Source organism: Lonchura striata, chromosome 22 (assembly GCF_046129695.1).
Source record: "Lonchura striata isolate bLonStr1 chromosome 22, bLonStr1.mat, whole genome shotgun sequence".
NCBI lineage: Eukaryota > Metazoa > Chordata > Aves > Passeriformes > Estrildidae > Lonchura > Lonchura striata.
The window spans coordinates 3,048,675-3,192,853 of NC_134624.1; positions in this window are offsets into that span (position 1 = coordinate 3,048,675).

A 144,179-nucleotide genomic window follows, 5' to 3' on the forward strand; every position below is an offset into this window, starting at 1 on the left:
GGCTGAGGATGATGAAAACAGCAGGACAAAGACCAGCACCACATGACTCTAAGTGTATTCCAGAATGATTCTTTGAATCAAACAAAACTGCAATATTTTCAATATTTTCACAGTATTTTCATCTATACAGACACATCCTCAGCATGGGGTTAATGTAGGTGAGCAGCACCAAGGTTAATTTAGCTTTGATAAAAAGAGTCCCCCTGACAAGCAGCCTTTGCATTCCCATGGGTGTGTGTCTGGAATAACTGGAGGCATTTCCTGGAGGTCTCCACCCCACAGCCAGTGGGTGCTGCCATGCAGATACAGCTAAATGCCACAGTGCCCACAGTGTCTTAGGTTACAGGATGTGGCTGGGGTGTGTATTCAATTCCCATTTGTCAGAGCTGGGGCAATTATCCTCTGTTCTTTTTCTTAGAAGAATATCTTATCTTATCTATAGGCAGTTTTCTTTATCTCTTCCACAGCCAATCCTCCCTCCAGGAGATCTCTGCTGTTCATGGGCCATTAATTATTAATTATCTTCTGTCCATGGCCACTGAGTGTCCCTGCATGGCTGAGAAAATTCCAGCATCCCATGGGTAGAGGCTCTGCCAGGGGAGGAGCCAAACATTCCTACCTGGATCCAATCTGACCTGGGAACAGCACAGCAGCCTTTGCCCCCTGCATTCCCAGAGGAGCAGCTTTCTTCCCCCTGCATTCCCAGAGGAGCAGCTTTCTTCCCCCTGCATTCCCAGAGGAGCAGCTTTCTCCCCCCTGCATTCCCAGGGGAGCAGCTTTCTTCCCCCTGCATTCCCAGAGGAGCCCAGGCCCATCTCCCCCAGCCCTGGAGCTCCAGAGGAAAACTCCCCCCTTGTGCAGGATCCTGCTCCAGCAGAAGCACAGCTGGCACTGCAGGAGGGCTGAGCCCCCCTGGGATGGGGCTGAGCCACCTCCCTGACCCACAGGGGACAGGGCTGCTCTGACTCTGGCACTGGTTTGGGTTTTTTTGTTTGTACTATTGCATTTATATCTTAAATTTTCCTATTAAGGAACTGTTATTCCTATTCCCATATCTTTACCTGAGAGCCTCTTAGTTACAAAATTATAATAATTCAGAGGGAGGGGGTTTACATTTTCCATTTCAAGGGAGGCTCCTGCCTTCCTTAGCAGACACCTGGCTTTTCAAACCAAGACACACAGCCTCAAATCTCACCAAGCAACAGCCAATCACTGGATTAGAGTAGGAAAAATTTCTTTACCAAAAGGAGTGTCCAGCTCTGGAAGAGACTGCCTGGGGAAGTGCTTGAGTCACCATCCCTGGAGGTGCTTGAAAGCCATGGAGATGTTGCTGTGGGGACATGGATTAGTGGTGGACTTGGCAGTGCTGGAGGAACGGTTTGATTTGAAGATCTCGAAGGTCTTTTCCAACCTAAACAATTCTATGGCTCTACGACATTTGAAAAATATGTCTTTGAGATCACAAGGCTTTGCCGTGTCCCACTCTCACTTCTCTTTTATGGATTCAACTGCGAGTGTGTTGAATCACCAAGACATCCTAAAACTATTTTCTAACATGCTCAGAACATTCAGCGAACGGAAAGAAAGCATCATAGTAGCGTGAACCACAGTTTAAGTTATTCCTTTTCCCTGGAAATTTTGGGTCAGGTTCTGTCTCCTAGACAGAATTTGTGCTGTTGCTGTCCTGCTCTTCCCAAAACCACAGCGTGGTCCCCATGCAGAGGAGACTTGGATGGGTGTGAGAGCAGGGGGCAGAAGGAAAAAAAAGAACAAAGGTTCTAAGGGTAAACTGCACTGATTACTGAGACGCAAACCATCATCAAAAATGAACAAATCTCTCATTTTATTGCAAGAATAAGCAAAAAATCACTGGACAGGACGTGCTTAAACTCCTCTCTGGCTGTGACTTTCATGCCTTCCATTTCCCCACCATCCCTCCCTGCCCCCCACCCACACAAACCTTTGCTACATTGTGGTGTCTAAAAATATAGAGATGAATTGTCAGATTCTTATTACTTAAGTGGAGATCACGATTTCCTTGTTGTGGTCACAGCCATAAGCATCTCTAAGAAAACATTTAAAGCTCTGGCTGAGGTTTGGGTCTGAAATGAAGGAACTGGAAGTGAAGAGAGTTCCTGGCCAAAGTCAACCAAGACAAGAGGGAGTGAAGGAATGTAAAAGAGTCTGGAAAAGTTGAGTTGCATGGAGCTTAGAGTCCAGAAAATGCTGGGGATGCAGACTGGGATCCTTTATACACTAGACAGTTGAGTTAAAGCTTCAGTTCTATCCTCTAAACCCTTTTTGTCCATTTCATGATGAACATCAGCACTAAAGGAGTCTAAATTAAACCTTTTGGAGAGCTGCCCTAGGGAGCGTGACCTCCACTAGTGCCCAGACTTGGACAGTTTGATTTCTGAGAACTGCCCACCATAATTTGGGCCACAGTGGCACAGAGGAAGGAGAGACACTGCCTTGTCAGCCCTGAAACATTGCCAGCACTTGCACACAGCATTTTTTGGAAGGGGAAAACACCACAGCACAACCGCGTGTACCCAAAATTGTCATTAAAGAAGTCCACCCTGCTGGCAGCCAAGAACACAAACCCAAAATCACAGGCTTTGAGTCAGGGTGTTTTGATAAAACATGAAAACCAACTGATTTCTGCAGAGGGAGAAGCTAAAGATAGATCTGACCAAATTGACAACATCAGCAGCACTCGGGGCTGGACAGCTTGGCTGGAAACCTCCTTCCAGGGAGAGACAGAGGTATAGAGAAGCTCAGTTCCTTCAGATTTACCTCTCCCGCAGACCCCACCTTCCAAATGCCTCCAAGAAAAGCTGTCTGTGAAATGCTTTGCACTTTGATGCTGAAGGATCGCACAGCACCAGAGCTCCCTGACAGGCTGGCTTCAGAGAGTCCCTCTGAAAAGGAGTTCCAGCAGCAAATCCTTCCCAGGGAAGTCATGGAGGAGGGCAGTGGAAAAAGTTGTCTATAGAAGGAGCAAAATTAGATTGACACAGGAACAGTCTTACTGTAAATGAGAAAGGAAAATCTGCAAGTCAGTGAGAGAATTCACAGGGATAAACAGAAAAAGGCAGATGTCAATGAGTCACTGCTCGCTCAGAGAAATCAGCCTTTTGCCTTTTCTTTGAGTCACTGGCACATCCTACAGCAGCAGCAGAGGCAGCAGTGACCTCTTGACATGAACCATTTTTAACAATTCATTACTCATATGGTCCTCCAGCTCTTTAAAAGTTCTGTGAAGGATTGAAGCACATGACATCACCCCTCACCCATGCTATTCCCCACCTGGGGTGTGAGGGAGCCGGTCAGAGGCCAGGTTTGGGAGTCACCAGCAAAAAAACTGCCTGGGCTAAAAACACCTCCAAAAAAAACATGTGAAGTTCTTGTCAGCTCCACCATAAAACACCAACTCCTTGCTTTCAGTCAACTGCAGGAGTTCTTAATATAGCTGTGAAAAATGTGTTCCTCAGTGGGACACAAACAGGCATCCAGAGGTGCTCTGGGGTCCAGATGTGAAGCTATAGGGTCATAACAAGGGAAGAGAAAAACACACAACATGAAACATCACTAAATGCTTTCCAGCTTCCAAGACAAGGTGGTCTGGCCCAGCAGCCTGGTGCTAAGCCCTTAATCTACAGACTGCAGTTTTACATCTGTGAGTGTTTTTTGGGAGCTCTTTTTTCCTTGCAGGATGATTTCAGGCTGCAGGATAAGTTATGTATAGCATGTGGAGCTGTGTATGCAGCACAGAATCAAGAGGCATGTAAAGAATGCAGCCAGGAGAAAAAACTTATTGGAATCACATGGGATTTTTAGATTGCATGTTTCCAGGCCAGCTTCCATCAGCCCCACTCCCTTATTTTTCAGTCTGGTTATCACAAACCATCTCAAGGTTCCTCTGTCTGCCAGATTTGTGCGTGACTGTTCTCCCTCCACATCTTGCTACAAGGGACAGTCAGTCCCAGGGCATCTTTGGACTACAAATGGATTTAACCTCAAACCAATGTAATTTCTTTTTTTTTTTTTTTTTTTTTCAGGGCTTTTTCCTACCCTGCAATCATGCTCAGCTTCTTTCCCAGGACCACGACACGGTGATGTCAGAGAAAGGAGCAATTTGTGATTCACCAGGGCAGGCAGTGGTACCCACCAGCTATCACACTGCCATCACTCCAGACTGCAGGAAAGAGGCATTAAAAATCAAGTCAGGACAAAATCCTGAATGCAGATCCTCAATTTAGAACTGTTTCCATTCCAGGAGTCACTCCAAAGCTTGTGAGAAATGAGCAGAGGGTGTCATAGAGAATTAGGACAGAGGATTGTTCTGATATTGATTTGGTATTGATTTCAAGAATGAAGAGCCATAAGAGAGAAACAAAAGACATTTTGCTGCTCATACATGAGCTGGACCTGCGTTTTGCAAAGGAGAAGGCTTTAGTCTTGAGGCTTGCTGAAATGAGGCATTTCTGGTGTGAATTTATCAGTGTTGCTTTGCACAGCGAAGCAGTAACAGCTCCTTCCTCTTACAAGCTCTGCTTATGGAGGAGAAATATTGACACAGAGAAAAGGTGATTTGAAAAAGTGACATGGGAAGGTGAATAGGTTAAAAGTTAAGAGTTGTTTGCTACACATTCTCAACCTGTCTAACCATGGAAACCCAGCCATGGCTGTCAAACACATCACCCAAATGACGTCTGAAATGAAGGGGTGATAGCAAACTCCTTTGAAACCCAGTTCTAAATTCATGAATGGTGCTGTGTGCCTGGTGAGGAGGTTATTTGTGAGACACCCTGGGCAAAGACATTTATTTGGACACTTCTCAGAGAAGGCAGTGTTATAGTTGCTGTTTCAGAAAAGGGCGTATCTAAGGTTTGGTGAAAACTTCCAGGGTAGAGCTGGATCCTCTGAAAGACTCTGGAAGAGGAAAACATGAGGAGAAAGTTGGGCAAGAGACCTTCTTTCCACCTCAGAACTGCACCCAAACTCCTTCTGGTGCTCACACTGGGTGAACAATTTCACCCAGAGAAAAGGATCTGCTCCCAACTGAGCCCTCCAGGCAAGGGAATTGTTGTTAGGGTTAGCACTTAGTTACTCCCTACTGACAAACATCAGCCCAGACTTGTAATTGCTTTCAAACTTCAGCCAGCTGCCATGGGGAAGAGGTTGGAAGACCATAATTATTGGCTGACAAAACACTGGAACAGATCCAAGCTCCTACGCAAAGGAACATGTTGGGTAAGAACTCCCTGTGACTTGGTTCTGACTAGAAATGAGTTTTATCCTGATTTTTCAAGATCTTCACATCTTTTGGTACTGGAGAAAATAGAATAGATTGGAAATCTTGCAAACAGTCAAACATATCCCAGAGTTCCTGGGGAATCAGCCACATTTGCCCACGTGGATTGCTCAGGATTTATGGACTCTGCCTCTGCAGCTGAATGGGCAGGAGCTTTAGTCAGGTCCTCACACTAAGTCTCCATTCTCGAGTGCAATTCTGCATGGAAAGATGGAAATGAAACTAAAACAAAGCCCTGTCTAAGTCATGGATATTATCAGCCTCACTGAGCTGAAACCAGAAATTTTTCTACCAGACCACACCACCATCTACTCTGAATCAGCACCTAGGAGGTGAAACTTTCCCCACAGGGCAAACCACTTGTGAAGATGGATATTTTGAAGATCAAAATACAAACATAAGCAAACTAGGAAGGTTCTGCATTCAAATGTAGTTGGAATACCTGGTTAGAAAAGCAGCTGTGCAAACACCATGGCTGTGATTTGGAAATCTGTCTGTGCTCATGAAAGCACTCCCTGGAGACAAGGATCTCCATGGCAGGGTTGTCCCCAACAAATCCTTATCATTTGTGGAAGGAATGGATTCCAGGAGGGACAGGTAGTAAGACACAGCTTTCACTTCTAAGTAACTGCACAGACTGTGCATTAGAAGATAATTGATTTGCTGAACAACGAGCCAAAGGCCTCCTTGTGCTGTTTTGGGGGAAGATGCTCACATCAGCTCAAAGGCCTAAGACACAGTCACAGAATATATTTCATTACTCAATGCAGAGGTTACCTCTAGGCCAGCATGGAATGAGCCTCTTGGGATGAGCAATATTTTATTAATACCCAGTGATTTACCCCTTCTACAAACAGGCAGAGTTTGGGTCTCCAGGACTAGCCCAACACCTTTGATCTTACCTGAGTGCAAAGCCAACAAAAACCCTTCCTGGATTTGGAGTTGTTAGCTCTGAACAAGGGAGTGTCTCTAAATACTAAATACTGAAAGGCTACTAAATACTGAACCACAGCTGAGAGCACTCATCTCTCATCTGCCCACAATTTAATTGCTATTTTAGTTAAAGCAGATTAGTAGCAAACTTGAGTTTAATTTAGGGTTACCAGGGAAATAATCAACAGCAATCAGTGGTAATTTATGAAACAGATTAATTGCTCCATTGATAGAGCACTGCAGAACATACTCAATCCAGTCTTGCCTCATCGTGGCTCCTATTTACCAGTAGTTTTAAACCAAAGCAAACACAGGTTCTCTGAAGAGCTCTTCAGGCTCTGCACTCCCACCTTTCCAGTGTTTTCATTTCACTCTGTTTCCATGGCCACAGCTATCTCTTAAAATAGATAATTTTGATGATTTTGACTCATCAGTTCTTTCCCACGCAGGGGCCCAAACTCCAGGAGACAAACACTAAAGAGGTGGGTTAGTCATGGGTTTAAAGGCTTAGGAAATAAAAACCCAAAGAGCAGACAGCAATGTGCTGTCACAGAGGGGAACAGTGGGACTGCCATTGGGATATGGAACCAGACACAGGCATGGAAGCACAGGCAGGATTTTTACCTTTCTGCCCTATTTGTTTTGATGTCCAGACTGAGTACTGGGATGACTGACAGTGCCCCTTGCTGTCACAGCATATGTCACAGTCCAGACAGGCACAATGCACAGAGTATCACCATACAATTTCAGAAAGCTTCAACCCATGCACAGTAATACCTCACCTCATCAGAATGCTCCAGATGTCTGCCCATACAGAGTAACATCATATCACTTCAGAGGACTGCAAGCATCCACCCTTTTGGTTCTTTGGCCCAGCCTTTTATACCCTCACGTTCATTCATTTCCCCTGGGTGCCCTCTGCTCCCTTGGGTGGCTGCTCAGCACCCCTGGGCACTCCCTGGCTCATTGCTGCCAGTGCTGCTCACCTGCTTCTCACAGCTGGAACCTCTGGGGATGGGGCTGGGCCACAGCCCCACTGCCAGGGACACAAACTGTGCCACACACAGCCCAGTGACACAAACTGTGCCACACACAGCCCAGTGACACAAACTGTGTGCCACACACAGCCCAGGGACACAAACTGTGCCACACACAGCCCAGGGACACAAACTGTGCCACACAGAGCCCAGGGACACAAACTTTGTGCCACACAGAGCCCAGGGACACAGACTGTGTGCCACACAGAGCCCAGGGACACAGACTGTGCCACACACTGACCCAGGGACACAAACTGTGCCACAGCCCCACTACCAGTGACACAAACTGTTTGCCCACACCTTGCTAGTTAAATAAAGGACAGAAAATTCAAAGCTGTTAATTCATGTGCCACATGAAAGCAGAGATTTTAGTGAGTATTCATTCAAACTTCTGGGAGTATTCTTGAAGTGAGTGACCAACACAACCCCATCAGTACCTCCAGTCCTTCCTCAGGAAGCATCAGACTCACCTTGTTCTGCTGACATCTTTGCAGAAGGAATATTTGGGGTATTTTAATAATACCTGAAGAAAACTTGCAGAGCTGATATCTTACAACAGCTCTAACTAAGCCTGGTGATTAGGAGGAGTATTTTTAAACCATCTTAAAAAGAAAATGACCTTTCTCAGCTCATCTCCATATCACTGCCATGTCCTACATTTAGTTCAAAAGATTAAACCTGAGAAAACAGACACAGAGAAGGCAGGGATGAGAAATTTTATAGTGACATTTCTTATTCACAATCCTTTACATGGAAAGGGAATTGCCTCTTCTCCTTGTCATCTTCTGGCTTTGTGTCCACATAGAGGATCCCGAGTTGGAAAGGAACCAGAAGAGATGAGTGAAAGACCTTTCCTTTCCTTTCCTTTCCTTTCCTTTCCTTTCCTTTCCTTTCCTTTCCTTTCCTTTCCTTTCCTTTCCTTTCCTTTCCTTTCCTTTCCTTTCCTTTCCTTTCCTTTCCTTTCCTTTCCTTTCCTTTCCTTTCCTTTCCTTTCCTTTCCTTTCCTTTCCCTTTCCTTTCCCTCGTAGCAAATCCTACCAGAAACATGCATCAGTCCAGCTCCTGTCCTTAACCAGGTTTCCTTCTTTAAAGCTGCTGAGTTCCCTCTCGCTCTGCCATGACCACAGCCCCCCTCCCTCCCTACTCCAAAATATTTCATTTGGTTTAAAAAATCCCCAGACATGCCCTGCACTGAATTAGTACTGCACAACAATAGGAACTTTTAGGCTCCTACTTCATTTCTAGGAAGACCCAGATGCTGCATGAGGAAGGATTTCCTGGAAAAGAAGAGATGAGCTCATAGCTCAGGCAATTGGATGCAGACTTGGGCTGGATCAGCTTCTGTCACCACCAAGCTGAGCTCAGTTATTTCAGCCAGGTGGCCACTTTTTGTCTGCTCCTGGTGTGCCCCAGCTGAGCTCAGTGGGAGCTGGGAATTAGTAAATGCTCCAGACTGCTGGGGAAAAACAGCCTTTGGGGTTCTCTCAATAAGCAGCCAAAAGTTGGAGGTTATTCCATCCTGTGTCCCTGTTTCCTCATCCATCCCATTGTATCCAACTATAGGGAAAGGAATATAAGAGGGGTATGGATTTGCTAAAAGGTTGTGATGGGCACAGTAAGGAAATAACAAACAGGAAAAACTCAGAATGGATTTGATGGTTATAAATAAAGTACGTAACATATAAGGTATAAAGAAAAATAAAATATTAGAGAGATAAAAAGACAAAGTTCAGGTTGCTTAGGAACTAATTTCCACTTCTGCCAACTTCTGAAAGTTTGGCCTTGTATCTTTTAATGCACTTGCATAAAAATAACTCAAAAAATACATGTGCTGGTAGAGTACTTTGATGGTAAGAGTAACTGTAGTGTAGCTAAATCTCCTATATAAATCCTAAATCTTCAGGCTTTAACACTTTAGGAAAACAAGGAAAGGTATCTCAACTCTCTTTTGTAGGTTTTATAATAAAGATTTTCTTTAAAAAATATTTTCTCAGGCACAGTGGACAGAAGAGGAGGATGCTGACTGGGGAGTGGGGCAGCTAAGCACATTTTAGGCCAGAGGGAAGCTTGATTCTCTGTTCCATCACAGATTTCACATGCAGCCTTATGAAAGCCGGAGTACCAAAGGCATAAAGGGGATTTAAATGACAGAGTTCAGGTGAAGAGCTCTGTAACCCCAGCAGCCTCCTCCTCTCCCTCTGCACAGCTCAGGCCATGCATCAGTGCTGTCCTCAGCTCCTCTCCTGAGGCTTCAGGCTGGTGCTGCCTTTGGAAATCCATCCTAGGACAGTCCGAGGCAGGGAAGCCTTGAGGGACATTTTGAGGCACAGAGTGTGGGATAGTTCCTGGTCAGTGGTCAGAGGGCTGCAGGCTGTCCAAGGGCTCAGTGCTGTGCCTGGAGGGTGTTGAGCCCCCCTTTCCCATGCTCTGCACAGCCTCAGGGCACAGAGGAGCTCAATAAACATGCCCATTTAAGAAGTTTCTTTCTCTCCTCCCTTTCTGGAACCAACACCAACACCTTACCACACAGTCTATAAAGACCTGAATCAATCTGAGGATCTTTAAAGCTTCTCAGTGTCTCAAATATGAATCTGTAGCAAAACTGAGAACCAGTTCAATCCCCACACCCACACAGTGCTTATGCTCCTGGCCTGCCTTCATAACACATTCATAAACCATTTTCTGTTTAGTAAACTCTGCTTGACAAATCACTTGACTTAAATTCCAGCATCTGAAATAACCAGCAATAAGAGATAAGGTAATGGCCTGAAGACAAGGATATTAATCCTAATTATTTCTGATAACACCCTCCTTTGAAATAGATGTTAATACTTAGCCAGCTGTGGTTAGTTTCCCAAAAGCAGAATTTCAAAACACTTCCTTACCCAAATCAGTCCCTCTGACCTCAGATCTCTGCATTCCCAGACAACTTCCAGGACGTCAGTCCAAGCAAGTCCTCCTAAGCACACCTCTGGGAGCGATTCCTAGATTGGTATTTTCCACTGGAAGTACTCTGGGCTCTCTCTAAGGATCTTGGGGGAACATGTCTTTGCTTTCCCTCTGTCAGACTTAAGGAAGCTCATTAGAATATTCAATGAAACCCAAGAAGCCTATTGGTCACATTACTTGCCAGTTAGTCTGGGGGGTTGTTTGGTTTTTTTTGTTTGTTTTTTTTTTTTTTGTTTGTTTGTTTGTTTTTTGTTTTTGTTTTTGTTTTTGTTTATTTTGGGTTTTTTTTATGTTATTTTTAATGTGTTGCTTTGTGTGCTGCAATCTAACAAAGTTTAAAACCCCAAGTGCAAACATTTTCTATGCTGGCAGAACTGTTTTCTCATGCTTGTGACAGCTGAGTGACCTACTTTTGTTTGCTGGTGTGGTAGGAAGTGGTAGGAAGCCCAAATGGGACATGAGCAGTGCTTAGAGGAAAGCTGGGCTGAGTGACTAAACCTGGGTCACCTGTGACCAGCTGGGATTTAGAAGCCAACACTCCAAGATAAGTGACAAGTGACAGTGCAGAGCCTGGGCTTACATCTGGGAAGGCAACGATGCCACTTGGACCAGGTGTGGATCATCCCTCCTTGATTGTCTGCGATCGTTAATTAAAAAAACTCATATTAAAGAACAGCTACAGCTTCACCACAGCAGGAATCAGACTTTCACAGGTTGCCAGTGCAGTCTTCTACTCACTGCTTCCAGAGGCTGCCCCTTATTAGCTTGAGAGATTGAAGAACAAAGATTTCAGCCACAACCAACGCTGTGTGCTTAAGGAAGCACCTTAAGAAAGTCCAGCTTGACCTCCACATTTCTCCCCTCCCAGAATCCCTGCAGGCCTCATGCACACCTTAAATTACCCCAAATTCTGAACTCTGAATAGAACACTTTGAAGAATTGCCACAGCTCTGAGAAAAACATCTTCCCATCCTTCAGAGAAATATATTGCACAACATAAATATTAACTAAGAAGGAGCCAATGAAAATACAAAAGGACAGCATGATTAATAATATGTTAGAAAGTGCTAACAAAGAAACAGGGAGTAAAAAATTGGGAAAATCTGCCCAGTGGCCTCTCCCCATAGTGGTCACATACTGATCTCTCCTACTTGTAGGCAATTTTCTCTCAGTAATTAACAAATGGTGATCACCATTTTCTTTGTTGACAACATTATTTCATTGAAATCCATGGATTTATGGAGGCATGACTTAGGATCACTTTGTGGCAAACACACTGCTTCCTCTGGGTAAATATTATTAGAATGGTTGGGAGGAAGGAATGCCCTCTGAAAGGAAACGTGCTGCATCCAAGAAGAGGATTTTAAACTTGGCAGAATAACCTACAGGAAGCTGTTAGTTGTGCCAGACTTTATGCTATTGATTCAGTAAGGCAAACAAATGTTAGTTGGGTTTGTTCTCCTCACATCCTGAGTTTCAGCTCAGGAAGCCCAATATATCCAAGAAGAAAGTGCAACAAGCTATGCTCTACTTGCCTTGTCCTGGGAAAAATTCCAGGGCTAGGAAATATTCAGAGGCCAAAGCTGAAGGTTCCTCTAGGAAGGAGACTCTCTCCATCCCCATTAATGTCACTGGGGATGCTGCTGCCAACAGAGATCTGTATTTTGCTCCTGATAATAATTACCAATCTCTCAGCCTTTACTGCAGGCTGGACTATCCCTGGTTTATTCCAATTATCCAGACCCGAAAACATCATCCTTACAAGGCTGGAATCAAGAGATGCACTGATCAGGACCCATATATACCAAAACATTTCCAGAAGAATCCTTCATAATCAAATTTTCTGCTGTTCTTCAAAGTATTCTTCCCTGTGTCTGCCTCTTCTCTGGTGTGTGTGAATTTGTAATGAATCTTCCTACACCCAGGCTCTGGGAATGAACACCTCAGCTTCAGCTGGGCTTTAAGCAATTGTCTTTGGATGAAATCAAAGCCCTTCCCCATGTCAGCCACTAGATAAATAACCTGCAAAAATGCCAAAATCCAAAGTTCTCAGAGTCCTCTTGAAGTAAATCATCAAACCACTACACCTGGTAGTAGTTCTTCATTGCTTGTTGAGTTCACAGCTCTGTGACATCACAGCATTTCCAAAGTATTAAATAGAACAAAGAACCTTAAGGACTCCACGACACAGCCTGTGGGAGCTAAACCCCCCAGAGGGGAGCAGCACAGAGGTTCCTCAAATCCCTGCAGTCCCAGGGCATCTGCAGTGCCCATGGAATGCTGAGGGAGGGGGAACAGACCCTTGATTGCCTCAGTTACAGCAATTGCTACGAGCACCTGGAAAATCCACAAGGCTCAGATTTCCAGATCACCACAAAACTGCACTGATAACATTTCAGTGACCTCCATCACCCCAAAGGCAGAGACACAGAAGCTTATTCAGTAGTTTAGGTACAGCTCACATAGAAGTACTGAAGCTCTGAAATCCTTTTACACATATTTTGGGATAAGAGGTGAAAGCTGCAGCCATTCAGGTGAAAAATTAATTAGCTGCCAAAATTTATCTTGTAACATAATCCACTGCTGATCAAAGAGGAGATGTTTTTCTTCCTATCTGTATATCCTTTCCCCATTTTTCTTGAGACCAGGGAATTCTGCAGGAGCAAGACTTTAAAGAGAAACTTTAATCTCCTTCAGAAAGTTTCAATTGTCATGTCTTAACATACTGAAAAGCCTTTTTATTAAGTTCTTATCATTTGTTCTGGTTATTCCTGTGATGAAGGACTTTAAGATTCTTTCCATTTCACCCTTCAGGTAATCAGCACAGCATTACTGAGCTCTGTAGGGACTTAGATAGGGCCACACATCTGCTCTGGGGAGCCAATAGTTAACTTTGATGTTTTTCTGCTTCTGTTGATCACTCAGTAAGTTTTACCTTCTGCTTGATAAGTCTCAGTTCCTGGTGCAGTAAAAAAAAATGCTATATCACTCTGCAAAGTGGTTTACAATTGTTCAGTAGAGAAATAAGATAATTTTAAAAAGAATTTAATCTGCTTTCATCTTGAGGAGTATTCATTTTAAAATGAGACCTAGTAAGAATTTCTGGCAAAATAGATGAATATTTTGGTAGGTTGTAGCTAAAAAAAAACCCTTTTTAGATCACAGAATCATGGAATTGTTTGGGCTGGGAGGGACTTTAAAATTATCTCATCCCACCCCTGCCATGGGCAGGGACACTTTCCACTAGCCAGGGTGGTGTCCTCTCCAGCCTGGCCTTGGGCACTGTCAGGGATCCAGGGGCAGCCACAGCTGCTCTGGGCACCCTGTGCCAGGGCCTGCCCACTTCAGAGGGAACAATTCCTGATTCCCAGTATCCCATCCATCACTGCCTTCAGGCAGTGGGAGCCATTCCCTTTTCTCCTGCCCCTCCAGGCCCTTGTCAATCTTCGTTCTCCATCTTTCCTGTTGGCTCCTTCAGGCTCTGCCAGGCCACTGAGCTCACCCCAAATCTCCTCTCCAGGTGAACAACCCCAGCTGTGCCAGCCTTCCCTCCCAGCAGAGCTGCTCCATCCCTCTGATCCCCCTGGTCCTGCTGCAGGTCGACATTTCCATCCCTTGCTGACGTGTCTTCCTCAAAGGAAAACTTTTCCTCTCAAAGAGTCCATTTTACCTGAAAATCCACCCCCTTTCCTGCTCATTGGTTGGGCCTCATCCCTCCTTACAAAGGAAGATTTTGGTAAAACAGTGGCTTTGTTACATTGCTTAAAAATGCTGGAGTCACGTTCCTCTCCCATGGCTGGCTCTTGGCAGGCAAGAAATGTCCTTCAATTGCCCCCCACACCATCCTAGGCTTCCCCAGCACTGAAATTTTCAGTTGTGTGTTATTCCTCCCACACATCTTCCCCCTTCCCCATGCTTTTTTCCATTTTGTAACCCAGCTCTGACAAGGCCGTCGTTGTTTGCAGGAAAACCGCCGGCCACTGAACCGCCTTTAGGCAAAGCAATTCCTCGTGCTGTAAACTCATTTCCTCTTTATTAATTTTTCCATATCATGATAATGATTTGCTGACCTGAGTGACAAAGGGGCCTCTCTTATGCACAAACAGACACTCCCAGGCTCCTCCAGCACAGAATTCCCGGGGGAAGAGCCGTGTTTACCCACGTGGGCTGACTTTATTTCTCTTCTGTCTGGAGTCAAGCGAGGCACGTTCCAGTTGAAGTCAAAATAATCCCAAGAAAATCCCTGAAACTTTAGACTTTCTGGAAGAGTTTTGGAACACCCCCAAAGGCAAATGGAGGGATTTTACGAAGCATTCCAATACTCATATGAAAAAGATTGTGGGGAAATGCACACAATGCAGATCACTCTGGGGATTAGGAGTCTTCCAGCAAGGAATTCCTTCAGCTTTGCATTTCTTGGATAAACTGGCAGAGCATTATAATCTCATTTTTGGGTGATTTGTTCTGACTGATGGGAGGTTTGGTGCAGTGGCAGGTGAGGTGACTTCGCTGAGGTCTGATCACAAGTATTCCATGGAGTATTGACTCTCTAAGCCTATTTTCCTGCTTTTTTCTCCCCCTCCACATGTCTCTGCTTAATCAAACATCACCCATCTTGACTTTTCCCTCAGAAAGAGCAGGATAAGCCAGGAATAATCCTTGTGAAATTACTAACTTAAGTCAGCCTAAGTAGAGAATCAGGTCTCAAAGCCCAGCAGTGAGTTGTGAACCTGCCTTTTCTGTCACGAGTACAAAGGGCAAATGAGACACTCCTGGATCATTGGAAAAGTTTCTTGTCATTATAAGTGATTAACAAGCAGAGAAAACAGACCTCGACTTTTTCACTAGGAGAAAAAAAAGAGAAATATCTCAATTTGGCCTTTTTGCCCAACTACAGAGCTCTGTAAACACATTAAAGGAGAAGAATTAACAGAATAAGGCACATTCTCACTGAATTTATTACAGGCAAACAACACATGAACACTGAAACGAGCCAACAGTGCTTTGGTGGCCTATTTGAACTGCTGGTTTCACTCTATTTTCTCAGTAGATAAAATGTGCACATTAATTATGTGCAAAATACTCACACAGAAATGGGTGTAGGCCTGTAATTGCAGGATTTTTCTTTTTATTTTGATTATCATTCTGAAGCCCAGTCCAGTTTGGCAAAAACAATCTATTCTGTATAAAAATCTGCTTAGCAGAAATGGATTTCTTGTACAGCAAATTCTGTGACTCTCCCACAGGCCAGCAGTGTGTCACAAAGTGACCTTCAGCACTGGTCTTTATTCCTAATTTACCAGGAGGTTCATATTTTAAAATAGTATTTGGGAGATATCTGGGGCTAAATAATGACATGCTTCCTTGATTAGGTCATGCATGGCCTTTCTGCCAAGCACCTTATCTAAATAATTATTCTTTTTGGGGGAAGACACCACCATGTTTTTTCATTTCTAATCTCCTGTTTGTCTCCTTCCTTCCTGCACACTAAATAATGAAGATTTGAGGTATTCTGTAGGGAAAGGAAAAAAACTTAGTGACTTGAACCTCACTTTTATTCCCAAATTTTATTTATCTTTATTTTTCATTTCACCTGAGCAGTCTCTCCTTAGGGCAGTGCCTGAAACATGAGGCTTCTCCACAGTGGAGAGGGAAGGAATTTTCACTTTCCTTCTGCTTGAAGGTTTCCACTTTGCAAATGACATTTCCAATGCTTTGATACCCCAAACGAGGGAGTGAGGCTGAGCTGTTGCCTTGTGGCTGGAGAAGGAAATCAGATCTCTATTGCAATGTCCAATCTGAGGATGCTTAAGTTAAGAAGAGAATAGTAAAAAAAAAAAATTAAAAGTAATTGCAGCTCATTTTCCACGGAAAAATACTTTCTTTCAAGATTTTGAAGGGAATGAGACGTGAAGCACAGCCTGTCCCCAGTGTTTCCTGCCTTGTTGGAGGAGAGATCTCCCTGCTCAGAGCTTTATTTCCCCCTTTCTCAGTTGTGAATCATCAAAGCCTTTCCATGCTGTGAAATACAGAGCAGCAGCTCTTAATTCTGCATTCCCAGTCCCTGCTGGAATTTGGAACACAGGACCTATGGACCGAAATGGCTTTGGAGGACAGAGCTGGCAGGAACAAGGAGCAGGAGGCAGAGGTGAGCTGCTTTCAAGTGAAATTTGAGTTGTTATGATGTCACTAAGTCTGCTCTGGCTCCCAAAAGCCATGAAACACTTCATCCCCCGGTGCTGAGACATGACACACGTTATCCAAAGCCTTGTTTAATCAGCTTAGCAACCTGAATAAGGCTAAGAGCAAAACCAGCTCCTGCCAATCCCCTCTCCAGAGTTTTTGCTTTCTAAGCAAGCCAGAGTTATTCCCAAAAATCCCATAATCTCACCAGGAAGAATTTATCAACACACACTTTTAAAGGGGTACTTCTCAATATAGTCAGTGCCCTCATTTCAGTGGGAATTTCTTTAGAATATTCCAGGTAATTCAGAATTTGCCTTCAGTACATCTGCATGTGCCTTTCACCAGCATTCAGCCAGGAAAGATCTAGGCTGGTTCCCTGCTACTGCAAGCAAACTTTTTGTTGTATTCACGAGGTTATGGGCACACTGGCACTGGTATCCAGTGCTTTGTAGCCTTCTCTGGAGTGTCAGCTGCTCCCAAAGGGATGGGCAGCAGGAGGGATCCTGAGGCTGGAACAGCAGGAACATCCCCATCCCTAAGCAAGGGCAGCAGGACAGGCCAGGGGTGGTGGCCTGGTTCTACCAGGAGTCCCCAGCACCACAAATCCATCGTGGTGGATCAGGTTTGAGACCATGGCAGGAGCAGGTCCCAGCCAGCGGGGCAGCATCAGGGCCAGTGGTGGGGAACAGGGTCACCCCCAGCCCATGGTGACAATGCAGGTGACTTTAATGACTTCCCAGGATGAGGAAAATGAAGATATCACCATTAAAGGCACTGTGTTATGACACGTTTCTGAGAAACCCCTTGCTCAAAGTTTCATAAGGATGAGAAGTTTCCAGTGTTGTCAGACAAGGTGGGGATTTTCTAGACAATTTAGGATGGTCTTTGTTCACCCAGCCTGCTCCCTCCCTGCTGCTGCCTCCATCCCATTCCCATTCCCTTTCCCATTCCCATTCCCATTCCCATTCCCATTCCCATTCCCATTCCCATTCCCAATCCCATTCCCACTCCATTCTCATTCCCATTCCCATTCGTGTGGCTGTGCAATACCTTCGAAACCATATTGACATGGCTAAAACCTGAAATTTATTTTAAAATCATTTTTAGGCAAGATAACTTCAGCATTCTCCTTCCAAACCCTGTGCACACTTTTCTCAGCGTTACTAAAAGCAGACAAACTGCACTGTGAATTTGAATTCTCCTCAATGAGCTTTGCTCTTGGAGAAGACCTGTCTGATTATTTTTCCCTTTCCAGAAGTGAATGAGAAATTGGGTCTTTCTGCCCTGATCCCTCCTTGCTGCTCATTCAAAACATTAAATGAATTTCATGCTCTTCTCATTGAAAATTAGAAAGAAAAGCACAAATCCTAATTAATTTTTGGAACTTATAGTCTGAAAAGCCCCACTGTGTTAGGTCAATCAGTTTTGTTCAGACGTCGGCTGCTGTGCTGGATTCATTTAATGTGTTTCAAAACCAAGAAAAGAGGATTATAAAACCTATAGGGAAGTACTGTAGTTAAACTTTAAACATTTGGGGGGAGGGGTGGTTTTTTGCATTTTCAAAGCTGATTTTTACTGTCCACAAACTCCACCAAAACTTATTCTGCAGTACCTGATAACACACAATAGCTTGTAAGCAGTTCTACTACAGGCCAGTTCTGTTATGACTTCCAGATTTCAAGTGCCTTCAAAAGAAAACTTAATTTACCCAGTTAACCCTTTTTTGGGGGGACATGAAGGCACATTCAGCACTTTTCAACATTTGGCTCTGTGTTAATTTGACCTTGTGCACATAAAGACTCTACATCAGAGGACTGATGCTCTACAGGCCTGCTCAAACCTTCTGCATCACTCACAGCCCATTATTTCTGAAGTGCTGTTAGCAAGGAAACCCAAACAATCCTTCCCCCAGGCTGTCCTTTCACCCATGGCCTTGGCAAGCTCTGAGAGCTGAGCAATCCCAAAGCCTCTCCAGCTGACACGTCCCAAATGGATAGCCAATTGTTTATGTCAGGATGATGATTATTCCCTTCTCTTGGATCTTATTTGGATCTCCTGGTAGAATTCGTGGTACCCAGCTGGTTTCTACATTGAAAAGGACTTTCTGCCCCTGCTCTGCCTTTACTTCTCCCCTCCCTTTGAACTTGTAGACGGTGCAAGTGACAGCAAAGAGGAGACAGCATCTCCTGGATGGCAGGAGCTGGAGCCAAGGCACCCAGTTTGCTCCTCCTGAGACTGCTCAGAGCAGACAGACACCACGAGGGTGCCAGCAATGAAGTCAGCAGTTGTGCACATGCCTTGGGTTTGGGGCCGTGCCCAACACATCAAGTCTAACACGAGGTTTTTGGAAGGTTCCTCAGGAGCGGGGCTGGATGGGTCTACAGGCAAACACTGCTCTGTCTCATTGGCCACACTGGCACAGTGCCAGTCACGTAGGGGGCTGCTGCCATTGTTACAGCAGAATTGAGCCTTTCATCAATGAACGTCACTGCTTTTTGTGGTTATCATGAATAAATAATCATTATTTTAGCTCAGAGTTCCAGGAGAAAAAAATGGTTCACCTGCCCCTAAAAAACTACATTTCTCTTCCCAAAGAACTCACTGAAGACAATTAGAGAGCCACAGAATATGCTGAGCTGGAAGGGACCCCAGGGATCACCCAGCCCAGCTCCTGTCCCTGCCCAGACCCCCAAAATCCCACCCTGGGCATCCCTGGCAGCGCTGGCCAAAGGCTCCTGGAGCTCTGGCAGCCTCGGGGCCGTGCCCATTCCCTGGGCAGCCTGGGCAGTGCCAGCACCTCTGGGGGAAGAACCTTTCCTGCTCTCCAGCCTGAGCTGCCCTGGCCCAGCTCCAGCCGTGCCCTGGCTCCTGTCCCTGTCCCAGGGCAGAGCTGGAGCTGCCCCAGGGAGGAGCTGCAGCCCCGGGGAGCTCTGCCCTCAGCCTGCTCATCTCCAGGCTGAGCAAATCAGGTGACAATAATGATAATAATAATAATAATAATAATAATAATAATAATAATAATAATAGCATCAACAACAACAATAGTCACAAAGCCTATTCGTGTTGAGAAGCTGCTCAGCCAGGGTTGCATAAGATGTCACTGTCTGAGCCACGAATCCAGCTGTGCTCCTGGGTGGCAGCACAGATCCCATCCCCTTCAGCTGTTCTTTGTTCGGATGACATGGACTATTTCCTAGTCATTTCTAAGAAGTTCAGTCTTAGGGATTAAAAGAAATGGAGTTTGACCTTTTCATTATTCCCAGTAAGGCAGCCTTACTGACCACTGGAACTTCTGAGAGCTCTGCTGGTGAAGTTGCTTTCTCTAATGATGTGAAGCAAACTTGTCAGAAGGATGAGGCCTCCCTAGCTGCACGAGATCAAGGGACATTTTTAAAGGCAGGACTATTTGCAGCCCCAACCTGAGGATAAACAATCAGAAGCAGACACTTGCAGCTTGGATTTAGAGAGTCAACTCACGCAGGAAAAAATCTGCCTCCTCCAGCTTTATTTTCTGAAGGGTTAAATTTGATTGAGGGTCATGGGAACCACTCTTTCACAAGCTGGATTTTAAAGGAAACTTTGATACTTACAGATCAGAGTTCCAGTTCAGTTCAGTTCCCATTACATCAGTAGATCTCCACTTTGTTACCATATAAGAAAGACTCTCTTTCCAAACACTTATTTGGCACTTCACAGTAACAGCCACTGCTTTTTTACAGAGCTGCTCCTTTCCCTAATGCTGACACAAGCTAAAATGTGAGAAGAAAGTCACACAATTTTGCTAAATGAAGGCCTGATTTACTTTCATGATTTACACTAAGACAGGGAATTGCATCTTAACCTTTCTGGCTGCTGCTGCTTCCCTGTATGAGCCTGGGAGGGAGTGTGACCTGGGAATGCTCCTGGCATCTCACACAGCTTTGGTTCCTTCTTCTAAAACCAGGGATGCTCCATTCCTGGCTGCTTCCATCTGGCCAGAGTAGAGCAGCTGCCAAGTTTAATACCATGTTTTACTATATGTTCTATTAGATAATCTCTTTAAATATTATCTTTACTATTCTAATTTATCAGCTGTAGTCTCAATCGTGTGGCCAGGATTATCAGGGTTAGGACTGGAACACAATTTGCTATGAAGGTACAAACCTGGAATGTCCTGTTAGAGGATAATAAACCACTGAGAACATTCTTCCGTTTCTCTGGCCAATTCAATTTGAATCATTAAATGTTATTGGCAAACACAAAGAGACAGTCAAGGTAAATAACATCATTTATACATGGGTTAATTAACTGCCTGAAGTACCACCCATGAAGCAGATAAATCAGACTATTCTTCTGAGCCCCGACTCAAAGGAGGTTAAAGGAATTATTTCGCCATTACCATAATCTAATATGTGACCAAATGTACAGATGCTGCATTCAAGAGAGCAGAAACAAAATAACTGCGCTGCTGTGGGAAGGCTGGCTGGATAAATGCCAGCATGTTCACTGCCCTGAAAATAGAAGACAAGAAAATACACATATCAAGTTAAACTAATGATTTATGTGTCCCAAAGGCCAGTATCAGGAGAATGAGCCCCTAGAAGGCACAAATAATGAACACATTGCCTGTAAGAGAAGTGTTTATTTCTCCTTCTGGTAGGAGGCTCTTTCCTAACAGAGAACATGAGGATTTGATATTCCTCCCAGCTTTTTGAGAGGATCACTGATGCTCCCCAGGGGACTGTCTGTCTGCAAGGAAGCTGCTCAGTGAGGGCAGCAGGTACTCCCAAAGGCAGCTTCATTTGTCAGTGGGTGGGCTGGGAGCAGACATCAGGGCTGGTAAACTCGAGAAAAAGGTGTCTGGAAGCTGGAAAGCAGAACAGTGCAGGGAAAAACAGGGCTGGAGAGAGATGGGAATAAGGTGACTCAGTGGAGAGAGGTCACAGCAAAGCACACAGGAGGAGTTTTCAGAAACTACAGAAGAGAGAAAGAATTTACGGAGGGGAGAGGAGAGGAGAGGAGAGGAGAGGAGAGGAGAGGAGAGGAGAGGAGAGGAGAGGAGAGGAGAGGAGAGGAGAGGAGAGGAGAGGAGAGGAGAGGAGAGGAGAGGAGAGGAGAGGAGAGGAGAGGAGAGGAGAGGAGAGGAGAGGAGAGGAGAGGAGAGGAGAGGAGAGGAGAGGAGAGGAGAGGAGAGGAGAGGAGAGGAGAGGAGAGGAGAGGAGAGGAGAGGAGAGGAGAGGAGAGGAGAGGAGAGGAGAGGAGAGGAGAGGAGAGGAGAGGAGAGGAGAGGAGAGGAGAGGAGAGGAGAGGAGAGGAGAGGAGAGGAGAGGAGAGGAGAGGAGAGGAGAGGAGAGGAGAGGAGAGGAGAGGAGAGGAGAGGAGAGATGATGACTTAGCTTGGCAACCTCCTCCTGAGCTCAGGGCAAGGTCTCTGCAGTGTCATTGCCCTGGGCCATCAGCCAGGGTCTGTCTTTAGCTCACAAACCTGATGTGCACCCCAAAGCACAGTGTAAAAGCTCCTCTAGGACCACAGAGTCATCAAGGTTGAAAATGACCTCCCAGATCATCACATCCAACCTGGAGCCAAAATCCAGGAGATTGCGCTCATACAGGCTGTATCCTGAATCTACACTCTGGTAGGACAGTGAGGTTGTCAGGACCTCAAATGCATAGGCAGGATTCTGCCCAGGTGTCTGGTGCCTGTGTCACAATCCCATGGTCCCTCCTAGATGAGTTGATTCTAACACTGTTCTAATTCTGGATAAAAACACAGCCTCAAGCAAATTTCAGCTGTGATTGTGTGAGTTTATAGACAGAAGGGTCATGGATTATTCTCACTCTATCCCTAATTCCTTCCTCCATTTAAACAGATGCCCAGAAGGAAAAACCCTGCCCACCAGCAAGTTCCTTGCCTGGAATGGTTTTTCAAGGAATGGTTTCTGATACCTCTGTGTCACATCCACTTGGAATGCAACCTTACATTTGCACTGCTGGATGTGTTCATGCCTAAAGCTGCTCTCAGGAAATCCACCAGCCTGTAGCTGTCAGCAGAGCTCTTAGCAGAGACACACAACAGCCCCGAGCAGGCACATCCCAGACTCACATGATGGCCCTGAAATCCCATTAGGAGCAGCTTCATGTGCTGACATAACCACAGAGAAAGGGATGTCCTTTACACATGTAAGAGATCCCAGAAACCAGCAAGGGTTTGGGATGAAAGGAGAAGAGGGGAATAAAAGAGCTCTTTGAATAGGCATGAACCTATTTATAGTAGAATGAGTTCACAGGAAAGGACACTTATTATATCAGAAACCACCAGGACATCTGTTTATTTTAGTAGCAAAGAAGATCTTCCCTAGGGGACCTCTGAGTGTGCTTCAAGGACTCCCAGGCCAGCAGGAGCCAGAAAGGCAGGAGGCAGCAGGATCCCACTGCTCCCTCCCTGGCTGCCTGCAGACAGTGAATCAGATCCTGCATCCCATGGGGGTCACCCACCCTCCAGCCCTGCAGGTGGGAAACCCCCGGGGTCCCCGGACTGGGAGTGTCCAGACTGTGACCCAGACATGGAGCCAGGCACGAGAATTAACACCAGAATCTTTGTTGGGTTTCTTTAATGAGGGCAAAAGGATGATAATTGTGGGTTGTTCTGCTGCAGGCTGGTCTGGGGTGGTGAGTTGTTACTGGTGCCCATATAGATCCATTCTGGGGGTAGCCTGGAGTACTGAGGGACATTTAGGGTGACCAGAGGGGTGTAAAGTCCCACATGACATCAACTTCCACATTTATCGAGCAAAAGCCAAAATCAGGACAGCTTATTCCTTTACCTTAACAATCCATGGACTTTGGGAAAGAAACTTCTTATTTCCAGGATGGCAGAAACACATCCCAGCAGTGCAAAGAAATCCTGCTCACCTCCAAAAAACAATCCCAGTGGGACATGTTTTATTTTAAACTGGGATGCTTCAGGCAGAATTGAAAAAAGTTTGCACAAGGCTGAGAGTGTTCGGTGTGTTTTTCTCTCATGAAAGATGCAGTAACATATTTGTTTTTTTGAAATAAGCTAAGAGATCAGTGAATCCACAGATCTATGATGGATGAGCTGCCAGGACAGTGCTGAACTCTCTGATACTGAGACTCACAAACAGCACATCATTAAAATTCAGAGGAAGCAGTCATGGAGTGTATCAATCCATGGAATAACAACATCCTGAGAAAGAGCTGCTTGTAGTTTTAGAATCTTGAGTCACCTGGAATAAAGATAGGTGTTCCAAAAAGCAGTCAGACATTGTATCATGCCACAGAACTCATTTGAAGCCCCATCAATATGTTGATGTTTTCATTGTCCTTGTCTCCATTGACTAAAAATGTCAAGTGTTTTATGAAGGCTAAAAAGCCTCGAGCTGCAAGGCCAAAAGTCATGGTAACTGGAATGAAGGCTTGGGAATGAAGGCTGCTTTGAACTTACTGGGAAAAGAGTCAAAAGAGAAAAATAGTCGATAAAGCGTTGGATAAGAAATGGCATGAGAAGGAGGCAGCTGAGGGGGGAAAACCTGTAAGGAAGTATCTCACACCAACTTTACAGAGGGTTTTAACCAGCAGAGAGTGTGACTTGGGTGCTCTCAAGCCTAAATGAGACCAGCTCCTCCAACTTCAGGGAGCTCCTGACATACTACCTATGTTTAAAAAGTTAAAATGAGGTGAAAATGCTTGAAATCCTTGCTCCACACATGCCAATAGAATATTCAACATTGCCTTTTCCTTGGAGATTCACTTGCAAGTTAAATGTATTTGCAGTCACCAATAGAAGGAGGAAACTGGCAGCAGAATGAATGATGTGTCCTATAGCCTGATGCAAATCATCCACTTCCTTTCCAGTTGGGACAGACAAGTGTATTCCCTTGGAGAGTAGAGTTAAATTAACGAGGCCAAGACTTTGGTCACTGTTTAGGAAGATAACAAATCCTTTGGGACATGAAGGTGTTGCCACCTAGAGCACAATAAACACCATCTTCAGAGGCTGCTCAAGGTGCTGCTCTGAAAAGAAGCACAGATTATCCCAGACAGTGTGTCTGCAGTGTGTGAAAAGAGCTCAAACTGTAAATAAAACTCACAGTGAAAAATACTTCACTTATCAAAATACACCTGAGGCTGAGATAGGAAGTTGTGGCTGTTGCTGTCACAGAATCATAGAATCGTAAAATAGTTTGTTTGGAAGGGACTTTAAAGATTATCAAGTTCCAGCCCTGCCATGTGCAGGGACACCTGCCACTATCCCAGGTGGCCCCAAGCCTTGTCCACCTTGGCCTTGGGCACTGCCAGGGATCCAGGGGCAGCCACAGCTGCTCTGGGCACCTGTGCCAGGGCCTCAGCACCCTCACAGGGAAGAATTTTGTCATAATACCCCATCCATCCCTGCCCTCTGGCAGCTTAAAGCCATTACCTCTTGTCCTGCCCCTCCAGGCCCTTGTAAATCTTCTCTCTCCATCTTTCCTGTTGGGTCATTGAGGCTCTGCAAGGCCACTGAGCTCACCCCAAACCTCTCCTCTCCAGGTGAACAACCCCAGCTGTGCCAGCCTTCCCTCCCAGCAGAGCTGCTCCATCCCTCTGATCCCCCTGGCCCTGCTCTGGGTCTCTGCAGCAGCTCCAGCTCCTCCCTGTGCTGGGGCAGCTCTGCAGGTGGGGTCTGACCTGAGCACAGGGCACAGGGGCAGCATCCCCCTGTCCTGCTGTCTACTCTACTTTCGAGGCAGATTTCCCTTTCCATTGAAAATGGGTTTGTTACAACAGGAACTGAAGGAGGAAAAGAGCTGAACAGCAGCAGAATAAACACCCAGAGCTTTGCCACAGCAATCTGAACAATCCAGAATAGGCACTGAGCTTGGCTCCCCCCTGGGGCTCTCGAACACAAAGCCTCAGGAGGACAAAGAGCAGAAAATCAGGGAGATTTCCTGCAAACACCACCTTTCATGTGGCTGCCAGCTTGAGTAACTTCCCAGAGGCTCCTCTGCTAGCCTGGCTTGATCAAATGTTTCCCAGCATAAACCAGGGCCTCTCTAGACAGATGGATCATCCAAGACCTTATGCACAAAATGAGGATAATATCTCCCAGAGCTACCACAAGACTAAAAGCATTAATGATTGTTTGTAATATTAAAGTGAAAGGGAATGCAAAGGAAAAGATCTATGGGCAGCTCTCCCAATTTCCAATCCTGGTGAGTTTCCTGACACGCACCCTCTGTCTCAGTCACCTCCAAGAGCTTTGCTCTGCAGGTTCTTATCAAAAACTTCCCTGCTCTGCTCCTCAGGATGCTGCCCCACACATCAGAGCAGCTGCCTCTGGATGTTGGATCCTGCCTGGCTCAGCACAAGATCAGATTTAATTAAAAACTCCAGGCCAGCACAAAGCAGTGATGTGGAGTGCTCCTAACTGCACACACCAAGCTCTGCAAGTTGAGCTTTGTTGCCAAACCTTTGTTAGCAGCCCAGTAAACAGCTTCATTTCCAACCTATTTCAGGAATCACTGCAAATAATTCAAGGGAGGGAATGGGGAGATGGGGTAAGAAAAGAGGGTGACAAGAAGCTTTCTGTTAAATAAGAGTGTGTTTTGAATTGATATCTTGAGCGTCAAAACAAATGGCCTTCAGATGTGGCTTTACAAATTACAATATCAGTAGGGGGAAAGAAGTCTAAATGTTAAGTTTTCCCTCAAGATTCAAGTGAGTATTCATGCTGGCTTCATTCCTTCCCATAACTTCCAAGCTGAAATGTCAGCTCAAACTCTATTTACAGCCCCTACTTTAGACTTTCCTATGGCACTGTCAAAGTAACATTTGAATTTCCATTTCATCAACTGAAAGAAAAACAACCCCAAACTTTGGATGGAGTGGATGCAGGGATTAGAGCTGTGTACTGCTTACATGTCTCCTGCTGTTTTGTCTAAACCAAGGGGTTTGTGCAGGATTCTGACATGTGTGCAATATCTGAGCCATGAACTAATGCTAATGGGGCTAGGGCATGCTGAGAAAGCTAATTAAGCGTGTTTTTCTGTAGGATATTTAGCTGCAATCATGGCCTCACATGCTCTACTCCTTTCTGATTATGGTGTAAATCATATTAGAGCTAAAGCACCAAGAGAAACTTTTTGTACCTTCTTTGCAGACGTGTTCAAGGTCGTGTGTTCTCTAAAGCAAATAAACAAAATTATCTGGGTTTAAGAGCATTTTAGTAGCTTCTATTTAAAAATCACTTCCCTGATCCACTCCAGAGAGCTTCTCCCACATCTGAGAGGTGGCAAGCTTTGAACTTGTTTTGTGTTCATTCACCCCTGTGTGTCTGAGATTGTTATAAAAACAAGCACAGAGCCTCCTGAGTAACTCTGTTTTCTTCAGAGAGCAAATCACTACAAATAAATCCCAAATCACTCTTGGGATGCCTCTGTTCGAGAGCAGAGCTGCCCAACTCTACCCCCTATTACAGAGGCCGTCTTTGTTCTGCTGGATAAGGAGCATCTGGAACCAACACCCAGCTCCAAAATCCGATTTTCTCCCTGGCTTGTGCTCAGCCTGTCGACAGCCAGGCCTCTGTAGGGCAGACTTATCTCAGAGCTTAATGAGCTGCTCCAAAAGAGATCCCAAACGAGACTTAATGAGGAGTCCTTGCTTGCTTGGCCTCCTCCTTTAATTGAGCTGCACCTCCTTTAATTGAGCTGTAGGTCTGCACCAACAGAGCATTCCGTGCCCTGAGACCTCTCCAGATCTGTAACTGAGGGGTCAGCAGCAGCTCCTCTTGCAGAACAGCTCTGCTGGAAGGTTTTATTGGGATTGATTTGGCTGGGATCATGTCAAACCACGTCCCCAGCACCAACCCGCTTAACCTCAGCTTTGTTAACTGCTGAGTCTAAAACCTGTTTTCTGAAAGCATTTCAGATTGGGGAAAATCAAGTATTACTTGCAAAATAATCTGGATTTAAAGTCTTTTCCTATTTTCTTTGCCTGCTGAGGTCAGACTCGTTTTGCAGCCTTTTCTTCCCTCATAGACTGAGTGAGCAGACATCAGACCTCAATCCTTGTAGATGTTTTGTCCTCTGTTTAACTGCCTTTTTTTTTGAAGTGAAGATGGAGAGAAAGGAAATAGGGAAAACTAGAAAGATGATTTCCTTGCCTCACCTGCTTATCTCTATTAGCACAAGGCTAAATTCTCCCCAGTGAAGAGCTGGGACCTGGGGTCCCTCTGGGGATGCATGAGGAGCTCTGCAGAGCTGGGGTGGAGGTGCCATCACAACCCAACTGTGTCACAGCAAGAAAAACCTTCAGCAGAGGAAGCTGCAGGTGTTGTACCTCGCCTGACACTGTGCCTGCTGGAGTTTGCTCTGCTCTGTCAGGATACAGAACTGCAGACCCTCTGGAAGTCAGGACAAACCCCTCAATGCTATTTCAGGTCAGCTCAAGCAACCATCAAAGAGCAGCTTCCTGCTGCAGACACGCAGGACTGGTGCTTGACCAAAAAAAGAAACCCCAAAAAACCCATGTTTTTTCCACGCCCTGCTGTTTCTTTTCTCTGCCTTGGCAATCTTTGGCCTTATCTGGCACGTGCACCTGCACCATGCTGTGATAAATGTTAATAAAATGAGAAACTGGCAAACACTCCTCCCTGGCAACTTCTACCAGTGAGTCACTCCTGCGATAGGAGCCATTTCCTTTAAAGTGGAAAAAAAAAAAAAGAGAATATAACACAGAAATAAGGAACCAGTCAGTGAATTTTCCATAAATAATGTTTCCTCCTTGTGTTCTTTCACCAATTGACTTCATTTTTGCTCTTTCCTTTTGCTGCCCCAGTTCCCAGCTCCTGGTTCTGGTAATTTGTCAATGAACTGCAAAAGGGGCAGAGTGATTCATAGCAAACCCAGACAACCAGCAGCCTATGGGGAACCTTCCCCCACTCCAGAGGGGAAGATTTGATTCCTTGGCTTTAAAAAACTGTGCAATTAGAAGGGAAAAGGGGAAAAAAGCTGTTCCAAGCATGATGTCACTGTTTCCACTGCTTCATAAGGAAAGCATGTCCCCTTCTTATTTTAAAGATGACATATTAGTGCTTATTTTCCTGTCAGTCCTCTGTGTGTGAGGAAGGGGAGGCAAAAGGAACAAGGATTTTCTGGCTTCTGTTACTTAACTCTGAAATTATCAAGAGCATGCATCAGCTAAGAAGTGGGAAGCAGCTGAAATATATCTGGAGAGAAGAGAGCAGCCAAGCAAGCTCCATGATGGAAAACTCCCTGCATTGAGGAAATCCTGAGCTGGATTGAACTTCACAGTTCTCAGGGAGGCCTTCAAAATGCCCAAGGTGTGACAAGAAATGGGGACGTGCTCAGAGGTTAGTATAGGGTTAGATGTAAATTGCATAGGTGTAGAATAATTATCACTACAGACCATTCCACGTTAAAATTATGGCTCTTTTCCATGCCCCTGAGCCTGGTTAAAAATTTCTGTCAGGAGTGTGCTTAGGGTAGAGGTGATAAACCTTCACTAGCTCAGTCTGGATGCCCTGTTTGTTATAATTTAAGGTGCAATAGTAAATAGACTTCCCTCACATTTGCTCCCCAGTACAGGTGTATAATATAATGGAATATTTGGCACAAATCTGCTCATGAAGTTGCACAACAGTGCTGCCATACACCAAAATTTGTACAGCAGGGTAAAAATCCAGTCCCAGGTATCCCAAATCACTGCAGCATCTTCAGTCCCTCCTGGCTGGCAACACTGGGGTCTCCAGAAGTCAAAGCTGATGGAAAAGAAAATCCAACAGGTCCACAAACATTCAAAAAAACCCAAATGTTTACCTTCTCCTGAGTGTGAGGTTGTGGATTATTTACCCTTTTATTCCCAGGGCCATCACTCTGTCTGTTAAGAGCAACTGGTTGGACAAATCTGAAGTGATTTCTGAGTTCCAGCTTTGTAATTGACCAAAGGAGTGAATCATGGAATGGTTTGGGCTGGAAGGGACTTCAGATCATCCCATTCCACCCCTGCCATGGGCAGGGACAACTTTCACTACCCCAGGGTGCTCCCAGCCCTGTCCAGCCTGGCCTTGGACAGTGCCAGGGATCCAGGGGCAGCCACAGCTGCTCTGGACAGCAAACCCCTCTCCCTGTCAGCACTGCCTTCAGCCACACGCTGCTCTTCCCACCCTGTGCCTCCAGAGCATCTGGCTGTGTCCAAGGGGAAGCAGATCCATGGATAATCCCCTCTGTGGTGCTTCAAACCAAGTACAAAATTGCCAATACCCATCAGTTCCAGTGCCCAGGCAGAGACAGAAGTGCCTGCAAGCAGCATCACCTTTGTCAACATTTTCTTGCCCTTTTTCTCTAGAAACAGTGTAATGCTGAAATTCCCATCCCCACCTCCTCCCTCTCATCGTGCAGAGTTCAGCATGAAATGTGGTTTTGTTTATAGATGTAAGGAATTAAATCCATGTCTTGGTTTGACCCTGTCTGCCCCATTCCATTTAAAACCACTCCCCAGACTTCAGAGACAAGGAATGAAGGGATAAAACCTCTCTTAAGCATATGCACCAAATGACAATTCCTGTTTAGGGTTTTTGCACTCAGAGATTGCTGTTGTCATTTTGATAGTGACTCTTCTTATTTCCACAGAAACAATGCTTAATAATGCTCTTGGTTTTTTTCCAAATGTTTTTTACAATCAGAGGTGCTGCCCCACCTCCCAGAGCAGGGCTGGGCTGTCGTGCCCACCTCAAGGAGTGACTGCAACATATGATTTTCACTTTATTTTACAAGTGATGAAATCATGGAAGACTCAGAGATTGAGACACGTGTCCAGGTGATGGAATCCTGCCCCCACAGCCATCCCTGTGGACACTGCTACAGGAAAAGGCTTGAGAAGAGGGGGGGAAATGCCTTTCCCACCAGCAGCTGTGTTCAGACACTACCTGTGGCTCAATCCACAGCTGACTCAGCTTTCTCTTGTGGTTACAGTGAGGTAACCCTGGCTAAGATAGTGCACAGGGGACATTTGGAATTCTGCTCAGAAAATGTAATCAGGCACAATACAACCCATTGTTCTCTGTGTGCTTTATGTTAAGGAAAATCCAAACCAGCTTACAACAGAGGTTAAAGAATTGACATTTTGCTCATTCACACAGCCATCACCATCACTCAGTGAAATGAAACAGCCATGTGGAGAATGGCACAGAAACTTGGGAAAATGCTTGCAGTTTTAGTCTTGTAGTGAAGGGATGGATGAGCTTGTGGGAGGTGGCACTTCCACCCTGCTGAGATGTCACAACCTCTCCAAGGACAGAGCTAAGCTCAGCAATTTCCAGCTCTTCAGATGGGGATTTACATCTGCCAGGAGACAAAACCTGTGCTGTGAGATCACCTCTACTCTCAATTTCTTCCAGCAGACATCCCTGGAAGCCCCTGCAGTGCCCAGCCAGGCTAGGACAGTTTTCCATACATGTTTAGCTGTCCTCATACAGTTCTGAAGAGAAAACCAATCTGAAATATGTTCTAACAAAGATCAGCCAGAAAGGGCACTGAAGCACAAGACTGAGCAGAAAAACCCAAGTGAAGTTTCTCGAATATAACTTGGGGTGTGGGCAAGGGAGCTGTCAGGCCATGAGGAATGCAGTGGAAGAACTAAAAAAAAGAGAATTATGAAGAAACCATAAAGAAAGAAGAGGATCTCAGAGCCAAGAGAGAAAGAAAAATGAGGCACAGGATAAATAAAGGAAATAGTTATGAATTCCAAACACTGAAACCCCTCATGCTTTCCCTGCTCCAGCAAGTGAGCCAGAAATCATGTATTTCATTAACCTTTTTGTGTTTACTGCCACTCTCAATTTGTCTCTCAAACAATGGTTTTTACTACAACTACAAAGAGTCATCAGATGGAACATTACAGGAAATAAACCAAATCTTATCCAGGACAAATTAGATGTTCTTCTCCTGTTTTTTTATTTCCAAGAGCTGCAGTTGGAAGAACAGCTTGTAGGAACTATCGTGGCACCAAACATGGGCATTAAATGCTGCAGAGTCTGAATGCTTAACCATGCACTCAGTTAAAATCCTTTGATGCTGGTGTGGGAGCTGTTGAATTGCCAATTCCTCAGGAGCATCATTCAGATTTGATTTCTCCAGGAAATCCATTTTCTTTTTCAAGCAAACATACGTGTGTTTGCTTGTGAATGCTGCCTCTGCTGATCCTTCTTTCCCATCTCCTGAGCTGCATCCACGTTGCTCCTGAGAGCTCTCCAAGGCTCTGGGGCTCATTAGGAGCTGGATTGTGCAAACTGATCTGTGGGAAGCTGTCCACGCACCAGGGCAAGCAGCTCCTTAAAGAAACTCCTGCTGACCCATCAACGCAGAGCAGCACCATGCAGAAGTGTGTAACTCATCCAGAAACTCGTCCTGGAAGCTCTTTTCCCAGCAGTCTGGGAGGTTTGGGAAGCCATAACAAAGTTGTAAAGCATGAAAAAGCCCGAGATGAAACTTTGCTTCAAATTATCCAACTCCCTCTCCTCGAGAGTGGCGACCCAGCAAGAAACCAGGACAGGCTGAGCAGAAACCAACCTCAAACCATGTGACTTTTCATTTCATACTGGTGATTACACAACTGCTGGGCTCTTATATAAGTAGGAGATGAAGTTGCCTGCAAATAATCAAGTTAAAATAATGAAGGTCCAGAACTATAAACATCCTCCCCACTGGGAGCCCAAGGAGCCTTTTGTAAGAAGCATGGATCTCATTATTCTAAAAATATCCAAAATTATTAGATTTTGTCATGGGTAACTTCTTTGCTGAATCTCCTTTATAAACCTTGTTTTGCTTTTAATAACAAACAAAATACCCCAAATGCCAGTCTGGCACATATATTACTGTGAGAAACATGGGCACTATGTGAAAGTATTTTTTTCCTGAATTAGAACAATTTAATTTTCTATTTAAAATTTCTGGAGGCTTTATTTTATCTTTTTTTCCCCTACAAATTGAACAAAAGGACCTATCCAACTTCATCTGAATCTTGTAAAAAGCAGCATGAAAGACAGCAGATAGAATTCAGTAGTCATAAGAAAATACCATTTTCCTCTCCTTTGTTGCAGCCCAGAAAGTTGCTCTGAGAACCAAATTCTCTGCCTAGGGCAGGTAAATGCAGCTTTTGCATAGCATGACCTCGGTGCATTCACATTCAAATAAACCTGGAGAGAACTCAGAAGAAAAAAAAAAAAAAAAAAAAAAACCAACAAAAAGAAACCCCCAAAAAACCTCCACAGACATCAAAAGAGGCAGTATTTTTATTTCCTAGATGAAACATCAGGATTTTCCATATCACTGATATTCAAATAAAATAAAACATCTCCCTTGTAACAGCTGGTTTTAATTCAGCTGCTTTTTCTTGCGAACAAGCTAAAAATCCTGAAATGGTCCTACTGATAAAGAAGCACTCCCCAGCCTTTCACACCCCTCTGGTAGGACCCACCATCCCACTGGGAGCTGAACTGAAGCTGAGAGGTGAGAGCTCATTAGGGCTGGAGCTCCCTCAGCCTCATTCCTACATCTCATCCCACCTCAGAGCCTTCTTGAGCACCTGGAATTTGGTCTCTGTGCAGGCAAAAACAATGCAGCACCTCTGCAGGATGATCCCAGCAGGATCCCAGCCACATAACAATGGAATTTTTATCCTGAAATCATCATGACATCAGCTCACGAAGCACAGAGCACCATCCCCAGATTTTCCTTACTTGTGAATAAAATCCAGAGCCTCTGGACACCTAAGGACCCTGTGGAAGTTAAAAGACAGCTGGAAATCAAAAACAGCAAGGGATCTTTACAGAGCATTCCCATTCCTCAATATTCTCTCTTCCCTAAACTGAGGAAAGTCAAAATTAAAATCCAACCTGGGCCACCTTTCCACAGATCTGTGTGCAGAGTTTGTCAGGCTCTCACTGACCTGGTCAGTGACCCCAGGTGAGCTGCTGGAGGTTGACTTCAGGTTTTTGAGATTCAGGCTGATCCATTTGCAGTTCCCCTAAATACACCCATAAACAGAGCTTTCTAAAATCTGTACTAGAAATCATGAAAGGAGTAAAGCTCAAATTGACATAAATCTCAGCAAATGTGTCTCGTTCAGATGAGCCTGGACTTGAACATTGAGCCAGACTGTTTAATCTGGAAGTGATGCTGGAAACCACACAAAGTCAGGCTTTCTTGAAAGATTTGTAGTGCTTCCTTATTTTCATGTGGTCAAAAGTTGCTATAAGAAAAAATGTTTTCTCATGCTATTTCAGTAATTCAGTTTTATGTTCAGGCAAAAATTGAAGCAGTTTAATTTCATTTTCAGTAAGCTCTAAACAGTCTATAAAAAGATGGCTGCAATTAGATTTAGGATAGGATGTAAAGGTTTGTTCTACACTCCTGAATAAAATATTGATATGTTTTTTTGAGGTTATTTTATTATTAATGAAACAATCATTCCATTTTACCAGCAAGATTTTTAACTGGTATGGCCTTTTGTCAGGATAAAATACATACACAAATTTTAGCACCCCAATTTATCAGGGGACACTTCCCACCTGTCCCAAACACATCTCTGAGGAGACACCCTGGTGTGGCAAGCACATTTCTCTCCCTCGCAAGATTCTTCATAGAGATGCACAGAGAGAAATTAAAGAAAAAACAATTTCTATTTCTGCTCTTTGTTTTAACTATGTGGAATGTGTTTGGAGAATTGTTTACCTGGAGTGAGTGCTTGGTTGGATTCTGGTGAGGATTGTTTGAGGCTGATGGCCAATCCAACCCACCTGGGGCTGGACTCTCTGAGAGGGTCAAGAGATGTGTTAGAGACAGAGAAAGTAGTATGTAGTTTTAGTATCCTCCTTTTATATAGTATATTAACGTATTCTAGCATAGTTATAATAAAGAAATAATTCAAGCTTCTAAATTGAGTCAGACATTGTCATTTCTTCCCATTGAGTTTTCCTGCATTTACAATACCCTGGGACTGCCTGAATCCCAGAGAGGTTGAGAGCAGCTCCGAGAAAGAGAACCTCATTCAGCAGCCTTTTCCCTGTGAAAATCCACCAACCCAGGTTCTTGATGTCACTTTGCAGGATGCATGTGGGACTGTCAAGGCACCACGAGGTTGACGTAGTGGCAGGTTGGGTCTGGGACAGATCCTGTGCCGTTCGGAATTTCAGGAGGTGGCTGGGTACTCAGGGCCACATACCCATCAACGCGAACATCAGCCCTTTTCCCTGTGAAAGAAAACTCAGCACCCCAGGTTCCTGATGTCAGTTTGAAGGGTGCTCTTGGGACTGTCAAGGCACCATGACTTCAAGGTGGTGGCAGGTTGGGCAGGTTGCGTCTGGGACACATCCTGTTCCATTCAGAATTTCAAGAGGCAAATGCCCTCTCAGGGCCACAGGCCCCTGAACACAAACAGCGGCCCTTTTCCCTTGTGAAAGAAAACTCTCCATCCCAGGTTCCTGTGTCAGTTTGCAGAGTGTGCTTGGGACTGTCAGGGCAGCACAAGTTTGAGGTGGTGGCAGCTTGGGTCTGGGACACATCCTGCACCATTCGGTTTTTTTGTGGATGGCTTCCCATTTAGGGCCACAGATCCCTGAACACAAACGCCGGCCCTTTTACCTGGGAAGCAATGCTCACCATGCCAGGTTCCTGATGTCAGTTTGCAGGATGCACTTTAAAAAACATTAGTGCCTTGTGTGTTTAATGGAAATAATTTCAAATGCAGGTCTCTTGTGCCCATGGACCTCCTTCCCTCTGCCCCAAAGAAGAAGAGTTTTCTGCCAAGTCTAAAACCCATGTGTTTGTTTTCAATTCCAAACCTACCTCTGGGAAAGCTGCATTTCCCCACCCCACCATTAGAAATTCTTCTCACATTATTCACACCAGTGCTGTCTCCCCCTGTGAGGACCTAGGCTGTGCACAGGAAAAGCCAAGGTTAACATTTGCACAAGCCAAGGCTGGCCAGAGTTGGAACAAGGGGGACAGACAGTGTGTCCTTGGATCTCAGAGCAGAGTGAGCAATGGGAGATCTCCACCTGGCAATGCAGGGGCTCCCCAGGACCACAACTGGTAAGAATCCATGGCTATTCTGAACCCCAAATCCTGGGATCCTGGCCCATAGGTTGTTTGCCAGCAGTGGCACAAGGTTCTGCTGGGATGCAGGCTAGATCCACACCAGGATGGAGCCTGGCTGGATGCCACATCCAACAACTGGGTGCCGGGAATCCTCCAGCACCATAAATACACCTGGAACTCCACCACCAGGTCCTGCTGTCCCTCTGAGGCCTGATCCTGGTGGATATTCTCTCTGCCATGGCACTGGGGTGAGGGGATGGGAAGAAACTGTTCTCCCACATTTCCATCCCCAAGGAACTCTGTAGCTTCTTCAGGAGGTGGCAGATGTGAGATAAAGAAGCTTCTTCTACAATGTGGTGCAATAAAATGGAGAATGCAACCAGCTCCATCTGCCATTCCATCAGGACAAGCTGCATTTGGATTCTTCCTCTGAAAATGCAAAGTGCAGGCAAAAATCCAAAGGGATCTTCTGTTGAGAAGTGTTCTGGTGTAATTGTAATTTCTCCTTGTTAATGAGAAATCTTTGGGAATAAAGTTTCACATTAGAAGCACATTGCCTACCTTAATTAAATTATCAAATATTGGAGGGAATACTTTGGAGAAAAACTGAGAAAGTGCATGAAAACCACTTTTTTTTTTAAAGAAAAAGATCAACAAAATGAAACACTTTATCCAGAAGATACAGGATATCCACAGGATATTCTGGGAATAACAAATAATATTTGAAATGATGGCCTAAAGGATAGTAAACTACTCCAGCTTGACTTAACAGCGGCAAAGAACTCTAGAAGTAAATCCAAGAGACTGAAAAATCCAGAATTTCCCAAGATGCTGGCAGCAAACATCACAAAATCCTACCTTTGTGCCAAAGGAGTATTCCAATTAATGAAACACACAGCTTGGAAGGATCTGCTAGAATTTGTAAAAGATGCCTTGAAGAAATTCATCCATTCTAGTAAAATTTCCAATTAAAAAAAAAAAAAATTAGTGACCAGGAGCTCATTTTACATTGGAAAGGAATTTCTCCATCCCAGAGGACTCCTGGAGATGAGCAGAGGAAAGGGGGCAAACAAGTGACTCAGAACCAGGGGGAGTTGGGTCTGGCAAAACCAGAGCTAGAGGAATGTGATAGGGATACTTCATATCCCAGAAAGGATGGCCTGGAACAGACCACAAACAGATGAGGAAAACATGGATAGAATAAATGATGAAAAGGGAAAAAGAGATTTTTGGAGAGGGTTAAAAAGCTGTTTTTGATGGGAAGGTAGAGGGAAGAGGATTGTTGTCCTATTAATCCAGTTCTCTGGCATGGAATGCCATTTGGCAATGGAAACTTGGTGGCAATACTTGGAGTGGCATTTATGAGTATAAATATCAGGAAGGAGAGAGCCAGGTAAAAAATAAAAGCTGTTGGCACAATAACTTAATCTTGATTAAATGAAGTTTGGGAGCCTTGCTCAAAGCCATCATTAATACACGGCCATAAGCTGGACAACACCAATAAATTGGAGATGAAGGAGAGTTTTAACCATTACAGATAAGATTTTAAAGTAACAATCTCACAGCAGCAGCCGAACTCAGCCTGGATTTGAAAAAGTTGATGTATTTATGGATGCCATTATGAAATGGATGCCTGATAGAGACTGGACATGACCTTGAAAAACCTTTCCACAGCTTTTCACTTGTTCCTCCAGCAGCATCCCATCAGTCACTGCCTGTGTTCACCCCAGCACTGTGTTCTTCCCAGCTCTCCACACTGAAGCCTTGATGTAATGCCTTAGGGATTTTAGTTTTTATATTTTCCATATATTTGTAACCCTGCAGCTCTTTAGTGTGTAACTCCAAACTCCACACACAGTGTGAGCTGCTGCTTTCCCAGTTTGGGCAGGCACAACATTCCTCTCCAGGCCTGGCAATCAGGGACCCCTCACTGCCTCAGGCCCCAGAGGTGGAAACAAAAGTGAGTTTGGGGAGCAAACTTGGGGTCAATGACTTCATTACCTGGAGCTGTAATTGGAGATGACCCCCTAATATGCAAATGGCCCAAACGTATGAAAGTGTGAAAACCTGTGGTCCATTGTCCATTTTGGGTATAGCCCCTGGGGGACTTTGCCCTAAATGTACCTGAAGGGCCTTCAATAAATATTCCTGCTTTTTATTCCCTTAATTTTGTCTGGCCTCTGTTTTTAGGCAGCCCCAAAAGGGCACCAACTGAATTAAAAGCAGAATCATCTTTACAGGAAATGCACAAGCCCTTCTTTCATGTTTGGATGCAAGACCCAAAGGCCTTGTCCAGCAGCCAGGGCGGCTTTGCTTGAATCTCCCCTGAACCAAACTGTAGCAACGCTTTGGAAAGGTTTCCCCACCAGGAAGGGCCAAGTTTCAGATGTCGCACTCTTTCCACAGCTTCATTTCAATCTCTCTTTCAGCAAAGGTCACAACTGTTTGGTTTCATAGCCTTGCTGCTGCCCATCCCAAGAGGAGAATGATTTGTAAATTTTGTAAATTTGCAGCCTTGTGGGCTGCAGCATTCCCCAGAAGGACTGCAGAGGAAGTTAAGTGCCTCATCAAACCATGCACAAACAAACCTTGGTGCTCTGGAGTGTCCTTACCACAATCAGGCAGAGAATTCTTCTCTTCCGTGGGTAAATTCAAGATATATTTGATTTCATTTCAAGATATATTTTCACCTCTGCTAAAACATCAAAGAGTTAATGAAGAGCACCACATTTCAGCTCTGAGCAAAGCCTTGCAGTTTATCCTTCGTGCCACAAACACTGGTCAGACATATAGCATTTATTTACCTTGGGACTGAGTCAGAAGCCAGACTTTCTAAAACAATGGCATGCAAAAAATAGAATAGAGTAGAATAAAATAAAATAGAATAAAAATAGAATAGAATAAAATAAATAAAATAAAATAAAATAAAATAAAATAAAATAAAATAAAATAAAATAAGTAAAATACATCTTCACTTTTACAGATCTATGGGATCAGACAGGAGCTATGACAGATTCTGCCAACTGCTCACCAACCTTATCCTTGATGGAAGAAAATTCCTTCTTTGCTGAGCTGTTGCCCAGAGCAAATACAAACAACACACTGGCCCCAAAAGCAAAACTGGGGTTTGGGGTGTACCCAAAACTGGTTTGAAGGCAAGAATTCAGCAACAGCACCTTCATCAGCGAGAGCATTAAACACAGAGGGAAGATGGAGCTTTGGTCTGGAGGGTTTGGCTAGTAGCTGGTTATGTTTGGAGGAAATGAAAACCAGGGTTTTTTTCCTTTTCTCATGCTCCTTGACAGCTTCAGATCATCCCAAGCCAAGGGATATCTGGTGGAACTGTGGCAGCAGCTCATCCTGCAAGGGTCAAGACCTCGACCTTTGGAGAAGCATCCATAACCCAGGTCCCCTCAGGCCCAGTGCTGGGTTTGCTGTGGGAAGATGAGCAGCACATCAGAAAAATCTCTGCTTTGTGCTTCATCAGTCAAACACTGATTTTTATGCACCAGCATGAAAGAACACACGGGAATTTTTTAGATTCTGGTGGTGTTCTTAGGCATGAAGAGAGCTGGAATGAAAGTACTCTTGCTTCCCATTGGCATATAAACCCAACATCTATTTTAGGGAGAAAAGGGAAAAAAAAAACCATTATTCAGTTGTCACCAAGCTGAAGAACACAAAAAACACCATCTTTGTGAAGCTTGAAGGGATAATATATGACAATATTTTAAAGGGCTTTTTGCCATTCAAATGTTTTTATTATAGTAAATTCTTCTGCTTAGCATGGGGAGACTGAAAAGGAAAACCACACGAGGATGTTCTTCATAATATCCCACTGATTTGAAAGGGTCACATTTTCTCCCCTTGAGATTTGCTACTGGAGTTAATTAACCTCATCTCCAAAGAGTGTTGGAGTTTTCTATTCTTAAAACTGTGCAATGACAGCAATGCCACCCACCCCATGGCAATTCAGTGTTTCAGTCTCCTCAGAACATTCTGTTACAACATTTCCTTTGCTGTGATTTAAAACTTTCACTACTGTTCTTATTTACGCTGCACATGGGGAACATTTTCACATTTTGCCTCTAACTTTTAAGTATTTTAAGAACATTATGTGTCTCTCGTTGCTCCTCTCCACATTTCATAAACCCCATTCATACACCAAAGGTCACAGTTGTTTTTAAACCTTTGATCATTCTTGTTTTCCTCTTCCAGGGTGCCTCTAACTGCTCTTCATCTTCTCTCAAGTGCATCTCTGAAGTCCTGCCCAGAAGGAAGGAAGGAGCCCACGAGATGGGAGATCTGAAGACAGGGGAGCAATGGGACAAATAAAAGCTCAGAAGAAAACGGTGCCACCAGGAGGATGTTTGCTCACAACACTTCTCCTGCTACAACCTCATTCCTCAGGACTAGGAAGGGAAAACTCAGGGTTCTTATCTTATCTGAATATTTGCACATTTTTAACAGTGAGCCAAACCTTCTTTAACCAGAGTCCACCTCTGTGAGTTTAAATTCTTTAAAGTCAACAGCAGATAGGTCTGGGTAAGTCAGCCTTTTACATTTGGAACAAAATCTGTCTCATTATCGCTTCCCTTCTCCCCTTTTGCTGCTTTAACCATGCAATTCATCTTTCCTGAATTCTCTTTCCTTAAGAAAGTAAAACATAATGCCAGGTTTCACTGATTTTCTTTGCTATAATGGGGGGAGTGGGTGTGGAGAGGGGAAAAAAACAAACCACAAAGTAGCATCAGGATTTATAAACAAGGTGGATGGGTGAATAACAAAGACAGGCGATACAAATAGAAATAAATAAACATAGAACAAGAATAAGGCAAATGAGGTGATCATCTGGTTTTTATTGATTTTTATGAGATTTAAGACATGTAGAAACCTGCAAGGTCAAACCCCACTATATACACACAAAGCAAATACCAGCAGATTTCAGAGAAGGAACACAATGTGGAGGCCACTGAGCACAGAATGAGTTTTTCCTCATGATTTCCTATTTGTTCCTCTTCTGAAAATAAAATATTCTTCCTCTAAGGAGATAAAGATGAGACGATGGGAAAGGAAACCTTGTTTAGAGGTAAGGAAATTGTGGGCATCATTTCCCAGCAGAGATATATCTATTTACATGAGAGGAATTGCTCAGATTGGTGACAGGACCCTGTGGCTCCCCTGCTCCACAGAGACAGAGTGGAGAGCAAGCCCTGGTACATTTAACATCAAACCAATCACACTGAGCTTGCACCAGGAAAGAGAAGGAAGAGGGGCAGAAAAATACATTTTTCACATCAAATTCAGCTCTTCTTGTGCTAAAGACATTCACAGAGGCATCACAGCTTAAAACCACTTTTGTTTGGGTTTTTCACAGAACAATTTTTACCACGACTGTGCCAGTTCAGTGGGGTTTCGTGCACCCCTGCAGGAATGTTTACTGAAGGGAGGACTACTGCAAACACTTGTGCAGGCTCTGGTGGTGCAGCCATTCACCTTAACTCCCCAGAAGCCTCAACACCTCCCTCCTCACCAGCTAGAGCTCCCTCTGCACTGCTCCTCATTCCCAAGTTTCCACTCGCTGCTCCCAAAACATTGATATATTGACTAAACTGCAAGAACTGTGCTTAGTTCTTTTTCTGAGCCAGAGCAAAGCTTGCCTTCCAACTGATTCATTGAGTCACCTTTTATTTTTGTTTCCCTTCTCTGTGCCTTCACCCTGACTGCTGCAGTTCTGTCCAAGATTTTCTCCTACACATCTCCCTGCCAGTTCTCCCGAGCTCCTGTTCACAGCATCCAGCCAGGGCAAGGTCACTCACAGTTCTTTGCTTCTTCTCCTTGGGCCTGTTTTCCTAAGCTGCTGAAAAAGCCAGCTTAGTTTAGCACCAGGCTTGGGGTTTTTTATCCATCCAGCTTCTCAAAGGTGTTGCATTTCGGGTTTTTCATATATGAGGGATATATATTTTATAGTCATGGAATGGTTTGCATTTAGAGGGGATTTAAATCTCATCTTGTTCCACCCCCTGCCATGGGCAGGGATTCCTTCCACTATCCCAGATTGCTCCAAGCCCCATCCAACTTGGCCTTGGACAGTTCCAGGGGCATTCACAGCTTCTCTGGGTACCCTGTTAAGGACAGTGAACATACAATTGTATTATGCAAGGAGCAATTAGATCCGTTTGCATTTCAACTCTCAGATTAGATCTTGGACACTCACACAGAGATGTGGTAAATTCTCACTTCCCTTTGCACTTTGTGTTGCATAGGAACAAGTAAATGGCACCAGGCAGCAGAAAATGAAAACACTTTTGTGTTATTTCTATGCATATTTATTACAAATACATTAGAAATATTTAATTGTCATTGATAGGATGCTGAACAATCATAGTAATAAAGAGATCTTTTCTAACTTTGATGATTTCTGTGATTTTATGGTTTTATGTGAGTGCTGAGGTGGAAGCTCTAAGGACAGCAAGCCTTGTGAAGGCACCTTGCTGCACTCTCTCCCACTCTACTCCTGGTTTTTGCCTTTCAACTTCCAAAATACAACAGCCTGAGGACTCTGTTTCCATCTTACAGGCAAGAAATCCACCTCCAGTAATCACAGACTTCATAATATTTTACATTTCCTTTGGGAACTCTGAAGTATTTGGTTCTGGGCCTTTTGTGCAGCCAGCAGGACCTGGAATGAGTTTTGATTGTACATCGGGGTCAGATATTGCTCAGATTTTGTTTTCCTCACTCTGCCCTGCCTGGTGGATGCTCATTCTCTACAAACTCCAACATTAGAAAAATTCTCAATTTTAAAAATAGCTTTACTTATGATTTACACATAATGTAATTTAAAAAAAAAAGTGGGACCTTTCAGAGAAATTCGAGCCAAAAAGCTGTTGCTGTGAACATGCTGTGGGATTTCTGACTGCAAGTCTGAAGCCAAGCTGCTTTATTTGCACACTAGGGTTCTTAAACCCAGATGTACCCTTAAAATGCACATCCAACAATAGGGTAGACTCTGGTCCCTGTGGGATCAAAGTGATCCTTGAAAAGGGGTTTATATTTATCTGTACATTTGGAAATTAAACCAGTGTGACATAATTTCTCAGTGCTGGATAATCTGCAGCAGAAAACTGCTTTTTATTGACTCCTATTTAATGTGGAAGTGTGAGTTCAGTGTAGCTGTTCATTCTTTTAATGGACTTGTTTCTTCACTGGCAGGAACACAAACCAGACATTACACATGGGCTCAGTACCTGACCTCTAGACACAAACTGAGGTTAATCCCATCTTGTGCCCCAAAAATCTGCAGTTTAGGGTTTCAGCATTTGTGAAGAATCTATTTTGGACTGAGGAAGCATGCACAGCTTGTGCAAGTGTAAACCAAATGAACATGCAAAGGCACAAATGAGCAAAGCTAGAAAAAATTCTGAGTTTTGTAAAAATATCCATGAATATGATTTGGATAACTAAAATATTGTGGAAATGAAACAATTTCTTAATGATTAAAGTGACTGTGCTTATCTTGGTTTATCTTTGTGTATGGGGAAGGACTGAGCTAAAACCTTATTCTGGCCTGGAAGGGAACAAACAGAAGCATTTGGACCATGGAAATCCATTGGAACAATCCATTTTTCAGTTTCTCTTCCTGATTTTCCCCAGAGTACCAAGACACTGTTGTAGACTGCTTAACGGACTTAAGAACAGGGACAGATGAGGTGGAATTGATGCTTTAGGAGGGCTGACCTAGAACAGACTGGACAGAGCTAAGGAATAAAGCAGGGATTTATTAAAGGATCTCCTCCATGGATCCACCTTGGGCAGCACCAGAGCCCAGCCAGGGCTGCACCCAAATGACCCAAAATGGTCCCAAAATGCACGAGCGCTCCCGGGGCTCTCCCTGGGATCAGTTCTGCTCCATTGGCACCTTGGAGTTCATTGTCCCATTCCAGCTCCAGCCCAGGCAGTCCCATCCTGCTTGTTTTTCTCTCTCCAGCCCACGGTGTTTGTGTTTTTGGGCTGAGATTTGGATCATTTGTCCTTGGTGCCCAGCTGGAGCAGGAATTGTTTTGTCTCCCTGCTCTGTGCAGAGCTCAGCATCCCCTCATGTGAAGCCCAGGCCCACAGACTAAAGCAGCAAAGAATCTGAAAATAGAAAATCTAAAACCTAAGACATCAGAATCAGATGAGACAGGAACCATTTTAGGCTTCATCTTTTAAAGATCAATCACTGATGTTTTACCCTTGGTCTTGGCATTGAAAATTCTGCCAAATATTACCAGTCCACAATGCAAGAACAGTGAATTTCACACTCAGGCAGCTTTGTGATGAAAACCTGACACCCCCTATTTCCATGGGCTACCCCAGAACACCCCAAGGAGCTCCAGCCACAGCTGAAGTGCTGAAAGATTCCTCTTATAAACTTTATTTTTGTTGTGAATTGTTCTTGTTTTCTTTTTTTTTTTTCCCTGCCCGCAGTTGGTTTCACTCACTTCTTTTGGGGAAATTATAGGAAAATCTTTTCACCCATTTTTCAATTAGAAGCAATGCAATTATTGCCACATCCTTCCCCCACACAAATACCTTGTAAACAGCTGGAACTTTTAAGCACAAATCTTGGCTGGGCTTTTCAGGGGTGTTTGGGGATATTTGACATGGCTACAGTGAGTCAGTGTTCCTTTGCCCAAGCTTAAAACAACTTAATCACAAGACTGCTTTAATCATTCAATTTTTTTTCTTTTACCTTCTGAAATTTTAGGATTACCATGTTCAAGACTTTTCCCTACAGCTTTAATTCCTAAAATCAGGGAAGAAATATTCAAACACGCCAACAGTTGGGGCTGGAAGGAAAAATTCAAACAGCCAATGTGGGATAGATTATGGGAGCTTGGAACTTAGATAAATTCAGGAAAAAGTAACTTAAATTCTGAACTTTAGAATGCTGTTCTTGCCACACATCCAGAAGTTTGCCTGCTTATGTAGTGGTGTAGTAATAACCTGTCACAGCCATTCTGCCACACAGCCAATCCTTCAAACCTGTGAAGGACGGAGGGAAGAGTTACAGGAAATCTTTCTGCAAGGAAAACAGCTCAGGGTTTATAGCTGGCTGGGACAAGGACACTTGGCAACACATTCAAGGGTCCCCCAACCAAGGGAAAAATGCTGTAATAATTAGGCTGACCCAGCTTCAGCGTGGAGAGGCTTCCAGTACAAATGACATTTTCATAATCTCTCCGATAAACACTTTTGCAGATAAAAAGAAAACTTTTGCTGGTCATAAATTCAGTTTTTGTTTTTCACTGTCTTCCCTTCTAATCAGTGATTTAGGAAGAAAAGGCTTTGAGAGTGTTTAAATTTTCCATTTGCAGTAGTTGAGTTTGAATAAAGACCTGCCTTTGACACTGGTTAAGTGAAGGGACCAAAATTGAAGAAGAAAAAGATTTTCAGGGGATGTTGAAGCTCTTTGCCAATGCACTTTGGATTTTATAGGTAGTTTGGGCCAGGAAAAACCTTTGAAAAAGATAAAAATGTTTTCAAGTCATGTGTTCACCCTGATTTGCTTTCATTTGTTTTCTAAACAGTGTATTTTCTGTATTTTCTACTTTGAAAATAAATACATATTGACTCAAAAGAAATCCTTTAAGTCACAGTTAAGGTTTGGGTTTTTTTGCATTCAAAAGAGGAAATAATTAAAAGAAATAGATTCAAGTCTGAGATAAGTGGTGTAGATTGACGCAAAGTGAATTTTCTTGAGTTGGTTGGAAAATACAAATAGCATTTTTAAATCTTTGTCACCTTTTCCCCTGTCAGCTGGTCACCTCCTGGGAGGGCCCTTATCTGTGTGTCCATGGCTTATCTCCTCTCCTGGCTTTGGCTCCGGGCTCTGGAAGCCTTTGGTGCCTGTGCTCCATCCTCATTTCCAGACCCATCTCTGACCCTTTTCCTTTTGCTGCTGGCTGTGCTGGGTGGGGTGACTGACCCTGGCTGCTCCCTGACACACAGAGGGAAATGTTGGCTTTGGAGGTGGATTCAGGGCCTCTCTTAGGGTGCTATTTTGAAGATTTACAGTGTCCATCAGGGTGATGTGATGGTCCATTTACCATGGCGGCTGCTCATGCAAAACAACTCTTGAGGCATTTCGTTTTTCCTCTCTGGGGACTCCAGGGAGCTGTTTTTATGTGCTGCTCCTTTCTGCCTGGATTCTTTTTCATTCCTTCCACATTACATGAGACAGTAGGTGGGAATGTGCAGCCAGATAATGGTAATTTATTACTGATCTGTCGGAGTTGTTCAAAAGTCTTTCCAGCTAGGACTATAAATTTAGCATTTCTGTCCTTGCCTTGCCTTTAGTGATCTGAGAAGCCTTTTGGGGGAAGGCAATGCCACGTCTAAATTTCTTCCAAATATTTAAGCAGTGTATACTGGAAGATGGCATATGGAGAAATGTTTTTCTCTCATAAGATTGGATGAATTAGCTATGTTTAGGTGTTAATTATTGGTGTACATTTCTGCATGGTGCTTTCCCCAAAGCAGGTTTCTTCTCTCCTTTATGTCAGGACTCTTTGTGATCCTTCTTCCTCCTACCTTGGGAATATACAGTAGAAATTTTTCTTCTCCTTATTTTTGCCTGCTGCTTCCTCTGTTTGTCTTGAATAAAATGAGTTGTGAGCATTAATTAGATTTTAAACCTCCCAGAACTGTAATTCTGATAAATTCTCATTCTGGTACTTTCCCAGGTATATCAGGATATTATTTATAACCAAGCTGGGATGACAGCTATTCTGCTTATTCTTAATTACTTTTGCCAGAATTGGTTGTGCTAAATCATATTTCATTGGGTCTGTGGTTCAAGTTCTGTTGTTGCTGTGTGTGTAAATTATGTAAAATAATGCATCAGTGCATCTGAATTTGGCTCAGGGATGGGTATATTATCCAAAGCCATGGCACTGTTATTAATAAAGAAAACAAGAAACTATCAGTGAGCTTTTTCTTTCCCCAGTCTGTCTGACTCTTTCTGCTGACATTAAACACCAAGGATTAATCCAGCAGGCAAAGTGACCATGACTTTGCAGCTGGTTTCAGAGTAATTCATTAGCTTTCAGCTGCAGCACTTTGGGGTCTGTGCAGTCCCTTGGGGTGGTGTCTAAACTCTCTTTCAAAGGATTTGATTACATTTCACCTTTTGGAGCATCGTGAGGGAGTGGCAGAAGGCACAGCAGACTGTCAGCTTTCCCTGGGTAGTCTATCATCCAATATGTTCAGGTTGTGCTTGTTCTCAGGAATTATCACCTAAGGTCACCTCTTCAATCAGACTTTCCAAGAAATCACTGTGCTGTTGGAAACGTTCCCAGCTTTGGACTCCATATTTCTACAGTTCCCTGTTGGATAAAATTAATTCCGTGTCTGTCATCACTTAAAGGTATAAACACATTAAATAAGGTAAAAAGCTCATTCTCATGGAGCTGAATTGAATTTGAGGCATCCCAACACCAGAGCTGGGCAGCAACTTGCAGAAGTCACTCTGCTGCATCGAGAGCTTTCATTTCCACCAGATATCAGTAGGATAAACCCTTAAGTGTTGCAGGAAAACTCTTCAATATTCCTCAGAGCATCGAGCATCTGCAAGCCACGTGTTCCCTCCCACCCCTGCCTGGTGCTATTTTACCAGGCAGCTCCATGTAAAGCAGCTTTGTGTTTTGGTTTCAAAATCTGTGTCCTGAGCCCTGGCCTGAGTGAGTCCCGTGGTGATTTATTCTCACCATGTGCAGCCAGCACTGAATTCAGACAGAACAGAGGAGCTGTGTGCTGCCTGCCTGCCTGGGCTCATTTTTCTCCTTCATTTATCTGACAGGACCAAGGGGGTTTGTCTGCTCTGCTCCAGCCTCCAGTGGGGCACAGCCTGACAATGTGCTTCTCCCTAAAGCATAAACATCTCCTTCCTGGAGTTTTTATTAGACTTAAACCTTCAGAGCCCCAGCAGTTGCCAATCAGTCTTTCACATTCATGTGGTGAAGACTCTTTAGCTCTGAATGATGTTTGTTTTCGGTTCAGAGAGTGATGCTCGCTGCTGTGAGCATTGTTCAGAGCTGAAAATTGTAATGGGAGTGTTCAGGGGAGAGCAGGATCCTCATCAACTTTATAACACTATAAAGGAAGGATAAAATAGGTGCAATATATTCTGCCTGGTAGTGTTGGTGTGAGAGTTAAATGATAGCAGGGATTCAAGGTGACGGACTGCAGCATCTGTGCTGGAAATGGACCAGGTTCAATGGTCTCCTGCATTATCACAGTTACTCTGACCACGAGGGTAATTATTATTCCTGTTCTGTAAATGGACTTGCCCAAAAAGCAAATTGTCCCATCACCCTGGATATTGAACAGTAATAGAGCCCAGGCAATGGTCAGTCTGTCTTCAAAAGAGACCTCTGGCTTTGCATCTTCCTTTCAGCTCATGCTGGGCCTTGTGCCCTAGCAAGAGCAATGAAAACTGAGAGTATTGAAAAGAAAATATAAGAAAACAGCAAAAAAATCCTGAAAAGGAGAGGACATTGATATTAAAGCAAGAACAATGAAAACTGAAAGTATTGAAATGAAAAAATACAAGCAAAGAACAAATATCCATGAAAAATAGAGAAAATTCATGTTAGTGATCAGATTTTGTTTAGACAGGATAAATCAGAGAATACATCTTAGAGAAGCCTCTGGTTGTGGCCTCTGTGTGTGACTTGAGCAGCAGAAAATGAGGTTTCAGACTTGCACCCTCAGAGTTTTTGCTGCACATTGCATTTCTAAAGCTCTGGTAGCATTTGCTCCACTAAATTAAATGAGGCTGAGACAACCAGCTGCATATAAGGAGGCTTTACTTATATTTACTTACTTACCTTACCTATATTTACTTACTTACCTTACTTAAATTTAGCTTCTCATAAATTTAAACATATCTTTATCTAATTATCTATGGCACGTGTTATTTTAAAGCCTCTTTTTCTATTTTCTAACTTCCAATCTATCTTAAAATGTCTCCTGTTTTGTTTATTTTCCTGGAAATAAGTGTCTTCCTTCAAAAACTTCAGGGAACAGCTGTGGTAAAATGAGGCATCCGACCGGTGGGAAGAATGAGGTGTGAACTCCAGTGATTTCGGAAGGCTAATTAATTACTTTACTAAACTATATTATACTATAACTACATTACACTAACAACAAATATCACTAAGTAGAAAATCTGTGACTCTCTCCTGAGAGTCCCAACACACACGTGGAACCAATTGGTCCATGAATCCAACACCATCACCAGAATCCCATCCAGCAATCACCTTGGGTAAATGATCTCCAGAGCACATTCCACATGGGCACAAACAGTGAATGAGATAAGGATTATTTTGATTCTCTTTCCTCTGCTTCTATCGCAGCTTCTCTCAGGAGAAATCCTGAGAAAACTAAGTGCAGAGGGCACGTGAATATCACAACCAACCACCTGTCTACTTTATTATCAGGAGACTGCTTCTCTGTTGTCCCAAAATAGCATGAACTGAGAAAAGCCCAGTCTCTGTTCGGTTGTCTGGGGTTTTTGTTTGGTTTGGTTTGTTTTTAAAGCAGCTCTGGATGAGCTTTCGTTGCCTTGTCAGAGGAGAGAGGAGATAACCCCGATGTTTGGGAAGCTGTTCTTCACTCACACACTCCTGACTGTAAAAAGCAGTGCCTGATTCCCACAAAGCTGGGAAAAACTCCTGAATTCTGGCATTTCTTATCCCTACACTTCCTGACTGTGTAGTTTCTACTACTGTGATACTTCCACAATGCCCAATATTTTAAAACTTCTTTTTCCATTATCATTGCACTTCAGATTACTTTTTTTTAAGTTGGATAATGCCAGGCTGGCTTTGTGTGCCTGCTTTTGCTTATTTTGATAGATTTGAACTGTCAGAGCTGATAAACCTGCTGGAGATGTTCTTTGTTTTGTTGCAGTGAGTAGATAGATAGGTTTTCTTGCTCTGTTCTGTGATGGGAGAGTCACAGCAAGAGCAAAGGTGTCAGAAACCACAACTTGGATATACTAATTTAATATTACCTTATCAAGCAGAATATTATATAGACTAGAACCACAGATGTGAGAAGCTGGACTGGCTGTAGGACCTTACATAAAATATTGAGCTCATCTCACTTGTGTGCCCTAGAAACTCCTGATTTGTATTTCAAAAGATGCATGAGTGGTATTTTTTAACTTTCCAGGAGGAGCACAGAGTGTTCTTTTGGGACCCGCCTGTGTTGGAGGCTCCTTAGTTTTAATGATATTTACTTGGTTTCTTTCATTGTGTTGATGGCAGTTTTGGCACAACAAAACCCACATGCAGCTGATTTTTTAAAATCTATCCATATATATATATAAACACGACAAGGTGGGAATGATTGTTTTTCAGGTTGTGGTTTCTCATGCTCATCCAAGGACAGTGCTTGCCCTTGGAAGAACACTCTGGGAAGCTCAGCGCTGCTGGCTGCAGTGCAGGAGGGTTCAGCCACATGTGAAAAATGCTGGGGGTGGCTTTGCTACCTCCTCTGCCTTTTGAGAGGTTCCTGCTGCTGCAGAGTTGGGGATTTGTGGATGGCACAAACATTCCAGGCAAAGGGGGTTTGCACATGTACATGAGACAGGAAAAGCCTAAACTGCACCTGCAGGTGAAGATCTGGTTTGAGGCTTTTAAAATCTATTTATTTATTTGTATTTATATTTCTTTTCAATTTAATGGCAGCTGAAAGACTGGTGCTGACAGCAAATCCTCTCAGCTCTTTCTGGGCATACTCACAACAAGCTGCTTCCACCAAAACCAAAAGCCAAACTTCCAGGGGGCACCAGGGTGATGCTCAGTCACTGGACTTACAAGAAGTCCTGCAAATGTGCTTGTGCATGTGAGAGGAACTTTCATCAGCTGCTTGCCCAGAGGAGCTGCAGAAATTTCTCAAGTTCAGAGAATCTTTTAAGGCTTATTAAAAAAAAAAAAAATTAAAAATATTATTCACTGGGTCCCAGCTCACCTGACACCTTCAATTTTTTTCTTCTTCCTCTTTTTCTCCTGTCCCCATGGCACATCCAGATCCTCCCATGGGCACAAGTGCCTGTGAGCTTCCCTTCTGCCTGGGACTCACAGCTCACTCAGGAGGAGCTCCTGGGCTGAGGGGGAATTTGCCAGCTCTGTCAGTGTCTTAGTTTGAAAAGACAGGAGTCTGTGAGGAAGGCAACAGCCTCCTGTGAAATGGGAAAGGTAAACTCCCTCCCTCCAAATTACCACAATTTCAAAATTAAAAGGCTCTCAGGCAAAGATATGGGAATGGCAATAACAATTCTTTACTAGGAAAAAACTAAATAAAAATAAAAAAATGTAATTAGTGCAAACAAAACTAGTGATGGAGTCAGAAACCTGACACCCTGAGGAGTCAGGGTGTTGGTAATAGCCCAGTTAAATGGTGGCTGCTCCTCCTGCAGTGGCAGATGGAATGCTGCTGGAGCAGGGATCTGCAGCAGGGTGGAGTTTTCTCTGAAGGTCTGGGGATGGAGTAGATGGGCCTGGTCTTCCTCTGGGGATCCAGCAGAGAAGAAGCTGCTCCTGGGGGAATCCAGTGAAAGGCTGCCCTAATGTCCCAAAAATTGCTGATTTTATGCAGGTAGGAGTGCTTGGCTCCTCCCTCTGGGTGGAGCATCTCCCAATGGGATGATGGAACTTTACCAGCCATGCAGTGAGACATTCCATGGCCATTAACAGAAGATTCTCCCTGGAGGGAGTCATTGTTCTTGGGAGAGATAAAGAAACTGCCCCACCTCCAACAGATGGCAATAGAATCCATGCTGATTTTACAAGCCAGGACAGTCAGGAACTCACCCTCATCTCTCCAAGGGCAAATCACTTCACCCAGGGTGAACTGGGGGAGATATGAAGGATAACTGCAGTACTTTAGACAATTATTTGCAGATTATTTATGTTTTCCAGTGTATTATTTGTCAAGGGGCTTGTGGAGGATTGTGGCATTATAAAGTTAATGAGATTTTTCAAATACTGTTGGCCTAGAATCAATACATTCCCCTAACTTGATTATACAACTCTTTTGTAACTAATTGTTTTTCAGGTAGTTAAGATCTACATCTTTTGTATAAATAACTGTGAATGTGGACTGGAGATGCCTTGATCTCAATCGCTTATCACTTGCAAGTTAGAAGATAATTATGTTTAATCAGTTCTATCATCATGTCTCAATAATTCCATTTTTTCAGCCAGAAGGTCTGATGCAAGTGAACGGTCACATTTTCCAACGATCTGTGCTTGGGAGCTTTGTGCTGATGTTCTTCGGGTTGTTTTTTTTGGAGGGTTTCTTTTTTTGGGTGGGTGGGGGGGTGGTAGGACAGGGTCGGGTTTTTTGGGTTTTTGTTTATTTTCTGGGTTTTTTTTGTTTAGTTTGGATGTGGTTTTTTTCTGCCATGGCTGCAGTCAGTAAATTCCATGTATTTACAAGTTATCTACTCAAAGTACTTTCCATGCTTCATGTGGTCTGTGAGGATTCCTGTGTTACTGTGTCCCTCTTGAGTACTGATCAGATCTTGCTTTTGGAATTGGGTCTGGCCTACAAGGCCCTGCTCTAGACTTCAAATCCTAAACTCTGCCTTAAGATGTTGAATTTCTGTTTGTTTCCAGGCTATAATTATTTATAGTGCAGAAACCAATGAGATCTTATGTGAATACTTAGAAAACTCAAGTGTTTTGCTCTCATGTGAGGTTAAAGCTGTGTAAGTGACCTCAGTGGCCTCACAGGGATTTTTCCTGAAGTGAAGCTCATGTTTTGTTCCCCCACCACAAGGCCAGCTCCTGAAAGGGCATTCACCAGGAAAGGTTGCCTGGATTCCTGGGGAAGCTGGATCTCTGGATATCTGTGGATATCTGATGAGGTGTGCAGAGGGTAAGTATGGCCTGAGAAAAAGGAATGTGAGAAAAAGCCCATGGCATCTGCTGCTCTCCTCCCTTGCCACGTGCTCTTGGCCAGCACAGGACTGAGGATGTGAACTCACATTTCCCTGTGGAAAGGTTGGTGCTGTTCTCTTTGATAAGTTTGGGTTCTTGGAGTAATTTAAACTCATTTTATTTTGGGATTCACATCACTTTTACCTCCCAGTGGGATGAAGCCCTACAGCACTTGTGGGATGTCACAGTCACCTTTGGGCTCCCCTTGACTCGGTTTTTCAGCCCACAAAACTCATGTGTGCTCTCCTTGCTTTTCCAAAAGGTGATCCTAGTGCAGCAATGAAACACCCAGTGCTGAAGCATGTCCAGTGTTCAGTATTCCTCATTTTTCACTGGTGTGGAGGAGGTGATTCCATCTGGTTTGATATTTGCTGTGCCCACGGCTGCTGCTCCCACAGCTCCGGGTTCAGCCACAGCAGTGAAGGAAAGGACAAGGGCAAACGCTGCCCAGCAGGAAGGACTCACTGGGCTCCACCCATGGCAAGCAATCAGAGGTGGTTAGTGGAAAAAAATAAAAGGTTTGAACTATAAACTCTGGATTAGTGAGTGTTGGGAGAGTTGTTTTTTCCATGTATCTAAGCTGGCAGGGTTTGCACATGGATAGTAGTCACAAGACATGAGAGTTCCTGAATATGACAAGAAAGGTCACATTTTAGAAAGGCATAATCTCTGTTTTCTCTATTCAGATGATGCTTTTTTCCCTCCTTAAGATGGAGAAACTCCTTCAGTGAAGGCGTTGTCTGTCCTTGTGACCTTCTAGGATCTTAAGGGAGCTATAAAATGGAGGGAGAGGGACTTTTTTAGATGGACAGACAGTGACAGGAAAAGGGAAATAGTTTTAAACTGAAAGAGGACAGGGTTAGATAGGATATTGGGAAGAAATCATTTATTGAGAGGGTGGGCAGCCCTGGCACAGGGTGCCCAGAGCAGCTGTGGCTGCCCCTGGATCCCTGGAAGTGTCCAAGGCCATGCTGGACAGGGCTGGGAGCAAAGCTGGACAGTGAGTGGCAGGGAATCAGTGACCCAGAGCTTGTTGGAATCATCACAGAGGCTTTAAGATCTGCTTGTTGGGCTTCTGCTGTGGGCAACAGTTCTTAGTCCAGCTGTAATGTTTCAACCCAGTGGTAAAGAAGGGGAAGCTCAGGCTGTCCTTGAGGATTTCAAGTCTTAATCTGAAGCAACACATTTTAAATTAAAAGCTGTGACCTTGAGAATATCTGATAATTTAAAGTCTGGGTTCAAGTTTTCATGGTTGTTATATCTATGTTGAGAACTTGAGTTTGGCTGGAAGTGCACCTGCTTGAAACTTGAGGTTTTTGAGGTCTTCTTTAACGGCAAGTCTTAAATAAAAGTGCAATAAATTGGCTTCTGTGTGTGTGATGCAGGTCAGCTGCTGGAGCAGGTTGTGCCAGCATGGGCTTCTTGCTGCATTCAGGAGCATTTTCATTTGTTTTGATTCTTTTGCACACTTAAATACAAAGTTATAAAAGTAGGATTGAAAAACCTTTCAGACCAAAGATTTGCTGTGAGGAATTTGGAAGGGCAGGTCTCTTCAGGCAGCCTGGTTTTCCATCCTGATGCATCAGCTGTGCTTCAGGTGAGCTCCAGAGAGAAATGGGCTTTTGGTGTTTCCTGCAATCCCTGGAGGCAATGCAGCAGGAGATCTGTCTGGATGTTTCCAGGTGAGGGCTCACATTGATGCCTCAGGTTTCACCTTTTCTATTTTTCACATTCTCTGCTGCTTTACTGTGTAAGTCTAGGATTCACATGAGGGGATGGTGAGCTCTGCACAGAGCAGGGAGACAAAACAATTCCTGCTCCAGCTGGGCACCAAGGACAAATGATCCAAATCTCAGCCCAGGAGCACAAACACCGTGGGCTGGAGAGAGAAAAACAAGCAGGATGGGACTGCCTGGGCTGAAGCTGGAATGGGACAATGAACTCCAAGGTGCCAATGGAGCAGAACTGATCCCAGGGAGAGCCCCGGGAGCGCTCGTGCATTTTGGGACCATTTTGGGTCATTTGGGTGCAGCCCTGGCTGGGCTCTGGTGCTGCCCAAGGTGGATCCATGGAGGAGATGCTTTGAATAAATCCCTGCTTTATTCTTTAGCTCTGTCTAGTCTCTGTTCTAGGGCAGCCTTCACAAGGTGTCAACATCACTCATTCATACAAATCAGTGTATGTAGCCTTAAGAACAACAAGTTTATCCCCCAGGCAGTAGAATAATGCACAAAGAATTATTTTACAGATATTATTGGAGGCCAGGGGAAGGCCTAACTCTGCTTGAGACACCAAACTCTATATTTTTCTCACTTATGTTTCCTCAGTAAGCAACAAAAACACAACATGATCAATGCTTAATTTATTGCTTCAGCAGTAGCACTGGAGATATGGCACTGAATCAGAAGTGAGGCAAGGCACAGTGGTTTAAGCTTAACACAAGTGAAATTAAACTTAAAATATATGTATGAAACAAGAGGGAGAGGAAAGCTGGAGTCTCCATCAGCCAGCCTGATGATATTTTCAAGAATCAGTGTCTGGCAAACCCATTAGCTGCTGTCAGAGCTTTCAGGAACTCTTAGGAGGACTGCTGAGACATCCCAGAGTTCTGACCCTGGAGCACACAGCGTCAGCAATTGGAGTTCCTTTGCTGGAGAGAACAATTCACCCCCATCCTCTTGCTGAGGGGAAAGTGGGAATTGCTCTAACAGCATGAAAGGATGTGTGGAGCTCTGTGTTTCTCTCCCTGCTGAATTTTAGGCAGGGTATGGTATAAATGGGATTGGCTCGGAAGTGGTCACATCCTCAGCATTTGTCCCAAATTTCAGTTTCCAAGGACACGGCCACTGGTGTCTCAGACAAATGGGAGTAGGACACTTGTAATTACATTATAATAACTTACAAGCTGATTAAAGTGTTTCTGTGTGTCTCAAGCTTCTGGAAAATCATCCCCGGATTCTTCACAGCTAATTCCTTTTTTTTTTTTTAGGAGTGAGACCATCTGTCAGCACAGAAATACTTCTGCAGCAGCATCTGAGGCTGAGGGCAGCTGGCATAGCTCAGGTGGGCATTGGCAGAACCAGAATGTGGGAATCCAGGGCTTCCCTCTGGCTGCCCTAGCAGGGGTCAGGACCCCCCTGGACAGAGCCCCCACAGACACTGGCTGTGATCTCTGCCCATGGAAAAGAGTTTTCAATCTTACAGCATGAATTACCAGCTCTGAGTGTTTGATATCAGTAATAATTAAGTGTGGCACGGGTGCAAGTGTAAAATTTTAGGATTCTAGATGAGGGGTCCAAAGGGGACAAGATGGAGGAAATTGGGTGTGCCTTGTCCTTTTTCTCCTTCTTCATGCCCTCCATGTCTCACTGTGGTGTTGGCATTTTTCTGTTGGTTCAGGCTGGGGACACACTGTCCAACGTAGGTGACAGATATTGGCACGTTCTTGTCAATCCAGCCCAGGGAGTTTCTGGTATTTAATGTTTGTCACATCCCACTGAGGGCAGAGCCCCACACGCTGCCCTGCAGGACAGAGCTGGGCAGGGCAGCAGAACATGTGAGAGATAAACAGAATAAACAACCTGGAAAGCAGCACAGACCAAATATGGCTTCTGCTTTGGCAGTGGGGCTGACAGACAGAGACTTTCTACAATCTCAGGATCATCAATACCTCAGATTCCGACACCAGAGAAGAGGTTTGAATGCCTCTTGTTCCCATCTGCAGGCACACATTAGGAAGTTCTGCAATGCAATTTGGGTCTCAGGGAACCAAGACAATACATCAGTTTGGGATGTGGCTCTGGGATACTCCTAGTTAGCAGTTGTGTCAAAGGAATACATCTCCATGGAAGCTGGTTTTAGGGTTTTAGGAAAACTTAAAATAATGTAAACTATTGCACTAAACACCAGGTGTGGGTCCAAAACCAAGCCATAAATCTGGATTATTTGGCAGTTCTAAGCATTAAAGTGCTTGATTCTGATATAAAATGTACATGTTCATCCTCTCGGCCTCCCACCTGGATCAAGATTTACTCATTGCTTCATGGTTATGAAATACTTTATGGAGAAACCTCAACACAACCAGTTCTTACCCAATTAGTGAAGAATTAAGGGCTTGATTTGTAGGAATCCTCTATGGATGCTGTGAACATAGAAGGCTTGAAATGTGAATTGGAGATGCAAGCAGGGAAAAGGAAAAGTTGTTTCAATCTGAAGCTGGAAAGATACTTACTGGTTTTGAGCCTCTGATTTGAAAACTGAGGAGTTCTAGAATAATTTGTCTTTGAAGTCTGTAACAAAAATAAGAAAATAGCATTTAGTGAATAACTCCAAGGCCAAGGAAAACAAGGATCACTTCTCCCAAACTGGAGATGAGCACACTGGGTCAGTGGGTTCTGCTGTCTGAAGAGGCAGAATTGGTGCTTCAGAACTATTTTATCACTTATTTGCCAGACTACATCCCTGCTGCTGTGACCCAAATGCCTCAGGCTTGTTCACACTTTCTAGATGAATCCGTAATAAAAATTCAGCCTGTGTGTGTGTTTTTGGGCAAAAATGAACTTAGTCATAAAATGTCTGGTTAAAATTACCAGCTAGAGCTCCAAGGTCTCAGCTATCAGAGTCCCAGAGTAAATGATATAGCTGTGGCAGGGATTAGATAGCTGAAGTTATTTCCAACAGACCTGAAAAAACTTGGCTGCCTTTGCCCCCCATCAGTAGCAAAGGATGAAGCAGAAGAGATGCATGAAAATGAGTGAGGCTTCTTTTAAGTCTTCAGAATATTTTCTTGGTGGTAAATCAATTTTGAGAGAGGAAAGAGTGTAATTTATTCCTGCTCATGGCATTTGCATGGGCTTATGAGAAGAGTGATAGTTCTTAGAGGTGTAATCCTGCTTTTCCTTGAACTGTATCACTTTTTTTTTTTTTTTAATAGTGGGGGCTGTGCAAAGAATTGGTACATTATCTTGTGGGTTTCCTTATTGCCCTTAAATCTTGTGCCAGTTGTTAACTTTCATGTTACTCACATATTTCATTAAATCTGGTTTATTTGGCATAGGAAAGAGTAATTTGTCCATGTAGTGAAGTCATTCAGAAAGCTGGTCCTTAGAGCTCAAAGAAGCTGGCATGTCTCAGTGCGGGTACACCTAAAAATTGCATTTCTGTGCCTGCAGGGAAGGAGTAGGGAACCATCCCCTGTGCAAATAGAACATTTCTAGGTATGAAGATCCACATCTCTTGCTCACAGTGAAGGCTGTGGAAAGCAGTGACAGCTGCTTCTTGTCTCACAGTCAAACATTTTGAAACCCTGGAGGCGAAATATTTAGGCTACTGGACACTTTGTTTATTCAATGGGCCTTTTTTTGATTTCTCTTTTTTTTTTTTACCAGAGAACTGCAACTGAGTGACATGTGTGTGCCTCAGTGTAAACAAGAGACTCGTGACTCCTCATGTCAGAATTATTAATTCTTCATGCTGCTCTGAGGGCCTGAAGGAAATACTGATGTGTGTGAACCAACAGAAAAGTAAACATCAATTAGAGGGAGAAACAAGCTGCTTAATCTTCAGTTTTGAATAGAAAACTTCAAGGAAGAAAGACTCTAAAAGTGTGCAACTTCTGGGAATAACCTCCAATGCAAACACACATCTTCACTGGATTCTGATGAGCTGCAGAGTGAGAAGAAAAATAGTTCTGTGGAAATCAAAAGGTTTGCAAACATCATTTCCTTGTAAACAGCCTGTTTGCAGAGCAGAAGCCACAATAATTCAGCAGCAGTGCAAGGCAGCTCAGGGAGGTTTGGGCTGCAGAGAGCAGCCTGTGCAGCTGGCTCACGAAACAGCAAACAGCATCAAACCTGGGGAATTCCTGAGGGGAAAACAGTTTAGATTTTGGATAATATTGGGGAAAAATGCTATAAGGGTGTGCCTTTTTCCCTAAGTGCCTGTGGCCACAGTTGTGAGCATGGTGGAGATGCTTTTATCTCACCTCTCAATTTCACTAGTCAGAGCTCCCTTCTGTGGGACCCTTCTGCTTCTTTACCTGACTTAGACAATATTTCATCAGCCCCAGCAGTACCTCATCACTCACATCTGGCAAGCTCCCTCTTCTTGAAAAATGCTTCTCTTCTGAACACACCCAGGTGTTAAATTCAAGAAGCACTCACCAAATCCAATATTTCTGAGTATTGAAATCCAGTGGCTGACTCATCACTTTGTACAAAGAAGATGTTGCTTTCCAGTTACTTTGTTTGGGCTGACTGCAGGTTTTTCAAACAAAGCAAGTCCTTTCTGGAAAACCCTGTGAAACTTGGTGCCAGAACAGTGGAGAAGTTATCCAAAAGGCCAACACCCAGCTTAGTCTGAGAGAGTGAACTACTGGAAAGCCCTGGGGTTTTGCTGCTATCTCTTGTGTGAGTCCTTTTGGGGCCTGGGGCATTCTGGAAATGCTGGATTTATCCCAACCAGCTCCTGGGTACTTCTAACCTTCCTGCTCTGCTTGTACCTGGCTTGGGGTGTGTTATAAACTTGATAGGCTTTTCCTTCTCCTGCCCAGCCCCTTCAATTAATTTCCTTTTTAAGTCTGGAATCTTCAGATGGGATTCTGGCAAAAGAATCCCTGAATACCTTCAGAGGATGCTGCATTGCAGGGAAGAGCTTCCAGGGTGGTATTGTTTTCCCTCAGCCTGGATGAGCCTCTGGTCTGAAGCAGAGTGAAAGGTTTGTGGGTTTTGAAGAGCAAGGAACAGTGTGAAGGTCAGACTTTTACCTTCTGTAGAGTTATCTTGGAACAAATTACACACTCCAATAGTTGTTCCCAGTATTTTTGGGCAGCACTGGCTTGTAAAACTCAGGTGTCAGGATTCCCAAAAGTGGGGGGCTCTGTTGGGCAGCTGCTGCTGTCACAACTGTACCAGAGGATTGATACTTGGGAGGAAGGAAATCGAGATGAAATGGCAAATTAATGTCTGTCCTGCCAGCAAATCCTGTTTTTCTTGGAACCAGGGATCAGAAGGTGGCGTTGCAGGCAGGTTTGTGAGCAAAGTGTGCTCAGGAAGGGCAGTGGTGCTTTAGCACTGGGCACATGGATTTGCAGTGGCACAGCTGAGGAATATCAGATCTCTCACCTTTTATAAACTTCCCTTTATTTGTGCTCTGCCTATTGAGCTGGAACAGAGCCCATTGCTTCCAAGGGCTGCTGGGTGCATGAGGGGATGCCTGACTTGATTTCAGATCTGATAGAGCTGAGAATGTTGGAGGGACCATTGCTTCACTTCAGAAATGCCCCAAAACTCTGGCTGAGTTCTTCAAGTTGAAATCATGCATCTGGCCCCTTTTCCTATTACTAAAACCAATAAATATTAAGACCATCTTTATAAGTTTTTCTTAAAAATAAAATCTTCCTTGTTAAAAGCCTTTTGAGAGTGGCTGACACTCTGCTCCAGGTCCTAAATTTAATTCCATTTTTGTGCATTTAGGTTGCTTCTATGCTGTAAAATGAAACTGATCAGTGAAGAGAAAGCAGGGAGATAAAAATCTAGGAATGTCTGTGTTTCATTAAATGGCTAATCCCTGATGTTTTCAGAAAAAAAAAAGCAGGAGTATTTAACATTCATCACTTTGTGCTGAGTGTTGGTAACTCCTAGCAGGGCGTGGACAGTTAAATCACTGCTGTCACCTGAGCATCTCTTGCCACTGTAGGGGCGGGCTGTGCTCGTGGTTTGAGGTTTGGGGTTCCCAGCTCAGTAACTTGGCCAGGGATGGCCCTGCCCAGACCCCCCAAAATCCCACCCTGGGCATCCCTGGCAGCGCTGGCCAAAGGCTCCTGGAGCTCTGGCAGCCTCGGGGCCGTGCCCATTCCCTGGGCAGCCTGGGCAGTGCCAGCACCTCTGGGGGAAGAACCTTTCCTGCTCTCCAGCCTGAGCTGTCCTGGCCCAGCCCCAGCCATTCCCTGAGGTGAACTCTTCCTCCCTCACACATCCAGTTCTCTGCTTTAGATTTTTAGCCTTTTCTTAGATTGATTGGGAGCTTTTATCATCTTTTGAGATTCTACTTCATGGGTCACCAGTGTGAGTGCAAAGAGTTGTTGCCCAGAGCAGCTGTGGCTGCCCCTGGATCCCTGGCAGTGCCCAAGGCCAGGCTGGATGAGGCTTGGAGCACCCGGGTGTGGCAAGCACATTTCTCTCCCTCGCAAGATTCTTCATAGAGATGCACAGAGAGAAAGAAAGAGAAAACAATTTCTATTTCTGCTCCTTGTTTTTCCCATGTGGAATGTGTTTGGAGAATTGTTTACCTGGAGTGAGCACTTGATTGGATTCTGGTGAGGATTGTTTGAGCCTGGTGGCCAATCCAACCCACCTGGGGCTGGGCTCTCAAGAGAAGGGCCATGAGTTGTGAGTTAGTGTAGTTAGAACAAGTAGGTTTGTAGTTTTAGTGTCTCCTTTAAATAGTGTATTAATGTATTATAATATAGTTATAAAAAAGAAATCATTCAGCCTTCTGAACTGAGTCAGACATCATCATTTCTTCCCACTGGGTTCACCTGCATTTACAATACCCTGGGACAGTGGAAGGTGGAAGGTGCCCCTGCCCATGGCAAGGAGTTGAAACTGGATGATCTGTAAGGCTTCTTCCAGCTCAAACCATTCCATGATTCCAATGTTCTTTCTCCCCCTATACAAAGCTGCCATTCTTTCATATCCAACATTAACATCAGACCTTGAAAGCAGTGCAAGTCTTCTCCTGTGCTTTACCCACTCTGATATAGTCTAGAAGAGAAATTAGGCTCAGAATAAGGTTTTCCCAGTTCTTTTTCAAGGAAATGATTTCCCTAATCTTTGGTCATAATGTGGATTTTAAACCTTGTCATAGAAGATGAGATCTGAGCTTTGGGAGCAAAGAGCATCCAACACGTAGCACTCCCCTCATTCTCCTGGAGGTGAGTTTTGCTTACCTGTTCCAAGTCCTTTAGACTTTCACACCACCTCTTTTCTGTGCTCTCAGGGACATGTGAGCCCCTTGCATGCTCTTGCAGAAATAAGCAGAGTTTTGGGAATAAAAGACAGCATCTAACAACACTAGAGACAAAGCAAAGAGAAACTCTTGATCAAAGGGGGCTTGCACAGTTTCAAGGGCAAATACAAAGACAAACGCTGGTTTTGTTCCAAAATAAGAAAAGAAAAAATCCCCCAGCTTTACAGGAAGAGCTCTGTTCATTTCCCCACCTTGCCAAGTTGGATCTGTGAGTGCTGAAGACACCAAACACTTTCTTTTTCCATCAAGATCCCGGGAGCCTTCCCTGACCATGCTGCCCCTGCTTCTGAATGGTTTGTCTTTCTCTCCCTCTGCTTGCAGAGCATCTTTCAAACAACTCTGCCTTGTTCAGAATGTTGAGGTTGGCTGTCTAAACTGCAGCTAAATCAAAAACATAGCTGATGATTTGGACAGATACAGGCTGGGTGGGATTCCTGCCAAGGTTATATTGGCTTTTGTCTTCATAAAGAGCAGTCCTGGGAGATGTGCACTGCAACCAGGAAGAGTCTGACAAAGGCATGTGCTTTTACAAAGGGCTTTTTTAGAAACTTTATTTTCCGAGTCAGCCAGATTTGTGAACTATCTCAGGCCAAGGTGTGTTGATCATCTGCAGAGTGTAATAATGCCTTGAAAGACAATGCCTTGTTTCTGCAGATATTTTGTTATTGGGTGTAATTAAAACTGTGCAGTGCCCACCTGGGCAATCCTGTCTGCCATGGATGTGCTGGATGTGCTCCCACACTGGGAGAGGGCTGTGGACTGCTCCTGATCCTGAAATGGGATCCTTTGCAGCAGGAAAAGTTGCCTGGTGCCTGACTGACAGGAGTTTGTACATTTTTCACTGTCGTTTAGGAAAATGAAAAGTGTGAAATATATTGAGGTGTCTCTTACCAGCAATTTTGAGCACGTGGCTGATTTTAGGCCCCTGAGCAGTCTGAAAGGATTCCATATCTGTGGATATCCATACCTGTGAGCTTGGAGAAAGTGTGGCTGTTGCATGGGACTTAAATGACTTAAAGTCATTATTTTGTGTGTATTTGCAATGGGATTGAGGGTTTCCACCTTATTCTCCAACTTATTCTCCACGTCTTGAATTTAATTTAAGAATAAATTAAATTTATTCTGATTTTTTTTAAGAAAAAATAATCTTATTTTCTGCTGGTAAAATTGGTATGAGCATTTAATATTGCAACACATCCAATACTGTGGTTTACAAGGCCTGCAATAATAGAGATGGTGTAAAAAATTAACAGAAGTTAAACTGGGGGTAATCCCTGTGGTTTGGGGCCAAATTTAGTTCAAGTCTAAGAGTAAAAAAGTGAAGCTGATATGGGAGATGCAATTGGCTGAGGCAGAGGAATGGCTGGACTCTTAATGACTTTGCAGAGAGATCACTGAACATGTTGTGGACACAACTCTGCATTTTTCAGAGCTCTCCTATGAAAAGGAAGCCAAGCCAAGCAACAAGAGACCAGGAATTTAAGAAAGTTTTTCTTTAAAACAATATAGGGATAAAGCATGATGTAAATAGGAAAGAAAAAGAGGTGCAATCACCAGCAGCCTATCTCAGCACTGCCCTGAGAGGAGTAGGTAGTGAAGTTCCTTCCATACATGGGTAGATTTGGGGATTTTTGAATGTCAAACCCCTGTAAAAGCAGCCTCACCAGCAGCTCTCTCCTCAGTACCTTGCTACCCGTGCTGTGCTTAGACTGCCCATGCAGGCAATTCAGAACCTTCTGAGTGCAATTAATCTGGTGCATTTAACAGCTGTTTTCTCCTGCTTGCCTTTACCTTAGAAGGCAAATATTCCTGAGCAGCATTGAGAAGAAACATTTTTATGGACAGATGGGCTCTAAACCTGCCATCCACTGAAGGCCAGCTCCAACATCCCAGAAGAGAGATGTTAAAATTTCCTACTCAGTAAGACTTAGGAGTTGTTTGACAATGTCTGCTGGTATTTAATCCTTCACTCTGCCTGCAGTGATCTTGCTGTTCCCAGGATTTTGGTTTTACTTTCATCATCTCCATGAGGTTTCTGGCCTGTTCTGCCTGCCTGGTACCTCAGCCTGGAGAAAAGGGGGATCAGGGGGGACCTTGTGGCTCTGCACAGCTCCTGACAGGAGGGGACAGCCGGGGGGTCGGGCTCTGCTCCAGGAACAGGGACAGGAGGAGAGGGAACAGCTCAGGCTGGGCCAGGCAGGCTCAGGGTGGACAGCAGGAGGAATTCCTTCATGTAAAGATTAGTCAGGTATTGGAAGGGGTTGTCCAGGGAGCTGGTGGAGTTCCTATCCCTGGAGGTCTTTAAGGACACTCAGTGCTCTGGGTTGGTGACAAGGTGAGGATCAGTGACGTGTTGGACTCAATTGTCATGGAGATCTTTCCCAACCTCAGCGATTCTGTGATTTTAAGGTAAGAATTTGCCTTTATGTCATAGTTCAGGCAGTGGCAGAGTAGGCAGAGAGGAGACATTGGTTCTCTTCATTGTTCCTACTCTTTTCTATCACTGCTAAACATCTCTGCTGGTCTGTCCCTGGCAGAAACAGGTCTGGGAGCTGCAGGATGGAGCCCCAGCCAACAACCCTGCTCAGCTGTGCTGCCTTGGGCTCCTCTCTGAGATCACCTGTAGAGGTGTATTCCCTTCACTCAGGGATCAAAAGGCCCAGGGGAGCCATTTCCTCAGCTGAGTCATTTTTTGTCTTAAACCCTTCATAAAGCCCCACTCATGTTTTTGACAGCTCCAATCTGCCTGCAGTGCTGCAATATTGCACTTTTGGTGAAGCTGCAGTGAGGATTTACACCAGTCCTGTGTTACTCCCCCAGCTGCTTCACTGTCCCAACCACCAGATCAAGTGTAAGTCTGGTTCCAGTGCTCCTGGCTATGATTTACCCTGCTGCTACCTCCTCCCTCCTTCACTTCCTCCTTTTTTTTAAGACCAGCAGTATTTGGATGGTAATTGTAGCCCCAAGGCTTGTATAAATTCATTAAAGGCCCTGCCTTTTGAAGTGGAATTAGTACTTTGTTGAAGCTGTTTGTGTTCTGGGTCATGAACCATCTGATGGGAGGCCTGGGTCCATCTGGGCTGTGCTAATTAGAGCTGCCTGCCCTGGAGCATTGGGGCTGAGGCTGCAGCTCAGTGCAGGGAGCAGCTCGAGGATCCGAGCTGCAGAACCACCTCTGGCTTTCATGCTGGAAGCTGATTTTCACTGGACAAACCTCCAGAGTGGGAGCTTGTGTCTGCTTGTGCAGTAATTCCCTATACCCACATCCTCACTAGGAAACCTCTGGAGACTTTTTACCTCAAGGTTTTTTTCTCCTAAGAGGTAAATTCCTTGCCAGAAGCCTGTTGTAATAAATCCCCCATCTAGAGATGGAAATTCAGCATCTTCCAGTCCTATAGATCTTTACCAGTTCCTTCAAATGCTCTGTCCCTGGCCCCTGACTGTATCCAGGAGGTATGACATGAGATATTGTAGGGGATAGCTTAGGATTTTGGCTTCTTAAGCACATGCTTCTGCTGTCCAAGCTTAACTTTCTTATTAATTAAAAACACAGCTCAAATTTAAATTGTTTGTCTAGAACTCTGGTTCAGGGTTTTTGTGCTGAACCATGATCAGAAGTGAAGTGGTAACAATACACCTGGAAATCCTGGAGTGGCTAAAGATGCTTTAATTTGTGGTTTCCAATGTTAACATTTGCTCTCAAGCTCTTTGAAATCTTCTAAAGAGCTTCAGTGTTAAGTTGGACACCCAAAAAAGGCTTGGGACCTTAGCCAGGTGTGTATGGACCACTCTGGTGTGCAGACAGAATATATCTCAATTATTAGGTAACACTTTGTTTGCTGCCAGCCCATGATTTGGTCACTTTGGGTAAAACTGGTTCTATTGCAGCACAATAAAGTGGAAATAGGAGTAACTCTGCTTAGATCACACTTCAATCACTTAGCTATCCGAGCTAACCAGATATGTCCAAGGAAAATTTATTTTAAGTCTAGATTTGAAAAAATATAATTATAGTACTTCAGGGCAAGGTCTTCCAGACGAGCTGGATCTGAGATGCTCCAGGGCTCTGAACGTGACTCCTAGCTCTGCATTGGGATTTTCTGTAGGAAAAGTATTTGGTATTTTGGCACTGTCCATATATCCCCTTGAAATAGCCTGATGAATCCGTTCTTTTAGGCAAAGGAAATTTATAAATCATTCTCGTGGTGCTGAGCTTACGCAAGGCAGCAGATGTCTCTCAGTCCCCAAAGGCCATGACAGGTCCCTCTGGGCTTTGTACAGCACAGTTGTTCACATCTCACCAACAGCTGAACTTTCAGCTCTTGAAGGTTCAAAAGAGCCTACTTTGGTGAGAAATGCAGAAATTCTGGAGAGAACAGAGGCTGCTCAAGGAACATGATGTCTTTCAGGGGTGTTGCTCAGATGTGCAAGAGGTGAAGGAGCTGTGTGCTTGGGCAATCTGCTTCCCTGGCTCTGGTGAAGTATTTGAGCTGTACAAATAACTTAATTTCTTTATGGCTTATTTCTCAACTGAAATGAAAATCCTTTGGGATGAAACTGTTCTTGATAAACATCTTAGGCTTTTAAGAACTGCTTCTGGGTTTATTGCCCTTTAAATTTCAGGCACCCTGACATTAGTGTGCTGTCTTGTTTGGCTTCAGCTCTCAAACCAGAGAACAGATTGACATTCTGAATTAAAAATAAAATTATCCACAGCTAGTCTCACAATTTGGCATTAATCTGGTTCTGGTTGGCCTTGGGCTCCTTTTCTTTTTGCATGGAAAAAAAGCCAATCCAGGTCTGGTTATCAACAGCAAAGTCCCTTGTTCAAGACACAGAAGCATCTGAAGTCCCTGCATGGTGTGAGGCTTGGCAGAAGCTGACTTTGATTAAATACAAATCGACCAGGAGGTATTTTTTCCCCTTTCTCAGCATCTCTTTTGGCAGAGCCTCCATCTGTGGTTGGGTTGGAGAGCGCAGCTGCTGTTCCAGAGTGCCCACGGTGGGATCTGGTGAATAGCTCTATTCATAAGTCATCCTGCCCTCCCTCTTTCTCCTTCCAGCTTGAAACCTCCAGGATACTTGTGCAACCTTGGGCATGCCATCCTGAGTGGGGAGGGGTGGGAACAGCCCCTCCTCAGGGTGGGAGCAGCACGTAGAGCCTGCTTATGAGGAGCTCAGACAACTCCTGCATTTCCCTCTTGAGCACAGCCCTGCCAGTCGCCTTCTCCAAGGGCTGATTCTTCCCCCTTGAGCAGCTTGGCTCCGTTTCCTGCCCTGCCAGGCTGCTGGGTGTGTAAGGAAAAGCCTCATTCCCCTCTGGAGCTGATGATATGGGAAGCTGAAGGAAGTGCCTGCTGTGTGCCTCTTGTTTCCTTGCTTGGCACAATAATGCCTCCTGATCCCAGGCTTGGAAAGCTTCTCCAAGGGTTTTTTAGGTTAAAAAAGATTCTCTTTCATTTTGGACTGTAATGGACCTCGAGTGTTGGAAAGCTGGACAAAGTCACAAGCTGATCTGTCTTTTCTTGTTTATTTTATTAGCAGAGAAGAAAATATGAGACTTATGAGGGAAAACAAACCAAAGCTGGGAGGGGAGAGGATGTACAGGAGCAGAAACAAATTTCAAGGGGTAAAACGGAGAGTTCCTGAAAATAACTTTCATATAATTATGTAAATAAATATTGACTCTGAAAACAGTGACCACAGTGACTTCCATGGCTTGGCCAGAAAATGAAACATTTTTTCACTGGTGGAACACCATTGTTTGTCCATGATGGAGGCCGTGTCTGGTCAGCTTTGTCTCTCCATCCAAAGTGTTCTCCTACTTCTTGTCCTGATTTACCAAGACAAAAGGCTTCTCTAGATAATTATCCACAGCTGATGACCAGCTAGGTAAGGTGACAGAACCCTTCAATGAGTTTAATGAGTCAAACCTCTCAAAGTGGGATATATTTTGCTGTGTGACCACTGCATGCACTTGCAGGGAATCTTTCATTAGGAAGTTAACCTTCATTAATCATCTTTTCATTCAGGAATTAATCTGATTTATCTACACCTAAGTTGTCTCTCCAGGTGAAATGTCTGGATTGCACCAGCTAACAGCAAAGCCCAACAACAGTAGGTGCAGACACAAGGATCTGCTTCTCAATTTTGGGGAGAGCTGCAGGCTGTTCTTAGTCAGCTCAGATGCTCTGAATTCTTCACTTGCAGCTCACTGGTTTATTTGTGTGTTTTTCTGGCCACACAAACCCCTGTCACAATATTATTAGAAGATTTAAGTGGTACTTAAGTGGAAGTAGCAGGCTTCTGTGCTGCACAAGTTGTGTTTTAACAGAAAATTGATCCAAACAAGTCCCCAGATAGAAGTAGTAATTTACTACTAATGCTACTTCTTTCTAGGACAATGGAATTAGTGGCTAAAGTTAAGTTAGATTAGTTTTGTTTTCTAAAAGCAGCTCTAAGAAGGCTCTTAGAGAACACCACTAACACTTTCTCTGTGAGAAAAGCACAGAGCTCCTGTTGTTAACAGAAATGCTGGTTTTTACTGATATCTTAAGTAGAATCTGAATGGGAAGAAACTCTTTGGTATCCTGTCATGCATATAAGTGCTAGATGCATAATCCACTGAGTGATATTGACCCCCAGAGAATAACAGTAGGCTTTTAAATTGTACCCTCTGAACTGTTTCATAGTTTAAATCTGAGTTGCTTCATAGCTTAAATCCATCAGTTAATTATGTGTTTGCAAACCTAGAGTTATTCTTCTCCCCTTTGTCTTCAGCTTTTCCCAACTACAAGAGGAGCTATAAGTGCTGACCATCTCTGAAAGCCCAGTTTTGTCATGCAGACCACAGTGCAGAGGGTGCTGGCACTGCCCAGGCTGCCCAGGGAATGGGCACGGCCCCGAGGCTGCCAGAGCTCCAGGAGCCTTTGGCCAGCGCTGCCAGGGATGCCCAGGGTGGGATTTTGGGGGTCTGGGCAGGGACAGGAGTTGAACTGGGTGATCCTTGTGTGTCTCTCTCAGCTCAGGACTTTTTGGGATTTTTGAGAGACCATGGCTGTGTGTTTTTGCTGATTGGGGGGTTTGCTGGCCAGTGGACAGGTAGATGTAAAACACAGAAATCCTGAAATAAGAGCAAAACCTGGGACTTGCATAACATTAAAGCTGGAGAAAAACAAAAGCAGACATGAGGAAAATCAGTGTGAACCAGAGAGGGTGGGCAGTGGGCGAGCTGTAAGGCAAGACTGGTGGCCAGAGCTGCTGGAAGTAGCTGGGTACTGTTGAAAGAAATCTTGTTTTGTTCTGGGAGCTTCATAAGTTGGAAATCACTAAGGAAATAGGAAACCTTGGCTCCTTCCCACGGGGGAAGGCAGTTTGTGAGGGTGCCTTTGTTCAGGGCCAATTTGTTTTCACTTGAGTTAATGCTTCATTAGTGCTGTCCTTGAGACCTTGGCTGTTATCCAAGGAAAAAAAAGCTAAAAGAGATGAGGGGAAGAGAGCCCCTCCAAAAAGCTTTGAAATAAAGCTTTGGGTATTTTGATGTTATCACAGAGGCAGCAGGTTAGAATAAGCAATTTCAAGTGTCTGAGCTTTTGCATGTTTGGGCCTCTTTTGTGTGGATTTCTGAGCTTGCTCTGGGCAGTCTCAGATCCTGAGTGCATGGTGTGGTCCTTCTGGGCTGCATTAGGAATGGAATGGTCTAAGTGTATTTATGGCCACTTATAAATCCTAGGGATTTTTGTTCCTCCTGGAGCTCTGGAGAGACAATAGAGATAAGTGACTGCCCTTCCACAAAAGATTTCTGTGGAAGTTCTTGCTGGCTGCCCAGTCGCCCTCTCATTTTGGAAAATTATTTATCTGCATTGCAGGAGCTTTCCAAATATAGAGCTGTTCTTTAGCCCTACTCTCCTAAAAATCTATTCAATAGCTCTGATTGAGGTTAATACATGTGGAAGTTAAAGATCCTTAAAAGAGAGAGAGGTTTTCAAGGTGGAGGTCAGGCTCTTCTCCCAGGTCAGCATCTCTGGAACAGAAGGAAACAGCCTCAAGCTGTGCCAGGGGAACATCAGGAGGAATTTCCCCATGGAAAGGGTGCTCAGACCTTGGCAGGTGCTGCCCAGGGAGGTTTGGAGTGCCCATCCCTGGAGGTGTCCACAGAAGGCCAAGGTGGCACTCAGTGCTCTGGGCTGGGGACAAGGTGGGGACTGGGCACAGCTCAGACTCGATGGTCCTGGAGGTCTTTTCCAACCTCAGTGATTCTGGGATTCTGCAAGTGTAGGTTTGGGCCACTTGGCTATCCAGGTTAGGGCCCAATCCAATGTAAACTGGATTGTCACGCTTCTATTTATTTTAATGGGAGTTGAATCACTACTCTGTTGCTTAGAGACATTTTTTCTAAGTAGATCTTGAAAATAGCAGGCTCAATAGGAGCTTCAGATGTGAGCTGAAATTTGTATTTCGTTTCATGATTTGATTTCCCAAACAGCTGCATTTGTGCTGAACAGGGGGAATGTTCAAATCCATCTTAATCTTCAGGTAGTTGAACATCCTTTTCCTGAAGTGGAGTCAGTTAATGTTTCCATCCTGCCTCCAGGTTTGTGGTCTGAAGGTGAAACACCATCTCCCCTGAGGGTTGAGTCAGCTCCAGTTGGTTTCACTGGCAGCGGGACTTGAGGTTCAGTCAATCATACCTGAAACCCCTGCCCAAAGTTTTTGTTAAACTCCGGGAGTATATGTTCTTGAAATCACAACTTCTGTGCTACAGTTGCCTGCCTGCTGTGCTTTGGGTCTAAAATGCTTCACTACAATTCTTGAGCAAAAAATCTCACTTGTCAAATGCAGTTAAAAAAAAAAAAAAAAAAAAAAAAAAGGATTGTTCTTAAAATCTACCCCCAAATCTAAGACTTCTTTCATGTGTCAGTAGGACTAATCCTGTCAGAGCTCGATGCTCTTGATGATATGGTTTAGATTAGATATTCTCATGAGGAGCAGGAATTTAGACTGGGATCCTTATGGGTCTTTTCCAGCTTTAAATACCTTGTGATTCTATTCTATAATGTCTTCCCTGAGCTGAAGGAGGTGTCTGCATTGATGCCTTGTGAGGGCTGCCCTCGAACAGAGGCTGGACAGAGCTAAAGAATAAAGCAGGGATTTATTAAAGCATCTCCTCCATGGATCCACCTTGGGCAGCACCAGAGCCCAGCCAGGGCTGCACCCAAATGACCCAAAATGGTCCCAAAATGCACGAGCGCTCCCGGGGGCTCTCCCTGGGATCAGTTCTGCTCCTTTGGCACCTTGGAGTTCATTGTCCCATTCCAGCTTCAGCCCAGGCAGTCCCATCCTGCTTGTTTTTCTCTCTCCAGCCCACGCTGTTTGTGCTCCTGGGCTGAGATTTGGATCATTTGTCCTTGGTGCCCAGCTGGAGCAGGAATTGTTTTGTCTCCCTGCTCTGTGCAGAGCCCAGCATCCCCTCATGTGAAGCCCAGACCCACAGACTAAAGCAGCAGAGAATGTGAAAAATAGAAAAGGTGAAACCTGAGGCATCATCATCTATCAGTAAGGAAAGGTCTAAGGTAGAAGTTTGTAGCAATTCCATGAATTCTTTGGAGCTCTCAGTGCCCAAGGTGACTCTGTCCCACAGGAACACATGAACTGCCCTTACCTCATGCAGGCAGGAGTGATGTGAGAATTTGGGATGGTTTCAAGCAAATTTGTAGTATCTCAGCAGCCTTTCTTTGTTGTGCAATATATGTTCAGGCCACAGATGTTAGCCCTTGTGTCTAAGCAGGAAACTGGAATGCTGTGTCTTCTTGGAGCAGGTAGAAAGCAAAATCCATTACCCTCCTGGAGTGAATGAAAAGTAGTATCATGTGTATGACCTGAAAGTGCTAATGGACAAAAAGAAGGAAAAAAGTAATCAAGTAGGTGAATGCTAATTGAAAACTAATTAATAAATGCACACGGAACAATTGTAAGCACACTGGTGTGGCTGCACTGGCTTCAGGTTTTCAGAACCTCCTGTTCTGAAGCAGATGGAACATGGAACAACCTGACTTGTGTTGACAAGTTCTGCCTCTTGTAAATGGTGACAAAAGCTGGATTAACTCAGCTGCAAGAGGCAAGGCCAGGAATCCCTTTTTACTCCTGTTCGCTCAGAGTGAGCAGCACCTGCAGGACCCGTGCAGGTGGTCACAGGTGTGTGTCATGAGGTGTAGGACACTGATTGTGTCTGAGGTGCCTTTTGTGGGGTCTGGGGCTGGTGGCAATCATGTTCCACCAGCACTGTGATGTAGCAGAGCTGTGCTGTGTCCCTGGGTGCTTGGAGACTGCAGCCAGTGTTCCTTTGTTGGCCTGGGAGCACTGGGCACTCAGAACAGCCTGAGATCATTGCATTATCTGAAGTCACATTTAGGCAGCCATATCTATACAGCTTCTCAATATAGCTCACAAAAATTTTCCTTTAATTTTTTTTTTTCATTATGAGCTTTTAGGAGGCCAGACTAAAGAATTCTGCAGAAGTGAACAAACTGTGCTATTGCAATTCAGTTTTGCTGCTGCTCTCCAGCTTGGAAGCTGAGGTGAAGTGCTTTCCTGCCCTCCTGGTTTCTCTGGGAATGTTCTTTCCAGCTGTGGGCACGATGGAAATGTGTGGGCACGGAGCTCTGAGCCCAGCTGACGTGCAGGATGTGCACAGGACTGGCCAGCTGGGAGCCTGGCCAGCGAGGCAGACACGGGAATTGCTGATGGGGCTGAAATGGAAATGCCAGCAAGAAGGTTGTCATTTAGTTATGGCTGGCAGGAGACATGGCACCAGACAACTGGGCGGCTTTGGGGGCTGCCCATGGACAGGACAGCGATGATTAAGAAGCATAATTTGGCTGGCAAAGCCTGAGGAGGTGGAGTTATACATAGTGTGGCCTTCCAAAGCTGACCAAATCCTCAGGAAAACCGTAATTGCTGCTGCAAACCAGGGGCCAGGCCTTGGTTTGGCCAGACTCATGTTTGTTCAGTTCATGACTCTACACCCTTCTTGTCCCAGCTTTTCTTTCCAGAGGCCAATGCCTGAGCTGGGAGGGAAGTCAGCAGAAAGAAGGAAGAGAGCAGGAAGGCTCCAGCTGCAAGAGCTCAGAGATGGTGCACGTTGCAGGCTGGGCATTTCCCTGTTCCTCCTGGATGGAATCTTCTCACCTCTTTTCCTAAAGCACTTTTTTCTGAAGGAACTTCATCTCTAAAATTTTGGATGCCCCATCCCTGGAAGCATTCAAAGAGTGGGACTTGGAGCAACCTGCTCTAGTGGAAGGTGTCCCTGCCCATGGTGGGGGTTGGAATGAGGTGATCTTTAAGGTCCCTTCCAACCTAATCCAATTTGGGATTCTTTATCAAGGAATATGCTGACCTCACCCCTGGAGCACTGAGGCAGTAATCCTGCCTCTTGTTTGGATGTGATGTTCTGAAATCCATTCATCACCTCTATTAAGAAATTGTGTTGTCTTTTATTAAACATTCTTTTTTTCTCCCTAATTTTTAACTCAGTCCTTGCAGCAGATTAAAGCCATTTAACACCTGGCAGCTTTTGCATTAAGGTAGTGGAATTCACTCAGGAATTATAAGGACCCTGGTGCAGAGTCAGTGCTTTGGAGGTTTAGTCCAGAGGGAAGATCTGAGGAAGAATCCAGCTGGATTCAGTTCACAGGTTTTAATTTGGAGCATGTCCAGGCTCAGGAGGGACAGGGGATGACAAGAAGGTATCTGTGCTGAGTTTCTTTGCAAAACTGAGTGGAATAGGTGAAGAATTTGTTCCAGGGAGATTGGATATTTCCTACTCCTCTGAATTGTTGTGGAAAAATACCTAGGGCTGCTAAACAGCTGCTGCCCTGACAACAGGAACAGAGCTTGGGCTGTGTTCAAGCTGTATCATGTCGTGGCTTCAAGGGACGTGGCTCAGTGCTTGTCCTGATGTACCCCTGCTACTTTCCACTTGTTACTGCTTTTACATAACAGCTTATTGTTCCTTTGACTCTTTTTTTCCACGTGTTTTACTGTCATAGCTCTGTTTTAGCAATATTGCTTGAAATTGTGAACGCTTTATGGAAGCATTATGCCAGGATTTGCCTTTCAGTGCTGTATTTTGCTTCCCAGTTGTGAGTGCACAAAGGCAGAAGTGCTTTGGCCTCAGTGGTTTTGCTGAGGACGTGAATATTCAGGTTATTCCAATTAAGCAATGTGCTTGCCCCAGGAAAACACTGTTCTCCAAAGACAATTGGTGTTTATTACCACCAGTGCATGCTGCTAAAGCTGAAGGGAGGGCTAGCTGGTAAAAATATTGTGAGAAAGTGCTGAAACAGCACTGCAAAGGCACAGGAGAGACTAAGTGGCCTTGTGGATTTGACCCACTTTGCACTTTTCTTGCCTCAGGCTGCTCAGTGCCTCTCACAGAACCTTAACGTGTCATCTGGGCAGGTCTTTGTGCCTTTTTTTACTGAGCTCCTACAAGTTGTAATAATCATTGGGACATTCTTCTGCTGCTGTGAGCTGATCACACTTGCACTCATTAACTTGCATTATTTTGTAACACATTGCTTGTTTTTTTAGGGAAATTTTCTACACAGAAAGGGCTGTAAAGCACTGCCTCAGGTTGTCCAGGGAAATGGTGGAGCCACCACCACTGGGAGCATTGAGAAAACGTGGATGTGGCACCTGGGGACACAGTTTAGTGGTGAACATGGTGGTTGGACTTGATGATCTTTAAGATGCTTTTCAGTCTCAGTGATTCTTTGATTCTTGCTCTCCATCCCTCTCACTTTCTTTTCTTGCTGCAACTCTATTTTTAAATGAGGCTCTCTGGGCCCTGCACTGCCTGGGAGGTGAGATGGACTCAAGTTAGGTCTACTTTAGGAAATATTTCCAAATAGAATGAATTTAGTAAATAAAAGACTGGATTTTATGTGCATGTATAGAATTGATGGGCCCAAATTTGCCACAAAGCAGTTTTAATACCTCAGGTTAAAATTGTGGATGGGAGAACAGCACCAGTCTGGTTTTGCTGCTATCTGTTGGAAATTCTTGTGTGGGTCAATTCCAGAAATTTTCCACCACCATATCCCTCCTGTAACTTGCTGTGACTCAGGTGGCATTAAAGAAGTAGCACTGAGACCCCTTTTTGCTGCTTTGCCATCCTTTAGCCCCAGACACTCTGTCCTAAGAAGAGCTCTGGGAGACAGAGCTTCCCTTCCACCTGCTTGGAACAAGCCAATGTTCAGCATCAACTCCCAATAAAGGAATTTTCAAGAGCCAGAACACTTAAAGAAGAGTAAGAAGCTTCTCTTTGGGAATTCCCTCTCTCTGAATTCCATGTCTGTGCTACACACAGATGAAGAATAGATCCAAACTGTCCCTGCCCACCCATGAGCTCCCAGTGGAACAAGAACCAACGTTCTGACAATTCACCACACCCTCGTGCTCACAGCCACTTCTCTGCTCAGCCTGCACACCCTGCACCCCAGCCTGCCTCTATTTTGGTCCTTTTTTTCCTTTTGGGATGGAAAATGAAGAAGAGGGACCTTGTTTAGGGACAGCATGTCCTCAAAAGCACGTCCAACAGCTTCTTTTTGGTGCACTTCCACTCCTGCAGTGTTTGAGCAGTCACTGCATTACATGACAAATGGCTCTGGGATGGTTTGTTCTTTCATCCTCTCCCCAGTGGCAGCACTCTGTACACACTGGAGTGTGGATTTTGGGAGTGTTTCCTGCTCTGTTTGCATTATTTGAATACAAATATGGTGCTTCAAAGAGAAGGCTGCACAAAAAGGGTTTTTTTTCTGGTTTTCTAAGGGTGTACCAAAGGCTCAGGCTGCTCCTGGGGCTGCAGTGTTGACTGCACAGGGTAGTTTTACTCTTCTAGCTAAAACTTTAGGTTAAACCTTTGTCATGTGCACTCACTTCATAACAGCATCTTTATTATTACATCTAAAGCTTCACCTTTTTGTTCTTTCCTCATTCTGTCTTGACCCACACTGACTGTAAATCAAAAACTTCAGAAGTCAGTGGAGTGAGGCCACAGCCCTCCAGTTTTCTTTGCTCTTCCTACAAAGGGGTATGAAATTGGAATTTGCTTTGTAATATTCTGTGTATGCACTCTTCCCAAGCAGGTTTCCTCTAGTCATTACTCACATGAGAAATCTGGCATCATTCTGTCACTTCAACCTAATTTATGTCTAAAAGCCCAAGATTTGAAACAGAAACACAGAATCCATCAACTTGGAAGAGACCTTTGAGATTGAGTTCAGCCTTCTGTGGATATGTGCAGCTCCTCCTGAGCCCTGGCTGTTTCAACATAGAGACATCTGTGGACTGAGATGTCTCAGAAATATTCTGAGTGCAGGTGTCCCCTGACTGGGTCTGGTGCAGGAATATTTATGAGTTGGAGTTCAGGAATTGCTGCATAAAAGCCCCAAGTGGGTAAAAATAATCCCCTTTTTGCAGTGGCCCTTTTGCACTGTAAGGTTCTTGTATTTTGGAGGGAAAATGAGTTTGCTTGTCTTTCTTTTTTTTTTTTTTTTTTTTCCTTTAGGCGAACAGGGTCTGATCTCAAACATCTCATCAAAGGACAACACCTGCAAATGGCAGTGACACCAGGGCAGGAGGCAGAATCAGGGGGAGCAGTGTGCAAACAATGTTAACTTCATGTCACAGAAGGAAACAACCCACAGAACATGCAAAAGCAATGAGCTTTAATAGCTTTTGATATGGTTTTAAACATTTCCATCACCCCTCTATGTTCTCAGACACAGCCTGGCAATAAATCAAAGAAAAAGCAAGCACTCATCTGAGCTGGTCATTAGGGTGAAAAAGGAATTAAACACTGAAAGGGGGGAAATAGAGAGTTTACATCAGTGAGGTGAAGGAGCAGACACACAAAACTCTTGGGAGCAGCAGGGGATGCATCCTGCTTTCATTTGGGCCTGAGCAGAAGCCAGGATGAGAACTGGGGATGTGCTGGTGCTGCAGGCATGGGAGGGTCTTGGCTTGGCTGCTTTGCTCCATGCTGGGAGACCTGTGGAGCAAGTGGTGGTGCTTGGACTCAGCTTTTGAAGGCAGGCCTCTCAGAGCTCCTGCAGAAGGCTTTTGCTGCCAGAGATTTGCTTTCACCCCTGTTTGAAGGAGCAGAGTTCAGGGCATCTCTTCTTTGCCCTTCCTGCACTTGCTCTGCTGGCCCTCCACTGGTGCTACTCAGACCTTAGTGCTTGCAGGGCTATTGTCTCTCTCATTTTGCTTCAGAGGAGGATTTTTTAGGTCTTCACAAATCCCCTGTTTTAGTTCAGTATAGAAAATCAATTCTATATGACCCTTTGGATTTAACAAGATGGAGAAACCATGAAAATTTAAGTTACAGTGTGTTTTCAGGAGGCTGAAGCATCACTCACCATTAACTTTCTGGGCACTGTCCTTGTCCTGAGAGCCTAATTTTTCTTTGACAGCCCATCCTTATGATTTCATTTAACAGCTTCTGGATCTTCAGCAGTCTAATGGTCCTTTCTGTTCCTTAGCAGCTCTTCCCCAGCACAGATCCATGAATCAGTTGGATGCACTTATAAACATTGATAAGAGGTGGTGAAGAGGAGCAGCCCAATCATTTACACTTATTTTTCTTGTTAACAATTCCATGTGATAATCTCCATCTTTGGAAGGACTTTTGAGGATGGTGAAAATGTGTTCAGGGCCCAGACAGGATGGGCAGAATGTATCAGAGACTTGAGACTACTAAAGGCAGCTAAAGAGATTTAAATTAGGCTAAGCCAGGTCAGCAGGGCTTCTGCTCATTATGATTCTCAAGAATTAATGCTGTTAATTAGTCTGCCTTTATATGTTCTTGCAACACTGGCAGGCTGGGCTCTGGTGGGTTTACCAACATTATTTTGCTCATCCTTTATCAGGGCAATCCCTTATCCGAGGAAGTGTCTTCCCTTCCAAGGGCAGGTGATTGGGATGTCTCTGCTGTCACAGTGGAACAGCATCTTCATGTCACACTGTCCTCAGCTGATGTCTCAGGTTTCAGCTTTTCTATTTTTCACATTCTCTGCTGCTTTAGTGTGTACGTCTGGGGATCTTAGGGGATGCTGAGCTCTGCTCAGAGCAGGGAGACAAAACAATTCCTGCTCCAGCTGGGCACCAAGGACAAATGATCCAAATCTCAGCCCAGGAGCACAAACACCGTGGGCTGGAGAGAGAAGAACAAGCAGGATGGGACTGCCTGGGCTGAAGCTGGAATGGGACAATGAACTCCAAGGTGCCAATGGAGCAGAACTGATCCCAGGGAGAGCCCCCGGGAGCGCTCGTGCATTTTGGGACCATTTTGGGTCATTTGGGTGCAGCCCTGGCTGGGCTCTGGTGCTGCCCACGGTGGATCCATGGAGGAGATGCTTTAATAAATCCCTGCTTTATTCTTTAACTATCCAGTCTCTGTTCCAGGGCTGCCTTCTCAAGGCAACACAGCAAGCTCAGAAACTCTCCAGGTTCCCACCAAAGCTGTGGATCTCCCAAGGTTCCACCCAGAGGTTCCTGTGCTGACCTTTCCCTGCTCAGCATCACCTGGGCCACTATGGGAATGTCAAGTGAAAGGCACTCCCTGGTTTTATGAGAGCTGCCTTTCAGACTGATGAAAGCTTTGTTTCCCAGATTGGAAAATATAAAACCCCTGGGGTTTCCAGCCACAACCGGTGCTATATTTAGAAAGTCTTAAATCACTGCAAGCTCTAAGTTTGAAGGGGTTGTTATAAGAGTGTGTGTGTATTTATATATGTGTGTGTTTGGGTTTTATTGTGGAAGATCAGTCAACAGGGATTTTGTGGGTCTGCTTGGCAATGATGGAGTAATTAAAGTGCATTTTGAGGAATGGTGGGGGGAAAGAAATGCTGAGAGCCAAGAGGAGAAGAAATGGAGGTGGTTAGGGAGTTACTGAGAATAGCTTTACTAATCCCTCTTGCCTTGCTGCTCTTGCAGACCTCAGTCCTTACCTCACAAAGGTGGAAGGCTGCCAAGGGAAAGAATCTCATTAAGATTACACCAAGCCCTCCAGTCTTTGCTGGAATACATTAAAAGCCAGAAGAGCACCCAGACCGCCCTGGAAGGTTCTAAGCAGTGCCTGCAGTGACTCATCCAGGAAGATTCCCCCATTGTCCCATATTTTCCAGACTGCCAGACAAGTGAGGATCTAAGTGTGTGTACCTACACGTGTGTGTGTGCCCTAGCAACAGGATCCATCCTGGTTTCAGGGTTTCCATGTCAGCCAATTCCAGTAAGTGCAGAAATCAGTAGTGACAAGAAATACCAGAGATACTCCCAGCACTGCCAGCTGAAATCCTCAGTTTAAAGTCCCCCAATTTTGGAAATTTGTCTTCCTTCTCCAAAGTTTTGAATCTGGCTTCCTATAATTAGGTGAGATGGTGAGAATCTATTTTTCTTTCCAGCCTTATGATTTTTCAGCCAGGTTCACTCCTTTGGGGAGGGAGCTTCCCGAAGTGACTTCCCCTTCTGCCAAGCACAGATATTTGAGAGTGTACAATCCCAAATTAGCATGTGCTTGTATTTATGTGTGTATTTATTCTGTCTGGCCATGTCCCCTGGAGGCAAACACAGAACTCCCACACATGTGTAGCAGTGTCCCTTGCAGGCCCTGCCAAGGGCGCAGTGGAACATCAGGACACTCAGGAGAACATGTGCTGCTGTGGAAATCTGCAGTTACTGGACATGCTGGAACAGCACGTAGGTGTGTGGGGAAATACGATTTTCCAGCAGGAGGGAGGCTTGTGGGAAAAAGAGTGGAGTTCAGACTACAGTTTGGATCTGGCTCTGCTGGGATGTGATTCATTTACTACAAAATCACTGCTGGAGGTAGAACAGATGAATTCTGTGCCAAGCTGTTCCATTTTCATTTCCATCAGGGAGCTGGTTTGATTTTCAGGTTCATCTCTTTGTTTTTAGATACCAGCCCAGGTCCAGCTCAGGACAGCCAGGTTTGGAGGTCACTTTTCAGTAGAACCTGAGCAATGAGGCTGCTCAGGTGCTTCTGTGGGTACAGAAGCTCTGAAGAGAATTTGCAGAGCCCTCCCTGAACTGCTTCAGCTGTGAGCACACTGCAGGGAATAAATCATGGAATGTCTTGGGCTGGAAAGGACCTTAAAGATCATCTCACTGCCATGGGCAGGGACACCTCCCACTATCCCAGGGTGCTTCAAGCCCTGTCCAACCTGGCCTTTGACACCTCCAGGGATCCAGGGACAGCCACAGTTTCTCTGGGCACCCTGTGCCACGGCCTCACCACCCTTACATCCAGGAATTCCTTCCCAGTATTCAATCTAAACCTACTCTATGTCAGTGTGAAGTCATTCCCCCTTGTCCTGGCATTTCAGGTGCCAGGTAAACCTTCTCTCACCATCTTTCCTGTACCTTCAGTTTCTGCCAGGCCACTGAGGTCACCCCAAACTTCTCCTCTCCAGGTGAACAACCCCAGCTGTGCCAGCCTTCCCTCCCAGCAGAGCTGCTCCATCCCTCTGCTCCCCCTGGCCCTGCTCTGGGTCTCTGCAGCAGCTCCAGCTCCTCCCTGTGCTGGGCAGGGCTGGGGCAGCTCTGCAGGTGGGGTCTCACCTGAGCACAGGGCACAGGGGCAGCATCCCCCTGTCCTGCTGCCCACGCTGGGCTCAGCCCAGGGCAGGGGGCTCAGGGCTGGGGCAGCTCCAGCTCCCACCCACAGCACCCCCAGCTCCCTCTCCAGGGCTGCTCCAGCTGCTCCTCCCAGCCTGGATTGGTCCTGGGGCTTCTCCTGACCCAGGGGCAGCTCCAGCACTGCTGAAACCCCTGAGGTTCCTGTGGGCCACTGCTCAAGCTTGTCCAGCACCCTCTGGACATTATGACTGATGAAAAGAACAAACACATCATTAGTAGAAAGCTCTTCTGAAGTTGGGTCAGTGAGTTCTGTATCCAAATATTTCTTTTAGTTTGGAATTTTTGCGTCCTTGCCTGCGAGTTTTGCTGCAATATCCCGAATATTTCGTATGTGCTGCTGCTGAGCTTGGCTCCTGGCATGGGAAACTGTGACAAGCTCTTGCCTCAGCCACACATAGTCAGACAATGAGCAGGAAGGGAGAGGGAGGGATAGGAATAGGTGTGCTGAGCCCTGGAGCTTTCCGTGCTGCGTTCACGACGTGTCCTTCCCTTAGCAACGAGGAATTTACACACAGACACCCCCTGGAATCGCCCTGTGTTTGTAAAGGTATCACCTCTAGCAAAGGCTTGTCCCCTGAATGAACAATCTGCTGCTTTTTTATTTATTCTGTGCGTGCCAAGGGCGTGAGGCAGCGCTGGGCAGTCAGGGTCCCCTCGGCTGGGTCTGATTAGAGCCTGAGTGATGGAGCAGAGCCTGGAGCGGCTCCAACTGGATTCCACCACGTCTGGACTTCAATGCACTTAAAAATCCCAGACCCACTGGTTTAGTTTATTGCAGTGGACTTTCACCTTGGTTTTGGAGCTTCTATATCTCCCTAGCCAGGATGAAAATTGGAGGCCAGATTTCCCCATGCCATTTGCTAATACATACTTAAAGTCAGATTAACTACCCTGATTCATTTTATAATTAACTGCATTACATATCATATTATATCCATAATATATGTATATCATATATATAATATTATATATTACTAGTTGCAGTAATACCACAGACTGCTTCTATCCAGAAAATCATGATTTGTATGAATTAATTAATCCACACCGTCTACCCTTAAGATTAAAATTCCTCTAAAATAGTTGGAGTCACATCAGATGTTCCCAGTATCAGCCACATCAGATGTTATTACAGTAAAATTATCTGAGACACTCAGTAGATATTAAACAAACTCTTTCCACCTATTTCCTCTCCTAGAATTTTGACTCTGCTTTTTATGCAGCTCATCAACTGACTCACTGTGGCTGCAGATCCAAGTTTTTAAAACACAACACCAGCAAAAATTGAAAATCCTTCTTATTTGTTCTACCTAGAAATTTATACCCCCTTATTTGTATGTTTAAACTACCTTTAGGAACCTCTTAGATGCTGAAAAGCCTTTTAGCAAGCACAGAGTTAATTTGAATAAAGAAACTCTTAAGATTCAAATAGAGTTGATGTTTTAGGAGTTTAAAACTATTTGATCCTTAGACATAAATCAGAAGCTGCTTTTAAAAACAGAATTCCAAAGCAGATCATGGCAAAAAACAATCAAGAAATCAAGGCCAAGCCTAGTTTTAGTTACATATTTTGGTTTTGATAGACCAGTGCTGGTCTGCTACTGCTTTGGATGAGCCCAGTCTTTCAGGAGAACCTGCCTGCCTTGGTTGTCATTCCCTCCTCTTATTTCTTGCTGCATAAATGACAAGGTCACTTGGAATTTGTTTTGTTGGAGGCTGTTCCTGACACATAAAACTCTCTCCAGCCAGTTCAGTGCTCCCTGTTCCATCTAATACACTCCAGAGTATTCCCTTCTGACCACCCTGAAAACCTGATACCCAGGGGTTGATGTCTGCTGGCTCTGAGTTTAAAAGTTTTAAAAGCTTGTGGTGAGGACTTTTAAACATTTTATACCATCATGAATGCAGGAGTAAAGTAGATTCACTTTGTAAATCCTACTAATGCTCCAAGGGCTTCTCTCCTCTGCAGAGAGGATGACATTGAATCGTGGTATTGCTAGAAAGAAATCCTATACATATCTGTAAGGTGTGGAGATTAAAAGGAGAAAATTCCATTGAACTCTAGTCATAATTTTTTGTTTCTGACTTTGAGCTACAATTTTACCTTGAAAACAAATTTCTTTTATTTTATTTACTTTGTCTCCAGAGTCAGTGTTAAATTTTAATAGGGCAAGTGATGGCCCAGTTTGTTACATAGTGAGACACCAGAAATACATTACCCAGTCACTCTGAGGATTTTAGGTATTTAGAACTCCAAAGTATCTTTTCCTTCCTTCTTTATAGAAGCAGAGATGGTTTTTCCTTAGAAATTATGTGGAAAGCAGATTCTCCTGTGGAAAAGGAAAAGTACAGCTGTGAACTCTTTGGTCACAGGAGTACACAGTGGTGTGGAATGCAGAGTTAACAAATTTAGCAATTTAAACCCAAAGTGGGGGAGCTCAGCAGTGCTCCAGTGCACAGCCCTGAAAGATCAGGGTTTCTGAGCTCTCTATTCCATTTGTCAGAGTCAACTGGTGCAAAACCACATAGGACTTCTTTTATAGCTGGAAAAATAATTTTCTTTTAATAACTTGAGTTATTACTCAAAATAGCAGGAGTTTAAAAGCATTTTCATAATTCTAATTCCTAATATGTGTCCTGTTGATTTTTATTTGTTTTTTTTTTTGTTTTTTTTTTTTAAGAAAAAGGCAGTTTTCCTTAGCACTAAATGTAATTATTGTATCTGAGATGAAGCTTTTTGCTATTTAGAGCCATGAAAATATGCCCAGAGCCATTCCACTGGAGCAGAAGGAAAGGGAGCAATCAGGGTCACTCAGCTGTTGTGGATTGAAAAAGAAACAGCTAAAGAATGACATCCACAGAGCTGCCATTCTCAAGATAAAAGAAATGCTAGAACCTCTGAAAGACAGAAGTAGTTTGGAGAAATTTGAAACAACTTGAGTGAAGTCGATGAATTTTCAGGATCTTTGGTGTCTGTAAATGTGTGCAGCTCTAAGGACATCCCTGAGTTTGTCACTCCCAGCTGCACTGATGTCTCATCACTGCAATGCCACCAAGTACCTTCAAAACTTGACTTCTGTAACCTCAGCCTGTGGGGTTTTACTGCCCTGACAAACTGGAAAATGTGTTCTCCAGCCCCTCAGAGCATTGTCACAATGACCAATGGCTAAATACTTTGTAACACCTCAGTATTAGTCCCAGGCAGGAAAGATCTGGTTATTATTTATTTATTTTGGTGTTGTTCTAGTGAGATTTTTTTTTCCTTTTATAGGTTAATCAAGAATGATTTTTTTTTTTTTTTTTAAATCAGGATAAAATACCATTGTGCCAAATGACAAGTTCTCTTATTCCACAGAGTGGCTGAAAGCCTGACATGGAAGTTTCTAGGATTTATTTACACCCACAACTGTTTGCAATTCCTTTTTTCCCTCCTGTCTAGCTTAGTGGCTTAATTGAACATATTAAGGGCATCAAGCTTGGTCACCATAATGGATCTTTAATTAGTATTCTAAAAAACTGGGATCAAAGTCATCATTAACTGGCTTCTGGGAGCTGTGGCCCTTCAGAAAATCCTGGGATTGTTAAGGTTTGAAGAGATCTCCAAGATCATTGAATTGCCTGATTTCGAGGCAGGCATTGAGTTTAGCAGAAAAATCCAATTTTTGGACATACAGAAAAGTCTTAGTGCAGCTGGAGGCAGTTTTTTTGGTTTTGTTTTTTTTTTTTTTTAGAGGGGGCAGGGATCAGCTATTTTGAGTCCTGCATAGTTTGGTCAGGAGCTGTTGTTGTATAATAAATATGAATGTGCAGTTTCTGAGGGCAATCTTCACTGGAAGTTCTTTGGCTGGAGTTTGATGCTGTGGAGTTTTGCCCTGGATGCCGCAGGATTTCTTCTCTAGGGAAAACAACAACAAAAAAAGCAAATGCAGCTCCACCCCCATAAAACAGAGAAGGCAAATTTTAAAAAGCCCCACAGGAATAACTATTTATAGGGTTTTTTTCTACCACAAAGTTATTTATGCCACTTCTAGAGATGTCCTCAAGCTCTGAAGGCCAGTAAAGAGCAGTAAAAGTTGATCCTTGTTTCTGACAATGTTTTTTGGCCATTTTTAGGCACTTTTGGCAAATGCAGCTTTGCTGCCTGGGCAGCACAAGCAGTGCCCAAGTCAGAAGGACACTAAAAGAAACCAAAGAAACTTCAGATGTGTGAGGTCCTGGAGATTGTGTGGTTATAGCCACAAATGTTATCTTGCAAGGGTTCATTTTCCCAGTCAAAACTAATTTGGGATGAAGTAAATGCAGTGATTTCAGTGGTGTAGATAAAGTCCCATAAAACTCCTCACTTCTGGGTGAGAAGCTGCTGTTTATCAGAAGATAACTGGCTTGGCTTCCAGTTGATATCTTGCCTGTGGAAAAACAATTATTATTGTTGGCCTCCCAGCTCCTCTCTTGCTGTGGGCCAGCACACCCAGGAGTGAATCTGGGATTTGTCTGCCAGATTATCTGGTGAGTAATTATTGTGGCAAATGAACCAACAGGAGGAGGAAGGGGCTGATGAGAGTAATTAAACAGTATCTGTGTTCAGGGACACAGCTGAGAAGTATTGAAAGCCTTACCCATGAAAGAGGGTTTGGAAAATATTTAGGTGGTGTAGAGAAAGGAATCTACTTTGACTCTTATGAAGGAAAGTAAAGATATAAAGGACAAAAAAAAATTTGAAAATATAGAATTTCAGTGGGGCTTTGTTTCTTCACAGCACCCACAGTTCTGACCTTTGAATCTGGACAGAAATTCTTGTCTAACACTCTATAACTCCTTTCCTTTTACTGTAAGAATTCTCAACCATTCTAAGTGTGTGTGACTGTCTGGAGTATAGCAAGATCTTAAGAATTGAGACTCTCATTCTCATTATAAAGTTCAAGTAAGAGAAAAAAAAATCTACATATTTACAAAGGTAGCACACATTTATGTACGGACTTATAAATATACAGATTTACAGATGTACATCTATGACATGTCAAACGTGTGACATAATCAATTCCATTCCTTCCTGATCTGCACATAGGTGTATATATATGACTAGAAAGAGTTTTACACCTGAGAAATCTGTTTTTCAAAAAAGATGTATTTATTCATGGAGAGGGAGAAGAATCCGTTTCAATGGAATTTCATACAGAATTTTTGTTTCCTTGAAACACTCCTGGCAAGTTCTGTATGATGCTGGGATATTTTGCTATTGCCTTTTTTTTTCCATGGCATTGCAAGGTTCATTTCTGCAGAGACAGATGCTCGGGTGGTGCAGTAATGAGAGGGTAAAATGGCTGGAGAAAGAGAACATAATGAAATTATGTGCAAATGTAACCTGTCAGATAACAGATGTCTTCATCCCTGCCCTGAGCATGTGGTTACCACAGCAGGAGCTCTGTTTTCTTTGGTGACAAAAAACTCAGTAGAATCCCTGTTTCATTTCATCAGAGATTCTAATTTCAGTGGTTCAAGTCTCTGAAAGAGCTTCTGTCGTTCCAGATCTACTTCTTGTGTTTAAAGCCCCTTTAAGTGGTGCCAAGGAACATCGAGGAACAGGAGAAAGACGAGATCCTGTTCTGTTCAGCTGCTGGAGCTGTGTGATGATGTTATGGCTAAAGCTCTGCTCAGCAGAGCTTACAAGCAAGAGAAACCCCTCAGCAGCGTGTGGAGCCTGTGGATCCACTCATCTGTTGATTTAAATCATATTGAAAACAGCCTCTCAGCAGTTGTGATATAAGAATATATAAAATCCAGCTTAAAGGCAGAGTTCAGAGAAATTATTTGAACTACAGAGGGTTTGGCTGGCAAACAGGGAAAGAATTAGGAACAAGCTGTTTCTTGCCTTTCTATTTTTATCGCTCTGAGCAGATGTGAATTTTCCGTGAATGGTTTCAATGAATCTTATTCTCAAACAACTGTTGCTGCAGTGTCAAAGTGTTTGTGCTTGGTCAGCCTCCTGGTGCTTTCACTGGAGTGAACAGAAGTACATTTTAAAGCTGAGCCGATTTTCCATCCTGGATTTTTGGGTTTTGCTCATCTTTAGTCCAACAGATGTTTCAGCTGTAGAGCAAAACTTTAAATATTTATCACAACATGGAATGAAAACAATTTAAGTTTTAAGCCAATTAATAAAGTTCTTTGTTTTCAATTAAATCTTGATGCTTGTAATTAGATTCATTAAGACTTTTGGTAAATTGGGAGTGTTTCTATAACTATTTCTACTGTTACAATGTGAACAGTAGTTTAAAAGCTGGATTTGTTTTAGTTTCTGCTTTCCTCACGTTGAAGTTGCATCAGACATTTTCATTTGTTACTGATGAGGCATCATCTCAAGTGCCACACATTAAAGCTGATAAATTGCACTGAAAGAACATTCTGATGTTGTGAGCGATTCCCTGCTCTCAAAACCTCTGCAGGACTGGAGGGAAATGGGAAATGTGAGTTTTAGGTGCACACGCTCAGTTTGCGGTATGGATGAAGCTCCAAGGTTCGGTTTTACTTTCGGTGATAAATCCCAGGAATCCCTTTCTAGGTATGACAGGGGGAAAGACGGAGGAAAGATCTCAGCAGATTCTTTGTGGGCAAATGTTGGGATATAGCTCTTTTAAAACTGGAGTGGACAGGACACACGACTCTGGGTCACGGTGGGGGCAGGTGAATGTTCATTAGTGAGGATTAATGAATATTAATGAAGATTAATGAAGACTGATGAATACTGATGGGGGCACAGCTCCCGGGTGTGCTGTCGGTGCCGCGCTCGGTGTTTCAGCACCGCGGACAGCGCCCTTCGCCCGAGCGCGGCCGAACGCACGGATGTCGGACAATGCCCTTTCCTGACCCAGATTATGCCCTTTCCTGACCCAGATTATGCCCTTTTCTGACCCAGATTATGCCCTTTCCTGACCCAGATTATGCCCTTTCCTGACCCAGATTATGCCCTTTTCTGGCCCAGATTATGCCCTTTTCTGGCCCAGATTATGCCCTTTGCTGGCCCAGAGATGGGGCAAATGAGAGGTGTTCTAAAAACTTTCATTCCGTTTTCAGTCTCATGTGAAGGGATACACAATGCAGATGTTATAATTCATGCCATCACAAGGAGAAGCCAACTATTTCCTACTTACAATCTATTTTAAACATTTCTTGGCCTATCAGATTTAGTCACACCATGCTGAAAATGCCTTAAAGCCAATCATCTAAAATTACTCCTCATGGCTCCCAATACAATGCATCTTTCATAGTTCTATTTCCCCAAAGTATCCAGTCTTATTTGCAAGGCCATCCTTCAAAACTCGTTTCTAGCTCCATTTCTCTCTCAGCAATGTCTGTCCTATTCCACGGCATTTCTAAGGCAGCATTTCTTATCTCAAAGTTTGCATACAGATGCACACTATGTGAGCTTTCCGTTATGCTTTGAGAGTTTTGTACAAATTCATTTCCTACATATGGGGACATCGCCACCTCTGCCCGTCACTTCCGCAGCTTCTGCTCAGCCCTTCCCACAAAGCTAGCTCTGTTTTCTACTCTCTTTAAGAGATTTATGGATTATTTACCTCATCTGGTGAACCCAAGGTCTCATTTTTTTCTCCTGCCCTTGGCAGCAATTTGATGCTGAACGTAAGAACTGTGGGTTGATAATTCCCTTCAGAGTGCAGCTGGAAGGTGCAGTGAGGTTCGTGTCAAGGTCTTCTCTTGGTTCAAGTGACAGGATTAGGGGAAATGTCCTCAAGTTGCACCAGAAGAGATTGAGATTGGATATAAGCAAAAACTTCTTCACTGAAAGAGTGGTCAGGTATTGTAACAGGCTGCCCAGGGACATGGTGGAATCACCACACCTGGAAATGTTAAAAAAACAGTTGGATGTGGCACTTGGACCTGTGGCTTAATGGTGAACGTGGCAGTGCTGGGTTAACAGCTGAACTTCATTTTAAATATCTTTTCTAACCCAAAGGATACTATGATTTAGGGGAAAGGGATACAGGTATAAGAATGGACATTCCTCAGGGTGTAAAATCTTATTTGGAAAGAGTTCACCTGCAGGGGTAGTTCATGAAGTAAAAAGGTTCATGTACAGATGGAGGACTGACCTGCAGAGCTTTTCTTCGATCTAATTAACCTCATCTCCATTCAGCTGTGTGCTGATAGCTGTGGGGTAATTTGGGGTTGTTCATGACTGATTCCTGAATTGACCCATGAGAAATTTAAACTCCTTGTTTAAAAATGACTAGCCCTATGGCAAAGCTCCTCATTATAGTTCTGAATATTCTCCGTATCCATCAGTCCAGCACTTTGTTTGAAGCTCTTCCTCTGAATGGGAAAAATTAAGGACTTATCTATGGAAAAAAAGACTGGGATATGTAAAATGTTTTGGTTGGGAGTCTTCAGCTTGGTCTGAAGATAAATCCTTGCAGTATTTAGTGGTAACATCCTACTGCTCAGTGGCTTTGGGTAAATTGTGACCACCTGGGCTGAAATGCAGCCTGAGGAACTGGTCAGGACCTCCCATTAAACAAGGAGTGTCCAGATAAGCAGAGTTTGTCCTAATTCTGTTGTTCAACATGCTAATTCTGCATTCATGTGTTTCCCAATTTATCAGTGGCCTGGTACTACACAGAAGTTCATGTATTACCACATTTTGGGATTCACCAGGCCCAGCTGCAGAGTATTTTTGTCTCAGTAAAAAGTTCCAGCCCTTCTTCATGTCTCAGTCTTCCAAAGCATCCATTTCCCTCAGCACTGCAGTCCCAGCTTTTGTGTGGCTGCTTCATGTGTGGCCTCTTTTGGAAAACAACACAGCCAAAAGGTTAAAATTCACTTTCAGGTATCATCCATGTCCCTGTTTTGTACTGAAGTTGTGGGCTTTGGCTTTATTTTCATTGACTCTCCTATTTCCTCTTTGTCTTCTTTGGCAGCAAATGGGAAATACTGTGAAAATGAATCTTGATTTTTAGGTCCAAATTTTCTCTCGTGTTCCAGGACACGATGTTCCAAAATGATGAGGTTTTGGTTCTCTTTCATTCATTTTAATCCCCAACACATGTCACTTTCTCCATAAAATTCTGCTAAAAAATTGTAATGGGCTTATTTTGCCATTTGGTGGCAAAATAAATTACATGTGGTTGTTGGATGCAGCTAGCAACCAGCTCAAGAGGAGACTCTATTTCCATCAACTCTTCCCTGTTATTGTAGCTTCTTTAAAGCTCTTCCAGAACCATCTGGACACAGTCCCATGCCAAGGGCTCTGCTGGAGCAGGAATGTGGGACCAAATGCCCTTCTGTGGTCCCTTCCAGCCTGTCCCATCCCAGGATTCTGTGACTCTGTCATGCAGAGCTGGGATCTCAGTCACACACAGCCAGGGCACAGGCAGGGAACAGATCAACAGCGTGCCTGGGGGTTCTGGTCCAGCACAGAAGTGCACAAATAGCTAAAGGCAAGTTTAATTCTGAAGAGGTAAACTGAGGCACTGATGGGGAATTTCAACAAAAGGCAATGGTGATAATTCAATCCTACAGTTTTTACAAAGAAAATTACATTTTTGGTATCGTTTTGTGGCTTAAAAATCCCTGTGTGATTTTGGTTTCTTAAACTGAATGCTAACTTCTGGATTCTTGTTCCTTCCTGCACATGGACAAGGGAGGATGCAGCCCAGCCTCTGTGTGTGTGCTTTGATCCCAGCCTCACCAGCAGCCACCCTGCTCACCCTGTCCAGCCTGACACATTCCTGGATTCCAGGAATCTCCAGCTCTTGGCTCTCCAGGTGCTGTGCAAGCCAAAGAACGGCTCCAGGGTGAGCCCAGTGCAGTTGTAGAAGGGAAACTTTAATTAAAAAGCCTGAAGCAAAAATCCTTCACTCCTACAGGCTGGAAAGTGGGAAGGGAAATTAAATTTTAGCTGGAGTTGCTTGTGGTTCCTTGTTTTTCATGTAAGGAGATGCACTCAGGCCGCTGAGCTGGCACTGGGGGTTTGCTGCCAGGTAAGAAGCCCTGGGTCTGGCCAAGTGCCATGGGAGCTGGCTGTGTTGTATTTGGCCAGAGCAGCAGAAAATAGTATGTCCCAGGCAGAAAAAAAAGCTGACCAAACATCTTCTGGTGTGAGGTGATTGAAATCTCTGGCATTAGGTACAGGATGAACTCGAAGCAAATTTAGAATATGTGAGTTATTTGAGCTGGAAGTTTGTGAATGCTGAGCAAATGTTAATGTGGCAGCCCAAATCCCTCCTAAGGTAGGCAAGTATTACTTGCTGTCTTCATTTCACTGGCTGGAAAATTGAAATTTCAAGGGCTTCAACCTCTGTAATCTTGATATAAGCTGGAACTAATTCTGTTTTTGTGGTGTTGCTCCTTACTGGTGCTGATGTAGGTGAAATTTGAAAGCAGCTTTCCCTTTCCTGCCAGGGAGAACTGGGGCAGCTTACACAAGCAGATGAATCTCCAGGAAACAATGGTGTGGTACCTGTTGATATTGGCAAAAGTGCTCAAGTTTCATTCAAAATACAGGGTTTTATTCACTGGTGCTTATTCTGCCCGTGCAGCCTCGGCCTGGGTGATTACTCTCTGCCAGCTTCAGAACTTAGCAGGTCTATGAAAGCATCTGTCAGCAAATAAAAAACAGGCTCCAAGGAAAGTGTTTTAAAAGCGCATCTGAAGCCTGCTGGAATCAGCCTGTTGGAATTTGCATTAGATTCTTTTTTAGTTGCATCAGTTGGGAATATATTGTGACTGCCTGACACTTCCCATTTACTGAAGCTGAATGGAATCCTGATGGAGAGGGGTTTTAATAGAGATGTCACTTATTCAAAGGACAGCATTTGACAAATGCTGTCAAGCATTTTTTACAACAATTATTTTGTACCAAGCTTTTTATGCAGACAAATCCCAAGGTGCTTTACATTAATCTTTTCTAGGGGAGGGGAAGGAGGAAGAATTGTGATTTGTTCTTGCCTTTAATAATTTGAAACCCTTTGACATTCTGTCTCCTGATAAAAGGCCTCCTTTGAGGTGTGCCAGGAGGAGGAAAAGCTCATCTTATGTATGGGTGTTGAGGAGCAATCATTTACTCCATTATGCAGCCATGTAGATTCTGTTGCGTTATTTTGCCTCTATTCTTGATTAATAAGTAATATTTGTGCTTAGAATGAACAGTGGAGGGGGATGTGTGACTTTCTTTCAGAAGATGAAATGATATATACATTTGCATTCATAAATCTTATTATACATCATATCCTGATTTAACACATCAAACACTAAAATCACTTTAAAAAACAACTCAGTGGAGATGGCTATAAAATAGAGCAGAAAACAAAGCAGCATCATCCACCACCCCCTAAAATTCAAGTGTCACTTCTAAGGAGGAACACTCTTGGAGTCTGTGAGATCACAATGCTCAAGATTAATAAATGAGCAAGTTTTTCTACCCAGAGCTGTGTCTTGACCCATAAAAACTCACAGGCAAGAGTGTTCTCAGCTGAATAAGGTTCTCTGGGCAGTGTCTGAATGCCAGCCCAGGGCCCTGGAGATATTTAGGGGCTGAATTTGCTGCTTTGAATGGTGAGAAGGTGATTAAGAACTGTTTCAGCTCAGGTTGTTGCTTTGGGGGAAATCTTAGCAGTGCTGCTGAGGAACTCAGTGGAGAAAGCAAGAAAGGATCAGTTGTGATCAGAGAGGGGAATCTCTCCAGCAGTTTTTACTTGCTTATTTTAATCCATTCAGTGCTTCTTGCAAATATTTGATGCCTTTTTTTTTTTTTTTTTTTTTTTGCCATATAAAACATAACTCTATAAGAGAAGGACTTGTAGCAGTAGATTCCTACAGAGACAACCAGAGAAAAGTAAAAATCACCATGTGAAATTACCATTTTCTGGAGAAACTTGAATTATCATTATGTTTCATTGATATCAACAGGGAGCTGACTGTTTCTATGCCTCTCCCGTGGGGAAGGAAAGGGTTCATGCATTCATACACGGGGGGTTGTGTCACCTTAACTGTGGCATGTTGGCAAAGCTTCATTTTCCAAGGAGCTGTTTGTCCACCATGCCCTGAGACATCAAACCCTGCCAGTTCACAGGACACAATCACCTTAAACACCCAGCAACAACTCCCCTGCATGGTGAACTCACTTTCCCTGGATAATAATCCCAAGTCTTTGGCACAGAAGAATTGCTGGCTCAACATCTGCTGTGGCTTGCCTGTTGAATAGGTGTAACTTTGCAGTCTCAATTTTAGGATGAGATTGTGCTTTCCTCAGAGGGACCAAGGAAGTTGGCTCCATCCCTGGCAGTGCCCAAGGCCAGGCTGAGGTTTGGAGCACCCTGGGACAGTGGGAAGTGTCTCTGCCCATGGCAGGAGGTGGCACTGGATGACATTTAAGGTCCCTTCCAACCCAAACCATTCCAGGATTCTATGAAGATGCATTCCTAAAACTTTTTTTTTTCTTTAAATTAATATTCCAGTGCTTGATAGGTAAAGAATTTATTTAGTAGTTCATTTACCAACAGCAGCCTTGAGCTCCCATTTGAAATTTTAGCAATCCCAGGTTGTCCAGATTTGTGTTAAATCAGTGTAAAATCAACTTAAGAGTCAGGATGCTCCAATATTAGAGATGTGAATTTGATGTTTGTGAGAACGTGATCCAAATGAGCTGTTATAATGAGCTATTAGAAAGCTGTTGATTCATTGATATATTTTATTTAAAACCTCTCATCCAGTCCTGGACTGAACCCACACTGAGGGTGTGGACAAGGCCTGATGGAGTTGAGCCTGCTGACCTCCACTAAAGGCAAAAAGGAGAAATCCCTGATTATTGCCACTTAAAAGGAAGCACAATTAAAATACTGGGAGAGACATTCTAGAACTGTGTCATTTTTTGTCAAGGAAAGAAGGCTGAGTAAATCTTCTGTCTTTAGCATTTGATCCTATAAATATTTAAATGTCAGCCCTCCTGGGAGGAGAGCAGTGCTGCTTTCTGAAATGGGGTTATGCTAGAAAGATGATATTTAAATTTTTGCTAATGCTGTACTCTAATGTGATTTTTTTCTGCCTCGTTGATTAAACTGACTTTCTGTAAGAAAAATAGAAATTCAGCCCACATCTCCTGAAGGTTTTTCTAACATCATTTAAAGATAATACAAAAATAATCCAAACTAAATACCATCAATTGAAGGCTGTGGAGTTTTTCAGTGGTGTCACACTGTTTTGCAGCTACAGATTTTTCTCTGAGTTTGTGGAAAATGTAGGTTTTTTTATAATCTCAACTCCTCACTGTGATGCTGAGTTGTTTTAATGAGCACAGAACCTTTCCCTGATTATCTGCTCAGATGGGGAGAAACAACACTGTTCAGGGAATGTCTGTTTTAGAAAGGAGTTGTTATTTTCCAAACAATGCTTTAAGAATTCATTTTGTGATAGAGGTTCCAATATAATGCCACATATTCTGAAAGAAAAATCTTATGAGGCACTGATGAAACCAAGTCTTTGTGTTAAATTAATTATTGTAGCTAAATATATTCTGTACTTTTGGACTACTGGACTCAAAAGTCCAGAATGTGCTAATTGAAGACTTTTTTTCTACTTTTTCTTGTTCTAAAAGTTCAGCGGATCAAATAAAAAGTTTACTGAAATTCATTTCTGGGAATGTGGATCAGTATTTTGTTTGTTTAACTTCAATTCTCTGGCAATTATTTGGCTTTTCAATTTTTTCCCCTCTAGAAATGCCAGGATAGAGTTGTGCTGAAATAGCATCACAATGAAATAAAAGTTGCCTTTGACAAGTCTCTCTTCACATGGTCCAAAGGCCTTTTCCTCCTTTCCTTTTGACCATATTTGTCCTGGAAGAACAAAATCCTTTTTTGTTTTGCTGACTTAGGGGTTTTCTTGGATGTCGTGTCTGACCTTGTTTACTCAGAGAGAGGAAGAAATCCTCAGTAATTCTCTTCTGCTCATTTCTGATGGACAATGACTCCTGTGTGTCAGGAATTCCAGCTGAGGAGGACTGGCTGCATTACTGACCTTCATACCCTGCTGTAATTTTGTGAATTGCTGCCTTGACAGTGCTGAGGCAACAGGGCTTTCCTTATTCCATTGTTTGAATTGGGGAATGGAGGACTTAAGGGCTTTTATGCCTTCTGCAAAAAAAGTTTCTGAGCAATTCCATTTTCTCAGGCACTTGGGATATAAAATAAGAAGCAAAAGTGAGTCTGAACTGGTTTTAAAAGAATAAATAGATATTTGAAGGGAAGTGAGGAATGAACTTGTGCTTGTGGAGGTCAGACTCAAGTATGGGAGAGGACAGGAATTTATTTACAGTCAATGTTAAAGATATCAGGAATATATATCGAAAGAAAACCCCAAAAAATCCCCACAACAAACCAACCAAACAAAAGAAACCTACAGAACTCAAAAAAACCAAACCAGCAAACAAAAAAGAAGATAAAGGGATTAACAGATAAATGGAACTGGTAAAATAAAGAATCCAGATTCAGAGTGGAAGTGATTGAGCTGTCTTCAATGACAGAACCCAAGAGGTGGGGAAAAGCTGCTGCAGACACCAAGAAGTAAAAGCAAAAACATGTAAAAAGTTAAAGGAAAAATGTAAAAAGTAAGGCTTGAGCCAAGCTTGAAAAGATGGAGGACAAAAACCCCAAAACATGAGAACAGGAAATCTGAGAACTACAATGAAGACTAAAAATGTGACTTGAAGGTGTGAACTTAATTTACTTAACTTGAAGAATTGGACCCAAATTATTGCTACCATACATACCATGAATAAATATTTATTACTAAGGAGGCAATCCCAAGTGCTTTGGAGTTGTAGAGGAAGAGTCCCATCAATGGAAGACCACCAATAGAACACTTTTTGGAAATGTTTATTCCCATTCAAGCTGGGGAAACTTCAGTTCTGATTGGTGACGTGCTGACACAGCTGCTGATCTGCAAGGGCTCTGAAAATGGAGCTTTAAAGTATCTGAATTCCGAGGCACCATCCCACTGCTGCTTCTGCCATCAGCTGTCCAACCAGGAGGTGGTTTCTGTGCTCTTCATTTATGGGTTGGGTGAAGCATTTACAAAATGTTGGCTGATTTTTCCACGTCTTGGGTTTAGATTCTTATTTCTAGGTGAGGTTTCCATTTTGGTTGCTTCTCTTGTGAATGCTGAGCCAAGAAAAGAGCCTGAAATGACTACAGGCAGCAGGAGCTGAAGGGCTCCATTCAGACCTCCCACTTGCTGTGTCCCACTCCAGAGGGGCTCCATGGTGCTTTTATAGCCTTAAAATTAAAATGCTCCTCAAGCTTTTAATGATCCTCAAGAAACACCAATCTGTCTCCAGCACTGCCCTCTCTGGGGGCTCTGTCATATTTAGCAAGAAGTCTAGTGTTTATTTCTGATTCAGCTCCTTTCACTCCTTCACTTGTTTTCTTGACTGCTTTTCAAGCACTCCACTTAATTAGGAGGATTAATACTTCTCAGTGACAGAGCCTTCCTTGCCTGTGAATGGAGTGCAATTAAAAATACCCTGTCAGGAGAAAGGGTGGTCTTTATTGCTCAGCCTGTGACATGAGGTGTTTCAAACACGAGGCATTGTGTGACAAGTAACTTAGTCCCTTTGTTCCCCACCACGAATTCTGGATAATTATTCCCCTTCCCACCCCTTCCTTTGTATGCCTTGTCTGCTCAGATTTTGAGTTGCTGGGAATGGACTCACTTCCAATGTGTTTAAAAGTTCTTGAGAGGGATCTGTCACTTCAGCTTTCTGCTGCTTCTGCAGGAAGCATTGAAAGCCACTAGCTCCATGTTTTCTATCCTTTTTTTTCCCCTTTTTTTCCTCTTCCCTTCTCCTTCAAATTTAAGGGAACACATATTTCTTCCCACACACACCTGTTGTGCCTGGCAGTTAGCAAACACTTTCAGTGTGCCTTTCTTCCTTAGCTTTCCTTCACTCATCAATTCTGTCACCTCTTCTTTTTTATAGTGTTTTCATCCCAGGACAACTGCCTTTCCCATCATGTTTGATATCCTCCCATGTCAGGACAACTTTTCCCTTTATGATACTTTTTGCAAACTTTAATTACAGCATTTTTTAGTTGAAACTGACTTTGTTTTGTCTTTTTTTTTCCACTTCAATTTACAACTTTATTTTGGATGTTTACTCCAAAAGATCCAGTCCGGGATGCTGGAACAGGTTTATTTGTTTGGGTTGGGATTTTGTTGTATCAGTACCTTTGCCAAAATACTCATGATCAGATTAGGAATGTTTATTTCCATATCACAAGAGCAATCAGATGTTCTTAATGTCTTACATTCCAAGTTTGACCTGGCTGTTCAGCTTTTTTTGTGGCAAAAGACGTTAAATTGAGTAAGATGGACTGGAAATACCATAAAACCTGTGGAGCCATTGTACAGCAAAAGTTCTCCAGTGCTGCAATTATTCCACACAATGTTCACACTTGGGGACTACACTGGAATTCCATGTGGTCAAAGCAGAGGGGGTGTCCAGCAGGATAAGAAATTTTGTGGAAAAGCTGTGGAGGTCCTTTTTCCATTGCAGTGACGTGAGGGGAATGGATTATCCAGGATCTCTAATTACCTTTCCTTCAGCTTCAGAAAGACCTGTAACACTGCCTTGTGGCAAAAAGCTTTCTCCTTTCCCTCCTCAATGGCTCATTGTGCTGCTCCCCTCCAGCACTTGTCATTCCAGGGAAGCGCTGCCAGAAGGGTCCATTTGACAAGTGACACTCATTGTCACTGCTCTCTGCCTTGGGGAAGGTGATGTTTGGGAGAAAACAGGGGCCAGGCTCTGTCTGTCACTGCAAGCTGAGCTAATCTCTGCCCGTGACACCGTGTGAGGCTGTGCCACAGCAGCCCTGCTCCCCTCCTGCCACCCAAAGCCAGGGGACAGGAGCTCAGGGATTGCTGTGGCATCTGTCCTGCCTTCTTCTGGGCTTTGCTCTGGTTCTTACAACATTTCTAAACCCACATCTGTTCCTCTCTGTGCTCCCACAAGCTCATGAGATTCGGCCCCAGGACAAGCTGGGGCACAGGAATGTTCCTTGTTAAGACCTGAGCTGCTGGGAGGGAGCTGAAATCAGAACCTCTATCCACGTCCTCCTGCTCTGGTTTCCAGAGATCTGAAGCAATAGTTGCTTGGAGATCTTTAAAATCAAAACAGACTCCCAAATTTTACTTGTTCTGGGTGATTATTTATGTTTTTTTCCCATTTTTTTTTGGTACAAAGTTCCTGCCTTCTGATTTCAAACCTGTTGCTCAGCCAGTGCTGTAGGGTGTATATTAATTTATTGTGATACAGGACAACAGGCTGGGCTGTTCTCAGATTTATTTTATTCAACTTCACATGAAATCAAGTAAAGAATAAACAGTGCAGGCAAAATCAAGCCCTGTCTTCAGTCCACAATGAGGTAGCTAGGAGAAGTTCCCTTGATTCCTTATGAACTTTTTTCCTTTTTGAATTAGGAAATAAAACAATAAACTGATTTTGCAATGTTCACTCCTAACAAATTTATTCTTGGAACGGGATGGGTGGCCAACAATGAGCAGCTGTTTATAAGACCTCCTGATAAAGGCAAAAAGAGGCTCCAGAGAGATCTATTCCATCAGCACTTATCCATCAAAAACTGGAATTGTCAACTTTATGTAGTTCTGGGAAGTTTTTTGGGGGTTTTTGGGTGGGTTTTTTTGTGCATCCATTGCTGCTGCATCTCTCAGAGTGACTTCTTCCCTAAGCAGGAACAAAGCCATGGTTCAAGGTGCTGTGGATGGCAGTGTGGCATTTTTGTAATGACAGATTGTGTCATTATGGGCATTGATCAGATATTTCTCCACCTGAGTATTTTTCCTCATGTAATTCAAAAGCCCTGATAAAATTCTCTAGGAATAACCCCATGTTTTTAAAAAGAACTTAAAATATAAAATTTTCATTGGGAGTTTTCAGCTTTCTAATTGAAATCTCAGCTTTTCTCAGAAAAACAGAAATCTTATTTTAGGAAAAACTGCGAACATTTGGCACTCTGATCTTGGAGTTAATTGTTGCATTTCTCAAAATGTTCCTGCTAAATACTCAAAGCACAATTACTCATTCTTATTTCTTGCTTTATTAATGAGGAATGAGCCATTACTTATTTTGTGTGCCCACAAATAACACACCCAAAACCTCTCAAAGTAGCTAAAAATTTCAGGATAATTGAATGATTTGCTGCTAAGATTCCTCTCAGAGGAAAGCCCATGATAAAATCACTTTCCAGCTCCACATGCTGCTAATCTGATAAATTTGTCCTGGCTGTACTGAACAACTTTTTGATGGCAGAGATTTCCAAATGAGATCAGGAAAACAAAGCAGGGATGTGTGTGGGGAGGGGGGAATCACAAAGAGGAGCAGTATGGATTTAGCCCTGGTACTTATATTAGGTCAGTTAATTGCAGATCACTTCACAGACCCAATTTAAAGTGCAGCCTATGAAGAACTGCATTGCCACTGATAAAAAACCCTAAAATACAGCTCTGTCCTGGAACATCAAAATCAGTTTATTGAGGGAAATAGTCTCACAATGAATTTCGCAATGCTGAGCTGCTCTCAAGGATTTCCTTGATGAAAATAAGATGTTCTATGAATAAACTTTGGTAGAATAAAATTAGGCCTAAGGACAGTGGGGTTTCTGATGAGATGGTGCCATGCTAGAGCAGAGACATCACAGAATGTTTCCTGCTGGGAGAATTTCAGAAATCTGTTTTTGCTCCCAGTAGGGAGAAAATGGCCCAGGAGGAAATGAAATCCATGTGGATTTCCTACTGAGATTTATTTTTAAGAAATGGGAGAATTGGCTCTGGCAATGCTCTTTAAATATTTCACAGAAAACTTGGAATTAAAAAGTGTTTTCAGGCCAGAGCTTGCAGATTTTTTTTTTTTTTTTTTTTTTTTTTTTTTTTTTTTTTTTTGTGAAGTATGGAACAAAATGTAGAAAGGATTTATTCCCTGGCAGAGATGTCCTTGTGTCCATTTTAGCTCTCAGAGATGAGCACCATCCACACTTTGCGTGGAATACACCCAAGGACCTCTGGATTTGTTTGTGTCCCTCCACAGAATCGCAGAATTAGCCAGGCTGGAAAAGACCTTTGAGATCACCAATCCCAACCTATGACCCAGCAGCTCCTCATCAACTTCACCATGGCACCGAGTGCCACGTCCAGGCTTTTTCACTGAATTTTCCACTTTTCCCAGCTGGGAAGCTGGGACTTGGAGAGTGGAGAGAGCTTCTGGTTGGACATGCAAAGCAGGGTGGAAAGAGCCAGAACCCCCTGATGTCATGACTGATACGGGCAAAAGAACAGCTGATCCCTGCTCGTGGATTCCAGAGGTTTCACAGCATTCCCACTCCAGAGCTGCAGTGCTGTCCCATTCTCATGTTGTGTTCTAACACTGCTGGACCCCCTTTGTGATCCACTTGTTGGTAAATTCTGGGATTTATGCCCAGAATGGGCTTAAGGACTAGTTTTAGAGCATTCTGACAGACCCTGATCTCCACTGGCGAGATGGAAGCTCAGAAAAATGCTTTTCGTGCAGCACAAGGCTGAGGCCAGCTTGGAGATCTCATTTCAAAGCAAAGGAAACAGCTTTTGCTGTTCCCAGAGTACAAATGTTGTCTTTCCAATTGCCACATGTTCGAGCTGACATCAGTCCCTGTAAATGAAATACTGAGCTGTCCAGTGAAGTGGGAGGTTCCTGCTGCTCAGATTCTGCAGTGCTGCAGGAAATCAGGAGGTCAAGGCTGTGCTTGATCCATGAGGGCTTGATCCATGGGGGTCATTCCAGGACAGCAAAGTCCATCATTACAGGGTATAACCCATCATTTTCAGCTCTAAGGGTCTGGCCCAGCTCCCTGGAGGAAGCTGAAAGAATGAGACAACACAAGTAGGGAGCTGGGAGAAGGGTATGGAGAAAGAAACTGGGTTGGAAGTAGAATTAAAAAAAACCAAGACACTTCAATCAGGAATAGGATGGATCAAATATAAGAATTGTCTGAGCAAGTATTTTCCTCTTTATTCTTTGCTTGAATTTAGAGACCTATTTGAATCAAAATATGTTTTCAGTATTTTCCACTTCTGTCTGGAATGAAACCATCCTTTAAAAAATGTATTTAACTTGCAGTGGTTTGGTCCAAGTAAAGCAAAACAAAGTCATAAGGATGGTGTTCCTACCTTGTTTTTTAGAAGCTGGGATGTTCAGTCAGGTGCAAGATTCTGGCTCAGTTTCCTCTCCCCTGAAAAGACTCAAACCTGTGCCTCTGGCATTCCAAGCAGGTGCTCTAATGATGGGGCTGTAACATTTAAGCAGAAGGACACATTTTCTTTCTGCTGGAACAGGGAGGATTCCCAAGTGGAAGAGCAGGTGAATGTAGAGGCATTTCAGGAGGGATGCAGTCACCATTTCAAACAGGAGCCTGAGCACACTGTTTGTGTGCTTCCTTTCCCTTGTGCTGCCTGTGGACAAATATAAAAGGGGAACAAACATTAGCAAGTCCAAAAGGGAATTTGTGTGAATTTTCTCCATCAGCTGGTACCATTTGGTGAAGTTCACTAGATCTTGAGATCCTTAGACTGAAGTTTTCAGTGCTCCCTAGGAACAGAATTTGCTGGGTTTTTTCTCAGAAAAGGAAAGAATAATTAAAGGCAGGTATTGTCCAAACAGGAGAAAGTCAAAGAAGGAATTTCTGTAAGAATTTGGGACTTGGCATGACAGGATATGACTGCAGCTTTAGCAGGTGTGTCCTTGCTCAGGCCATGAAATATTGCTGTTGGCACCTGATGGTGCAAATTGACTTGTGAGAAGCCACAGTACTGGATCAGCTCCTCCAGGAATTTTGGTGTATCCTTAGGTCCAACAGCTCCCAGGTTTGATGGTGGTTTATTTCTGGTGGGTGAGGAAACCATGCTTCTATTTCCACATTTTCTTTTTTGGGTTGTTCTGAATGCTTTTCTTTAAGATGGTGGTTTGGGAGAAGGCAGCAGGGAGCACAGGTGCCTTAAAGAGAGCAAGAAACTGAGTTCATCTTTAATCAAAATGTCTCACAGAATTTACCAAGGATGAAAATGATGGGATGTGAACTGCTGAAAAGCCTAAACACAGCAAGGTGTGAGTGAGATTTCCTGAACAAACTCCCAGCAGTCTGCAGCAGGATTGGCCATTTTACAACCTCTCCTTAAAGGTGAGCACCCCCAATAAAGACCTCAGGTTTCTGTTACCCTCCAATTTCACTGAAACAAGATCTGGGATAAAAAACACAAGGAGTTGAGCCAGTGTAGAAGTACAGCTGTACTTTGGATCTCAAGTTGTGGGAAGGATGAAGCATTTTCTTTGGAGAGCTTGGCAGAGTGGTTACCTGCCCTCAGCCTCTTTGAGGGGACAGAAAATAAATGACCCTTCCTGCCTGGCACAGGCCGAGCCTGTCAGCCCCAGAAGATGGAGGGGTTCTGGGGCAGGGCGTTATCCAGGACCATTCACAGCTGCAGCTGGAATGTAAATAGTCTGAGCCCCTAAATTAAAATTACCTTGCCTTGAGTTTCAATCTCCCAATTCAAGTTCCCCTCAAAGCCCTGCTGTGCTCCTGCACTGCAGCCTGTTGGAACCTAAAATGTCCCTCAGACATTTTTGGATGTTCTGGGCCCAGGTCAGAAGCATTTGAGACCCTGGCAGGCAGCTGGAAACAGCTGTGATTTGGGGTTTGAGCCATGGAATGATTTACCAACCTTGCAGGAAGTACAGGAAGTCACAAAAGTTTAGATGTTACAGTAGAAGTGGTCACAAAGTAAAGGGAAGAATTTTTGAGTGCTGTACAGGGGGGTTTTGGTTTTGTACATGGGGGTCAGAGGTTTTAAGATGGATTTGGGATTTGGGCCTGCCCTGTCCTCCCTCTTTCTCCTTCCTCACCTCCATGTTCTTGGTGATGTTGGCACTCACAGATTGGTTTAGAGTAGAAAAGCACCATTTAATATAGGTAATAGGCATTGGGAAAAACTGTAACCATGTCACACGTAATGTACCATATAAAAGATAGAAAAATACCATTTAATATAGGTAATAGGCATTGGGAAAAACTGTAACCATGTCACACGTAATGTACCATAGAAAAGACAGCAGCAGCCCTGACGGGGAGAGAAGAAGCAGTCGGGGTCAGAGAGGATGTCAGGGTGTGTGTGTGCCTCTGCCTGAGCTCTGAGCAAACCACAGCAGACCCAGAAGAAAATCTTTTAGATAACTTGCAATAAACTACTTTTGAGACTGGACAACAGAAGAATACTGAGTTTTTCTTTGAAAGCACAGGTTGGAGGAGAGACTTTTCCACCACACGGAGCCACCCCTGACCCAGGGTGAGCTCCAGCAGCAGCCCATGGGGAAATCTGTTTTGCTGGGATTCCCTTCTGTCTCTCAGCCCTCCGAAATGTTTCCGCCGTCTTTCCCTGCTCTTTACATCCCTGCCAGCCCCGGGAAGAAAGGGAGACCATGACAGACAGGACTACAAAGAGCTCAGTGTGGCAGAGCCCTCCGGCCATGCCCGGTGACAGAGCCCAGGCTGCTCCTGGCAGGAATTGCTGCATCTGCTCTGAGAGCCAAGGGCAGCGCCTGCCTGGGCACCTCCCCTTCCCCAGAGCCTTTCTTCCCTTTCTGCCACTGTTACCCAACACCTTTTCCTCCACCTCCCCTGCCACACACCGTAAAGTTATTCTGTGTGTAGTCTCCATTTATTCACCTTCCTCTAGAGAATATATATTTCCCCATGGAGGCTCTGGAAAACTGCAGCAGGGCTTTGCTGTCTTTAAACACTCTCTCTTCCCTTTCTAAATTCCTTCCTCTCCTCTTAGAGCCCATTGAAAAGATATATATATATAAATTTTTGTGTATATATATATTCCAGCTGTTAAAATTAAGTCTATGGCATATTTTAGTTCTTATTTAATCCAGAATTTATTAAATCATTCACTGGACCCTTTGTTTTTTGAAAACTGTTTCTGCATTGAAAACAGACAAAGAAAATAAAAGGGGCAGAGAAAAGGTTCTGAAGGGTTTCCAAGAGAAAAAAAAAATCTTTCTTGTAGCTGTAGGTCTCAGCTTGGATGTTCAGTGGTCTTTGCAGAGGTTTTGCAGTATTCCAAGTTCAATGAAAGACTTGGGATTGTGTCTGGGAATGCCACAGGAAGATTTGTGATGGGTAGGGAAGGAGGCAAAACAGGGGTGGGCAGCAGTTAAAAGAAGACAGATTAAACTTTTCCTTCACTTCTCTAACTGATGTTGGTCTTGGCTTTCAAACTCTTATTTCATCTGCCCAGCTTGTGTTTCATCTCTTCACTTTGAATCCTTTGGTTTAATTTGTTTTAGCTGTTTCTTTTTTCAAATCCATTGTATAGTGTCAGATGAATCCAGTGAAAACTGAATAATGCATCATTTGATTGTTCTTCCAACAATAAACAGGAATTGTGTTTGTTTTGGCAGCAAGAAGGAAAGGTCTTCAATGGGTACTCTTGGCCACAAATTCATCAAGAAAAACACTTGTGCACATAGAAATGAGGTTTTTTTTTTTATTTTCCCTCAAGACTTTGGGAATTAAATTGGAATATTCTGTACCCAAGCCCTGCTTGCTGTGTGTGCTGTGGCCCATCACAAGGGAATGGCTGAAGGAAGGAAAGGGTTTGGGGGTGTCTGGCTTTTCCTCATCCCCCCTGATTAAACTCCAGGTGTCAAATAGCAGCTGTGACCTTTAACTTGCTCTTTATAAAGTTCAAGTTCAATTCTTGTGATGTTTGCTCTTCCCCAGCTGCAGCAAGGCTCAGTTTGGTGCGTTGAAACAATTCAGCCTTTTAGCTTTGTAGGGCAAGAGGAGTGTGGTTGTGGGGACAAAACTGAAAGAGTTGGGTTGCTGAGGCAGTAAAAGGCCCAGGTTAGTCTCTGCCATGTAAAAACAGCTCAATAATAGTCTTACAAAGACATTTTATTTGCAATGTCTGGATATTTAGAGGTTCCCTTGGGAATTTATGTCCTGAGAGAGGACCAGCCTGGAACAGTCAGATGGAAATAACAGTAAACTGCAATGAGGAGGGGAAGGAAGTGTTTTCTGCATGTTTCAGACTGAATATCCTGCTGTGTCCTTATTTAGGAAGGACTATAAAGCTGTGTCCCTTTTAGCCAGCCCAGCGTAGAGGGGATTCCCCTTTCTTTACAGTGGCAGCCAAATATTTTAGTGACAGTCTAACCACATATCAAGAAACAACTTGTTTTCATCAGAATGTTTTCTAATGTGATTGTATTGTGGCTATGTGTTGTATTTCTAGGCTGGAAACAAAATCCAAATGAGGCTGGGGTTTAATCAGTTACAAAGAGCATGACTGAAACCACAAGCTTGGGGCCAGCAAAGAGACACCCAGGTGGCAGCTGCTGACTTTCCCCAAATCAGGGGGGGTCTGCTGATGCTTGTGAAGGCTGCCCTGGAACAGAGATTGGACAGAGCTACAGAATAAAGCAGGGATTTATTAAAGCATCTCCTCATGGATCCACCTTGGGCAGCACCAGAGCCCAGCCAGGGCTGCACCCAAATGACCCAAAATGGTCCCAAAATGCACGAGCGCTCCCGGGGGCTCTCCCTGGGATCAGTTCTGCTCCATTGGCACCTTGGAGTTCATTGTCCCATTCCAGCTCCAGCCCAGGCAGTCCCATCCTGCTTGTTTTTCTCTCTCCAGCCCACGCTGTTTGTGCTCCTGGGCTGAGGTTTGGATCATTTGTCCTTGGTGCCCAGCTGGAGCAGGAATTGTTTTGTCTCCCTGCTCTGTGCAGAGCTCAGCATCCCCTCATGTGAAGATCAGACCCACAGACTAAAGCAGCAGAGAATGTGAAAAATATAAAAGCTAAACTCCCAGGCATCATTGCCTCATGGTTTACTCCTGTTCACACCCAAATGCAGGAGTGCTGAACTCCCCTCTCTGCTGCCTCTTCCTCAGCTCCACACAGATCCTGTCCTGTAACCCAGAATCCCAGAATGGTTTGGGTTGGAAGGGACCTTAAATCTCATCCCATCCCACCCCCTGCCATGGCAGGGACACCTCCCCCTGTCCCAGGCTGCTCCCAGCCCTGTCCAGCCTGGCCTTGGGCACTGCCAGGGATCCAGGGGCAGCCACAGCTGCTCTGGGCACCCTGTGCCAGGGCCTGCCCACCCTGCCAGGGAACAATTCCCAATTCCCAATCTCCCATCCATCCCTGTCCTCTGGCAGTCTGAAGCCGTTCCATATAAGCAAATCTCCCATCTTTGTGTGCCTCTTGTCACTTGAGGGACCCCGTGGAAACCCCAGCTGCAGGTGGTTGTCAGGGACACAGAAGTGTCTGATGACATTTTTTGATCTTACAAAGGTTAATGTGGTAATTTTTTTAGAAGCTGCCAAAAGGGACAGGTTTTCAGCATCTCTGTCACTGCCTTTGGGAATAAATTCCACCCTAGTGACTCTTCAAGCCTGGGTTTGAGCTTTGTCTAAACACAGATTTGTGTCCTTTCTTAAATCCTTTAACAACTTTTGCTGAACTCCCTCGAGGCTGTGTCTGATGTGCAGAAATTTACTGATGCTGAGCATGACCATGGATGGTTACAGTGCAGCTCTGTGGGAGATTTTTCTTCTGTGCATTCTTTGGCTTAATTCACAGGGCATGTCTTGGGCAAGATTTTTATTTCCACTGAATAGGAGGCATTCTCTCAATGCCTTTCACTGTGCTAAAAATCCTCAAGCTTTAATATCATGTTTAGCTTCTGCTTTTAACACTAAACAATATTTTGATTTGAGAGAACTTGTTGACCTCTGAGGGGAAAATGTGCAACTGTTGAACTCAGCCACATTTGCTGAATATGCCCAAATGATATGTGGGATTATAAAGCCCTTGAAGAGAAAAATGGCAGGGGTCTCTAGAAGGGCTTATTTCCTTTCTCCCCCCTGGTGAAACAGAGAAATAGATCTTTCTGAAGAGAAGCAGAGTCTGTCTCTATGGCTTTATGGCTGGTTTTAAGTGCCTGTTTAAGTCACCTGAGTATGAATTGGCCTCTGTCTAGGGGCTGAGCAGCCCTGATGATGTGGCAGCAAGCCTGGGGCTTGGAGGTGCATGGAAAAGGCTCTGCAGGAATGTTAGCCTGGGGTAGGCTCAGGTCTAGCCAGCCTTAAACTTAGAATTATAGTTATAAAATTGTTTGTGTTGGAAGGGACCTTAAAGATCATTCATTGGCAGGGACATTTTCCACTGGACCAGGGTGCTCCAAGCCCAGATTGAGCATGGGCAGGAGCACATGGCTGCTTGCAAAGAGTTTCATGAGCTTGCAGAGAACGCAGGTGAAGAGGGTGAGCTCTGGTCCTGTGTGTGAGATAAAATCCCAGAGGTTCTCTGAGTGTCTCTGCTGAGCCCCAGCACTGAGAGATGCCCAAGACACAGCCAAAGAGCTCCAAGCAATCCTTCCCAGCCTTCTGGGGTTGAGAGAGGAAGGAAAGTGGATCCCAGGTTCCAGCAATCCATTAGTGAGGAAGTGTCTCATGATTCAGGTTTAGGGTCTCAGCTCAAATTTTAACTGCCTGAGTTGTCAGCTCTGGGGTTGCTCTCTGGAGGAGTAATTTAGGTGATGTTTTTTCAGGCAGCTGTTTGTGAGGAGCTGATTCCCCTGCAAAGGTGAAAATATGAACCTGGCAAACCCCAAATACCAGACTCTGCTGTAGCCAGCTGAGGTACCACCGGTTTTGCTCTGTTTGTCCTCTGGTCATCTACCGGTCATCCACTGTAAGTAAATGTTCCTGGCTCCTGCAAGCTCAGGCAGGAATGCCATGGCCAACAGCTGCCTAATGTTTGGCTGATAAATTCATTGAAACAGAATCCCAGAAGGCAAATCTTGTAAATGATGGGTTCACATTTTTGATTCACGTGTAAAGAGTGGGGGCGGAAGAGGAGCTGTTGTTTTCTGCTCTTCTCGTCTGCTTTTAACCTCAAAACCACTTGGCATGTAAAAACAATTCCCCAAAGAGTGAAAATAGCAAATCTGAATAAGCAGAATGTTTTGCAAGTGAGATAGCACACTCAGGGTCTCAGCACCAGCCCTCAGAGAGGAGGAACATCAGCAGTCACCTCTGAGGAATGGAGGCATTAATCTGGGAGCAGAAAACAAAGAGGAAACCCAAGCAGACACCTAAACGTGACTCATTACTGCCATTTGTCTCAATTAACATGCTGAGACAATGGCCTGATTATCTCGGTGGCACTGGGTCATGTTATATCCACCAGCGAGTGTCAGGGAGGAATTAACCCCCATCAGGAGTAGATATAATGCCCTCCTTACACAGCAGCTGAGTCACCGGCCAAGAGAGACAAAATAAATCCTGGGGAGGAGAAGTGGTGAATTGATTAGAGCAGGGAACAAGGGCCTGGGGCTTGCAATGACTCAAATGAGCCCTGGTCTGACACCCAGCATCCAACCAACTTCCCCTCGTGTGCCTCTGCTTCCCAAAAGGACACAAATTCCATCTGCCCCCACCCTTGACTCCCCTGAGCAGTGTCCAGCCATCACTGGTGATGTGGCTCCCCGTTCCTGGGAGAATTATGAATTTCTGACTTCCAGCTGCAAACCCTACTGTTATGTGTAGGAGATATAATTTGTGCCATTTCTAGTATGATATATGTGATATTGAATATTTGTTGGAGTATACACGTTTGTATTAGGAGTCCTCCCACCCTCGCAGGTGAAACCTGGTGTATGTTGAAACCCGATTTACAGGTAAAAGGATGTGGCTGGCCAGGAGATGGGGATGGGCCATGGCTGGAGAGATTTGGGGACCCTAGGCGCTGATCATGGTGTGAACGACCCGGGATGGATCTCATGGAAATCCTCGGGCAGATCCATGGGAATGCAGCGTTCCCGTAAACTTCATCAAGGGATTCACCAACTCCTGACACTGAATTGTTCTTCTTCATCACCAAAAAAAAAAAACTCATTAACCTATGGGCTCTGAATGGAAGAAAAGACTGATTGCTGAAATCTTGGCCTCAGGTGGAATTTTCCCTATAAAAATCGCTTGTGCCAGGCTGGAGGTGTGTGGGCACAGAGGAAAACCTCTGCTGAGGCTGACTCCCTGTTGCACACCCAGGGCTGACCCCGGGCTCGGCTCTGTTCTTTCCTTGTGGCTGGCTAGATAGAATTTGATTGCAAATAAATATTTTATTTTTTCATTTTAAATTTGGCTGGACAAATTTTCATTTATAACACCTACAGATGAGTTTGTTGTCCACCCTAATGGGCAGTGAAAGAAGATGGAATGAGGCATAAAGGACATGAACATGAGAGAGGGGAGGGAGGGCTCAGCCAGGGGGGGCAATGAGAGCCTGACCATTTGGGTTTTCTCTTTGTTTCATAGTGACTGATACAAGGGATGCTGAATGAGTCCCAGATGAGAACAATATAAAGTTTCTCTTAATAAGCCATTAATGTTGCATTACAATAATTAATGTTGTTGACTTGTGATCTTTATAAGAAACTTTTTCATTTCCAGTTCCTGTTCTGTCTCCTAGAAACTGTAAAGCCAGGGATTTATGAACTTTACTGGTTTTCTGTTTAGCAGAAATCGATTTTTTTTTTCTTGGTGGAGGCGATTCTCAAGCTGAGAAATGAGATGCTGCTCCTCTGGCTTGCTTGCATAGATAGGAAAATGGGTGACTGTATTTCAGGTCAGCTCACCAGTGCTTTGGGAAGAGAATTTATTGATGGAACAGATTTGCAGGGTGGCAGAAAGTCTTTGTTTTAATGTTTAATGAATGTGGGCAGTTATTTGCAGTGCAGCTTCTCTAGTGGAGCCCTTTAATGAGTGTGGTTTATTCTCTTTCTGTATCAGTCCTCAGGCTGCTTTGGATTTCAAGAGCTGGCAGACCCTGGCAGTCTGACTTCTGTTACATGAAGCATTTTGAATTACAAGCTGGTCACTGGCGCTGGCATTGAAGTGATTTTTCTCAAAGGTCAGGCTGCTTGCTGGATGTGTGGTGCAGCTCCAGGCCTTAAGGGGAGCAGGGATGTTGTCGGGAGGAGCAGCTCTCCTGCAGCCCAGTTCTACCAAAGGATGGTGAACATGAATGGAAATACTAAAAAGTGAACCCAGGATTTACACTCCACTGCTTCTTCCCACCCAGCCTTTCTCATATGTAAATTACATAAAAACAGACTTAGGAATAAAGATTTGCTGTTGGCCTTTTTCCAGTTCTGTGCCTCACCTTGAACCACTTCAGTTCTATCTTCTGGTGAGCAATGATGACTCTGCCCCTCAGCTCCCCAAACTGCTCAAAGACACAAGATGGTTTGAAACTGAAAGAGGACAGGTTTAGATTGAATGTTAGGAACAAATTATTTACTCGGGAGGAGGTGAGGCCCTGGCACAGGTGCCCAGAGCAGCTGTGGCTGCCCCTGGATCCCTGGAAGTGTCCAAGGCCAGGCTGGATGGGGCTTGGATCAACCTGGGATGGTGGGAGGTGTCCCGGTCCTTGGCAGAGGTGGGATGAGGTGAGTTTTGGGGTTCCTTCCAACATTTACCATTCTGTGATTCTAAGTTCATATGACAAAATCCATAATATTTACATGTGTGAATGAATGAATGAATGAATGAATGAATGAATGAATGAATGAATGAATGACTATTTATTAACACATTTGTGATCCACAGAATTCAGTTTGGTTTTCAGACTCTCCCCTCTTCCCCAACTTGTTTTCTGTAGGAAATGACTGCACTGGCTACAGACTGTGATGCTGCCATGGATAGGGAACTGCATTTTGCTCTCCGTACTTTATTTGTAGTTGAGGCATGGACAATACAAAGCAGCACACTTCATTTTCAGAAGGCTTCAAACTGTTTTTATTGTAGCATTCATGCTTTTTATACATTCTTACAAACTCACAAGTTTATGCTTTACTCATTGGTCAGGAAATAAGAATTGCTCATTGGAACAGGCAGTGGCAGGTTTCTCTTATTTCTCCTTCTTTCTTTCTTGGTTTCTATGTCAATGGCCTCAGTAGAAAATTCTTCCAGGGGTGAACATGGAGCTTCTTATCAAACTTCTCTTGGGCTCACAGAATTCTCTGTAAAATCTCTTGCACATTTCTTCACCACTCCCCTGCCAAGAAGTGCTGTAGGTAAGGAGGGAGGGAGAGCAGCTGTGCTGGCAAGGACAGGCGGTGCAGGGAGTGCAGGGGGAGCTGCTCTGCTCTGTGCAGGTCCCAGGTGTGCTCAAGCCTCCTCTGGGCTCCCTCGGGTTCATCCCTGGACACTCCTGCTGCTTTCCTGCTGGGAAGGGGGAATTTCATCCCTTACTGCCCAAGCCTAAGGCAGCTTTTGGAATGAAATGGAGATGTTAGCAGGTAATCCAAAGGAAGGGGGCACAAAACGCTCCAATTTCCTCAGTATTTCCCTCGAATGAAGGAGCCCTTTATTCCAGCCTATTTTTAAAGGAAATAAGGAAGTTCCAGTGTGTTTGCATTTTCCAGGGAGATGTCTCTGTGTGGTCGGTGCATGAATGGGGTACCTTGCCTGTACAAACAGGTAATGACCATCCCAGCTTAGGCATAATTTTGAGTTTAGCTTTTGATAATAATGTGACCAAAAAGTATGAGGTAGGTAGTGTATGGATAAAAAGTAATGATTTCCTGTGAGACAGTAATGTCTTTAACAGAAAAACATCTCAGGAGGGAGCAGGACCACTGCTGATACTTGATAGCTTTTGCAGGGATTTATGTTATTAATGCAAACACCACGGAATCTTCCTTGGAAAAATAATTTAATTGCTGAAATTGTGTGTTGTGTAGAAAATAATTATGGGTGCGATAATGCTGAGCACCTCTAGAAATTCCTGGGTAATTTTCTCTTAAGGGGAGGGAAATGTTTAACTTCCAGATGTGACAAAAGATGGGAAAGCTTAAACACATTGACAGGGAATGTAATTGTAGCAAAAAAGCCAGGGCAAAGCTGAAGGGCAGCCCCCAGGTTAGAATTGCACAGACATTCAGGTTGGAAAAGAGCTCTGAGGTCACTGAGTGCAACCATCAACCCATCCCTGCCAAATCCAAGTGAATCAGAGAGGCACAGGATGATTTGGGTTAAAAGAGACATTAAAGTTCATCCCAATTCACCTCCTGCCGTGGGCAGGGACACCTCTCACTGTCCCAGGCTGCTCCCAGCCCTGTCCAGCCTGGCCTTGGGCACTGCCAGGGATCCAGGGGCAGCCACAGCTGCTCTGGGCACCTGTGCCAGGGCTGCCCACCCTCATGATGTGAGGGATGTAAGTGGTACCTGAGTTTGAGGCCATTGCTCTGGAAAGCAGGGCATGGTGAAACTCTGCTCTCCCTGGCTGGATTTGGCACATCCCCCTGGATTGTTTTGACTGGGCAGGACCAGGAAGATGAGGAGCTGCTGCCTCTGGCCTTTTCACCAAACACAGCTGTGGACCAACCTGAAAACCAGACAGCTAAAAGGCTTCACAATCTGTCCCATGGAGGTAAAAGGCACTGTGAAGGTAATTGTGTCCCAAGGAGGTAAAAGGCACTGTGAAGGTAATTACCCTCTGAGTTTCCAAGGAAAAAATTCTCTCATGCTTAGCATCCCTTAGATTTCTGGGTCTAGCAGGAAAGCTGTGGTTTCTTGCCTGCCTGCTCCAAGGACAAGTGAGCACTTTAGGGCTGTGTTCCTCAAAAGCTGCCCTGGCTTGCCTGGGCTGGTTCCTGCTCTCTAATTTTAAATAATCAGCTAAAGAGCAGACAGTGCTGACACCATCCAAGTTCATGTCTTCTCTGCTCTGCTGGTTCATCCTCGCCCAAACTCAAAGCTCCAGCTGGTTCTCCTGACATCAGTCACCACCCACACCATTATCTGCCTCAGAGCCTGGCCCAGATTCCCTCAGGCACTCTAATGAGAGAAGAGCTGAGAAATAGTACCAGAAACACTTTGGGGTGAATGAGTTCCCCTCTCTCCCCAAAAAATCTTCCAGAAGGAGCTGCTGTGGCCTTTGGGGAAGTTTGGGAAGTCTGTGGTGTTCCCAGGGAGGGTCTGTGAGCACAGTTGGCCAAACAAAATTGTGCTTTGGATTGTCACTTCAGACTGTCTTTAACAGAAGTGGCAGAAACCCGGCAGCGTTAGTGATGAGCGAGGTTTGGGGACAGATAATGCTCGACCATCTGTCAGGGTATTTTTCAACTTAGTATGCTGAAACAGTGTATTTTTGACATAATTCCTCAGCTAAAGTCCACTTTAGGGTAGGCTTAGCAGTTCTTGCTGTGGTAATGACCAAATTCTAAAATGTGAACATTCTCCAGTAATATTTCTGCCTCAGGTGTTTGCTGACAGAGGTATTCATGGCCTGAGGAGTGAGTATGGATCTGTTTATATTTCCAGTGAGTTTTTTTTGTGCAGCAGATGATGATGCACTAAAGCATTCATTTATTTTACTGTGGTGCAAACAACTGCAGTGGGAACTTGTTTATTTACAAACCAAAATGTTTAGAGAGAAAACATTCGTGGGGAGGCACTCTAAATCCAGCCAGTGACAAATAACCATGGCTTTCAGCTTCCTCTTTTAATGGAAATAAGAAGATGAAACAACTCTGATCAGGTGGTGTGCCAGAGCTTGGAGCTGGATTTAGACATTGGGATCAACTTCGCTCTTGGGTACAAATGGGACTCTTGTTTCCTTCCCTGCTAATGAAGAAAAATTATCAGTGTAACATAGCAATTAAGAGAACTGAATTTCCAGGGGAAGATGCTTTACAAATGGTTTCTGATTGCTTTTTTTTTTTTTCTTTTCTTCTCTGTTTCCCAGAGACTTAAATATATTTATTATGTAACAAATGAGACTTAGTTCTTTTAAAGACAGTAAAATAAACTAAACCTGGAATCATAATAAAGGATCTTGATAGTCTTCACATGGGAAGCTTGCAGCAATTTCTTTTTGGCCTTCTGAACCCAGATTTCTCCAAGTGCAGGGATTTGCTGGGCAGTGTGACCTGCACTGGTGGTATGAAAGCTGTCCTTGCTGCAGGTACACTCTGAAAACCTTCAGAGGAAATCTCCATTCCAGCAGCTGCTTTTGAGCTTTAAAAAGGTACTTAAAAACCAAACAAACCATCCAAGCCACCTCCAAACAAACAACCAATAAAAACCCAGACCCAAAGGGAAATGATAAGAAAAACTCCTATTAATCTTCAGATGTGGAAATAGCCACAGTTGTTCTTTGGCCTCCTGAAATGGGATTTTCCAAGTGGTGTGTTTTGCCTTATGGTTTCTTCCTGTTGGCAGCAACATCTTCAAAAATTCCCCTTCAAATGCATTCAGTGCTGGTGGTGTCAGCAGGAAGTGTCAATGCTCAGTTTCCCAGAGTCAAGCTGCAAACACTGCTGGGATTCTCTAATAAACACGAAGCTCAGTTTGATGCAGGGAAGAGAAGAAGGCTGAGGCGGTGATTGGGAGCTTTTTAAAACCTTGGTAGATTTCCAAAGCTGTTCTTGTAAATGGAGGAATTTCTATTAAATATATCTGGAAGAGTTCTCTGCCCCTAACCAGAACCAGTGGTGGAAGACAAGGGAAGGGAAGTGTCCCAGGCTAGACTGGATGAAGTCACATTCAAGCCATCCTCTTCTTGGAAACGAGAACTGTGGTAACTCAGTCCCATTGAGGAGGGTGACCAGGTCAGGCTCAGCTACTTATCTAAAAGTGGTGCAGCTCTGATAAGAAAGATTTACTGTCTTGCTGATTAAAATTCTGTCCTGACATGGGACTGTTTGAGCAGTGGCTTGACCCCACTTTAGCACAATTCTTGGGAGTGCAATGGCCACTAATTTTTTAGTGATATCTTGGACTTATATTTTTTTTGTCTGAAGAGGATGAAAACTGTTTGATTTCATTGTCTGAATGGAATGAAAATAGTTTGATTTCATCCTAATTTGGCATAAAAAAAAACTCCCTTTGAAGTTTTACCTTTTCTCTAAGATGGATCATTTTTTTTTTTTTTCTTTGTTTGGTCAGCTTTTGTAATGGAATATTCTGGTGAAAGCTGAAAGTTCCAGAACATGTTACAGAGCACAGGTGAAGGTGTGAGTTATGGTGAATGTGGTGAATAATGCAGGTCAGCCCCCAGCCCGTACTGGTGAGAGGGGTTGTTCTTCCCCAGCTGCTGATGCTTGTAGGGCTGCCCTAGAACAGGGACTGGACAGAGCTAAAGAATAAAGCAGGGATTTATTAAAGCATCTCCTCCATGGATCCACCTTGGGCAGCAGCAGAGCCCAGCCAGGGCTGCACCCAAATGACCCAAAATGGTCCCAAAATGCACGAGCGCTCCCGGGGCTCTCCCTGGGATCAGTTCTGCTCCATTGGCACCTTGGAGTTCATTGTCCCATTCCAGCTTCAGCCCAGGCAGTCCCATCCTGCTTGTTTTTCTCTCTCCAGCCCACGGTGTTTGTGCTCCTGGGCTGAGATTTGGATCAAGAAGCACAGAATGTGAAAAGTGGAAAAGCTAAAACCTGAGGCATCAGGGCAGGACCCTTTATTTGCCCTCGTTGAAGTTCAGACAGTTTTTCTCTGTCCCTCTCAACCAGCTGAGGTGCCTCTGAAGGGCTGCTCAGCACTTGGGGTATTGGCCACTCATCCCAGATTTGTTGTCATCACTGAGCTGCTGAGGAGGCACCAACCTCTCACCCAAGCCATTGATAAATTAATTAAACAATTCTGAGCCCAGTATTGAGCCCTGGGGGACAGCAGCAGTGACAGGCCTCCAACCTCACCCTGTGCCATTGATTCCAACCCTCTGGGATCTGCTGTTCAGCCACTTCTCACTGTCCAAAATAACAGCTCTGACAGCCAATGCACTGATGCAGTGTCATTCTCAAGAGAATCACAGAATATCCTGAGCTGGAATGGACCCCAAGGATGACCCAGCCCACCCCTGTCCCTGCCCAGACCCCCAAAATCCCACCCTGGGCATCCCTGGCAGCGCTGGCCAAAGGCTCCTGGAGCTCTGGCAGCCTCGGGGCCGTGCCCATTCCCTGGGCAGCCTGGGCAGTGCCAGCACCTCTGGGGGAAGAACCTTTCCTGCTCTCCAGCCTGAGCTGCCCTGGCCCAGCTCCAGCCGTGCCCTGGCTCCTGTCCCTGTCCCAGAGCAGAGCTGGAGCTGCCCCAGGGAGGAAGTTGAGTACCACACTGAGATGTTCTCCTCATTCAGACCTCGTGTTCCACTTCCATCTGTGTCGGGATTGCCCCACATTCCTGGTCTGGGCACAGATGGCAGACATGAATTTCCTTCCTCCCAACATCCCACTTGCACTCCCAGAGACGTTTCCATGTTGGTGGGATCCATGCTCTGTGCAGATGCAGCCCTGAATTGGTTTAGCCCCGATGCTCTCATGTGTTAAACATCCTGGTCTTGGCCTGGCTTTCCACTGAGTTGGACTCTGAGAAATTTGCAGTGACGTTCATTGCCCCTGCAAATCATCCCTGTCTGCCTCGTATGGAAAAACTGGCCAGAGCTCTGCTCGGCACTAGAAGGGAGCAGAGCATTTCGGAGAATTAATGCTGGACTAATTTGGTTTATAGATTTGTAAGTTCTGAGGTATTTGGCAGAATATTCGCTGAGTGTTGCAACAGGGTTTTAACACCATTTTTGTGAAATAGGAAAAAGTTTTCAAGTACATTACAGAAAGGAAGTCAAAAGAAATTGAGTTTTCCTGCTCAAAATTTTGCTTCTAGACTACCCCAGTGAACAAAGTAGAAACAGGCTGTAAGGAGAAGGAAATTCAGAAGGAGCAGGATTCCTCCAGAAGGCAAAAACAGTCAGGTCTGATGCATGGTTTGGGGGAAAAGAGGATCTTTTTAAATGTGTGAATCCAATTACAATCATGATGGACTGCACATCGCTTGCTGGAAAGATGCACACACCTGACTAACAGAGGGAATGAGGGTGAATGATTAAGACAAGACTTTTCTTTTTTTGTTTTAACAACCAAGAATATTCCATTTAGGAGAAAAAGATATGTTGGCATATCTTGCACACCAGAGCTTCCCTGCATTTTCACTCCTCTTTAAAATCAAAACTCAGAGAAAAATTAGCAGCCACATGGGACAATATGAGGAAGATGAAAGTGTTGTAAGAATACAGAGACAAAAACCTTATTTTGGAAAAGTTTTAGGATTGTCCCCTTCATAGCAAAACACTGTATTGGTTAGTCACTCTAAATGTCTCTGCTCTGTGGGCTCTTCAGTGGGATCAGCAGTGAAGGGAGATGAGTTCTGCTTTCTTGAGCTCTAATGGGGCCACTCTAATGGGCTCAACCAACAGCAGACAAACCTCAGGTTCCTCAAATGACAAAAAGTCATAGCAGGGGGAGCCTTTGAGTAATCCTCACCAAAGTGACTTTGACAACCAGCCTTTTAATGGAAAACCTTACTGGAAGTCATTTTTTCTGTTTCAATGAGAAGACAAATCAAGCTAAATGTGCACACTGCTGTACCCCTTGGGCTGAGGGTTTAATTTAGGAGTGATAAAGATCACTTTGTCTCTCTGTTTCCTGAAATCCATGTTTTCCTGCATGTCTTTGCTCCATTCCCTCCAGCAGTTTGTTCTGCCTAATTACCCGGAGTGTCAGAGCACGAGCAGGTGGTGAGTGCTGCACAGAGCTCTGCTATCCATTTCCCTAACCAGGAGCTGCTTGTGGTGCCATTAAGATTTCCACAAGACTTGTTTTGCAATGTGCTCATTCTTTCAGAGCTAACATTTTCTCCCTAAAATGCTGATTTTTCTTTCTGTCAGCCCTACAGTTCAAGTGCAATAGCAGCTTACAGGAAACTCAATCCAGTTTTCACAGCACTTCCAGAGGTTTTGCTGAATCCTTTTGCACAATTTTCAGATTTTCATCTTGACATTATAAATGACTTGGTTTGGTGCACTCAGCTGCTGAAGGCAGGTGGATGTTTACACCTCATTATTGCAGGAATCCAGAGCTTCCCTCTGGCTGCCCTGGAAGGTCTGGGACCCTGGCAGGGGTCAGGAACCCCCTGGACAGAGCCCCCAGAGACACTGTCTGTGATCTCTGGCCATGGAAAAGAGTTTTCAATCTTACAGCATGAATTACCAGCTCTGAGTGTTTGATATAAGTAATAATTAAGTGTGGCACGGGTACAAAAGTAAAATTTTAGGATTCTAGATAAGGAGTCCAAAGGAGACAAAATAGAAGAAATTGTGTCTTATCCTTTTTCTTCTTCTTCATGCCCTCCATGTTTCACTGTAATATTGACATTTTTCTATTAGTTTAGACTAAGGACACACTATTCAACATAAATAATAAATATTAACACATTATTGTAAATCCAGCCCAGGGAGTTTCTGGTATTTAATGTTTGTCACATCCCACTGAGGGCAGAGCCACACACGCTGCCCTGCAGGACAGAGCTGGGCAGGGCAGCAGAACATGTTAGAGATAAACAGAATAAACAACCTTAAAAACCAACACAATAAACAAATAACCAAAAAAATAAATAAACAACCTTAAAAACAATTTACAACTTCTTCTTTAACTACAGAATGCAAAACCAGAAACTTTCTACAATTTCAAAATCATCTGAATACCACAAATTCAGTCATACATTATAACCTTTCATGGTATATCTTAAAATCATGGAATGCCAGGCTTGTTTGGGTTGGAAGGGAAATTCTTCTCACCTGACCCCTGCCATGGCAGGGACACCTCCCACTGTCCAGGCTGCTCCAGCCCTGTCCAGCCTGGCCTTGGGCACTGCCAGGGATCCAGGGGCAGCCACAGCTGCTCTGGGCACCTGTGCTAGGGCCTGCCCACCCTCTGAGTAAAGAATTTCTTCTTGAAATCTGATCTAAGCCTCTCATCTTTCAGATTAAAACCATTTTGCATCTTTGAGCAGCTGTGCTGTTCTCGGGCAGCAGCAGGGCCAGAGCCCAGGGAGAAAAGCCTGCAGCAGGTTCTGGATAAGTCACTTGTGGTGCCTGAAGCATGAGGCTGTTTCCTCTGGGAAATAAGGATTGGTGGGTGACCCCAGGGAATGTGTCTGATGTGGTTGCCCCTCTTTATTTCTCTGACTGTGCAAGCAAACCTAAGTCTGTGCAGATTTTTGGGGTCTGAGGAGGTGGTGTGGGTTAACCCAACAGACAAGGAGCACCACACAGACATTCACTCCTTCTCCTTGGTGGGATGGAGAGAATTGGGAAAAACAGTAAAACAGGGTGAGATAAGGAGGGTTTAACTGGATAGGAAAGAAAGGGAAAATCAAATAAATAAAATAACAACAATAAAAGAGTGTATCAGCTTCTAGGATGAAAATTAACTCTGCCCAGCAGAAACCAGGAGAGCTTTGTGGTTGGTGTGGAGCTCATATGAGTAACACAACTACAATGGAAAGAATCACCTCTTTGCTGTTATAAATTCAAACCAAATCTTGCCTTTTTATTTTGCTGAAATACATATTGTTTGTATTTTATTTGTATGTTCTTGGCACACTTGTGATGTGCTGGGACCAAAAAAATATCCCAACTCTCAGACAAAACAATTTCTAACTGAAAGAGGATCACCTCTCCTCAGTAAGTGAGACAGTATTTCATTTTCTCCATTTGAAGTTTGACTGATGTGTAAAAGGAGGTTACACAACAAACCATGTTCCTCATTTACAAATGAATCAACATCTTGTTAAGAAATAAACCTCATTAAAATCCAGCCAGAATATTGTTATCCAGCAGCTTTTATTGTTGCTTTGCTGCTACTGAAGAAGTGCCCAGACTGGGAACTCCAGAAAAGTTCATTGCCCTTTTCTAGATTTGAGGAGCAACATAAAAGTGGGACTTTCATGACAAGTGAACTTTTCTGCTCCTTTTTTACCCACTCAGTCATGGATGGTGTCAAGGACACACTTAGATACTCATCTGAAATAAGAACTAAAAATGTGCACACAGTATTTCATAGAATCCTGATATGGTTAAAATTAGGACAGATGATTCCTCCTCTCCTCATGTAATGGGGAAATCCTGAGAAAGCTGATTTTGCACACCCAGGAGAACTTGATTTTACAATTCCAGGCAGGAGAGGAAGCTTTCCTGTAGGACTTGGTGTGCCCCTCTGAACACAGAAATTTTCTGCAGTTATTCCTCATACTCTCACTCAGCTGCCAGCTTGCTCTGATGTACCTCAAATCTCTGAACATTTTAAACTCCTAAAATCAACAGTGATTACATTTCTGCTCATTTCTGCTCCTCCTTGACCACACTAATGAAGCTGGCAGCTCTTTCAAAGATAAGTTATGGCACTTCCCACACCAGAGGTTTTGCCTTCTCTTGTGTGGTCTAATTCAACAGCTGAATTTAAAGAGTGCTTTGACCTGCTGGGAAAAAGGCTCAGGTGAAAGTGTTCCATTTTACCCAGAGGCTCTGTGGCAAATTCTTCTGCCTGGCTTAAAGGCTTGGATATAGTCTGGTCTAGCAGCTTATCTGGGGTGAGCTGCCCTCCCATTCCAAATGCTCCACTTGATATGAAATATGATAAAAATATGGGAACAGCTTCCTGTCCTTGCTCCAATAAATATTTAGCCAGTGACACAAAGCAGAGCAAGTTCATGAGGAGAAGCTGAGAGGCTGCCAGCTGATAATTAGTGGCTGCTGTGGGAGCTTGGGCTCCAGGGTCCCCATCCTTGCTCCAAATCCAGCAATTCTGAGTATTGATCCTGAGTCTTCTTCACCCTGAATGGCTTTGGCTGTTGGCCTTGAGTGGAAAAGGACAGCACAACTCGTCTCCTTGGATCTGTGGGAGATGGGATTCACCTGCACTGATGGCCTCTGAGAAATATACATCTCCTTTCAGACCAAAAATTTAAAAAAAAAATTAAAATTAATTTCAGTTCAGAATTAAGCATTGAATTTTCTTCATGCTCCACCTCTCTCTTGTAGTTTTTAATATCTCAGTGATCTGCTGCTTGATATAGTTGGTGTTCTCCTGCAAAACCTTATGAGAGGCCTCCTTTGTTACGGTGATAATTAATGGAGTGTTTGCATTACTCAGTAATCCCAGCTGGCCGGGCATAGGATCAAGAACCTGTCCTTATTTACTCAGTTCTTTGAGGGTTTTTATTCTAAATGTGCAGGTTCTCACCTCAGCTGCAGCTGGAGACATGAATAGATTAGGGGTAAATGAGGTGTTGACATAGTGGAATTGAAAACCTATAATTGAGAGAGAAGTAGAATTTAAAGGGATATTTTTCAGCTTGTCCAGAAGTTTGTCTGCTTTACTTGCCCTGAATTCAGGATATAAATGTCATTGGGCTTGGAATTAAAAGAGCATCTCCTAATGTTGAAGACATTTTGCTTTGTGGCACTTCTGTAAAGCAGGATGGAGGCTGGGGGTTCCCAGGTGAGAAAGAGTGGCAGGAAACCACACAGAGTTTCTGGTTGGGGAGAAATTGTTGAATACACATTTTTAGCTAAGTACCCTTATTTATTTCTGCAGTGAGGTCTCTATTTGGGAGCAGAGAAATAAGTGGAGGTTAAGCCCAGCTGAATTCCATACTGTTAATTGTCCTTCTCAGCTGAAGTTTTCCACCCCTCCTAGTGTCCTCTATTGATATTTCAAGTTGTTACTGGGATAAGGGGTGGGTTTTCTTTGTTCTTTAATATTTTGTTAGCAATGGGGATATCACTGAACTGATGACAAACACGAAGCATGCTCAGCAAGAAAGATGTGACCAAGGCTGACATTAAAAACCCTTTTATTTCTATCCTTGGGCAATAAGAGTGGGAAAGGTCTTCTTGTGTCTTGAGAAGTGCTTCAATGCAAGGAAGTGAGAGATTCTGAGGTGACCTTGAGAGAAAAACTTCCCTCCTCTGCATCTGAGCAGCATTCCTGGCTCGAGGCTGCTCCGTGGGCTCGGCAGGATTAGTCAGAAGGCCTGGGAGATTTCTGGAGGCACAGGAGATTGCACCACGCTGAAGGCCGTGGGCCACAACGCTCTCACCGGATGCACAGTCACGCGAAAACATTGTTCAAACGCCGGAGGAAACCCCAGCACGGGCCCGAACTCCCCAGCTACGCTCTGACTGGAGCCCCAGCTGTGCTGGGGAGTGATTTCCCTGCCCTGCCAGCCCTGAAAGCCGAGCTCCAGCTGTGTTTTTGGGACAGAGCTGTCCCACGTTGCCCCAGGAGTGCCACGCGGAGGTGGTGGAGGAGGAGGAAGCCAGCGGAGCACGGGGAGCATCTCAGAGCAGGGCTTGGCTCAACCCCGCCAATGTGATTTGGCCTCTGGCCACGCAGCAGCTTGGGATGACCTAAAAAAGCAGTGGAAGTTGTGTTAGCCTGTGCTGCTGGGCCGGCTGGGCTCGGGGAGCTGCGGGGGGAAGGTGGATGTTGGGTTATTCATCACCAGCCAGGCCGGGCTGGCACGGGCTGGCCGTGCTCTCCCGCAGGATTCTGCACATCCCCAGGGCTGCTGCGTCAGGGCCGGGGTTTCTGTGGAACAGGGAGTCTTGGCAGGAGCAGATTCAGCTGGAAGCTAGATCAGGCTCGGGACATTGACATCCCAGGGTGTGCAGGCCAGGCTTTATCAGCTTTATCAGGGGGCATTTGCTGGGTCACAACCTTTGGTTGGCCTTTGGAGGTGAATTGTTACAATAATGGAATGGTTTGGGAAGGGACATTAAAGCTCATCCCATCCCACCCCTGCCATGGCAGGGACACCTCCCTGCTCGGTGCTGCTCGGTGTCTGAGTGGCAGTGTGGAGGGTGTTGCACCCACAGGAAGAGAGAGGAAGGAAAACAATCCAGTTTTAATGTGGCCCAGCCAAAACTGCAGCTAGTTATGGATTCCTCCAGTAATTATTCCCATAAACAACAGCACTTGGGTTTGACCCTCAATGAAACAGATGCCAGAATCATCTCCAGGTACTTCTCCAGCAGCACCAGGCCTTGACCCTTTAGGGATCATCAGAAGAGAGGGTGAGGACTGCATCAAAACTCATTAAATCATTAGAAAATCATTAATATTTGAAGGCTTATCTCTGCTCTCAGAGCTCAAGGGCACTTGAATAAAATTCTTATGGCTGGGAGTGAAAGATGAATGAAACATTTTAATGAAGGAGTGTCATGGGCATTTCCATTTGTACAGAATTTTCGTGCTCCAGGGGAAAGACCCAAAATTAAAAAAAAAAACAAAACAGCTCACGTTTTAAATAAAAGTGTGTTCTGGGTGTTTAGGGTATGGTTAAGGTTATGATTTAGGTATGGGGAGGGAGTGGAGGTCTCTGTGGGGACAGGCCAGGGCTGCCCCATGCCTGGCACAGCCTTTTCAGCCTCCTCAGAGCAGGACACTGCTGAGCCTGGGAGTTACCAGGGGGTGTCTGGGTGAAGAATGGGAGTTTAAAAGAGCCAAAATGCCAGCCAGACAGTGAGGGTGAGGAGAAAAGGGTGAGGAAGCAGCCCTGCAAACACCCAGGTCAGCAAAGGAGGAGGAGGAGGAGCAGGGATTCTGCTGCAGCCTGGGGAGAGGAGCAGAGCAGGGACCCTGCAGGGAGCCCAGGCTGCAGCAGGGAAGTATTTGGTGTTTCCTGACAGGAACTGTGGCCCGTGGAGGACCCACACAGGAACAGGTGTAAAATGTAAGGAGGGAAGAGTGTCAGGGAGGAGGGGTGGACTGACCATCACCCTCCATCCCCTGGCTTCCTGCACTGTGCAGGGCTTGGGGGCAGCAGAGGAGTCAGGAGTGAAGCTGAGCCTGTGAATACAGGGGTGTGGTAGGCAAAGATCTTTTAATTCCTCTTTCTCAATCTATTTTAATCAGCATTAAATTATTTTTTTTAAATATCTGTTTTGCCAATGGCTGCAGTTGCTAAGAGATCTCCCTGCCTTTATCTCAACCTACACATTTTCCATCTTGTGTTCTTCCCTTGCTGTGTTGATGAGGGGGAGATTTTTTTTTTCCAGTCTCCTGCCATGTAACCAGAATCTCTTGAGGAGGAACTGATGCATCAGCATCTTCCTCAGAAGAGCCACCCCTGCCCACGGCCTTGGCAGCTGCTGCACCTCCCCAAGAGCCTGGGAGGTCTTTGGGAAGCACAGCTGGAAGCCTGGTGAGCACCATTACAAACACTCATTCTGGAGGAGAATATATTGTTACCTTGGGCTAATAGTTTTAAACCACATCATCTGAATCAGAGACACCTGCCCAGGTAATCACCATGGTGACATCAAAACAAACAGTAACCTTAACATGATCAGCCTGAGGAAAATGAGGAGTTGGGTTGCAGTTTTGGAGGGTGTTTAAGATTATGCCTATGTGGTTAAATATGAGCTTGTTCAGCTCTGAAGTGACCAAAAGGCACAGAACTGTGTAGAGCTCTGTGCCTGAGCCAGCACAGGGCAAATCTCTGCAGACCTCATTAGTTTGGACAAAAGGAGCAGGGATATCAAGATGATCAGAGAGATGGACAACCTCTCCTGTGGGAAAAGGCTGAGATAATTGGGATTGTTCAGCCTGGAGAAGAGACCAGGGGTGACCTAATTGTGGCCTTCCCGTGCCTTAAGGGAGCCAAAAGAGAGAGAGAGAGAGAGAAAGAGAGAGAAAAACTATTGACAGCAGCCTGGAGTGACAGGAAAAGGGGAATGGCTTCAAGCTGACAGAAGGCATGATTAGATGGGATATTGGAAGGGATTCTTCCCTGGGAGGGTGGGAAGGCTCTGGCACAGGTGCCCAGAGCAGCTGTGGCTGCCCCTGGATCCCTGGCAGTGCCCAAGGCCAGGCTGGACAGGGCTGGGAGCAGCCTGGGACAGTGGGAGGTGTCCCTGCCATGGCAGGGGTCAGGTGAGATGAGATTTAATGTCCCTTCCAACCCTTCCAACCTGTGATTCCATGAAAAGTCCACAGCTGCAGAAGCTCTGTCTGACCTGAACACAGGCAGAACAATCTCCTGTCACTGTGACAACACACCCACCCCGAATCAGGAGCTGTGGTCCATGAGCTGTCCATGGATCACCCTCCCTGCTGTCCTCCCTGCTCAGGGCATGCTCAGCCCTCATGCTGGGCAGGGAACAGCTCCCTGGCTGTGTGGATACCTACTTTTCCCCAAAACTCTCACAGGGAGCTGGCTTAGATGCCTGAAAGGGTAGCTTGGCTTAAAGAGGAAAACAGTAAACAGGATTAAATGGGTATTAAAAGGAAGGAAAAGGGCACACGCACCCATCTATCTCACTCTGGGGTATCTGCATCAACAAAGCCAGGAAAGCAGCTGCTGGGATTGTTTTGGGGAGCTCTGGAGTGATGATGTTTCTGCAGGAAAATGTGCAGTTAGATCCTGCTGGGGTAGGATCAGCAGCTGCTGGGAGCTCAGGCTCCACATGCAAACCAGCTGGGCTCTGTCTGTCCTCATCGAGGGGGGAACACCAGGCTCTTGGGCTGCTTTCACTGCTGGAAGGATCTGGAAGAATTAACGAGTTCACAGTTCAGGAATGCTCCCAAGAAACCACAACAAGGGAATCTGAGCAACTGCAGACATGGAAAGTCTGTGAAGCACAGACACGAGCTCCCTGCAGAGAAGCAAAGAAGAAAAGGGAGGTGAGGATGACCCAAAGAAGGAAAACCTCTGGGATTTCTGACACAGCTCCCTTGAGGGCTCTTAGAGCAGCTGCTTATCTGGGCAATGTGGGACTTCCTGGTGGCATCAGTGCCAGGCTGGGCCAGGTCTGGCTCCTCCAGCCCTCCCGTTGGTATCCATGAGCTGTGCTGGGTGTGATGGGTGTGGATGAAGCACTGGAATGTCACTATGGCAAGGACAATTGTCACAGACCTGTGACTTATGACAGAAAAACAACACCAAACCCAACCAAAAATAGAGAGAAAAGAGGAAAACCCTGCCTTTAGAACGCCTGGATGCCAGTTTAACCTGGTTTTAATGGTATCTCTCCTCCATCCATTTGACAAAGCAGATGGGGGTTATTTTGCATGGGAGAAGATGTGAGCTATAAAAAGTAATTAGAAGAATGTTTCTGATAATAAAGATGCTAAAAATCCTGCTCTGACCATTGATTATTATATTTTCACTTATTTTTATTCCAAAATGATGCCCTAAACTGGTACAGTTGGAACAAGTGCAGATCTATACAAAATAAAGCATTCTGTGGAAGTGTTTAAATCAGAGAAGAATAAAAAACCAGGGATTTTTATACATAATAGGGATGGTGTATTTTTTCCAATATGTAACAGATAAAAGATAGACCAAAACAAAAAAGCAGCAGCATAAAAGATTTGTAGATATGATTTTAATACAAGCCTCACATAGCTTTGATTATTTTTTCCAGTCAAATGTTCCTAATGGAAAATTACATTGTAGCATCAAACAGCTCTGAGTAAATTAATGTGAGGAGAAATCCTGAAGTGACAAACAATTTTGTAAAGCATGGTAGTGATTAACAATTGTAAAAATTGTGGAGATACTTTTTCTAATGCTTTTTGGCCTAATGTTGTAAGTTCCTCTGAAGGACAGAATCTTTCAGATGGGCCATGGGGAAAAATTCTTATTTGGCACCAAATATTGCTTTGGGTTATAAAATAGTAAACTCTGGGTTATAAAATAGTAAACTCTCAGTAATAAAAAACCAAACTGAGTAATGAAATAGCAAACTCTCTTTCCATGGACAGCTATATATCCATCACAGGTTTCTGTTGTCTATGTGGGGAAGAACTCTGATAACTCTGGAGCGATCATAAAAAACTAATTACCCTATTTAGATAGATGAATAGCTCTTGAACAGAAAAATTGGAATATTTTATTCAAATATCTGACAGGTTTCAACAAGGGCTGTCCCAGCTTGGACAATCTTCTTTTCACAGCCCTCTTTCCCCAGCATTCCCAGCTGCTCTGAGCTTCCCAGAGCAGTTCTGGATCTGCAGAGCTTCCTGGGGTCCTCGAGCCCTGCTGGCTGCAAACCATGCTGCTCCTGCTCCCCACTCCTGGTGTGGGGCTGAGCACTTCCACAGCCCTGGCTATCTCCACAGCAGTGCCCTCAAAGCCTGATTCTTTTAGGGAAATGCATTCTGCACATTCCTGATTGTCTGACTCACAGCCCTGGTGCCAGCACTCCTCATTTCTATTTATTCACCACGGGAAGCCTAAAGTGCAAATACATTGGATGAGAGCCTGGCTCCAGTGGAGTCAAGGACAGAATTCCCATTGATGTCTGTGGGCCGAGAACTTCACTTCTGTGCTTTTGGTTGTTCTTTACCATTCCTGGCTGTGGGCTAAAGGGACATTTGAAAGGCTCTGTTGCCCAGAGTGATGCTGAGTCCCAGTGGCACTGCCAAACACAGCCCGAGTGCACAAGAAGCATCTGTTTGCATCCTGGGGGCTTTGTGGCTTCTGAACTGAGGCAGATTTGAAAGGCACAGCAAAGGTTTTCTTCCACACACTCAGACTCTGAGTCTGTTTGAAGCTGTCCCCCAGGCCAGGCCAGAGAAGGGGATAAAGGGACTTGTGGCTGGTCCAGGTGTTGTTCAGCTTTTGGAAACACAGATTTGGGTAACAAGGAACTTTCGCCCACCTGTCCCACCAGGTCCAAACCACGATTTTGATGGCTCCCTCAGAGCTAAAACAGCCCCTTGGTGGCGGAACCAGCACAGAATCACAAAATGGTTTGAGCTGGAAAGGACCTGAAACATCCTCTAATTGCAGCCCCCCCCACCATGAACAGGGATCCATTTCAGCAGAATTAATGTGACTCTAATTTATGCTGCAGTACCTAATGTTACTTCTTCTCTACAGAAGTGAAAACAATTATTTTGGATTTTATACTAGTTAGGCAGAGAGACTTGGCTGTGGCCTTATTAACACATTGTAGGGGCTCACTGTGTGCTCCATCAAGTGCAAATTCTGATAAAGAAACTTAAAGAAGTAAAAAACCCCAGAAAAATAATCCTAGAAAACAACTAAACCCAGAGCAAACCACGCACTTAGGAGCATACAATTTCCAGAAAAAAAACCCCAAATACCTCCAAGTACTTTGCAACTGAGTTGAGGAAAGTCCGTTGGTTAAAAAAATAATACTGACAGCTCCCCAGTGCTCAATTAATCATTTGCTTTTAACAACAGCCACTCAGAGGCAGCCACAAAAGTGGAGCAGGAAAGCAGGAGCAATGAAATGGGCCTTTGTCTTGGGGCTGAGCTCCGTGCCCTTGCCAGGACACAAACAGTTCATCTGGGGAGAGAAACCCACTGGCCCACTTGGCATCCTGCAGCTGCTGGCATGTGCTGAACAGGGCAGTAGGTGGTCTGGCACAGCCCTCCTGGACGTGCTTTCTCACCAGGTCCTCTGCCCTGCAGGCAGGAAAAACAGCTCCACAGAGAGGGCTTTTCCATGGGGTTTGTAAATTGGTTCGTGGTACTTGGAGTTCTCTGGGAAATATGATTTCTGTAAGGCTGTCCTAGTTATTAGAGTTGTTTCATGCTATCCCATATAATTCCTTTGGAAACCTGTTTGTTTTTTCTCAGCACAACCATTTTAGCAGAGAAATTGCAAAAAAACCTACAATCTGTGTGTTCAGAAATCATTACAATTACCAGGTGAAATAATGTGGCTGAAACTTTCAGATGAAGTGATGGAGAATCCCAGTGCTTCTCTCTGCCTTCGTGTCTGACTGTATTTTAGCTCCAAAAGTTGTGACATTTTTCACTTTCTTACTTTAAATCTACTGGGGAGTTGATTGTGCTGGTAGTTACAACCGTCTTTTAATGCTTTGTTGTTTGTATATTACTATTATTATTATTATTATTATTATTATTGCAAGAATATATTCATCTTTATATAAATTATGCCTGATTTGCACTAAACTCTTGGAAGAATGTTCAGGTTTTAATTGGGGAGTCAAATGGAAAAAAAATAAGAAAGAAGAAGAAAATTCAGGACCTACTAACAAGGTTCTCTCTTAGAGCTCCTCTATTCAGGGCTTGTGGAGGGGATGCCAGGCTGTGACTTCTGAGGTTGAGACAGGGACACATTATTTATTTTTATAGCCTCAGCAGAGTTATTGCTTAGCACCTTACTCAGGAAAAAGGAGACGCAGGGTGGAAGATTGTCTTCCACTGGTGTTTATTCTGGTGTGCTTTTGTTCATTTTCCTCCAACAGCTTAAATTGGTGCCTTTTCCATGAAATACAGAGGATTTATATGTGCTGATGACCCCAGAAATGGACAACTCCTTATACAAGGAGTTGATAGAACTGTCCCAGTTTTTTATGTTAAAATTTTGAATTTATTCAGTTTAATATAAAGTGTGTGTTATGTCCACCTTTCCTCTGTCAACTCAACAATTGTTTGTTTCTCTTCTTACAGGGATGGTTCCCATCAGTGCCAAAGTTGAGAAAAGCCCTTCCCAGTGCATGAGCTGCATGGACCCTCCTGTGACATAAAAAAAACAGAATTTTAGATATCAAATGAGTTTAGTGGGGAAAAGTGTCAATAACAACAAAGTTAAATGGGATTTTGAAGCTGTTTGAGATGCCAAAATTCAGTCAACATCCCACTTTGACACACCTAGCACTTAGTTTTCCTTTGTCTTGTACAATTACTGAAGGGAAGTTGCTTTCTTCCATGAGGAATGTTGGGAGTTCATTCTCTTGGGAGCTGTCAGTGAAGGAAAGGGATTCCTAAAATATATATGAACAACAGCTTTCCCTTCAGTCTGTTCTGTCTTCCTAATCAAGAAGTTGAACGTGCTGCAGAGCAAGATGAAAAAAATTAATTAGATTTCTCTTTTTTTTTTTTTTTTTGTAGTGATGAGTGCAGAGAGCTTTTGTCTCACTGCCAAGCACAGTGAATGAAATCTGAAGGCCCTGTCCTTAATCTTTGAAGATTTCAGGAGTTCCACCAGCACACTCCAGGTCAAGCCAGCAGAGTGTTTTTGGGACATGTTCCCACTCCCTTTCCAGATAAGTGTGCCCACTTTTTTGGTCGGGATTGCCCTCCTGAATCATCCAATATTTGCATCCACTCTCCATCACTGCCTCCTTTTCCGTGTGAATTTCTGCCTGCCTGGTTTTTGTATGAGTCCATAACATACTTTTCCCCCTAAGAATCTGTTCCTCAAGAGGGAAAAAAAAAATAAAAAATAAAGTCACTCTTTTCCAAACAATTGTCAAGAGCTCCTAAGCCTTCTGGAGCATCACACAAAAGCAGCTTAATCCTGCTCTCTGCAAATGTCACTTTGCCTTGATCCCTGGGAACAGGAATTTGTTAAGTTGCTGCTCCAAGGCTCCAGCAGCCGTGCCCCGTGTCCTGTGTCACCTCCTCGTGCCACAAATCACACGCAGGGAGCTGTCGGGGGTAACAAAAACACATCCAGGATGGAATGGCTCGAGTCTGAGGGATGCAGGGTCATAATTCCAGGGCGCTCGGTGGTTTGTCTCTGTTTGCTTCTGCTGGAGCCTTTGAGACTGAATTAGGTCATGGATCTGTAGGGGGGGTGGAATTTGCTGTGTAGAGCAGAAAAAAAAATCGAGTTGAGTGTAGCTGGGGCTTGATGCCTTCATAAGGATTTACTGAAAGTGGTTTTGTAGTGTGACCTTGTCCAGAGATGCTGAGGAGAAAGAGTTTGTGGCTGCCTGGCTGCTGAAGCAGAGAAGGGGACGGAGGAGTCCAGACTGGTCAGTCAGGGTGAAACTACTGCTGTTCAAGTTCATTTCCCTTTTATTTCCAGCCAGGTCTCCTGTGGACATTCTGCTGAGTGCCTCCAGGAGTCCCAGCTCATGTGAGGGAAGCCTGGGGGTGGCTGTGCAGCAGGAGGAGACAGACACAGACCTGGCCAGGGTGAGCTTTGAGCTGGCACTTGTTGGAATCTGTGATACTGATGATTCTGAGATTGTAGAAAGTCTCTGTCTGTCAGCCCCGCTGCCAAAGCAGAAGCCATAATTGGTCTGTGCTGGTTTCCAGGTTGTTTATTCTGTTTATCTCTAACATGTTCTGCTGCCCTGCCCAGCTCTGTCCTGCAGGGCAGCGTGTGGGGCTCTGCCCTCAGTGGGATGTGACAAACATTAAATACCAGAAACTCCCTGGGCTGGATTTACAATAACGTGCCAATATCTGTCACCTACGTTGGACAGTGTGTCCCCAGCCTGAACCCACAGAAAAATGCCAACACCACAGTGAGACATGGAGGGCATGAAGAAGGAGAAAAAGGACAAGGCACACCCAATTTCTTCCATCTTGTCCCCTTTGGACCCCTAATCTAGAATCTTAAAATTTTACTTTTGCACCCGTGCCACACTTAATTATTACTGATATCAAACACTCAGAGCTGGTAATTGATCCTGTAAGATTGAAAACTCTTTTCCATGGCCAGAGATCACAGCCAGTGTCTCTGGGGGCTCTGTCCAGGGGGTTCCTGACCCCTGCCAGGGTCCCAGGCCTGCCAGGGCAGCAGAGGGAAGCTCTGGATTCCCACAGGCACTGACATCCCAGGGCGTGCAGGCCAGGATTTATCAGCTCAGGTTTAGTACCAGCCTATCCCAGTGGGCATTTGCTGGGTTGCAACCTTTGGTTGGCCTTTGGAGGTGAATTGTTACAATCATGGAATGGTTTGGGAAGGGACATTAAAGCTCATCCCACCCCACCCCTGCCATGGCAGGGACACCTCCCACTGTCCCAGGCTGCTCCCAGCCCTGTCCAGCCTGGCCTTGGGCACTGCCAGGGATCCAGGGGCAGCCACAGCTGCTCTGGGCACCTGTTCCAGGGCCTGCCCACCCTGCCAGGAAACAATTCCCAATTCCCAATATCCCATCCATCCCTGCCCTCTGGCAGCGGGAGCCATTCCCTGTGTCCCTCCATCCCTTGTCCCCAGTCCCTCTGGCTTTGAGGAAAGGCTGGGAGGGTTGGGATTGTTCAGTCTGGAGAAAAGAAGCTTCGGGATGACCTCACTGTGACTTCCAGTATCTTAAGGAGCCTGCAGGAAAGATGGAGAGAGACTAAAGGGAACAGGACTAAAACTTATCCCAGCCCTCAAGTGAATTTGTGGCAGATCTATTCTAGAGTGAGAGCTCTACTGAATGTAGGATCCCTCTGCTACAGCTCTGTTATTTCAGAAATTCCTTTTCACAAGGGAATTCTCTTCACTTGTCAGTGACTGGGTGACACCAGGTGTGTGACAGTGGCAGCACACAGCCTCTGGAGGGGACACTTGGCACTGGATGGAGAAGGAGGTGCTGGAGCTGGGCAGGAAAGTGGTTTGTACACGGAGTTATGGCTCATTAGATGCCACTCAGTGAGTTTATTTTGGTGGTTTGACTTTTCCGGTGAAAGATACACAAAAGGTGCAAGAGGAGCCTTCATCTCCATGTCCTGATGGAAGTGTTCTTCATTCCTGGGAGAGTAAGTGGTAAAGGAAACGCATATTTATGTGGGAAGAGATCCAGGTCTTCTAAGAGAGCTTTGACAAAATTGTCAGAGGGGATTTTTCTGTCCGTGCTGCCCATTGAGGATTCGTAGAGAGCTTGACTCTTCTGTCAGAGGAGTGTGGACTCCTGCAAAGATTTAATAATGTTACTGATGGCCAGATACACCTACTAGATGCAGCAGCCCACCAGCGCTGTGGGGAAAAATAATTTGTTTTCAGACAGGATTAAAGGAAAGCAGTTTGTTCTTTTCCTTATAACGTAACAGCCAATTTACACTTTAAATGGACCTTTGGAGAGAAGGAATTCCCCATCTGGAGGGAAGATGTGGTGTGTAGATTCAGGTTTGCTGCTGTAAAAACAAGATGTGGAGGGTTCTAGCTGATTTTTGCAGCTGAATCACTGAGTTGAGTGTTTTGAACTGGGTGAGGGAAGGCTGTCAAGAATGACCCATAATGTTCTTACAAGATTTTCTCAGGGCTTGCAATTAGAAATTACTGTGTCATCACAGCGAAAGGGCAGCCTGGAGGTCAGCTCTGCTATGGGAAACCCCAAGCAGGTCTTTTAAAATAGCAAGGGCAACTCAAAGTGATGAAATAATGAGGGAAGACCAGCTTGTTACTCAGCATGGCTTCCCCAAAATCTGCTGTGCTGTATCAGCACAGAGATGTGGCCCTGAATCCCAAAACCTGGGCAGTGTATTTAGCCTAGAGGATGTTGTATCCTTGAAAAGTTTAGATCCAAGCAGAGCTTTTTCCTACATAGACAATGTAGGAAAACAGAGACTATATAACTATATTTACAGACATAAATAGTCTATAAATACAGGACTTATCAATTTGATTATTCACACAAGCAGAGATTGATATCTGCCTCACAATTCCAGGTCTGATCAATTCACAGCAGGGCTCTGAGACGTGGGAAGGGCGACTGTGCCCTGAAGTGTTTGGAGCTGGAGTGTCTGTGTCTGAGACAGCAGCAGATGTTTCTGTGTGCATCCCCACACAGCTTGGGAGCGTGGTGTGGCCACTTCATTTGTCTCTGTCCTGTGTGACATTAAAGCAGTGATCCCTCCCTCCAGGCCAGGATGTGCCTCCAGCCAGCGGAGCAGGACGAGCAGCATCCGGCACGCAGGGCGTGGGAGGCTCGGAGAAGAGCAGCACAGGACACTTCAAAAGAAAACAAAAAGTTGGACAATCAGGCTCCAGGCAGCTCGAAGAAGAAGAGCTGAGGCTGAGGAATCCCAGCTAGCAGATGCTCTAAGCCCAGGCTGGTGACGTTTCCCAGCAGCAATGTAAAACAAGAACTCCTTCACACTTCAGTCCCCCCAGCTCTGGGCTGTTGTGCCGGGCTAAGTGTGACTTGACTTTGATGCTCTCCAGGCAGGCCCCATATTTGTCCATGTTTACATATTTTGACAGGAAAGGAACAGTTCTGCCTAACATCCCCTGAGCTTCCTCCGAGCAGATTTAAACAGCGCAGGGCAAATGACAAAGCCTGCAGGTCCTGCAGAACCGAGCGGCCACGGGCAGGGCTGTGCGGGGAGGCAGCAGGAATCACTCAGGGCATGTGGCACCTATGGCCTCTCCTGCCTGCAGATGTTTGGGAAGCTCCCATTGCCTCCAGACAGGGAGAGGAAAGTGATGGAGAGGCTGTGCTAGGCCAGGCAGGGAGCTGCCTCCTCCTCCTCACCCCTCAGGATGCCTGGGGAATTCTCCTCACAGGAGCTGGACATTGAGGAGTTGTTCCAACACCACGGCAGGGCCTGCTGCAATGCTGTGTGCACTCAGTAATGCAACCTTTAAACCCAGCTGTGAATGTGTCACTGAATCCCAGCGCTGTGGAAAATGGGGCTTTGTGGAGTTGGTTCTTTCTTTTTGACGCTGAACTTAATTCTCATTTGATCCCTTGTATATAAGAACTGGCATGGAGGACATTTACTGAACAATCTTGGTTTAATTTTGTCCTCAGTCCCACTGGTTTTGTGCAGTACTTGTCTTACTACAGGTCGTGCTTTAATCTGTTAGGCAGAGGACCTGAAAATTGGAAGAAATATAGGACAGATATCAGTGGATGAGGAAACTCAGGCACAAAGAATATGAATTTTTTTTTCTGTGTCTTGGGGGTTATCAGGACATTTATTGCAAAGCTGCCTTTCCACATCCTTCTGAACTTTGATCATATTTAATATATTCTGTTTTATTGATCTGTTTTGCCTTTTGATTTAACAAGGAAAAGCAACAACAAAAGCACAAGTAAACCTGAAATGGATAAAACCTGTGCACTGAAGATGTAGCATGCCATCCTCTGAAGGACCTTTCATCTAAATCCTGAGAAGTTGGATTACCACTGCAGGGAATAACAAAGAAATACTTTTATCTGAAAGTCAAGGCAAGGGATACATATACATGAAATGAGTGACCCCTTTTTGGGTAAAGCTTTTTCTTGGAAAAGCAGCAGATTTGGTTTAGGGAATTCCAGCATTACTCTTTGTCTTTTTGAGAAGTCATTATTTTCTTGATTTCTCTCATTTTTTTCCATCCCTGAATATTGTGAAACAGAACATTGTGTCACACTCTCAATGGGAATCCAACAAGCTGAAACTTTATTTACATTCAGGATCAATGAGAATAAATGCAGCAAGCCAAAATCTTCATTAAATAGAAATTTCAGTGTCCAGTGGGCAGAAACACAAAGAAGCAGCAACTGGAGGAGCTGCTGAAATTACATTACTCAATTTATATTGAATAGCTTAATTTAAAAAATAATCCAGTCTTATCAGTAATTAGAAATATGAGACAAAACTGGGAAGGGTAGAACCTCTCCCCCAGGAGAGCTGGGGGTCCTGCTGTGCCCAGCCTGCTTTCCAAGCCAAACTGACAGGGGGCATATATTGATATCTATATATCAAAATATATATTTTGATATATAAATATCAATGTAAATCGTTGTCTATAAATTGATATTTTAAGAAAAAACCTGGGTGCTGCTCCTGCAGTAGAGTCAGAGATGAGACCTCAGGTCTGTTTCATTTTCTGTGAGGAAGATGAAATGAGAGCAGATTCAGAGCCTTCCTCTTCCCATCTCTAAATTCCCTTCCATTTGTAAATAATAAATTTGTAAATAACCCTTTGTAATAAAGAGGAATAAAACTAAAGCCCTGGGCCAAAAAAGTTAATCCAGAGCTGTGCTTGAGCTGTGCCTTTGGAGAAAGCTCCAGGTGTGGCTTTCAGAAGGGCTGGGTGAGAACCCCCTGAATTCAGGAGAGGCTTTTTAATTAACCATGAGAAAACCTCAGCAACTGCAGCAAACACAGCAGGTTCTGGAGCTCTCACTGCACACCAAGGAAACAAGTGATGTGGTGAGGTCCTAAATGTAAAATATACACAAACCCTGATCTGCAGCTGAGGAAAATTGGCTGAACTCTCCGTGAGCAGTTGAAGTGCGCTGCTTTATATTTCATGGAGTTCTCTGCATTTTGGCAGGGCAATAGTTTAGGCTCTCTGACACACTTAAGTGTGGATGGGTGGATGGAACAAAGTATGATTTCATTCAGCCAGTTGTAAATATTTATGAACACAGCCATCATTGGTAGGGAATGCGCTGTTACTTGGCATTAATAATAATAAAAAGGGCAAACGTGGCTGAGGCTCGTGAGGCACATTGGGGGCCAGTGAAATTTTTATATTTCCCCAGATTTCTGATACCTTTTTGAAGCTCTGGACAGCTAAGCAGCTTTGCAGAGATGTAGATGCTAATTTCTGGCTGAGGATTACTCCTGTACTGATAGAGTGTACTAAAGAAATAGAGGAAGTGTTTGGGTTTGTTGAGGACAGAAGTTTGATCTCAGTGATGTGTTTGTTCCCTGCTGGCTCTAATAATCCATAAGCCTTGTTCAGTCTTGTGCTTGTGGCCCCAGTGAGCCAATGTGACACCAGTGCAGCAGATTTGGTGATGTGGTTGTAGCTCAAAGTGTGTCTGCAAGCTCAGGCTCTGACAGACACCATGAGTCATTAGGAAAAAGTAACTTTTAAAAGATGGGAAAGGATTGTTAGGTTGGTTTTCCTCCTTTTGGAAAAGCAGAAATGTTTTTTTTCCCAGATATGTCCATTCCAAAGAACCTTTCCTTCTGGTTCTGCCTGGCCCAGAAGCCACACATTGCAGTGCAGCCTTGGGAAGGGATGAAGGCTTTGGTTTGGCTGAGGATGCTCCCGGGTGCTGGGAGATCTGGCTGCTCCTGGCTCTGTCCCAGGTGCCCTGTGCAGCCTTTTCTGTGTCATGGGGGGACACCAGGCAGAGGATTTTGAAAAAACAATAAATAGATTTATGCACAATCCATTTTTTTTCAGGTACAACTTTCAAATTTATCCCTGACTTATTGCAGGAAGGATTTTATGCTGTTTGCTACACCAGGAAGAACAAGATTTGTATCCCAAAAATACTTATTCTTTCTCCTTTAGGAAACTACCTCTACAAATATTTCCATCTTTCACTGCACGACTCTAACACTTTGATATCTTTCTGCAGGAAAAAGCTGCCACAGGAGAGTTTTTTTAACTAAACCATAGGAAAACCTCAGCAACTGCAGCAGACACAGCAGGTTCATGGGCTCGCACAGGACACCAAGGAAACAAGTGATGTGGTGAGGTCCTAAATGTAAAATGCAAAATGCTTCTAACCTGAAGCAAATAAAGCCCAAACCAAACATCTATCCTCACACAGCTCCAGCCTGGCACCTTGGGGCAGGGTTTGTGGGCACAGCTCCATTTGCCAGGCTCTCCTGACTGTCACCCTGCAGTCCCAGATGTGTTCAGCTCCTTGGCTCGGTCCCTCAGCTGCCAGAATTGATTCTTGCAGTGAGAGCCCTGGAAGAAATTCACCCCCCAGCACCCTGCCACCTTTTCCACAGCCATCCTTCAGCTCCCAGCCTGTCCTGCAGCACCTTCCTGAGCAGCAGCTGATTCCTGGAAGTCTGGACTCACTGGATGAAGGCTTGGCCAGAACCTGGCCCGTGGAAGTTGGTGGTAAACATTCTCACGAAGGGCTCGCTGTCTGTCACAATAATTTGCTAATCTGTTTATAGCTGGGATTCCTGCAAAATGAAATCAGTCCCCCACATAGCTTCTGCATCCAAATGTCTCCAAGAAGTGACTTGGTGCCTTTGATGAGATCACTTTGCTTGCTGCTGCTTGACCCCACGGCACTGAGCAATATCCTGCCAGGATTTATCCTACTTTGGAGCTCACAAGGTATAGGAGCAATTAAATCCTACATCCTCTTTCCTTATTGCAAGGGAGCTCTGAGCTGAAGATGGCACAAGATTGTCTGCCAGACACTGGTTTGCAGTAAATGCTGGTCAGACAGTGCAAATGGGAGCACAATACATCTGAAATTCGAGTGAGCTATGGAAGGGGAACCACTGGGAGAGGAAGGGACTGACAGCAGCCCTGGAGAGGGAGCTGGGGGTGCTGTGGGTGGGAGCTGGAGCTGCCCCAGCCCTGAGCCCCCTGCCCTGGGCTGAGCCCAGCGTGGGCAGCAGGGCAGGGGGATGCTGCCCCTGTGCCCTGTGCTCAGGTGAGACCCCACCTGCAGAGCTGGAGCTGCCCTGCCCAGCACAGGGAGGAGCTGGAGCTGCTGCAGAGACCCAGAGCAGGGCCAGGGGGAGCAGAGGGATGGAGCAGCTCTGCTGGGAGGGAAGGCTGGCACAGCTGGGGTTGTTCACCTGGAGAGGAGAAGTTTGGGGTGAGCTCAGTGGCCTGGCAGAGCCTGAAGGGGCTGACAGGAAAGATGGAGAGAGAAGGTCTACCTGGCACCTTAAGTGCCAGGACAAGGAGGGATGACTTCACACTGACACAGAATAAGTTTGGATTAAATAAAAAGAAGAAATTATTCCCTGTGAGGGTGGGAGGCCCTGGCACAGGGTGCCCAGAGCAGCTGTGGCTGCCCCTGGATCCCTGGCAGTGCCCAAGGCCAGGCTGGACAGGACCTGGTCTAGTGGGAGCTGTCCCTGCTCATGGCAGGGGGTGGGATAAGATGATCTTGAGGGTCCCTTCCAACCTGAGCCTGTTATTTTGTGATTCATTACCCACTTAAACAATTGAGTGATTTCTGCCACAAAATTAGAAAGCCTCTGTAGGCAGGGTGTCTGTGGATGTCATTTTGTGCCATAATTTAGGGGATCTTCAACTGCTTTAAAATGATCCTGCACTGAACTCCCCCAGAGCCCACCTGTCCTCTCTGCCCTCACAGTGCCCAGCAAAACAGAAAACAAAAAATCCAAAAACTATTAAAGGGCAAGATTTCCAAGTAAACTTCAAAATGGGAGGTTTGAATAGTAAAGACCATTAAAATAAGGTCAGATTTTAGCACTGGGCAGTCAGAGTCTCCATCAGGCCCTCAAAGGCAGCTTCATTTGTAGCCAAATCCCCACCACTAATGTGACAGCAGCATAGGAAGTTTTATCTACATTTTGCTGTGCAACTGAATCCCCAAAATATATTGGGGTGTGTGAACAGGACCTTTTTCAGCAGAGATCACACTGCTGCAAAGCCAAAGATCCCTTTTATTCCAGGGCAGGGCTCACCTGGGAGCTTCTAAAAAGGAGTTGATGCTACAGATCTCTAAAGAAGTCACTAACTGTCAATATAAAGGGTGTCCGTATTGCTGAAAATTTTTTCTACAGCAAAGATTCTTAGAAAATATCTGCTACTCTGTTATTTATATTCTTCTTTCTGCTGATAAAAAGGGATGAGTTTTACAATCTGTTCAAAGCTTTCAAAAAAGTCCATCTTTATTAGCAGTCTCCAATTCAGCTGTCACATTCCTTTCTTTTGTGCTTGAAATGTGTTTGGAAGTGCTCATAACTGGAGGGAAGTCACCCCAGCCAGGCAGGAATGCTCATGGGAAGTGGGAAATCCCTGGAAGTCAGGCAGTGTCAGAATCTGAGGTATTGATGATTCCAAGATTGTAGAAAGTCTCTGTGTGATCATGGTAATTTATGAACACCTTTACAAGCTGTTTCTAACCTTTTCCCTGGATCCCAAATTCAGTTTGAATGAAGAGACAAATGCCTGGGTGGACAGAAGATACCAAGGATCTGCTCCCCTACCTCTCATTTCCATTGCAGACTGGAGGAACCAGAGGGGTTGGTCTGCATAAAGACTGTAAAATGAACAAGAAAAGGTATTTCTCTGAGAAAATTTTGGCAGCAGTCTGGTGGCAGCTGCACATCCTGGACAGGCTTGTCCAGGGCATGAGGGTCCAGGGACTGCTGGGAGAGCTGTTGGTCCTGAGGATGACAGAGATGTTGAGTTGATTACTAAAGCCTCCTTCCCTCCTCAACCCTGATGGTTAAGGTAAGAAGAAGAAAGTAAAGAAGAAATCAAGTCCCAGATGGGAGGGATGAGGAGAAGCCCTGAACTTGGGGCTGAAATTCTCTTGTAAAACTATAGAGAAAGACTCTTTTTCCCTATAACACATGAAGGTATGGGGAGATGAAAATGTTCAAGCTGATATGGAGCAAAGGGCCTCCATGCCAAAGTAAGCAGATTGTAAAGTAGTTCTAATCTACGAGAAGTTTGAACAGAGAGAGAGAGAAGAGTGATATGCCCCCAGGGAGAGAAGAAGATGACTCTGAGTCTGAGTCTATCTCCAGAGATAAAGATGAGTTTAGAGATAGATAAGGAGAACCAGTGTAAGCTTTTGCTCCTGGAAAATATTATTTCTGTGGATAACGATTCCAGGATCTGGTGAGAGGGACAGTGACGTCCTCTAATATGATGTTCCATGATTATCCAGCTTTGGGAAGTCACACTAAGAGCCCAGTGCTTTCTAACATGGTGGTGTGCACTCAGACTTGCATGACCTTGAGGGTGTCAACCAACTCATATCCTTTGCCCACTCTGTCTGCAGAATGGAAATTGTTGGTTCTTCCCAAAAAGAATTGACTTCAGGATGGGTCTGTGATCAGGAACTTTCATTCCCAGAAAAATAAGTCATCATCACGTTTATCCAATCCTCAAAACCTCTGGTGCAATTTGCATTTAGCAAGGACAAGGAACGATCAAATTGTGCTCAGGCAGTCTCTGAGGGGAGCTGGGGGCCCTGCTGTGCCCAGCCTGCTTTCCAGGCCAAACTGACAGGGGGCATTTGGAGAAAGCTTTGTAGAACGGGCCAGATTGCTGACATTTCTCCAAACAGACCTATTAACCTGCGGAGGAATTTGAGAATCGCACACCCCGAGTCCTGAAGGTCCCCAAGCCACATTTTCAATGATCACATTATTCATATTCCCAAGGTGAAAAAATACTCCAGCAACCAATTCTGTCTGGCCTTGTGTTTCCTCCTTCTGCAGAGGAGGCTGCAGCTCTGCGTTTCTGATGTCAAATTTGACCACATTCAGAAAGTTTCTGTCTCCAGGTGGAATTCAGTCTATTGACACAGTTGGATTTTTACAGCACAGTGAAACATTAACCACTTCCTCTCCTCCTCCCCAACTCTTGACCTGTCATTTAGGGGCAAAACTCATTTACACCAATCAAAACCTGAGTAATGACATGTTATTTCAGTGAGGCTATTTTTGATTTACACCCTCTTAAGAGCAGAATTTGCTCCTGAGTGCTCTCCTTCCTCTCAGCCTCTTCCTGCCCAGTTAAAACATTGGAGTTATTGTAGCTCCCACATGAAATCCCAGCAACCTGGAGGTCAGGCAGTCCTAGACCATTGTGGTAAATATACCAACTCACCCTGAAACAGATCTGCCTTTCATCAGATTCTTCTTTAATGAGGTAAGAGATTTAATTTCACAGTTAAAAAGTAAAATGAAATAAAGGACATGTGATACATGAGCAACTCCATTAGACCCCGCAAGGAAATGGGAATTGCCAGACCAGGTCTAGACAGCAGCACAGGCAGTGTCTCTGAAATGGTTAATTGTGGAAGTAATAGTTCACTTGGAGTGCTGCCTTGAGAGAACTCCCTTAGTCCAGGCTCTGGAGAGAGAATTCCCATTATAGTAAGTGCATCCTATTCTTCATTCTCACCTTGGAAAAGTGCACTTAAAAATTTAAAAAAAAAAAATGAAAGGACTGAAACCAGAAAGTGTGGGGTTTTGGTTTTTTTGGTTTTTTTCTTTGTTTGTTTTGTTGTTGTTTTATTTTTGTTTGGTTTCTTTTATATTTTTATACATAGTACAGAAAGTATTCATTCCCTGGATTGCTTTCAGAAGAGGAATTCTGAAAGACTCCTGTTGTTCCTCTCAGTATTTCTCTTACACCAACTGCACCCCTTGCAGCCAGCTTCTGGACAGGACATGAGTTAAGCTGGAAACCCCAGAACGTTCTGTATGTTCCCTGCTCTCATTACTGGGCTGTTTGCTTTTGTCTGTCAGTCGATGTAAAGAATGTAAAATAATCCTTTTCCTCTTTTACTGTGGGTTATTTTATTCATCTGTACCACAGCGCTGGAACAGGCACAGGTGCCAAGAGTCACTTCCAAGATCATATTTTAACAACTTCCTCAAGTGTCCATTAGCCTGCAGTTGCAAATTGCTTCACTGAGGCACTGTTTGTTACTCCCTCTGTACTTATTAAATCTAATTTCTGGATCTGAGACCCCCTGAATCCAAGTTTCTGCTGTCTGAGCCAGTTGCTGAAAGGAGTAAATTCTATTAGACTGTCCTTCCTCAATTGTAATGTCTTTCAACAAACACAGCTCACAACTGAGGGCCCTAGGGAATAAAAAAGACATATTTTTTCCCAATTCCTTGTCTGGCTGCCTCCTTGAGGAGCTTCTTATTTTGATGTTTTCCAGTGTTGTAGGACTGTGGCACCTCCACTAAACAGGACATGGGCTTGCTCATACCTGTTACACTCTTGGCTCATTAAAAACCTTTATTAAACCTCCTAAATGGGAGTGTTGGAGTGAGTAATATTGCACTCACACTGCTGGCTCTGTGCTAGAGGCAGAGTGTCAGAATCTGAGCTATTGATGATCCTGAGATTGTAGAAAGTCTTTGTCTGTCAGCCCCGCTGCCAAAGCAGAAGCCAGAATTGGTCTGTGCTGGTTTCCAGGTTGTTTATTCTGTTTATCTCTCACATGTTCTGCTGCCCTGCCCAGCTCTGTCCTGCAGGGCAGCGTGTGGGGCTCTGCCCTCAGTGGGATGTGACAAACATTAAATACCAGAAACTCCCTGGGCTGGATTTACAAGAACGTGCCAATATCTGTCACCTGCGTTGGACAGTGTGTCCCCAGCCTGAACCAACAGAAAAATGCCAACACCACAGTGAAACATGGAGTGCATGAAGAAGGAGAAAAAGGACAAGGCACACCCAATTTCCTCCATCTTGTCCCCTTTGGACCCCTAATCTAGAATCCTAAAATTTTACTTTTGCACCTGTGCCACACTTAATTATGACTTATTTCAAACACTGAGAGCTTGTAATTCATGCTGTAAGATTGAAAACTCTTTTCCATGGACAGAGATCACAGACAGTGTCTCTGGGGGCTCTGTCCAGGGGGGTTCCTGAGCCCTGCCAGGGTCCCAGACCTGCCAGGGCAGCCAGAGGGAAGCTCTGGATTCCCACAGCAGAGTGGGTGCAGCAAGGGTTAATCTGTCCCTGGCAGCCCTGCCTGAGGTCTGGAGCAGGGATGGAAGGGGGCACAGGCAGGGAAGATCCCCTGTGGCTCTGGGGGATCCTTTCTGTGCTGCCTCACCTGAGAGAGGAGCAGGGACTGAACAGGTCCTTTGCTCATCCCGTGGGGCTGAGCATCCTCTGCTCCAGGAAAATTCATTCCATTGTGGCTGCTCCCAAGGATCTGAGATGCTCCCGCTCACTTCCTTACAAATCCAGATTCCAGAGGTGGGCTCCTAAAGGGGAGGACAGTTCCTTTCCTTGAAAAAGGAAGCCCCCCAAGCCCATCTGGCAGGTCTTTGAGCACACAATATCACTGCCAAATGTTTTCCTCCTCTCTTGCCTTGGGATGGGCAGGCAGGGGAGCACCTGTGGATAATTGGGAACAGGGATTTGTCTGCAGGTAACTGGGCCAGGCAGGAGCAGAGTCCACACAACCTCCAACATCCCGGCCAGCCCAGTCGGGATCAGGATGGATTTTTCACACCTGCTCCTCCAAATTCAATCATAATCAAAAATTCCGTGTGAGCCCAAAGAAGGCAACATTCCAGTAACGTTTTGCTTTTACTGACTGAAATTTCCCGTAAGATGGGCCTCTGGCTATAGAGTGGAAAATGTGTTCTCACTGGCTTGCCCCCAGCCCCTGCCGAGGCTGTGCCTGGGCTCTGTCCCTGCTGGGGCATGGCATGGTTGTCCCCGGGCCACCAGTGTCCCCAGCAGCCCTGCAGCAGGGACTCTGTGCCCTCTGCTCCAAGGGATGTCTCTGAACCCTGGGCCACTGCATTACACAGCAAATTGGGAACAGACCCTGCTCGTGTAGGGAGAGCGGGCCAGGGGGAAATGAAAATCAAACAAAACCAGAAGTCACAATACTATCAGAGAAATGCGTGCGAAGTCCCCAAGTGCTCCTGAGCCTTGGCCAAAAGCCAGTGTGAAATCCCAGACTCCTGATGTGCTGAATTACAAGTTTCCCACCCCACTGCTCCTTTTTTTTTTTTTTTTTTTTTTTTTTTTTTTTTTTTTTGTAGTTTATTTTTATTTAGCAACACATAGTGAGATACAAACTTTTCTGTTGCCACGCTGAGGTTGTGGAAAACTCCAGTAGGAGGCCACGGGCTGAATTTGGCTATAATTGACTGGAATTCATGACATGGAAGTATCTTTTGTTGGCTTTACAGAATGGAATCACTTCCTAACTGTAATGAGCAATCTTGGACAGGATCATTTTGGGATAGTAAAGCCCTGGCTGTTACACAAGAGCTTCTAAAGCTCCTTGCACAATGGGCTCTGTAAAAAAGCTTTTAGGAGAGAAATAAAATATTTGGAATTTGATACCTATGGAGGTTCTGACTTCCTTCTGTTCTCCAGACATCAGTCTCAGCCTTGTGGGAGGCACTGCCTTTGCCAGAATAAATGAAGTTTAAAACAACAGCAGTACTAAAACCCTCATATGCAGACATTTGTCATAAAAATTATGTTAGATGAAAAAACTAAACTGCACTCTCACAAATCAGGGCTGTGCTGGGGTAGGAAAAATTAAATTAGAGATCTTGTTCACAGCAGCAGGATTTTTTTTTTTTTTTTTTTGCTAAATAATTTTTCTGGGCTAAATAGATGAATGATGATACAATTCAGCATCTGTCACCCCAGGACAGATTCACATTTTAGTTACATGCTTGCCATTTGTTTAGGACAAAAAAAGCTCTTGATTTTACCCCTTTACAAGAACAAGACTTTTCTGCTCTCTCTTGGTCATTTTGGAAGCAAAGGAATTGTTAAATTATTGATACTGATGTGCAATATCAGCAG